The sequence below is a fragment of the Orussus abietinus genome, unplaced genomic scaffold (assembly GCF_000612105.2).
Source record: "Orussus abietinus isolate OABI.00-Male unplaced genomic scaffold, Oabi_2.0 scaffold13, whole genome shotgun sequence".
In the NCBI taxonomy this organism is placed as follows: Eukaryota; Metazoa; Arthropoda; class Insecta; order Hymenoptera; family Orussidae; genus Orussus; species Orussus abietinus.
Genome location: NW_019394887.1, coordinates 1156291 through 1270032, shown reverse-complemented (window position 1 = coordinate 1270032; position 113742 = coordinate 1156291). Strand labels below are relative to the sequence as shown.

Genomic DNA, 113742 nt, shown 5'->3' with positions numbered 1-113742 from the left:
CGGGCACGCGGCGCCCGAAGACGCGTGGGTGGGGCCACCGTCCGCGCGGCGTCTCGACGGCGGAGGCGCCAAAGCGTCGCGGCGCCGGCCGCCCGAACGGGGGTGGCGCCCGACGCCGCGCCGCCAGCCCCCAACCCCGTGCCGAGATCCCGCGCGGCCGAATTTCCGCTGGCCTTTAACCCTTTACTGGGTGGGCGATGAGCTTCCAAGGGTTTTGTTCTTTTTTTTCTCTTCTTTTCCTTCGGTAGGGTGAATCGATCCCCAGATCTCGCAACGTGGAGATCGAGAGCTTCCTGATCAGATTTGGCTTTTTCACCCCTGAGAGCATATCTCGTGAGCGGTAGTTTGTTGCCCCTGGTAGAAGTAATTGCAGGTTTTGATAAGAGATTTTAGGGGGTATACCAGCGGAATTGATTGAAGGTTTTTATTTATTTATTTTTTTTTCTTTTGGAGCGGGTTTCAGCGACAATTTCGAGTTTTTGGTAGAGGGTGGCGATGTTTCCCCGCTCGACCACCAGGGCGCGCCCCTGGGCGGAGTCAATCTTTTTCCCCCTTGTTTGCACCCTTTTGAAACGTCGATTTTACAGTCGAATTCCAATTTCTTTCTTGTTTTTTCTTTTCGATGTGGGGAAGTTATCGATACGCGAGCGCGGGGGGCGATTCGTTATCGAACAGTTCGGGGGTTCGATGGACCCGAGAGATGGACGAGGGGACGCGGTGACTCACGGATCGGTCCGGAAACGCGCGGTCCCCGCGTCGTAAAGCCGCGCGTCTCTCCCGAATTGGTCCTTACTTCTGCCTCCCCCGCTGTCAATATATGGAATACTTGCGGGCCATAAGCCCCGAGGTATAATACTTAATTGCGACAAATATGGGCTGTAAAATTTGAATAGGCATCCCCAGTCACGAGCGGAACGCGTATATTCTCGCCCTCTCCTTGCCGAGGGGTAACTCCGCGGGCCGCCATGTGTGGCGCTGCATCTGTCGCGGCCAGATCGCGGATCTTCGCGTCATCCCCTCGAGTTGCGGTCATCCGTTCCTATCGACCCGTAATTATCATCAATCCGCGACGAGACGTTCGTTCTCACCTCCTGCGGGATCTCGCAAGCTCGAATTTAACTTCCGTTTTCGCCGCCATTATCCCGTTTTCCTCGGGTTATCCCATTCTCGCGCCAAGGTTTGTGACGTCTCCCCGGAGGTGAGAAATACCCTAGGCACTGAATGACATGAAACGGTAGATTGGAAACATAGAAGAATTTTTTAACCCCAGGCACTTGCGGTACTCTACTTTTCCTTCTCAACTCCACTTTCCCTAACCCGGGGGATAATAACTTTGGAGAATTTCAATTGTTCCCCCGTGCTCGTGTGCACGCGTTCCTGCGCGCTCGTGGGTATGTGCGGAATCAGGTGTAAGTGCGGCGCACGTGTGAGGTTAGGTTCTCCTAATTCCGGCCGGGGTTCGTTTCGCCACCCCCTCGGTCAAGCCGATGACCCCCTGGCCCTGGAGCGACAGGGGTGAGACTTCCGTGCGAAAGTGCCGCTGCATAAATTCCCCGTACGTCTCAATTCACCCCCAGCGGTGACCATTCCCTCCCCCTCGCCTCTCCATCGCCGTGCCTAAGAATCCGCCGCCCTGGTGAGAGATCTCACCCCGAATCTCGTTACCCTACGGGAGGCTCCGAGACGTCCCGCGTACCTCGATCCACTTTATTATTTTTTTTTCCCTCTTTTCGGGGGGGGGGGGAAACTTAACAATTCTTATCGGCTCGTGTTTGTGTATACATATATACATGTATCATCCCCTTTCCCCGTTATTCCTTGGTTCTACAAAATCCGTGCATTAAGGTGGCGGGAAAAAAAGTCTCGTCTATGAAACTTTCCTCCGAATCGGGGAAACCGAACTTTACTTTACTTTAATCAAACTTTTCAACGTGGATGCCGAGGGTATAAGGAAAGCTTTGATGCCCATGAAATTTCACGGGATCAAAAGCTTCCAATTTTGGCCTAACCTTGTATATATATATATATGTCGCTCAGAATTTTTTTCCAATGTTAGATTAATATTTAAGTCCTCTCTTGAACGACCAACCACGTACTCTTTTTTTTTTTCTTTTTTCACCCTGCCAAGTCGCGTTTCGATCAGCGCCGCGGTCATTTTAAATCGCGATATCGATCATTGCTCAATTCGAGAGTATCTATCGATCGCCCCGTGAGACGGAAATCGGATGGACTTCCCGCCGAGGATGCCTATTTCCCGAAAATTTCGAAATTCGGTAATTTCGTAGAGTGTCCCTGCTGGACCCACCCGCCGCCCCCCACCGCGCTTCGATCTCTGAGAGGAGATCGAGGGTAACGAGAAGCGACACCCCCGCACCGCGGGTCACGTGGTGGGGACGGCTCGACCAATCAGAGCACGCCTAGAGCGGCCCCCACCGATCCTCGGCGCATGCGCGCGGCCGAGGCCGCGGAGGTGCACGCGCCGGGCCGCCGACGCGCATCACTCCGCCGCCGACTGCCCGAGGAGCAACACCCGGCTCCGAGCTCCGCCGAGCCCTGTAAGACCGCTAAGTACACGACTCAGCTCCTACCGAACTTCGCCTTCTGTTTTGTTTAACATATATACTCGTATCGGTTCTTCATTCAATATTATTCTTTTTTTTATTCCTCCCCTACATACAACACTACATAGCCTATATATATTTTTTTTTTTTTCAAGTTCTGTTTAATCCACCATCTTTAACTCGTAGGCTTATAGTCGAGTACCCTCTCACGCAGTTCTGGACTTTCCATAAATATCGGGAAACGCCTTATTTCTTTTTTTTTTATATCACACTCTTAATATCAATTTAATAATATTCGCCCTATCTCCCGAATGTCAATTCCAGGGTTAATTCGAACCGCCTCGGTTTGATTCTTTGCGAAGGTCTTTATAACGCCAGCTATACGTTTCGTGCCCCGAGGTGAAATAAATAATTTAATTTTTATTGTTTCATTCTCTTTTCTCAGGTGGCCCTTTCGAGATCATCGAGAAGAGGGGGAAGAATTCCGATCCGATGGGAGATTTGGACGCGATTGGAAGGAGTGCCATAACCCCCCAATCAAGCGGGGGACTCGACGGCCGAGACGCGGCGGAATCCCCGCCGAGTATTCCGCGGTAAGTGAATCCAGGACTCCTTTGAAGTGTCGCACTCGCGAGTAGTTTGCGTACGCGGTTCGCGTATCTTCTTTTCCATCTTCATATCTTATATATCCTTCATTGTCGCGTTCCGTCGTGTTAATATCGATATATACCCTGCATGCGTGTCTCTCTCTCTTTTACTCCCTATTTCTCCCTCGCTTCCTCGCATTTTCGGTGAGAATTTTTCCACGAAATGGGACACGGCCGGAATAAAAATAAGAAGAAAAAAAAAAAGAAGAAGAAAAATTGGCCTCCCGCCGGATTTATTCCTCCGCACTGATTAGAAGGCGGGAGCGACGTGAATTATTTTTCTTCTTTCTCCAGTTTTTCTTCTTTTTTTTCCTCTCTCTCTTTATCTCACCGGAAATCTAAATCACGATTCGCCCTGCACTTTTGTGCCGGAATTCAAGTCAACGTAATGTACCTCGCTGAATCTTTTTTGGAAACTCGGGGCCTCGTTTCACATGCTAAACAATGAAAATGAACTCTCTGTACGGGGGGGGGAAAAAAAAACAATAGATTGTACGTTTATTTTCCAACTTTGAAATTCCGAGCCCCGATAATCCCGCGAACTTTGTATACATTCTAAAGTTCGGCGGTATCTTCGAATTTCGGAATTTCTCGCGGGAAATAAAAAAGAAACGAGCAACGGCAAAAATTAAATCCGCGCAAATTGACTTTTAATGCAGGATTCGTGGGAGCCGTGTAAATTCTAAATCGCGACGACTCGTCGTTAGGTGTTCCGTTTTATTTACTTGTAAGAAAAAAAATTCCCCTCTGAATGATTTATCTTTATTCTTTGTCATTTACGCGCTTACAAAGTCGGCGACTATAATCTCGTTGTTTGTACTCGAGGGCAGCTCGAGGGTGTCGCTAGCGAGAAACCGGGGGTGTGTTACTGGGGCACTAGTGCGCAGAAGCCCCGAGTCCCCCTTACGCGATTTCACCAATCCACCCGTAAGCTATCCCCTCAACCCCCAGTCCCCTCCCCCCATCCCCCATCCCCCTCGACATTTCGGACGGTTCAGCCCCGAAAAATAAGGGGTTGCTTTTCCATGCCCCTCGCCTGCATTTCCCACAGTTTTCCACCATTACGAGCCCTGACTCGGACCCACTCGGACGTGTTAGACCTTGGACCCTGCTCCGGGGAAATTATCATCCCCTGGTGTTGGGTGCTCGCCTTTAATATCTACTCCACCCTCGTATACCCGATTATGGTGATTAAGGTGACATCCGATATCGGAGTGCATGTTTTTCTCTTTTCTTTTCGCATTTGTACGTTCCAATTGCTTGGAAGTTTAAACAATTTGTATCGAGGTGGTTTGAAAGTGGTGGTGGTGCTCGACTTTAATATCTACTCCACCCTCGTATACCCGATTATGGTGATTAAGGTGATATCCGATATCGGAGTGCATGTTCTTCTCTTTTCTTTTCGCATTTGTACGTTCCAATTGCTTGGAAGTTTAAACAATTTGTATCGAGGTGGTTTGAAAGTGGTGGTGGTGCTCGACTTCAATATCTACTCCACCCTCGTATACCTGATTATGGTGATTAAGGTGACATCCGATATCGGAGTGCATGTTTTTCTCTTTTCTTTTACCCACGTTTGTACGTTCCAATTGTTTGGAAGTTTAAACAATTTGTAGGTTTGAATGTGGTGGTGGTGGGGTATATTGTCAGTTCGTCGTGTTGGGTGTTCGCCTTTAATGTTTACTCCACCCTCGTGGTATCCGGGATTATGTTTATACGAAAGTGACATCCGATATTAGTGTACCTGTTTTTTTACGGAAACTTGTGTATTTACATTTAATGGAATTTAAGAAAAAAAAAATATTGCGAGAGTGGTACGATGGACGTTTCATATTTTTATATTTATTCCCCAGGGGTGGCAGGGTCGGCTGACAGCTGTCAAAGCGTGGGACCATCTGTCATGTGGCTGTCAAAAGGATCAGCGGCGGTTTTCTGTCATCGAGTCGCCATGGCGCGATCAGCTGATCGCCACGTGGATGACGTTTCGTCGGTCACGTGGTTGACTCACTTGGAGCTTCGTCGATTACGAAGAGGACCTTTCGACCATGGAGAGGGCGATTCCGAATGAGTGTCAAGGTAAACCTTCGAGGGATTCGGGCAGGTCTCCAGGGTGGTTCTTGAGTGGATAAGAGGGAGAGTCGCGTTAACAAAAAGTCCAGCCACTTTGCGCAATTTCTACGCAAGCAGTTTCATCAATTAGCGTGGAAATTAATGTTACGTTTTCGGGTTTATAAAAATGGGAACTGGAGATTTAGGAATTTCTTGGGAATCTGTTGAGCGCTTTCGGGGGAGCTTCGGGTGCAAGCTCGTGTCGGTTCCGGGATCAAGGATCGATTTTCATCCTGGGGTGAGGGCTAATCCGTCTTTGGGGGTTCTGGAGCGATCAATGCCCCCGATTGTCGCGCACCTCCAGCAGGCGCGGAAGAGAGAAGGAGCCTTTCGAAGTGACTTTGGTCTAAATTTAGCCAACGAGCTCGCCATCGATCTCTTCGCCCTCGGCGAGCCCTATCGGAAAGGGGAGCTAGAGTCCGTGTTTCGATTTCTCGATTATTTTTTATTTTCTCGAGCCCTCGAGGTGTCCTTCCCGCTCTTTCACCTGGCTCCCGGAAGTCACTTTCGTTGGGCTTTTCCCACTTCCCGTTTCACTTACAAGGTCCATAAATCCACCGATAAGTCTCAAGGTTCAGAAATAATCTCTCGAAACCATACGAGCGACATAATAATTAACAACATATCCTCACTCTCTTGGCGGGTTTTATTTATACCTGCAATCATCTATAGAGGGAAGTTCACTACCATTAGAAACTCATGGAACCCCATATTAGAGTTGTCAATGATTAGTTACGTTATTAATTTGTAAATTTATAAGTAAAGATATTCCACTTTCGTTGTAGGCACGAAGGGGCTCTGGTGGTACCCTTGGAGAAGGCACCTTTTCATCGAAAATTAAGCTAAGGATGGCACAAGGAGAGGGTCGCTCGTCGGCTGCCAAAGGGACGACATTGCCGGGGAGATCCGGTCGTGTCAAGAGCGGGAATATCTAGAGGAAGGGCACCAGCTCGAGTTTTAACACAGTCGGCGTCCCTGGTTGCCTGGCAACCTGGAAGGGTGTAAGTTCCCAGTGGCGCGATCACCGAAAATAGACGTGTGAATTTTAGGGGAAGGGGTCCCTACTATCGTCATTCTCTTCTTTCTCTTTCTCTTCTCTTTTCCCTCCCTTCTCGTTGGCCACTTTTATACCGCCGGCGATTACACCGACCCGCTGGGCCTAATCATTGTTTTAGAAGCCGATAACGAAGCCACCCTCTTTGCCCTCTGACCTGGATGCCTTCGTCGGGTCGTCCTCCGGAAAATGTGTTACTCGTTACCCGGTCGTTCCTTAAGGTGACGTGGAAAGGGTCCTATATATTTAGAATGACCCTTTCGTAACTCCTTAAGGTGATGTCAAAGTGGCGTCGAAGAGGTTTTGTTTATAAAGCTTTTCTCCCAACTCGGTTTACCGAATAGTTTGAGGAGTCAAGACCTCCAGGGAGTGGCCTCGAGGAAGCTCGAAAAATATTAATGACACTTTCCCGGGTATTATTTTCTTTTTCCACGGTCTCGTTAAATATGTCCTCCGTCGTGGAGAAACTGGGAAAATATTTCCATGAGTCGAGGATGGAATTTGGAATGAATTGGTAATTAAATTACAGTCCGAATTAATCGACGGAGGAAGCCGGTCTCTTCTACCGTCAGATATGTTTGATATTCTTGGTTGTTTGTGCATAATCGACCAGGAATCAAACATATTATTACGGTGGCGGGCACTTCACCTTATCACTAGGTATATCCTCCGATACCGTGAGTACCCTCGTACTAATTACCACAGCCAAGGCCTTTAATTACTCAAAGCCAAAGTACCTTTAAATTGACGTAGCCACCGGAAGCATTGAGACACTTATCTCTCTCCATTTTTCAGGAACTGGGAGATCTCGGCATCGCTATCGAGGAACTCCACGTGGGCCAGTTCCTCCAGGATATCGAAGACTTCATGCCGGATGCAACGGAGTAGTCATTTATTTTTTATTTCAAGATTCGAGGTAGCCATTTGCCAAGGTCGAGCAATAAACCAAACGTGGAAATCCACTCTCTGTGTGGACCTGAGACTCGTTGACTGTCCTCGTTCCTTTTAGTCCATCGATCAGGATCTGGAGTCACTTGGGAATGTCAATAGACCTAGTCAAGACATGTTGTACTAACGCCGAACTTTTTCCTCGTCCGAGAAATCCCGACAAGTTGGAATAATCCATGTCGAGCGAGGCTGTGAAGGCATTTAAAGTTCTCCCGTGTGGCCTTAAAGGAGATCTCGACTTGTCTTTTCTAAATTGCAAGTGTCTTCGTGTGGGTTAGACATGTCCGGGTTTGGTTAGAAAGAACGGATGCGTTTCGTAAGAGCGTTTCGTTGCTCTGAATCGGTAGGGACGCCCACGTGCTGGGAAAAACGACTTTCCTTTCGACCAGGTGGCGATCAGCTGATCGCGCGTCAACTCGCCTTCCCCTAGTCGGGATTTATTCTGGACACTTTGACCCTTTTGTTTAATACACTGTGGCTCTAATTATTTATTTACATTTGTCTTCAACAAGTTTGCGGATTTTTAGGGCGGATAGGGCGGCTAGTCCTTGCCCTGCGAGGACTTTTGGTTCTTAAATGTGAGCGTGCGGTTGTGCAAAAAACCTATACACATTAATAAAAAGAGTGGCAAGAAGGCAGATGCGTTATGTTTGTGCAGGGAAACTCGCAAAGACGTATCTCGTTCCTAATGTGTGACCGACAGGAAACGAACGACCGCTTCCTCGTCGATAAAGTCCCCCAGGAAACTGCTCGCCGGTTTGCTCGGAACGTGGCGATAAAAATCCTGGAAGAAAGGAAATTTTGCATGAGTCCATTCTTTTTTTCCTTCGTTAATTCAATATTGATGTGAAAATCAAAAGCCGTGGATCTTGAGCTCGCCTGAATTTCTAAAATGAATTTTTTAATCTAGTTGGTCATAGCGATATGAAATCTTCCGAGTCGCTATTATCGTCTTTAATGATATGCATGTCATTTCTTAGTCATCCGCGTGACTTAAATGGTACTTGTAAATTAATTGTCGATGGTAGTTATATTAAATCTTGTAAAGTAAGGAGGAAGGTGATCCTTCGGGATTTTTGATTCTCACGAGCTGGAGGGTCGCCCCTGAAGAGCAGACAACCTCCGTGACATAATTTCCAGCCACGCTTACTCGCGTTCATTGAGCGTCGCGGCGCCGGCCACGACCAAATTTGGTGCGTCGCGAGGCCTCGTCGAGTCGGCCGGCGATTTTCGGAGTTCTCCAAAAAGCGATCGCCTCGATCGGAATGCTGGAAAGGAACTCGGGAGCTCGTTCACGTCTACGACGAGAAGAGCGTAGCGAAACTGGAGTTCGATCACAGCTAACGCCCACGCTTATTTACTACGCTCTCTACACCATTACAATGCATTTCAAAACTAGCAAATAAATTAATTAAATTCATTCATCAATCCTCTACAAATTAAGCCATCTCTGGTTTAATTTAGACTCGTTCGACATTCAGACTGCATTGCATTTGTAAACCGCTGTAACCGACAAAGATCGTAAATCCGCCATTAGAGGGAATCTATAAGCAAATTCTATTTGGTCACTAGATTTATCGAGGATTAATTAATTAGTTTTTCTTGATAATTTTTTATAAATAAAGAGAATTCCTGTTTTTATTACTGGTGCGAGTTTTGGGGTAACGGGGTTTGAACCTGGCGCGGGTCATGTGACTGGCTTGGCGCGCGCTGATTGGCGGAACGGCGCGTCACGTGACTCAACTGGCGCGCGCTGATTGGCGGAACGACGGAATAGGACCGGCGAGTCGAGGGAACGTCGAACGCGGCGGCGCGCCAGTCGCGTCAGTGCGGAGTGGCGAGGACAGTGGAACGTGTGGATCGTGAGGGTGCGCCGGTGCACGAAAAGTGACGTTTTGGACCATCCTCGAGGCGTCCGCGGTGAGCCCGAGGACTCGTTCGCACCTATGGACACTCCGCGAGGTGAGTCGAGTTGTTTTTACTCCAAGTTCCACCACGGGTCGCGACATTTGCGACCCTCGAGAGATGGGCGTGCGTCTTCGAGATCTCGCCCCGGCGCCATGGTCTTGCACCTCCCGGGGGAGGTCGCACCCGCGTCGCCCTTCGAGGTTAGGTTCCAGGCGAGTCGTTCGAACACCCGAGGGCCCGGGGTACGATAATTGTCAGCTAACCTCAAAATCGATCTACGGGAGGAAGGCCACGCGACGCACGCAACTAGAAATAGAAATGATTCACAGTTTGGTGAAGTTTAACCCGATTGTGTGATTCGACGCGGGTGGAGTGAGAGATTTGGGTTTGTAGAGTCTGCTGGGACGAAGGGCTGTTTTTTGGTATCAGTCTAGGTTTTGTTGTCCGAGTACTCTTTTTGGAGTTCCGCACCTAGGTAGGTTCGTCCTGGGATTTAGAACTGTAAACATGACCCAGGGATCGGTGGTCTTGATGGACGGAAGACACGCCTGGCTCTTGGCGTTTATTTTTACTTTACTCGGAGGGGAACTTCCCTCGAGACGGAAGCTCAACGCCTACGCAGGGTTTGGGTTTAGGGAAGACCTTGCGTCAAAGGCTGGAATTGGTTTTCCTTGACGAGTGTACTCTCGAGTCGAGGTTCTCGTTTCTGAATTTATGTTAGGACAATATCTTGCGTGTAATTAATTTTTTCAGACAGTTCACGGTTGCAAAACGAACCGTAGGGAGACCAGGAGAAGAACGGAAATAGGGTACGACTGTTTCGATCACTATACCAAAATATCGGCACACGTCATCTCGTATTCGAACCTGGGAGTCAGGAAGCACGAAGAAGTACTACAAACATCGGGGAGGCAAAGAGTGTGGAAAGGAAAAGTACAGGATGGAACGATCACAGACGTCATAACTGGCGACGCAGACAAGCATAGGGTAATCGATCCCCGGACTAAGGGACCAGAAGAGGAAGCTGTTGGGACGGACTCGGCATTATAATTCGTGAGAGGAACGAACTCTCCCCAGTCCTTCGGAAGGCTGGATCCGTGAAACGGAAAGTAAAGTTCCGGTCTCCAGCTTTATAAATAGAGGAATCGCGCGGGTGCGCTCTCACAGAAATAGAGAGTCGTATATGTAAGCAACACACTAGAGAGGAGAGACACGAAGTGTCCCCACTCTCGAGTCACGAGTACTCGAGGAGGGTAACGAGCGGCTTTACGAGTGTTTACGCGCCTCCGTGACTCCTCGCCCATTTATTCTAATAAGGCCGATCTTCGGAACGCTCAATGAATTTCTTCGGTCGCGATTCGCTCAGCTGATCGCCTTGCTAAATCGTTTACACACCAAGTAGACTCCTTTATAGAACATGACGTCATATCTTTTTCCATTTGCATATTCGCTCCGAAGCGAACCTCTCATTCCATCCTACATATAGTCCCATCTCAACGAATTAATTCATAATACCAACGATCAAGAATTCTTCACATGAAAATTAAAAACATAAAATTCCTAACGTAAGCATTTGTAAACATCCTAACATTTTATCATGCGCCCGTAGAGGACCCTTAAGGATTCTTTTAATGTAAAATTCCTGCTTCCTTAATTTTTAGGGACCTCCTTAGACATGTCTTGTTCGTTTAATTCGGTCAAGGGAGGTCGTTTAATCGAATTCGTCAGTAATGCCTTTTATCGGGGGGCGTTGCGTTACTTGGAAGAGGTGTGCTGACTCGCTCGTTATTACGAACGATGATGCGTATGCGCGTGCGCTAATCGGTTTCGTCACCGGCCTGAAAAAAAAAAAAAAAAAGGAAGAGAAACATGGTAAACGTGGAGGAGCCGTGCTCGAATTGAGAGATGCCGAGAGAGGATCCCTGGGATTTTCTCCGCTCCCCTCTCGTCTCCTCGAGTTATCCCGCCCTGAGCGGCGCCAGGACGTCGCGGCGCCTCCACCCTCACTTTCTTTTTGCGCGTTTACACACTCCCCCCAGTTTTTCACCCTGGTTTTAACCCACACCTTTTTCTATTACAGAAGGCGTGAAGTGATAACGCGAAAGGATTTAACGAACGAATTTACGCTTACCTAGAGGAGGAGAAACGACACGACTCGAGGTGAGGGATTCCTGTCCTTTGTTATTAAATATATGCATTTTATTATTAATGAATAAGTTCAGAGTAGACATTGGGATGTTAAATCTTGGCTATGTCGAGCCTGTTAATTTATGGGAGTATCGGTTCATTCGTATGATATGGGAATTATGTATGATTTGTACGTAGAGTAAGTAAGAACTAATCTGTGGAAGGGATTTATTTACGTTTAATATTTTTATACTTTTATTGGATACGGAATTATTTTAGTAAAGGACATGGTTTTTTCTTTTATATTTCAGTCGAGCTACTCGAGAGATCTTTGCTGCCCCTGACTATCGTTCCTCGTTATCATGGCTACCTTGTCTCTGCGAATCTCCATCCCGGAGAAAAACGCCACGAAGATGATGCAGTTCGACCCGAGCACGTCTGTCTACGATGCCTGTCGTATCATCAGGGAAAAACTCGCCGAAGCGAGCAATATGGGACAACGTTAGTGTCCGATGTTTTAATTTAATCCAAAATCTTCATGGACAAATCGTTTATGGAATAAATTCTCTTTGGAGATATTCCCGTGCTTGTGTAAGAATGAAAAACAAAAAGATAGAAGGCAAGAAGTCATCTCGTCGCCCCAGGGAATTATTAATAAATACACGTGGTATTTTTAATACATATACGTGATCCGTTTCGCTGCAAAGGAATATGTATATTAGAGCCTTTAACGATTTGTCCTCGAAGTTATGGAACGACGAAGCGAGAACTAGAGCCTCCTGGTTTCGCTCTAGAACTCGCGCTAAAAATACCCGAAAACCAGACACTTCATATTTCTGATTAGCTCATCTCTTATCTCCATACCGCTCGGCTGTTCAGGATGTTCGCATCCTTGTCAATTTTCCTGAAATACTTTCCCTGGCGCTTATTTGCCGTTGATCACTTTGTATATATAGGAAAAAAATTTTTTTTTTAGACAGTAAAAATCATCCGGGATTAGGGGGAATTATTGGGTTGAGACGTTTATCATGAATTTTCTTCCTGCAATTTCAGCAAAGGATTACGGACTCTTCTTGTCCGACGAGGACGCGAAGAAAGGCGTCTGGCTGGAGCCAGGACGAAACCTCGACTACTACATCCTGAGGAACGGCGATCTCCTGGAATATAGGAGGAAACTGAGGACTCTCCGAGTCAGGATGCTCGACGGCACCTTGAAGACGTTGCTGGTCGACGACAGCCAACCGGTGGCGAATCTCATGGTAGTGATCTGCACGAAAATCGGAATCACGAATCACGACGAGTACTCCCTGGTGCGCGAGCTCGTCGACGAGGAGACCGAAAATCAAAAGCCTGCCAATTTTGGCACGCTCACTCTCAAGAGGAAGAAGGAGGAGAAGGTCGAGAGGGACGCGAAGATGGACCAGCTGAGGAAGAAACTGAAGACGGACGACGAAGGTGAGGAGGCAAAGCAAGGCCCTTTTTTCTTTTATTTAATTTTTTCTCTTTAACCCCCATGTCTTGTGGGGGTATTTATGAACGGATCGTTTCCTAATTATCTGTTTTAATTAATTGTTCTTTGGTATTTCCTCTAGTTAACTGGATCGATCCCAGCAAGACGCTTCGCGAACAGGGCATTGACGAGTCCGAAACCGTTTTGCTTCGTCGGAAATTCTTCTTCTCCGATCAGAATATCGACAGTAGAGATCCTGTACAGCTCTCGCTCCTCTACGTCCAGGCTAGGGACGCGATCCTGGACGGCACGCATCCTGTCACCCAGGAGAAGGCTTGCACCTTCGCCGGGATTCAATGCCAGATTCAGTTCGGCGACCACAAGGAGGACAAACACAAACCCGGGTTCCTGGAGTGAGTCCTTTCTCTGGGTCAAGGGTTGTTCCATTAAATTAACTTGTATATTTATAATTGCATTTAATATACATACTCCGTGGCATCGTTGTCTTGAAATTAATCGTTGAAATCATTAATTTATATTTATAGTCTGAAGGAGTTCCTGCCGCAGTCCTACGTCAAGGTGAAGGGCATCGAGAAGAAGGTCTTCGCCGAGCATAAAAAGCACGTCGGCCTTTCCGAATTGGACGCGAAAGTCCTCTACACGAAGACGGCGAGATCCCTGAGCACTTACGGGGTCACCTTCTTCCTGGTGAAGGAGAAGATGAAGGGGAAGAACAAGCTCGTGCCGCGACTCCTTGGCGTCACTAAGGACTCCGTCCTGCGACTCGACGAGAAGACGAAGGAGATCCTGAAGACCTGGCCCCTGACGACGGTCAGAAGGTGGGGAGCCTCGCCGAATACCTTCACCCTCGACTTCGGGGATTACTCCGATCAGTACTACAGCGTGCAGACGACGGAGGCGGAGCAGATCCTTCAGCTTATCGCCGGATACATCGACATCATCCTGAAGAAGCAGAAGGCGAAGGACCACTTCGGCATCGAGGGCGACGAAGGCTCGACCATGGTCGAAGACAGCGTCTCTCCTTTGAAGTACGTTCGAAAAGCAAATCAATTACCCGTGGTTTATGTCTCCACGATTATTTGATTAATTTCTGAAAGCGTATAAATTTTTTTCACGTTCATAACACACTTTAAATACGCTTTGCAGTAATTACACTCTGGAATTACGCGTGATTCAGCTCTGTTGTTGCCTCCTGGCTAGGTCCTCATTTAACATGATCAATAATCCCAATTAACGATTCGTTAGCGAATGGCTCGGTGCTGGTAGGAGCAGAGGGTCTTCGTCATCTTCTACTTTTAGTTTAACTCGATCCTAAGGCGGGATTTGGTTCCATCTCCTCATGGAAGCGTTTCTTAGGAGGCAGCGACAAGAGTAGGAATCAGCCTCCTATGACTTTATTTCTCCGTTTATTAACAATATTTATTCTTACTCAGGGCGACCATCATGCAACACGAGACCAGCAACGTTGGCAAAGGAAACGTGGAAGCCGTTTCTGTCGCGATTCCTGCTGTCATGCGAGTCGGAGGAGATGGTAAGACCCTCGAAGAGTTCCCTTCTCCTTCGTTGTCTGGAATCGGGAGATCGAAAAATCCTAAAGTGAAAAATTTCCCGACGCGTCATTCCACAATTATTTTTTTTTTCGGAGAAATTGCGATTCTTAATGAGATCTCCCGATTCCCAGGGCAGAGTTTCTGTGCTTTGAAGGGCTCGCAATGTCTAGCACCGTTGTGTCGGGTTGTTCCATAATTTGTGGAGGCTTAAAAATTGCACATACGCCGTATCAATTGGTAATCCATTTTATGACCCATCACACCTTATCTCCTTGTACAAAATTTATCCACTAATTTATGGAACGACTCGATACCTGAAGGGAGAGCTCGGCATGGTCGGACATTCGGTAATCTTGCGATCCCGTGGTATATTTTGTGTATGCACTTGTACACTTGTATCGAGCTTGTTCATAAGTTCCCGAAATATCCGATGTTCGGGTGTAATTTCTCCCTTGCAACGAAACTAAATAAGTGATGATTAATAATGCATTATCCGTGATTATCGGTCACTCCTTGCCAGTTTCGAGTAACAATGCAATTATCTTGGGGGGAAAAAAAATCGTTGCAAAAAAAGTGACTCCGTGAACTTATGGAAACAACTCACTGTGTACGTCTATGTCTAGTATATTGATATCTGTGTGTTGTACATACACGATAATCCAGGTCGTTCGACGAGGATGTCCTCGAATCTGATTTCTCATTGTTTATTACCCGTTTTTTTTTCGTTTGTAAAATTTATTATCGCAACTGTAAATACGCTAAGATCGAAGATAGGCTAGACTGCATGATAACATTTGTAGGGGCTCGGCCGTATGGAACTGGGCACATGGCAGGAGCACAATATACAACCATCAGTGGACAAGTCAACATCGCCCATGCTCCTCCAATGGTAAGGCCTCGAGATAGAGGGACAACTCGCTCCGCACGTGATTGTTCGATTAAAAAAAAAAAAAAAAAAATACGTATACATTGTTTTTAACCAACATATCTAAAAATACGTATACATTGTTTTTAACCAACATACCCAACCCATTGCAAATGGTCAAGCCACTTGTCCGGGTGACCAGAGTTTTTTCTCACAAAGATTCCCTGCTAATTGATACGTAAATTAGAAACCTTGCACCGATAAGGATCCATGTTAATTAAGGGAGATTTATTTATACGCCTCGTAATAGAAGTTTCGCATGGATGTAAAAATACAAATTGGAGGATTTATTAATATTCCGGTAAGGTATGTTGGTTCGCGTTGGGATAGATTTTACTTGAATGAAATGTCTTACTTTTTTTTTTTCTCGCTTTTTGGAATTTATTCGGCTGACCATTGGGTACATTTACGAAGGTATTTTTATCAATACGTTGAACAATCATCGACGGAGCGAATTGTCGAGGCTTAGACGTAGACTAGATTTTATGATAGATATTATGGATCGCAGCGACCGACGTACCGTTTCGTAGCTTTGCCGGATGAGCTTTTCTAAGTGAAATGATTAATTAACGACTCGTAAGAGGCAGACCGATAACGAGCTAATGGACTGTATTTGGATTTATTTTCATGCTAGGCGCCCTCCTTTACGGACACAGAGTAGGTACACCAGGATCAACTCTTCTTATCCTACGTTTCTGTGATTCGTTGACTTCGGTATTCGGTTTCGTTAATTCTTTTAGATTATCGAGGACATTATGACGAGCTTCTTTCCGCACTTTATGTCGATTCGTTTTCTTTCTTCGTTCTCATTGTCTTCACTGTGTACGTCGTTGTTTCGTTGACTCTTCGTTGTTTCGAGACTCTTGGACGAATCTGGTCTCTAGATTTTTTTTTTCTTTTTCTTTCTCTCTGGGGGTAAGAATGAGAAAATATCTAAACATTTACCTGACAATGTGATGCACGACTTCCCTATGAGCACGCATGGTAGAGCCTCCGTTCGCACGACTCCGTTTTTGACAGCTGTCAAAATATCAGCTGACTTCCACGTGTCACATCGGCGAAGGCACTAAACCTTCATCTAGACTCTAGTGCCTGTGATGAAAACTTTTCCTCTTTTTCTTTTTTTTTTTTTCACCCTTAGTACGGAGCCTATTTTCCAATCTTTCTTTTCTTCCTAAAGTTTGAAAATAAAAAAGTGTCTTTTTTTTTGTTTCGTTTTTCCGAAATTTCGTTTAATTTCTTTTCCTAACTTATAATCAGAAATTGTATTTTCCAGAGTGGGACTTTGAAATTTATTCCATGAAAAGGAATTTAAAAAAAAGAAGGAGAAAAAGTGTTGGCTCTGTACTTAAGAACTTGTCCATCCTTATTTAATATCACACGATGTGTAACGATACGGCACTGAGTATTTACATTTATGTGATTTTTTAAACCGTGTTAGCATTCCAGTGCTTACCTGGAACGTGAAATATTAATTAATACCTAAACATCACCAGGTGCAGCAGACCAAGGTGACGTCGGTGATGTCGGAGCCGCAGCGAGCGTTGTTATCGACAATCACGGCCGGCCACGAGGTGATCCAGACAGCGGAGGTGGAGCTGACGACGAAGGTGCAGCTCCCGGAGCTGGGCTCCGACCCGGCATCCTTGAAGTGGATCGAGCAGACCATCGACACGCACAAGCAGAGCGTGGGGTCGCAAATAGCTGCCATGAACGCGGCAACGGCTCAGGTGGTGACCCTGACTTCCGGACCTGCCGACGACGTGGACCACACCGCGGTCGGGGCAGCCATCACGACCATCGCCACCAACCTGCCGGAGATGACGAAGGGGGTCAGGATGATTGCCGCTCTAATGGAGGACGAGAACTCCGGGGACAGACTCCTGGACGCCGCCAGGAAACTCTGCTCCGCGTTCTCGGACCTCCTCAAGGCCACCGAGCCGGAGACCAAGGAGGTGAGGGTCTGGGATCCTTATTCTGGACTTTAAATCGCTGGTCTTTAGCTGGTCGTGATAACAACTCGTAGAGATATTCCCGAGGGAAGGGGGTTTGAAATTGATAACGCAGTTTAACAAATTGTCCAAGCCCCTTGGATCTCACCAGGTGCTTTTCTCTGCAGCCTTTCTATATAACCTCCACCTTGTACGGACAATACGTGAGCAGACTTACCTTTATGGTTCGGTGTACAATAGTCGCCGGTAGTGTCAATGTGGTAGCTTGTTGTCAGTTTTGTCCCAGGAAGCGGCTCCAATTTTATAATCCACTTTCCTGTATCTTTGAGCGTTGATTAGAAGCGCAGCACTAGTCGCTTATTCCAGTCGTCATCTAACGACATAGGCCTTACGCCTATCTCGGTCATAGGTTTTACCATTAATTAATGATGAAATTAATCAAGACTCTTCCTCTTTCCAGCCGAGGCAGAACCTGCTGAACGCAGCGTCGAGGGTGGGTGAGGCATCGCACCAGGTGCTGACCACCATCGGCGAGGAGAACGATTCCAGTCGCGAGCTCCAGGACATGCTGCTGGCCCTGGCCAAGGCAGTCGGGAACACGACGGCCGCCCTCGTCCTTAAGGCGAAGAACATCGCGGCGACTTGCGAGGACTCCGACACCCAGAATCGGGTCATCTCCGCGGCGACCCAGTGCGCCCTGGCGACGTCCCAGCTGGTGGCGTGTGCCAAGGTCGTGGCCCCGACCCTGCACTCTCCGGCTTGCCAGACTCAGCTGATGAACGCCGTCAGGGAGGTCACCAGGGCGGTGGAGGCGCTCGTCCAGACCTGCAACGAGGTCTGCGGGGACGAGAACCTGCTGAAGGAGCTGGGCGCCGCCGCGGCCGAGGTCAGCAGGACCCTGAACGACTTGCTGAACCACATCAGGACCGCCACCAGGGCGGAGCGCGCCAAGGAGACCGTGCAAGAGGGTGCCGTCGAGACCATCCTCGTCGCGACCGACAAGCTCTTCGCCAGCACCGGGGATGCCGGCGAGATGGTCCGCCAGGCTAGGGTCGTCGGCCAGGCCACGGCTCAGCTGATTCAGAACATCAAGGTGCGCCACCGTTGACAATAATCTATATATTAAAAAAGAAATGTACCGCTACAGCGCTCATTTCAATTTCTAACACCGGTTAATCATCTTAAATTCCCAGCACTAAATAATAACCACCCTAACCCGGTACTCCTCGTTTCAGGGCGAAGCTGAGAGGCAAACGGACACGGAACAGCAGCGCCGCCTGCTGGCGGCGGCGAAGATGTTAGCGGACGCGACTGCGAAAATGGTGGAGGCCGCTCGTCAATGCGCCAGCAGTCCCCACGATGCACGTATGCAAGATCAGCTTCGACAAGCAGCCGAAGAGCTGCGAGCAGCTACGACGGTTGCGGCTACTCCAGCACTCAGGAGAAAATTAATCGGCAGATTAGAGGTCTGCGCGAAACAGGCAGCATCGACGGCTACGCAGTGCATAGCGGCATCTTCAGGAACCGGGCAGCACAATGCGAACCCTCAGAGCCAGGAAGAGCTGAATGCGGAATGTCGGGCGATGGGGCAGCGAATTCCGCAGCTGGTGGCAGGGGTCAAAGGTACCCTGGCCCACCCTGACGACGCTGCGGCTCAGCTGAGCCTGATAAACGCCTCGGAGCAGTTCCTGCAACCGGGGAGTTCGGTCGTCAAGGCCGCCAGGGCGGTCTTGCCAACGGTTACCGATCAGGCTTCGGCGATGCAGCTCAATGAGAGCTCCCAGCAGCTGGGGTCGTGTCTAGCCGACCTCCGGTCGGCCGTCACCAGGGCTAGAGAGGCCTGCGGAGGACTCGAGCTGGACGTTGCCGAAGAGCTGATAGACAGTCTCAGGGATGAGTTGAGGGAGTTCCATAGGGCGGTGGAGGCGGCTACCCTGAAGCCGCTCCCAGGGGAGACGATCGAGTCCACCGCTCTCAGGGTGGGGTCGACCTCGAAGAGCGTCGGCTTCGCCATGGCGCAGCTCTTGTCCGCTGCCAGGCAGGGGAACGAGAATTATACGGGAAGTGCCGCCAGAGAGACCGCTTCTGCCTTGAAGGATCTTACCTCTGCCGTGCGTGGAGTCGCCGCCACCTCGAAGACCTCCCCAGACACCCAGAAGAAGGTCTTGGCCACTGCCGAAGAGGTCATCCTCAGGTCGGTCAGGCTGGTTAAGGAGGCTAGGAGAGCTCTGGAGAACCCGGATCATCCTGGAAACGAGGCCAACCTCGCCGCTGTTGCTAGGGATGTCTCGGTCTCCCTTGACAGATGCGTCTCCTGTCTTCCTGGGCAGAAGGACGTCGACGATGCCATCAGGAGCATCGATGACATGAGCCAGGTCCTCGCCAACAACGAGTTCCCGCAGACGAACAAGAGCTTCGGGTAGGGAACCACGTTTTGGGTTGGGGTGGAACTTCTACCGTCTCGTTTCCTTAAATCTATATCCTATTCTCAATTCAGGCAACTTCAGCACGACCTTGGGGACGCTGCCGCACATCTGAACGACGCCTCCTCCAACGTGGTTACCTCGGTCCGATCTCCGGTCCAACTTGCGAGCTCATCCAAACAGCTGACCGACGCCTTTGGTAACCTCCTGGGGGTCGGCATGGAAATGGCCGGTCAGACCTCGGTGGAGACGACGAGGACCCAGATGGTGGTGTCCCTGAAGAACGTTAGCATGACCTCCAGCAAGCTCTTGGTCACTGCCAAGTCGGTCGCTGCCGATCCCAACGCCCCCAACGCGAAGAATCAGCTTTCCGCCGCGGCTCGTGCCGTCACCGACTCCATCAACTACCTCATCGACGTCTGCACGTCCGCGGCACCTGGACAGAACGAGTGCGACAACGCCATCAGGAACATCCAGTCCATGAGGTCGCTGCTAGAGAACCCCAGCGAGCCCGTCTCCGACGCTTCTTATTTCGAATGTCTCGACACGGTCATGGAGAAGAGCATGAGCCTAGGGGATGGCATGACCGGGATCGCCAACCATGCCAAAAGGTCCGAGCACGAGCAGTTCTCAGTGGCTGTTAGAGGCGTCTCTTCGTCTATCTGTGGACTCGTCGAGGCTGCTGCACAGGCGGCTTACCTGGCCGGAGTCAGCGAGCCAAGCTCGGTTGCTGGGAAGCCAGGTAATGGCTGCACTTTTTTTTGGAAAACCCTAATATCAAAACTCGAAAGACACTTTAAGAGGGTGGATGAAGTCTGACGTATCACTTGAAAATTACGTGAAACGCATAAAAATTTGTATATATTTTTTAGGGGAAAAAAATTCAACTTTTGTTGGTACGCCCTCTTTATGTTTTCATGAGTACCAATCGATTTTGTTATTCCTCCAGGTCTAGTGGACCAAGCCCAGTTCCTTCGAGCGGCGCAAGCCATCCACGCAGGTTGCCAGAGCCTGGGGAACCCGACGAGCACCCAGCAGCAGGTCCTCTCGGCAGCGACGAGCATAGCCAAGCACACGAGCGCCCTCTGCAACGCTTGCAGACTAGCATCCAGCAAGACCAGCAACCCGGTAGCGAAAAGGCACTTCGTGCAATCAGCGAAGGACGTGGCAAACTCGACGGCGAGCCTCGTCAAGGAGATAAAAGCCCTGGACCAGGACTACTCGCCGACGAACCGAGAGCGCTGCGCCGAGGCGACGAAGCCCCTTCTGCACGCGGTCGACGACCTCTGCACCTTCGCCTGTTCCCCGGAGTTCACGAGCCAGCCCGCGAAGATCTCATTAACGGCAAGAGCTGCCCAGGAACCGATCCTGGCGGCAGGAAGAGCGATCATAGACGGGTCCTGCGCGATGGTGCAGGCGGCAAAAAGCCTGGCCGTCAGTCCCAAGGACCCTCCGACCTGGCAGCTCCTGGCGAACCACAGCAAAAGCGTCAGCGACTCCATCAAGGCCTTGGTGGCCTCCATCAGGGACAAAGCCCCGGGTCAGAAGGAGTGCGACGAGGCCATAGAGAAGCTGTCCGCCAGGATCAGGGAGCTGGACTCGGCGTCCTTGGCCGCGGTCTCGCAGGCTCTCCTCCCTAGGAGAGAGAACACCATCCAAGGGTTCACCGACCAGATGGAGAGCAGCGCCAACGAGCTCAGAGAGAAGCTGGAGCCCCTGAGGACCGCTGCGAAATATGAAGCCGAACATGTCGGTCATGCCGTTAACCAGGTCGCTCAATATTGCGCGCCGTTGGTTTCCGGAGCCGTTGGAGCGGCCTCCAACATGGTGCACTCCAAGCAGCAGATGATCCTCCTGGACCAGACCAAGACCGTTGCAGAATCCGCTCTTCAGCTTGTCTATGTCACCAAGGAGAGCGCTGGCAATCCTAAGGCGGTTAATCTTCATGCCGAGGTCGACGAGATGGTCGAGTCTACCAGGGATGCTCTTCAGGAACTCCAGAACACCCTGGAGAGCATTTCCACCTCCAGTGGCATCGTTACCGGGCTGATTGATACCATATCTAGGGCTATGGTGAGGCTGGAAGACAGAAGGAGCTCCACTATCGACACCGTGGACTCCTACGTTGATTATCAGACCAGGATGGTCGAGGCTGCCAAGGAGATCGCTAGGCTTGCTCAGGAGATGGTGAGGGTTCTTCAAGATTTTCGGGCTTTGATCTAGCTTCTTTTTTAGGGGATGTCAATGGGGATTTATGTTCCAGTCGACGAAGTCCAGCACCGACGTCGGGAGGCTGGGGCCTTTGGCGGTGGACATTTCGCATAAATACACACAATTGGCGAGAGACGCATGCGGTGCTTCCGCTGCCGCCTCCAATGCTGACGTCTCTTCAAGGTCTGCCATATTTTTTTATTTGACAGGGTTGATGAAAATCGTGATTTCTGGTGGAGGATTATAATCCATGATTTTTTTAGAATTCGGTTAAGTGAAACTCAATTCGACTTCGTCGACTTCTTCAAGGTTGCGCTCCGGGGTCCAGGAACTGGGTCGAGTTTGCGTTGACATCGTGCGGTCTGCCGGCACCTGCCAAATGTCACCCGGGGATGCGTATGCTCAGAGAGAGGTCGCGGAGAACAGCAGGGCCGTCACCGAGAAGGTGTCCCAGGTGTTGGCTGCTCTTCAGGCTGGGTCCAGAGGAACCCAGGCGTGCATCAATGCCGCCAGCACCGTCTCGGGCATAATCGGCGACCTGGACACGACCATCATGTTCGCCACTGCTGGTACCCTGCACGCCGAGAACGAGGACGACACCTTCGCTGACCACAGGGAGAACATCCTGAAGACCGCCAAGGCACTCGTCGAGGACACCAAGACCCTGGTTGCTGGGGCGGCATCCTCTCAGGAACAACTCGCAGTTGCTGCTCAAAATGCGGTGTCGACGATCGTCCAGCTGGCGGAGGTCGTCAAATATGGAGCTGCAAGTCTCGGCAGCCACAACCCTGAAGCGCAGGTTGTTAGGAACTGTCCTTAGCGGTTTGAACATCTTCCACGTGATTACGAAGACCCTGAAGAAGGTCCCGACGTCCGTGGAATTTCGTTCTCCATGAAAAGTTGTCTATAAAAATAATTGTTTAGATAATTTCATGGGTGTTAGGACCTTCCTCGGAGTCTTCGGATTCACTGTGTGTAATTTTCATAAATACTGTGCACAGTGTATTGGGGATATCTTTTGCAATCCAGGTGATGCTGATCAACGCCGTGAAAGACGTGGCCTCGGCCCTGGGTGACCTGATCCATGCAACGAAAGCTGCAAGTGGAAAGCCCATCAACGACCCCAGCATGGCGCACCTGAAGGACTCCGCCAAGGTAGGCTCCTCGGGGTCGAAGAGACTCTCAGCGTGACCTTGAGACAAGTTGCAGTGACTAAAATCATTAACCAGCCGCTCCTAGAAAGGAGCGCGCCCCTGACTCGTCGACCTGGACCCCGGCCTGAAGTCACCCTGCGTTTTAACCACTAATCCTGGATCCCGGTCGCTCTTCCGGTTCGCATCACTTCGACTCTGTCGTATCAACGCCACCATTTTGACGGTGTTACTTTAACGCCAGTTAACACCAACGCCGCCATTTTTATGCCGCCACTTGGACGCCAGTTAATATTTATCTTTAAATGGCATAACTGGGGGGGCTAATGTTTCTCTTTTCTTTTTATCGATTAGCTAAGTTCCACTGTTAACTGTTTAATTTTCTATTTTTCTTTCAATTGTTCTCTATAAGTATGATTTATTATTAACTGGCGTTGAAGTCGCGGCGACAAGATGGCGGCGTCGAAACGACCTGGCGTCAGAATGAGGGGGTCAAAAGACCTCCTCTTTCCCTCTTCGAGGGTGGCGAGTCGATTCCCACGTCTTCGGTTATGGAAAAGAAGCCAATCGGGCAAGCTCTTCGTCAATGTGCCGGCTCGCGCCTCTTCAGGGCGGCTATCTTCGGGGTCTCGCTTCGACAAGAGAGAGGCCGCGTCTTGTCGCCGATCTGCCTGTAATGAACGATTCTGACATGAGTCTTGTGGCCCCGGGCGGTCCTGACAGGTGTTAGAGCAGCGGCTTCAGGAACAATTCGCACCCTCGAGCGACTCCGAGTGGCTCGTCTCCGACCAAGAAGAGGAACTGATCCGTCTGCTCTCCGTCTCCGAGAGCAGCCAGCCCAGCCAAAGGACCACCGACCTCTTGCTACTGGTCTAGCCCCTCGATTCGGCTACCCTGATGTCCCGAAATTATCCCGGAAATATTTCACGACGTCTCAGGAACTCGGTCAAGACGTTAAGGGCCTAACCGAGGCGTTACGAGAGCTAGAAATAATTTCCCTTTAGTCTCTAAGTGTACTACTCAAGGCGATGCGGAAGTGCCCTCAGAGGTCTCGTTTATCATACTTTTGTCCCAATTGGATTTACCGAATCGTATCAAATTTTACAACCCGAATGCGGAGGCTATAAGGAAGGTCCCGACGTGACATTTAAATGTTTAAAAAATTTTATTACCGACATTTTTAATTATTTTTATACACGATGGACTCCCATGGGCGTCGGGACCTTCCTTATGGCCTTCGCGTTCGTGTTGTAAATCTCGATAGGCGAAGAGGCGTTAAAAATTAATTGTCTTTATCGAAACGTCTTGAAATATCTCCGGAATTTCGTGGCATCCCGGTCGAGAGCGAATCCGCTCTCTTCCCCTCGCCCTGGCCAGCTCGCGTCTTCGTCATCGTCTTCGTCATCGCGCTTCCACCCTAAGACTCATTTACCGCTTCCACCGAGCCCGAGAATTAACCCCGGTCGGTTTTTGTTAATTTGGAACTTAACCGGAGGGTCGCCGAGCCCGGGTCACTTCGAGAATGTCCCTAAGTCCTTTCGACCAGTTGAGAATGTTCTTCAGCGACGACGCGTCCGGTGCACAGGTTTCCTCGGGTACGTACTCTCTCGCATTGACATCATTTAGTGTGCCGTGCTAACTGGAGATCCTAGTTTTGTGACTAACGGCACCCATCGGTCGCTTCAGCATCCGCAAAAGGTCGAGTCGTCTCCCTCGGGATCCTGCAAGTGTCCTAGAATTTATCCGCAATGCCTCGAGACCGTTCCCTCGTCGGAGAGGAAGGCTGCCAGGCGTTCCCCAAGTGTTCCCTGAATGTTCTCCTAGTGCTTTTCAAATGTTACTCGAGCTCTTCTAGTTCTGTTCCTAAGTCTTCTCCAGGTGTACTCCGTTCGTTCCGAGCTTCAAGTGTTCCCCGAATGATCTACAAGTGTTCTCCAATTGATTTCCAAATCTTCTCCAATTGATTTCCAAATGTTCTCCACTTTTTCCAAGCGTTCTCCAGGTGTTCGCCAAATGTTCTCCGCGTTTCCAAGCGTTCTCCAGGCGTTCGCCAAATGTTCTCCACTTTTCCAAGCGACCATTTTCGTCTACCCCGACCAGTCGACGGGCTCGCTTCTTTCCAGGACCCTGGCCCCGGTTGGGAATCCAAGCTCCGAGGATGATCTAGCTTGGCCAGAAATCCCCGTCGAACGTGGCAATTTTTTTTTCCCCTTTCTTGGCACTAATCGCACTCTCGGGGAAGGTTCCTCCCGTAGAGGAACCTTCCCCGAGGAGGCCATGGAACGCGGTAGCAGTAGTCGCCAGATTGGAAGTTGTCCAGGACCTCCGGGGCTAATTTCTTCTAAACTCTCCCCAGGTGATGGTGACCAACGTGACGTCGTTGCTGAAGACCGTCAAGGCCGTGGAGGATGAACATGCCCGAGGTACCAGGGCCCTGGAGTCGACCATCGAAGCCATCGGCCAGGAAATCCGGGGTTTGAGCTCCGCCGAGAACCAGCGGGCCAACGTCACCCCGGAGGACCTCGTGCGGTGCACGAAGAGCATCACCACGGCCACCGCCAAGGCCGTTGCTGCCGGGAACAGCTGCAAACAGGACGACATCATCGCCGCCGCCAACATGGGCAGGAAGGCCATCAGCGACATGCTCACCATCTGCAAGGGCGCCGCCCACGCATGTGCGGAGACCGAGGAACTCAGGGTCAGGACCCTGCAAGCTGGACACGACGTCGCCCTCAACTATAGGGAACTCCTCCAGGCCATTTTGCAGATCGCCTCCAGACCTGGCGGTGACCTGGCCAAGCACACCTTGCCTCCTATCTCCAGGAAAATAGCTCAGAGCGTCACCGAGCTCGTCGCCGTCGCCGAGTTGCTGAAGGGCACCGATTGGGTTGACCCTGACGACCCCACCGTCATTGCTGAGAACGAACTCCTAGGAGCTGCTGCTAGCATCGATGCTGCTGCCAAGAAGCTGGCTAGCTTGAGACCTAGGAGGAGCGTCCAGGTGAGGGGACTGGTACCATTGCGCTCTTCCTCTGGAACAGTACTCCCTATTACCGATTTTTAACCAGAAATTAATATTTTCGTTGATCATCCAGGAAACGACGGAGGACATGAACTTCGACGAGATGATCCTGGAGGCCGCAAAGTCCATCGCCGCGGCGACTTCTGCACTCATCAAGGCGGCGAGTGCCGCACAGAGGGAGTTGATAGCCACGGGGAAGGTGTCGAGGACTCCATTGACGAGCTCCGACGACGGCCAGTGGTCGGAAGGTCTGATCTCCGCGGCTAGGATGGTGGCGGCAGCGACTCACAGCCTGGTGGAGTCTGCAAACGCCCTGGTCCAGGGGGTCAGCTCCGAGGAGAAGCTGATATCCAGCGCGAAACAGGTCGCCAGCAGCACGGCCCAACTCCTGGTGGCATGCAAGGTCAAGGCCGACCCCGACAGCGAGAGCACCAAGAGGCTCCAAGCCGCGGGTAACGCCGTCAAGAGGGCCACCGACAACCTGGTCAGGGCTGCCCAACAAGCCATCCAGCAGGAAGAGGACAGGTCCTTGATCCTGAACCGAAGGTAAGGATGGATCGAAGATAGTATCGATACCTAGTGAAATTAATATAAAACAAGCCTGTAAAGAAAGTCTCCCATAGAAGGCGCGCATTAGCCTTTATCAGAGTACCTGGTGTCGAAACCGAAGTACGGGCTGAATATTTATAAATGTTTACTTTAACCAGGATGGTCGGCGGAATCGCCCAGGAGATCAACGCCAGGTCGGAGGTGCTGCGCATCGAGCGAGAACTCGAAGAGGCCAGGGGAAGACTGACGGCGATTCGCCAAGCCAAGTACAAGAATCGACCCGACGCCTCCTTTTTATCAGACACTGATAACGACGCCGACCAGAGTGGATACGAGAGCTACGGCACCGTCAACACTTCCGTCACCGGGGCTAGGTCTCCCGTTAGGGGTGCGGGTCAGGTCCAGGTCGACAACTACCAGGATAGGAGCGAAAGACTCGTCAGTCCTGAGAAGGTCTACTCCACGCAGAGCACCCTGGAGAAGAGGATGAAGGACGACAGGTATCGCTACAACGCGGTGGAACATCAATATGGCTCCCTTGATGGCAGGAGGTGCGTCCAGGACGAGGAAAAGTGACGTTGACCTCTACTTGAATAATGCGTATAGTAGAGTCGTCGAAGACCTCGCAGAAGAGGGTGGAGTTCACTAAGTGTCGTTTAATTTCAGGCCGTACGTTCCTGGGGAGAGGTCCGTGGCTTTCCGGACCGAGGACTCGTGTCCTGGACAGTACAGCTCCATCGAGAGGAAGATCAACCGAGAGAGCTACGAGGGCCACTACGGGGGACCAGGACTTCAGGACTCCGAGTACCCTCCTCAGGATCAGCTCTCGGGGCCCAACGATTATTACTCCGAGGAGAGGGGTTTCGAGCAGCAGAGATACTCCCCGAAGGACCAGGACCAGGTCAGGGTGTCCTTGCCGAGTCCTGCTCTGAGCACTTTCAGGTCAGACCCCAAGCCCGGCGACCTAAGGAGAACGGCGTCTCCTGGGATTCCGCAGACCCAGACCTCGAAAAATGTCGAGACCAAGGTCACACCCACGGGGAGGGTCGAGACCATCACCACCAGGGTTTACACCTCGACCCCCCTCGGCAAGTCCAACTCCAACTTCGAGTCCTCCTCCGAGGAGACCAAGGAGTTCAGCTCTTCGGGGTGCAACGACCTCTCCACCTTCAGGGCGCTGGACAACGAGACCCTCGAACAGAGGATGCTGAAGCAGTCCATGATGCAGAAAGTCACCGAGAAGAAGACCATCACCACCACCACGACCAGTCGCCAGGAGTCCAACACCAAGACCTTCCGCTACGAGGAGAAATGAGAGGATTGGAGACCCTGAAGAGATACGCACAGGACCTTACTTACTGATAACACCTTAAGTTCGAACGCGATTCTAGAGAGTAGGATATTCCTTATTTGTAAGTGTCCTTAGGTAGGAACCGCGACACCTGTTCAGTTGCAACTGCAGCTGGTCCAGCTCTTCCTGCACTGCCAAGGTCGGACTTTTTCTTTGCTTTTAGCGTCGAGGTCGATTTAAGGTTGGCCGTTGTATTGTATAAATAAGTGCCTGAAAATTTCCGACCAACTGCAGTTGCAACGAGTTGAGGTGTTCACGTGCTCGAGGTGTCGTCGAGGGATTTTTGGTATCCGCAAGTGACCTATTGCGACGCCTAGAAGAGTCCATTCTTCAGCTTGGGGTGTTGTCAATTCGAGAATCCCTCATTTATAATCCCTAATATTCTCTCCGTAACAATTGACCTCTCGGCGACACTTCGAAGCCGCGAAGACGCTCTTCGGCTTCCCGGTCTCGCGCTACCGGAAACGAAATTGCCTTTTCCACGACGTCCTTACAAGCTAGCTCGTCCTGCCACTCGCGAGCCCTTAATGCGTATTAAGCCTTAATTATTTAACGTTAAGTTGAGACCGATTAACAAGAGAAGCAACATATCATTTGACTGTATTCATTTCCAGAAGAGCCGCGCGCGTTAATTCCGCGGCACGTTCTCTATACCTTCCGACGCCATTTTCTTTTTCTTCGTCCGGATCGCCTCAAGCTCAATCGAGGTCGCTTAACGATCCTCTAATTAATGCCACGTAATTACCAGATACACTGTTAAGAAAGGATTAAAAAAACCCAGTCGATAAACGCGCGACGGGATGAGAAATCAATTATCTCGCCTTTTTAAGAAACATTTAATCGTGCCTTTTGATCCGGATCGAGCTTCTTCTCTTTCTCTACGCGCTTTCTTTATTTCTCTTATATATATATATATCTCGTTTACTTAAACGGTTATCTATATTTTTATCTCTTACGAAACGCAGCGAGGAGGCCCCTCGCGCTTCTACGCTTTCGTAGAGCCTTAGATAACTAATATGAAATAACCATTACCAAAAATCTCACGCTTTACTAATAACGAATCTCTTCGTTAGTCGTTGAGAAATACGGAGTGGGTGGAAGCGAGGATAATTAACGAAGATATGAGATTTCTCGAGGAAAGCCTGACTGAGCGGAAATGCGAGCCAGGGTGCCATTAGTTCTCGATGGGGTTTATTCTAGTAAATAATTGTATATGCGCCTAGTTTAATACATTACTACTGGATATTTATATATGTACGCGTACACAAGACACATAACAATGTATATGTTATAACGCGGCTTTGTGTAACGTTAATCGTTAACCTCGGATTTAACGAATTGGAGGCCCTTAACGCTGGAATGTTAGAAGCCTACTCGCCTCGTGATTAATGGTATTTTTTAAGCCGACTTTTATTGCTAATTATACGTATAGAGATTTATATTATACATTTACAAGTCGAGCTGTTATATTCGACGTTTATTCGGCGCGACGGCCGGAACAATAAAGAATTTCTAACAGGCTCGGGGCTGAATTCCCCAATTTTTCTAGGCTTTGACGAAATCGCGAGATTCTTGGCGCCCTCTCGAGGCAGTTCCTCGAACTAACGAGACTGTGAGAAACGGTTTATTTCGTATAAACTTAAGAAAATGTGATCGGGACCGACAGGGAATGGCGCAAGCTTTGTTGCCCACGTCAAGTGAATTATTAATTACTGAATCAATTTCTGAGAGCTTTCTCGAGAAATCTGGGCAGTCCAAAAGCTGCCCTGTGGACGTTGGCACTGTAATATCGCATTCCCATGTTCTCCAGTTCCTGGTCTGTGAATATCCTGACGGGTTCCTTGAAATTTCCGTTCTGAAAGGGAACAAGTATTAATTGTTACGGCCTTCGTGTTTTTATTTAATATTTTTAACCCCGCTAGTGATTGGCGGTCAATGTGAAATTCAAGCTCGGAGAGAGGAAAGGTTCATCGACCCGGGGAAATTTCTTTGGTTCGGTGAACATTTTTTTTTTCTCAGTGTGATCAGGTTATCGCCTTAAATCGCCGATGGGGTTGTGGATTTAAATAAAATTAAAATAAAATAACATGCAGAAAACCAACCGCATTGGAGGTGCCGAGGACGAACCCAATCTGACCCGTGGGGTAGGTCGGCACCGAGGTCACCGCGTATGCCGAGGTCGGGAATACGGATTTGCAGAGTCTGAAAGTGCTCGACACGTGCTCGATCTGGGACCAAGGGTTTCCTGCTTGACTGCAAATTATGCCATTCGGCTTCAGGGCGGCTTTCAAGAGCTGGAAGTACGGCTCCTGGAAGAGGCGCTCCGCAGGACCTGAGAGGAACAATTAAAAAAGATATTGAAAATGAAAATAATTCCTGGATAGGTACGTACTCGGTACTTGGATGTAAATCGAATTTACATATATATTATAAAAAATGTATAAGGGCAATGAAAAATAAAATACCGATAGGGTCGCAGCTGTCCGTGATGACGACGTCGAACTCGCCGACGTGGTTCTTCAGGAACTCGAAGCCGTCCCCCACGTTCAGGGTCACTTTTGGGTGGTCCAGGCCGACGCTGACGAAGGGAAGATACTTCCTGGACACCTCCAGGACCAAGGCGTCGATTTCTACCTGGACGACTTTTTCTACGTCAGGGTGCTTAGCGACTTCCCGAGCGACTCCGCCATCGCCTCCTCCTACTATCAGGACCTATTGTTTCGAGGGGAACGACGAATGGGTAAAAATACTAATTAGGATATCTCACATGTATAAGATCAAGGAGATGACGTACACTCTTCGGCTCAGGGTGACTGCAAAGTGGAAGAAAGGCTATCGCCTCCTGGTAGCTGCACTCGTCGTTCTCCGTGCACTGGATCAGCCCGTCGAGCACCAGGACTCTGCCGTGAGACTTCCTGCAAGGACACCATTGTTTAATGTACAAGAGATATGTGCTGAGACACATAATTATGAAAGTGGTCCAAGTCATATATTTTTTGTTTCGAAATTACATTGAATTAATTTCGCTTGAAATAATATGGCGTGAAATAACTGATGAACTCATTTTTTTTTTTCATTTTGACTTAGACCACTTTCATAATTATGGGCACATATATCCACGAATTACCTATAAAAGGGAATGCGAGGTGCGTAGGAAATGTAATAACAAAATTATTCACCTGGACCTCGACATGGAAATTCATGAAAATTCACGGAGGTTAGCGCGAGGAATTGTTTCTTTTTTTTTCCCCGTGAGGGAACGCTTGTTAAAAAAAAAAATATGACGAGAAGGAATTCCCTCGTCCCGACTTGAGATTGTTTCGACTCACGTGTCGAGGACCAGGACGTCCTGGAAGGCCGACTTTTCATGGTGGAGGACCCTCTTCACCTCGAGGGAGAGCGCCGTTCCTGGCCAGAAATCGCTGACCTCGGTGAACCATCCTGGCTTGAGGAAATCCATTTCCTGGTCTCGCCGCGACCGAAAGCCGACACCAAGTGCGTCTGGACGAGGAAAAGGAAGAAGAGGCCTTCATTTATAGTGCGGTCAAACATGTTTTACGGCTACCGCGTAATTTATTCCCGTCTACCGGGTCGAGCGGTGGCGACGAACCTGCACTCAGGGAACTCGAATTAATCCGCTCTCCTGTTATCCCTCGGGAATGATCCGCTCCCTCTAGATGCCGTTCCTCTTCCCTGGAAGGAAAAAGAAGGAGTGAAAAAAATCGCCGACACGAGGCTCTCCTATTACGAGACTCTTAATCGAAACCGTGCAAACAGATATGGAAATATAACTGCGGGTAAAAAAAATCTGCCGACGAGGACACTTGTGTCAATCTCCCCCGACAAGAGTGACAATTTTTACGTTTTCTAAGTATCGTGTCGAGTTCTTAACAATATCGATTTTTTTTACTTTATAAGTTACGCTCAGTTCTTAATATCGATTTTTTCACTTTCTAAGTGACGTTCATATTTTTTTTTTTTTTCTTAAATAGCGATTCTTTTTATTTTTATCACTGACAGCGATGGAGAGTTTCCTGGGGATGGATCTTCGACTTCATGGACTCGGGTCTATCCTGGAATGTTTACAGGACTTTTCCTTGTCGCGAGGCCTCCGATAGTAGCGAAGAAACTGAAAGTCGTTTCGGAGCTCGAGGCGATTATTTCGGCGCGTTTCCGATGAGAGACTAGAGTTGCCTCCACTTATGACTACTCGAGATAGCGACCGAATAATCTCAGGCCAGGCTTCCCTTCGAGGCATTATCACGAGCATGTCGCAAGACTCCGCGCTATCGGCGGGAGAGAAGATATGGGGAAGTCTCCCGAGGGAGATCGCCCTACGAGGCTCTTAGCCAAGAAGATATTTCGCTTTTGGCACGCCAAGATGTATATTGACGGCCATTAATGTCTTCTCCTGAATACCGTACCTCCTGTGCAAGTAGAGAAGGCATTTATGTCCCCTACTGTACCAACTTTGAGATTAGGAGCCGGACTGGAAAAAGGATGGCAGCAACACGGAGCCATTTCGACATACGGGCGAAATTCGCCTGACCGTGCAGGCGATATTGGACCAAACGTCGGGCGCCTTTAGCCTATTCGGTATCGTAGTAGATGCGTCGTCGTAATCATATTTAAATATGGACATTATCATCGTTATCGTTTCTATATGTACAAGTTATCACTCTGAGGAATGACTCATGCCCTAGGGCAATCCTAGGTTTTTAAAATTAAATCCCCCCTCGCGATATCTGCTCCCTTAAATAACGAATTATTTACGGATCTGTAAAACATATTAACCTGAATTTAGACATCCTCGAGTGGCTGATAAACGGAAGTCCATGGGAATAATTCATTTCCTTGACTTGGGTAAACAATTCGTCGCCTCGGAAAACAAATATCGCGATTGGAGGTTGTAGATAAAAAAAGACCCGTCCTAGAAAATGCGTACATCCTCTTTAAAGCGAGGAAGAGAGAAGTGATAAATTCCCAGGACCCGTGCTTATCATCCCCAATTTGTCATTAAATTTGTTTAACAATATTATGCAGACTAGCGGACACATTTAATTCTTTCCCATTTTAAATTTCGCTCCAGCGTTGATTTTTGAATTGCCGCCCGGAGTGGCGCCATCTCGCTGGGGATGGTGGAATTAATGGCTTACCGATCGCCGCAAACAGTTTTAAGCTTTTTCCAGGTCGATATCATAGAGTGAGGTTATACCGAGGTACGATATTAATGCTAGTTAACAACAACTAATATACCCAAAATATCTCATGATATCAACGTTAAAACAAATACTGAATAATTAAGATGTATAAATAGAATCGTGAGACTAAAAATAAATAACGTTAGGTCTGACATCGATTTTTGGAGGGTCTGGTGAGGGATCGCAGGTTGTCCAAGTTTTATTTTATAAATAACAGACCCGGGAAGACATTTAAGGGACAGATTGACAACTTCATTCTTTTTTTTTTCTTTTTCTTTTACAATTTTTCTTGTCCATAATAAATCATCTCAGCAATGTAACAATGAAGATAGACAAAGCAATGAATAATAGGTTAAATATAATATTATGTAATAGGATAGCGGATACAGACGTGCTATGTGTCCACTGTAAACAACGACGTTCAGACTTTTAATATATAATCAGCAGCTGGGTAATAAATAAACGGTAAGCAGGGCAGAACTACGAATTATGTAATGACTAGTGTTGCAGTAGAGCATCTTCCTAGGTTAATGGATTAATTTCTTGTCTTACTGCTTAACGACCCTAAATCTCTCTACTTTGTAAACGTCTCTAAGGATGGATTATTCGGTTCTAGAAAGAATTCAAAATAATCGAATACTAACTCTAAGACTTTACGAAAAGGAAACAGTCATAAAAGGTCTTAATATCCTTTTCCATTTTAGTCAACGGAGCTTCATTTCCAGTAGCTGCAAATTTCTTAACTAACAGTCCGCCATTTTGAATCGCTTAATTTTTTTCTTTTTTTCCTTTTCCCAGCGGTTTAGGTGTTATTTAACGCTTTCTACGATATAATTCCGTGCTCTTGGGATATTTCGAGACGAGATTGATTGATCGCATCCGTATAAACAGCCAATTCTGCATTTTACGTACGAATCCCATTGGACAATAACTTTCAATATGGCGAATCTGATAACATTGTTTCCACGGAGCTCTCGAGAAGACCCTCTTCGTTCGACAATAAAACTCTAAACGTAACACCGAGTGGAATGGAACTGTTAAGTATCTCTTTAAAATGACTGATTTCGTCGATCGTCGAACGCGATTGGCTGATTGGGTCTCGTAGATCTCAAAGATGTCGCCCAAGGGGAATCCCCGGTTCTTTCTTGAAGAAAGGGAAATTCAAACTAACTCCACCTTCTCCGTTTCCCCCGCCGTTATCCCACGAGGATTTACGTGTTAGCACTGCCGATTGACTGAAAATAGAGTTAGGCAAAGCTGTAAAAGGTAACATAAATATTAATCACAGTCTACATAGATCTTCGCTGCATCTCCATATTTTAGATAATTTAATTTACACTGTTATTAAGGAAATAAAATCACCGGTAGGTATATGTCTAGTTCCATTTAAATGGCTACATCTTAATCGTGCTCGAAATCCGGCATTTATTAAGTCTGGATCCAGTAAATCGCATTAATAATGACGCATATTCGATCGACACTTTAATTCAGATTTACTACATTTTGACTTGATTAATCCCGGATTTTGAGTACGGTGGAGACGCAGTCAGTCTCTATAAAACTTCAAAAACAGCGTTTACACACCCAACACCAGTAGTTATGGAGTACATTTACACGTGCTGATACATCGGTTAATTAAAATTAAAATAGTAACTATTGGCATTTAAACGCCGTGTAAACGCCGTTTTACTCCGGTATAAAGTAGCATGCGTCTTCGTAAACTCATGAACTGGAATTTTAAATATGAAAAAACTCACTCAATTCCCGGCGCAAATGTTCCATTCGTCTCGTGCGGTCGTCGTGGTTCGGGAATTCGCCGTCATTGTGCCTGGCGCGCTCGGCGCGGCGCGCTTGATTCAAATAGTTCAACGCAGCGCCGAGACGCGTCAAGGGAGTCGAGGTTCGAAAAGAGATCGCAGGCAACGTCCTCTTTCCATATCGGCTCCCGAAGAAAAAACGATCCACTCGAGGGGCTACCTCCACAGCCTTCGAGATCGACTTCGCGTTCCTCTCGCCGGTGGCGCCACTGCGCCCGTACCTGCTGCCCGACCAGAAGAGGGACGCTGAAATAACGAATTTTTCCTCGTTTCAGGCTCAAATTGAACAGTGCCGTCATTCGCACAGAGAGAAGAGGAAACCGGCCATTGTTTGCGGCCATTAATTTCCCCGACACGAACCCCATTGATGGGTAAAAAGTGTCACTCTCTATGGTACTCCCAAAACGACGGATCGCAACTGAAAAAGGTCGCTAATCCACGGCTGTAAACTGTACTACCCAATAGTACTTTGAAATCGTATTAAGTGTAGATTAAGAAAGGCCGAGTTTCGCGCCAAGTACACATGTACAAGAACTTCGTACAAATGACATGTCTCTATACTCGATTAATGATATAAGATAGACCTCAGATTTTGGCGCTTTAAACTTTGATTATATTTTTTTTCTCCCTGGTTTATTGTACTTCGTAGTTGTTAATGAATCCCGGGCTTTGTTTAATGCGAGATGCAAAGTTCGATTATAATTGCTGTTATTATTCGTTATATAATACTTCCCCAGTTATCTCTGCACCGTGTAGGCCGTGCCTTGTGATATTTAAATTGCATTGTCTTCTCGAACAAAACGGAAGTACTTAACTGGATGCATTCTACGGTACTGCCCGAGGTACTCGGAACTTCCGAAAACTCCTTTAATTAGATCAGGTAACTCATTTAATCGTTAGCGAAAGTTTCCCCGAGCGCGCCGCGCAATGCGCAATAATTGCAATTAACCGATGAGCGGATATTTGATATTTTTATCGGGGCGATAATGGCTATGAAATTTTAGACATCTGACCGGAATTCCCGCAAAAAGCGTTCTTACAAACCATAATTATTAACGATCCTCCCCGGGGGTAACTCATTTCCGGAATTCCCTCGAAACGTTCGCAACGAGAATTGCCAATAATTGGTAATAACGAAAATGCGCTTCAAAAAGTAGGGAAATGAAAATTCTAGCTCGACCATTTTCAGGATTTTCCTCGGGAGAATTCAAACCACGCGATTAGGCTATTTATTAATTATGAAAGTAATCATTTAATTATTTTAGGGAGGCCAAATGACGGCCGCAATTTTTACGGTAATCGGTTTGAACCGGGATTAATGAAATTCTTATTTTAGGGAATTCCTGTTCTTGCTTGGGACCATTTTGGAGGGAAAGCTCTGTAAAGCTTCCCTCGATATTTACGAGGAACTATTTTCTCGACGGGATTCCGGGAGAACAGGGAACCACCTGTTGCAGGATAACGGAGTATCTGGACTGAAAAAGTCAATTGGTTTTGCAATTCAACCAAACCTCCCTCAAGGAACGTCTTAACAAACATAAAGGAAAAGCGATGCTCTAATTATTCACCGAGGGGACATTTCTTGCAACTTCAAGTTTACAATTTTTTTTATTACCCAATGGTGTTCTTTCATATTCCATTGTTTATTTCTTTTTCGGTAAGTAGGAAAAGCCTTCCTATTGCCTCTGAAACTTTTCTCACTTGTTAATAACAAAAATTAATAAGAAAAAGAAGGAGCTTTGTACATACAATTTAGACCTGAACGAAAAGTCTTATTCCAGGGTTCCTTTAAAGTGATCTCATTTAGGAGGAAGAGGTCGAGTGCTTTTCTTTCATTATCGGAGATCAGATACCAGATTCCCTGTAAAGCCTATTTTATTCCGACTTTCGTTTCCGGTCATGATTGAACTTATCGATCCGCCACCGTGTTAAGATATTCCTCTCATAATTCGGGTATTCCCTTTATACTCTATTTACTCCCTTTCAAGAAATAAGGTACTTCGAAAGGATTTCTCTAAGATCATTTATACCTACTTCGAGTATGGAAAGTCGATTAAGATTAAAATTGACGTACGTTAAGTTAACCCGCGAATCAAGTAGCCTCTGTTCATACCTTCTAAAAGTTAAATTTAAATTGATTAACGTCAAATATATCTTTTAACTCTTTCGCCCACCATAGCCGGTTTCCACAAAGGGACCCTTAGAGATGAATGCCGACCATAATCGTCATTCGCGAAACAATCTCCAATGACGAAAGCCGACTGTATTTGACATCTACAAAATAATGCCTGGATATGAATCGGATATAGACACAATGATCACCTCTCAATCGCACTCCTAATTCACTTTTAATCCACTTAGAGGAAACAAAACCAGAAGTTAAGTCTTCCTTATCTTGAAGTCGATTTTTCTAAATCAAATACAAGGTCCAATATCGACAAGTGGAACCTCGTGAAAAATCTGAAAACAGTTGAGCGATTTAAATTCCGTTTCCTCCTTAATGAGTCCTTGCAAGAAATGGAAGAAAAAGAGAGAGAAAAAAAAAAAGAAAAGGGAGCCGATCCTAATGACAAGGGACCTCTCTTCTGCTTATTCGTCGGATTAAACAGTCGAATCGCAAGATCCGATCGAGAGAGGAAAGCACAGGATAAATCGTGACTTTAAATGGTTTACACTTTCCGGGGATTTTTTATCCCAAGAAGTTTCCTCGTTTACCAACTCTCGAGATTGAGATTGATTTAAGATCGAGCGGGAGATTGCTCCTCCATAGGGAATCACTTATTCGAAAGCACCCCGAGAGTTTCGGAAAATACGACGGGGGTGTGCACAAATTCGAAACCCAAGACCAAGAATCAAACGGAGTACCGAGATCCCACCAAACATTGAATCGCATTCCCTCCCGTTAATTTCCACGAGCCTTAGCTTTACTCGCAAAAAAGAAAGAAATCCCCACGAAGCTTCCTAAATAAAAAAAAAAATAAATTCCTCGACCTCAAGAATCAAAAGGAAGTAAAAAGAAAATTGGACTATGAAAAGGACCGAACGTTATCACCTCTCTTTGAAGTCCACGTGATTTCATTACGGGCTTAAATTCCATTACACATTCCGTATAGATTGGAATCCAGCATTCATTCCTGTCTCTTCTGTCGCACCCGCCCAATGGATTCAGTTTTGCAGGGGTAATTTAAAAAATAAAGAAAAAATGAGGGAGAGAAAAAGAAAAAAAGAGGAAGAAAGAGGTGCACGCAGGAAAGGTAATTGACACGTATACACCGAGATAAAAAGTTAAGTTGACTGAAACAATTGCACATCGACATGTATATCGTCGCCTGGATCATGTATACATGCAAGAAACAATAATTTGTTTTTTCTTCTTTTTCATGTTACGAAGGAACATTTATATTGCGGTATCTCAGCGAATTCGGTTGATTCGACCTACTTGATCGAAGGATTCTCCCGCACTGCACGTTTCTATGTCACAGTACGTACTCCTTTGTCGCAATGCACATTTTTCTTATCGCAATGCACATTTTTCTTATCGCAATGCATTTTTCTTATCGCAATGCAAATTTCTTTCAGTCAACCAACTGTTTCTTCTCCGCGGAAGGAAAACAATCTTGACACTTACATTGTTGGTGCTCTTCGCGTTTCCCATATCTTCCGTGGGTATAAAAATTCTCCTGGGAGAGGACAATGTTAAAAAGAGCACATCCGATCCAAATCCATGCTGCAAATTCTATCCCTCCGAGTCCGAAGCTGCTTGGACCCAATCGATTCTTCACGCACCTCGCACGCATCTCTCGCCCTGTCGAGCAATTGTTATCGTCATTGTTACAATTTATTTTCGCTCTAATGATAAACGCGTGTTAAAATCTCGAAATCACGAAACAGCGATCGGCACTTAGAAAATGTAGCATAAGTGTCCCTAGAAGATTAATTACAATAAAAATGAAGATTTAACGCGAGAAATTCCTTCCCTTTCGCATAGTCTCCTCGTTGGAAAATTATAGAATATAATTGTTACTGCAAAAATATCATAACGAAATAACGAGTCCCGAGCCATGTTCGTTCTATATTGGCCCGACATATTGAATTTAATATTTATTGTAATTTATTGTGATATTATATTGGCTCAATGTAGACTAATAATTGATAGTATTGCAATATTGCAATCCTATTAGCAATTTTTCTTTCCTCCACCTCCTGGGAAAATTACAGGAAGATTTTTAAACACGTGATGTATAATTATAAATCGTGGAAATTGATACTTTAATTTTCTTTTTCCTTTTCTTTTCTTTTAAAGAACTTCCATCACACTTCTTAGCCCTCTCGACATAAGGGCGAGATTCATCAAAGCGGGCACGCAATATTGAACCAAACATCGGATGTCTTTAGTGACCAAAGGGTTAATTACTTTATGATATCGCCAGAGAAAAAAAATACGAGGGTGTACGTCTCTCATCAGAAAATCGGGTAAAAAGATGTAACGCCCTCCTCCTTTCCGAAATAGTCGTTTACATAGAATCCGTCCCAAGATAAACCATAAAGCATGAAAGTCCGATTTCCTTCAATCGGAGAGTTTTTTCATAAAGCGTAGATGGAAAGGCTGAAAGAAGACTATTCTTGAAGGATTTGATCAGAAGACTCCTTATCAGTATCCCTCTTCCTAACAAGAGGACATAAAAGCCCCCTTAAATACTCACAGGTAATGAGATAATGTAAACACCTTTCGCTTTAATGTCAAAGCGATTAATTACGTCCAAACGGGGAATTGTTAACAAATCCTTCACCTCGTATGCCGTAATGCATGCCCAAGGGCGGATTTATTATTCTCTTAAGAAGGATAGAGACAGTTTTATCATTTCATAACCGTATATTTTACCAACGTCGGTTGTTAGTTTGCCTGATTTTGACATACTGAGGTATCCTTCATTGTTTCGTTATTAATACGTTAATGAACCACCCTGCATTGCAGCCACCCATGCTCTCCGAAAAGCCGTAAGATCCCGTGACCGAAATTAATTCGATTAAAGGCGTGCAATGCGTTTAGTTCAACTTCTGATATTAATATACAATCATTATGTTACCTCACGTCAGACACCGTGCATATATTTCTATGAATGAGTTTTTTTTTGCTTCCCTTGAAAGAGTTAATAAACACGTCCTGAGTAATGATGCGATTTCTCAACGATTTATTCCTGAATTTCCACGGCCCTTTTATAAAAATAAAAACGAGAAGTTGGATTCCAATATTCCGGAATTTTTGCTCCCTAGATCATATCAATACGTGCACTGATAAAAGTCGATGGAAATTGACATACTCTTTTACGCACCTCGTAACTGAATTAAATTAAATTTAACTGAAATTTAAAATGTTAATAACATTTTCCAGTACGTACAGTGAGGAAAATAATTTCACCGAACCAAGGAAATATTTCGTTAATTCCAAAAATTCGACTGGAATAAACTGGAATAAATACGATGGACCGCTTCTTCGGAATTGCCGACAATTTATTTGACTTTAGTTCAGTCAAATGATTATTCTTCGAGTTAATAAAAAAATATTTCTTCGGTCAAATATATTTTCTCATTCGCTTCTAGATTCTGAAACGGTAAGAGCGAAAAAAGGAGAAAATGGCCGAATGGAACGGCAAGGTATAAGGAAACGTTTTCGCATGCCTCACCCCCGAATCTCCCCTTTAGTAACGGATACGCTCCTTCCGCGTGAGTTTTCTGCTCGCAAACTTCACTCCGCCGGGTTTTTCGCGCTATCGGAAGTCGGGATGGTCACGTGACAGCTGCGCAGAAGGAACTGTGACGTCCTCGCGGTCCCGCGGCCTTATATAGTCTCGGCCGGCCACCCACGTGGTACCGCGGCCACCAGCCGCTCGACCAATCAGAAGCCGCGCTGCTTCCCGCGGCTGCTGAGGTCGAAAAAAATTCGGATGAAATTCTAATATTTATTAGATTATGTCCGGGACCTAAAATATAACTGTAGACGGTATTTCCATTTCAAATGACGTGACGACGAAACTTTTCGACCAATCAGCGACCGCGCAGCTTCCCGCTGTCGAGATGCGTACCGAAATGTCGGAATCGAGAGGAAATTAAGTTATTTAAGAAATCAGGTCTGTTTGTGGTTCGATAAAGTATTCCTCGGCTGTTGTGTTACTCGATTATTGTAATTGCATACGGAAAAACTTTTCCGCCGGCGGTCCTTTTTATCGGGAAAATCGAACGCGGCGGAGCGCGATTCAATTTTCCCGGGTAGAAGTCTGATTGTCGAAACTCTTACGAATTAAGCTCGTTAAAATTCCATTGAAATCGCCGAGAGTTTATTTCAAGGAACGTCCACGCGTTTCTTCCGATAAGACTTTGAAAAAGTTCATATATACGTACCGAAGTGTAAAAATATATAGAATGACCGTTCAATGTCACCTTAATTATGCCACGGTAATTATTTCCAGTGCCAATTGACATTCAAATTTGTTTACCGATTGTTCTGGTTTTGGGCGAGGTCGCTACGTAGATGGTGGAAAATAAAATAAAAAAATTAATTCGAGGACGATTCGCCAGGATTAAATTGGAATTTCTGTTGATACCAAGCAAAGAGGAAGTAGCATCGAAGGAAATGGGAAATGCTTAGACCGAAAAGATTCCTTATTATATACGAAACTGCGTCCTCGGGAGCGCCGCGATTCGTCGTAAATATAATTTCCATTGTTTCAGACGAAAGCAGAAAACCTCGCTCGCTCGAAATTAAGGCGATGTCAAAGTGCAGTTTTACCTGCAGCTCTTAAGAAATTGCATGCTCCGGCGACGTTCCATTATTCGTGCAAAGAGCACCCGGAAATGTGGCATATGAAGATTCATGTGCCACAATGTGTTCTAATCCGGATAAGAGGAAGTCCAAGGGCCTTCTACGAGTACCTTGGCCATCTTCGTCTAAGGGCATCCTAATTAAACAATTTTGGATAACTCCATTGTCACAGTCACGTGCAATGCAGAAGTACATGCAAGACCCCTGCCATTGTCACGGTCATGTGCAATACAGAAATACATACACGGAAGACTCCTGAGCTGATTAACCCTTTCGCTCCGAGGGATGTATTGTAATATATCGCATACAATGTAATTCCCCAGAATGTACAATGTTAGTTCCATGACAACGGCTAGGAGACTGTCAAAAACATGAACTGGATTTTTCGCCCCCTTTTGAAGTACTGTAAATTTCATTTTTAATTCTATCACATTGTTCTCACTTTGTCCCAAACGGGAACGCAAAATATCTGGTATAATGCTTTGTTGCGTTAATATATAATAAAGGCATTTACCAAATCTCATACTTTATATCGACGTCGGTCGAGATGTAAATACTTTGACATGTATATGTCATTTCTTTCGCACGACGTGAATTCATGGAATACTTGGGACGCACTGGAAAGTACATGCGAAGGGAGGTTTCTTAAAAGTCAGCCAGTGGCAAAAATTCCCAGTAGGAGGGCAAAAGAAAATCGGGAAAATAAAAATGCAGTACCTCCACCCGCAACTTAATAAAGCACAATGGCAAATATACGTGGAAGCCCCGAGATCTTTCAAACCGCTGCAATTCTGATAAGAAATGCATTTCGCATGCATTTCGACTGACGTAATATCGCATTCGATGTGAAAATGGAAGATCGGAGACCAAGTCGAGAAATTTTTCCCGGTTTAATATCGCGATATAAATTTCCCTCCCTGGACTGCACATTTATATTAATTAACCTTTGCCAATAATTAATTGATTTTAGCCGGTTGGATTAAACCAAGGCCTTAAGGTAGTATGAAAGGATCATTTTATATACATACATATCAAAGAGTCAAAATGAAATACATTCATTTTCGAGAAATTGAAATTTCCCGAGTTTCAAGATCTTCATTGAGACCTCCATAATCACGTGTTGCAGTTTAAAATTATTCGGTTGCACACGGTTTGGAGATATGTTTTATATATTTCTTCATGTCTAAATATATGTTGAAAGACCCTTTCATATCACCTCAAAGAGACGGAAGATAAGCAAGAAATTTAACTCATCTTTCGGGTCGGCGAAAAATGGATGACAGAAGACAGGGGAAAAAATAGCGTTTTAAAAGAGGTCGCCCAAGAGAGTTCTTATCGTAAAGCTTTACCGACGCATTTCAGCTGGATGCTTGAGTTTCCCTCAAGATCTCTTTAAAGCTCGCTCCATTTATTTTCGCCTTTCTGTGCACCCGCAAATTCAAAAGATCAGAAATCCGACTGTCCGTGCAGACAGTCCGTTTAATTTAACGCCTTCTAATCAACCGATTGCCTCGGAAATCGCTTGATATCATCTTTGGGATTTCGAGATATCACGGGAAAAATGTGTGAATGGCTCCAAGTTAAACTTCCAGGGAAGAAAAAAAAGAATAATCAATTTCTGACATCAGACCCTAAGAGCAATAAATGTTCAGTGAACAGAACAACAAATTTCTATTATTAGTAATGAGGGAAAATGATTTTTAATTCGTACCCCTAACACCTGATATTTTAAACAGGATAATTCATTTTAATTCAGCGCTAAAATACGATGGGTCGAGAAAATGAAAAATTGAATAAATAAATTTCTGGAGTGTATACCGATGATCTGATGAAGAAATAATTCTTTGCAGATCCATTGCTAATCTGGAGTGGAACTTTGAGGTGAGAGATCATTCAGAAAGGCTGATAATTCTCAATGTTCATCTTAAGGGAATTTAGAAAAGTTGCGGGCACTCGGATACCAAGATGGCGGCGGCAGAAGGACGTCGCCTAATCGTCGTGTTACGGGAAACAAATCGTAAAGGTTTGAAAGGAATTGTAAAGGATGAAGAAATAATTCTTTTCAGATCCATTGCTAATCTGGAGTGGAACTTTGAGTTGAGAGATCATTCAGAAAGGCTGATAATTCTCAATGTTCATCTTAAGGGAATTTCGAAAAGTTGCGGACACTCGGATACCAAGATGGCGGCGACAGAAGGACGTCGCCTAATCGTCGTGTTACGGGAAACGAATCGTAAAGGTTTCTCTCGTAAAGGGGTAAAGCGATGCCATGACATGCAACCCCTTTAAGTCCGAGACTTTCGAAACGGATCCAGAAGTGCCGCAAGGAAGGGGTTCCCATCTATAAACCCGGCCAATCCCCATCGCGATTAGTGGACTCGGACCTGGGACTTAACGACACACAATGCAGTTCCTATTGTCGTTCCGCTCGTTATTTTCCTTTTTCAGCTTTAATTCCCCTACGCCTTGCAGCGATCACCTCGACCTCCTCTTCGGGGGAAACCGTCCTTGATTATTACGCCTTCGTTTAATCTTAGAATCCATCGAAACTATTTGTTAACAGAGCCATGACGTATATTAAAAAAGTCGACTTGAAATGCTCGTTACCTTATTAATGAAATTAAATGCGTATTTGAATGACTTGGAACTTCTCTTGGGACGTAATACAAGGAAGCGGAAAATATTGAAATCCAGAGTGGGAAGCTGAAATGCTACCGGAGTCGCGTCGTCGGATCTGGAAAACATATTATCAAGTCGTTCCCCGGGTTATTAATTTTCTTATTTTTTCTTCCTTTCCCCCATTAATTTTACATTTGGCAGAGTAAACTGCTGCGACAATTTGCCGCTTCCTGGGAAACCTCTTCAAGGTTATTTTACTCCCCAAAGCAGCGATCATTCGTCCCTGCACAAGAGGCACGATTCCCAACATCGGCAAATCGATACCAATCGTTTAAACAAGGTAATAAATTCGGCAATTTCTCGCCGGGATACCTACGTCCGGTTTCCGGCTATATTTGGATCCTCTATATGTCTCTTCCCCAGGGTCGTTCATTCGACAGGTGGTTCCCCAACATGTTGGATTCTCACCGGAAACCAGCACCATCGGCATGAATTTCCTATCCGAATTAGTATCATTCTCATAGTCGAGTTTTTTAAAAATAAACAATTTTTCTCTATGTCATCAATCCTCCTCTATCTTATTAATTACCACATTTCCTCCTTACCTAAATGCCGAATTTAAATTAACGAAGACCGTAATGCCACGATTCAATAATGGAAATGGTATTATACAGCGGACTTGTTAATTCAATATTTATTGATACTTATAAATCCGACATTTAAGACGCCGGTGGAAACGTGGTAAATAATCCAGGACTTAATGACAAGGTATTCAGAGAAAACTCGCGACTTAATTTGCTATTGTAATGTTTAATTGTAAGGGAGCTAGTGCAGGGTATGCCCACGTACTTGATCGTCTTTGCTTTCCTTCGGCTTTTATTTTAGGAAGCTCGCCCCTCAGCTCTGATCGTAAAAAGCTCGACATGTCCGTGAAAGCTCTCCCGGGAGCAGTGATTCCTGATGCAGTTGCACCTGTTCCCCCAGGGGCGCAAAACAGTGGGAAAATTGGATTTCCAAACTCATTGAATCGGCCTTCGACGTGTCCCCGGACATTGTTGCGCAGTTTTCGAGAGTACTTGTTTCAAAGTCGAAGAGTTCCGTTTCGTTGGTTGCTTTCCCAATGGAGAGTGCCTTTCTTCTCCAGGGTTTTCATTTTCCTACAAACAATTTCATATAAGTCATCATCATCAGTCGCGTTAAATAATTTAAATTCAATAATTAATTTAAGGTACTAGGTATGTAATATTTATATAGCAATGTGTAAGTGAGAAATGTTTCCTTTGTACAGGTAAAGGAGCAGAAAGACCCACAGGTTTCCAATAAGGAATCGAGCAAGATCTTATCCCTACAGGATTTTCAGGATCTTGGAGGAAAAAAGAAGACGGGGGTGGCTTGGGCGAGTTTCTTCGGCAAAGGAGCGTCTAATCGGCCATGACAGTTCCGGATGAACAGAGCCTGTCCCTTCGCCGGTGACCATTCATTTGTCAAAGAGGCTTTTCGCTAATTTTTCTGCCTTTTTTCTTTCCGCCCCTTCCCTTTTTACAGGAATGACCACTCGAGGGAAACTCCTTATCAGTTTCGAATACACGAGAGCCAAATCACTCGAAAGACCACGAGAAACCTCCCGAAAGTTTCACGAGTCAATTTTTTTTATTCTTTAAAAAGAAAGTGTAACGGCACAATGGTATAATTTAAATAATCCTTGAAAACTGTATGCCTAATATGTAATGGTACTTAATGTCATAGTAATTTAAGGTGACTTATTGCAACGTATTCTCGCCCACTGTACTTTAATAATGTTAAATTACACAACGGTTACGTTACACATGACGAGACGAACCTTCGTAACAATGTTGTTGCCTCTCAATTCGAGGTTTAACAAGAGTTAAAGCTCCGAAAGTATTGCGTCACTTCGCAATCCGCGAAGCCGGCGTTTCGTTAAATGAACGAAATTCGATTGATTAGATTTCAACATTACCAAGGGATGTACTTCGATATGTAGCCAGAGATTAAATCGTCGGGATGCGAAGTATAATTCTAAACGGCATTTTGTCTGCGAAAAGTTGTACGGTTCAAGAAAGATACGATTATCTGCGCCATTAGCACTCCTTCGAAATTCCAAGATGGCGGCGCGCGTGGCGGAGTTCGAAATAATTCGCCTTTCGCGAAAAAGAAAAACCCATTCCGCCTGATTCCCTCCCCATTAATCAAACTTTTAGAAGTGAATTCGACACTAACGACGCCCTGTATTTACCGACCGATCATATTCACCAATTATCTGGAGCGTTGAAGGGCTTTGAAGCGACGCTTTGATCTGCCTCTAAAGATATGTTTATTCATAGCGAAATTACGTAATCGTTACGGAATACAGGCGATTGATGTGGCAATTAATTTTGACTTTTCACCAGTCGAGAAAAAAGAAATAAGCCCACCTATCTCTAAATGGCCGAGGAATTCATGTTTTACAGAGCCTTGCCGCATCGCGGCGCCATTTTGTGGCAGAAGAAGAAAAGAAAAACTGTAAAAAAAAACTCCCCTCCTCCACGATGGAAATATAGCGAAGTTTCAGGTCTATAAATACAATCCTGATTAAAAAAAAAAGAAACATCGCCGTCAGTTATCTAACATGGTAATTAGCGAATATCAAACGTATCCTTCTAGGCTTCTATGAGCACTGAAGTCGTTGAAACTGCGCATGCGTGGGATATACACTTGCCGTCAACTCCATGCCGATACAAAAACGTACTCTTCGCCGATTCGGGATATTTAAACGACGCAAATGAGTTAATCACCTGAAAACTTCCGATTTTCTCTGCCCGAAAATACTCGAGACAATAAATATCTCCTCGTCTATTTCGCCCTGTCGACGGACAAATTTCTGAGGTGAGGAGATTGGCTCTCGCCATTGAGTATGCGATGACAAGAGCCATGTATGAGAAACTAGAAGGTCGGGCGTAATTTAAAGCCCTCTTAAAGCCCCGAAGACATTACCATGTAATCCAGTATAAAGCTTTGAGTAAGAATGATATTCAGAAGCGACGTAAGCCGAAAGTTTGCAAGGAACATCCTTAAGGATCCTCCTAACGTGGGGGTTCCCACATGGGATTTCCTTATAACCCTGACATAGTGACTTAAAGTGAGGCTTTCCTACACGGCTTACCTCTGTCGGTCATCTCTATGACAAGATGGCAATTATCCCCATATCGAGGAAACTGGAGTCGAAAGTAATTCGATATCATTGACGCACCTCCAGGACACTAAAATACCCGCCTTAACTTTCCGGATTTATCCTGCAAAAATTGAGCCTGCTGAATTTCATTCCAACAAATAGGTGAAGAATAAAACAATAATATGCTCTTTGTCGATCTAGCTTATTGAACTATTTATCGAGATTTCGGTTAAATCCCCTCATTCTTTCTCAGAGATTTTTTAGGGCGTCTTTTTTTTTCTTTTGAGTGTTAGATCTTGAACGTAACGTGTAGAGGTAGAAATAGTTGCACTTCTTTTTCCTCCTGCAGGGACAAAAATGCATCCGAATGTGCAGACTGCATCGACGAATCCGTAACATTCGCCTCGCAAATGGAGCTCACCCTTTCAAACGAGCCTCGCCGAATTTAACGAGCGTACTCACTCGCTTGCAAATCAGTGGATAATAGTTTTTCGAAGCCGATGGTATTTCATTCATACGCGTAAGGTAAAATGGCGAGATTCCTTCGACGGTCTTTAAAAGGTAATAAAACCTCCAATTATAATACGTACGAGATGGAACTCCAAGTCTCAATATCATCTTTCCTTTCATTCAATTATCATCTATATCAGACGAACTGATTAAAAAAAGGCACCTGATCATCACGAGACTTTTCAATAAGTCGTCACGCGAGTGGAGAATCAGTGCAGATCCGACGGATTGCAGAAAAGCCGCAGCTCTCTCGAAGACTCGACGAATCAGATTTCCTTTCGAAGCGCATCACGCGTAACGTAATCAGTTCGTGGTCGTTGGTGCGTTATTGGGATCGAAAAAAAATCGTTAACATGGCGCCGATTAAGGACGCGCGTGGGTGGCGTCATGATATCGCCCAATAATTACCGAACGCGCGGACCAATCGGCAAGCAAGGTTCCGATAACGGCCACTTCACTGATAACGACCAATCTGTCGGCATTCGTTTTCGAAAAGACCTCGCCGAAGAACATCCATGCCACCTTGAAGTGGCGAGGTGGACATCTTGTTATCAGAGGAGCTGTCACGTGATTTGAACCCTATATTATGATCGTGATCCCGTTAGCGCGTACAACTTACCCACTCGAAAAGACGAGATCAATGATATCGTTTCTTTTCATCGATCGATCATTGTAAATTCATATTCACTGCCTTTCTTCGATGAATACTAAAAGTTCCAAGAGAGTAATTTTGTACTCTACAAATGCGTACGATAACATGAAAAGTATTTTTAATATGGTCCGCGGTAACGGGATCTTGTAGTACCAACAAAAATTCCATCTCGTATACCGTGCAATGGTAAGATTATAATTTATAGAAAATTGAAGCGTACTCGGGTGGTAAATTTAAAAATCCAATATGGCGTCTGCTTCCCTTCCGCCGCCGATAGATGGCAGGCTAAGCTCCACCGGGGACTTTGAATTACCCGGAATGATGAAAATCAATTCGAATTTACTGATCTGGTAAAATGAATTACAGTCGAAATGATTTCCCATTCTGTTTTATAGTAAACCGGCGTACAACGACATAACGAGGACGGAATTAAGAGCAAAGAGCGACCCTGCGGAGGACTTTTTAACGTCTACAACGTTATCCTCGAATTTCTCTGCCGGCGCCTCCAAGGCCTGATTGATGGCCCTCATAAGAGGATAAGTAAATCCTTTCAAAGGAGTCAGGAAGTCATGAAGAGTCGAACATTCGCCCCGGAAGTCATCAGTGTCGATGCTCCACACCATCACGCCGGCCAGCTGGAGTTTCGCAACGAAGTCGATCTAAAAGTCATAAAAAAGTAAACGGAGTAGCCATAACAAATAGGTTATCCTCAAGCAATAAATTCAGAATAAGTCTATAAATAATTAAACGTTTGCATTTAAATTCTGCCTAGAATTCTTACTTTTGCACGTATGCTCTTCGGGTTGTCATAAACGACGACTTTGTCTCCGTTAACTGCATACGCAGTCTGCGATTCGTCGTCCCAACTATTAATCCATTCTTTAGTGCGATTTGAAAGTTCTCGACAAACCTATCGAGCAAACGAGAATTAGTCACTCCTTTTATACTCGTAATTAATTAATAGGAATTAATTTCTAGAGAATAAAATAAAGTTTCAAGTGCAAGAATGGGTGCCTTAGTCGAGTTGGCGCAAGGATGTGCAAAGGAGGTTTAAAAATTAATGTCGAATTATTTATAGCGCACTTCATTGTATCCCATGAATCCATTCTCACGAGTGAATGGTCCCGGGAAACCTTTCTCAAGACTGGGAGCCCCGATTGGACTTTCTCCGGATGATAATGGAGATACCAAGACGAAAGTCCTTCCATACATTGGCAGGCCCACGACGAGCTTACTCGGTGGAGCTCCTTTTTTTAAGAGGTAGGTTATGCTCTCTTCCTGAAAGAAACAATACGAAATATTTCCTATGTTACGAATTATTCAAAGTAATTTGATTGCAGTGCAAAGCAGCTCAGCTGAAGAAATTTGAATGTGGAATTTTGGATCTCCTCTTTTAAAAGTCTCTTACCACACTGAGGTCATCTTTACTATGCAATGGTGCATTTGGTAAAACTCGCTTGTCCCATGAACCATGATAATCATACGCCATTACGTGGATGAAATCCAAATATTTAGACATTTCCGGAATATCATAAGACATATCGATGGTGGATTTATCAGCACCAATCGCTGCAGTCAAGATCAAACCTCTTCCTTCGAAAGCGTGGTGCAATTCCTGGAGATTATGCACTTTATTTATTCAAATTCTAGATACTAAGGAAGTGTTTTAAACAAATTTGGACATTACCCTTATCAAGTGAACGAAATTTTCTTTATCATGGGGGGCACCGCCACGTTTCGCAGGGAATTCCCAGTCTAAATCCAAACCATCGAAGTCGTACATCCTGGAAGATCAAGATTTAATTCATAAATTTGTCAATATATTTCTAACGAAGGCTTGATTATCATGATATATCTTACTTTAAAAATTCCACGACGCTGTTAACAAATGTATTTCTCCTTTCAGGCGAGGCGGCCAAAGCAGAATAATTTGCACTTCCTTCGTTCCACCCACCAATGGCGAGGGTAACTTTCAACCCCGGAAACTGCCGACGAAGTCCAGTCATTTTCCGGTAAGTTCCTTTCCCTGGAAGCATACTTATCGTTAGACCAATTATGAAATTTCATAGAGTGAAAAATATCAAAAATGAGATTTCGAGTAAAATTGCAAATAGCCCGCTATTAAAATCCCGTCTTAAACATCAATTTTAAAAAAGCGACCACACATCTCAGGAAGCTCCATTATCAGAATACAAAATGAAACATAAGGTATGTTCACATCCGAGGGTTTTTAGTTGTATTTTTAACATCGTCAACATGTTGATTAGCATCGACATATATTTTCTTGTCACAATTTTACAAGTTATAATTGTTATCAAACGATAAGTGTTACCATAGTTCTCCTCGAAGTCGGCCCATGGGTCGAGACTGACGATGGTCGAAGTCGTGGCATTAAGACCAGCGAAAGCATAAATTAAATGTGTGCAATGTTCAGGTCGCAGCTCATCGAATCCGAATTGACCTTTTCCAGGTCTATAGGCAGCCCACGAAGTCACATAACAAGAGACCACCTTCTCGTGAGCCGGCCTATTCAGCAAACCTGACGACAAAAGTCCCAGTGAAACAATACCTCTACACAATGACACCGAATCCTCCAAATAACGCGAATTATTCATAAATAATGAAAGACACGATCATTAAAATGTACGGCTCGACATTTATATCACTCTCTTAATTAATTTCTTACGGTTCAAGGCACCACGACTTTAAGTATCACGATTGTTAATGAAGTGCACATTTTCAAAAAGGAAGCAAATCCTCCCACGAGATAAATTGCAGATATCATCGAGTTTGCAAACGTTGCATCGCCTTAAGGTCAAGATGATGAAGATAGGCGTCCCTTCTCTAAAAATGCAGATTTCAATCTGAGCATCTTTCGAAGAGATGCCAAGTGGCCCTAATGTGAAATAAATTGTGGATTTCTGCAGCGCCTGCGCCAAGTTTCGCATCGCCTTAAGGCAGTAGCAGAACATGGTATGCCTCCTTTCTTAAAAAGCCAGAGTTCACGACTGAACTCTTTTATTCATACCTGACCGAGGACGTATAACGGAATCGTCGCCGATGCGAGACTGCTGGAGAAGCGAAAGAAAGGGGGGAAAGAGAGAGGCAAGCAGAAAGAGGAAGCCGGTGAAATGACAAAATCGCGATTAAATAAAACGCAAGGAAGAAAGGAAAAATAACCAAGGCTAAGGGCAAAGATCTTAAAAGCAAGGTACGCGTGATTCGCCATTTTATTTCCTTCCACCCACGCGACGAAAGTGGAAAAGTCCCGTCGACGATCGGACAAAATCCACCGCAGAAAATTACCCCATTTATAAATGTCCATTCGATTATTACCATGACATGTCGCAGTTAAAATTAGATTTACTTGATTCTATGATGAATATAAAACATGCGAGGTATTAAAAGAAGATAATCTTTCAGGGCTATTCTCCTCAGATTGAAGACACGAAGAAGCAGAGCGACCGGGAAAATGGGAACAAAACGAAGCAAGGAGGAAAAAGTGCGTACAAAAGGAGAATCGAAGAAGAGGCATAAACTCCGTTTCGTTAGAGGAGCAGAGCAAGGTCATACACCAGGACAGAGACAGGGGAGAAAGAGAGACGTCCTCATCTCGGAAGACTCACCGCGAGCGCCCTGGCCGCCAAGGACGGCCAAAGCCGCAATAATAGGAAGCATCCTTGTCTTATACACCCGAGAGTAACAAACACTTCACTGCAATGTACTATTGCTTCACGAATGTTCGCAATTCCCCTTAACGGTGTTTTCCAACTTTTCGAAGTTATCCCCAGCTGTTCGCAGCGGACGCGACGCGCTACCGGGCCCCGAGAGAAATGATATTTAGAAGCCTTCAGAGCTCGTAGAGAACCTGGCTCGGGAGAAAGGGCAGAACGAAGAGGGAGAGAGAGGAAAAGAAAGAGGGAAGGAACGCTGAAACCTGTTGCCGAAGTGCAACGACTTCGACGGAAGAATTTCTTCCCTTCAAAGTGGTCTATCGAAGAAGGGGCTTGGATTTTTTCCACGGGCGTTTCAAGATGATTTAATGCATTTTAAGGCTGTCTACGTCTTTCTGCACGTTTCTGCTTATTTTCTTATCACGATTCATCCCTGTAAGCGCGAGGATTTATTTTTCTGAATATTTTACTTTTGAGCGCGCATTGAAATCTCTGACGTTTTGTTGGCAGCTCTAACTTTTTCAAAATGGCGGCGCACAGGGTTGACCCAGCGGCACGTGAATGTTTAATATACTAAAGTTAAATCGTCGTATCAGCTCGGAAGATGCCTTTAATAGTGATAACAGGAATCCCGGCCAGCGGAAAAACGTCAAGAACTGCGGAACTAAAGGAATTTTTCGAAAACAAGAAAGGGACGAAAGTTGAGGTTATCAGTGAACGCGATGCCATTGTCAAAGCTGGTTATGACAAGAACACGTATTATGCTGGTTAGTCACCGTTGTAACAAAACACTCTGACGAAAGATAACGTATCTTTGTATTGTCATTAAGTACTATTACTTTAATCGCGTTTTCCCCTGTTTTCTCTTCCGCGGAAATAGATTCGAGGAAAGAGAAAAGCGTACGATCCGATATCAAGTCAAATGCACAGCGATTATTGAGCCCACACGATGTCCTGATAATAGATGGTACTAATTATATTAAGGGCCACCGATATGAAATTTACTGTATGAGTAAATCGTACAAAACGCCGCAATGTACTATTCACTGCGATCTACCGGTTGAACATGCGTGGTTATTTAATGAACGATTACCTGAAACGGAGCGATATACTAGAGAAATCTTTGACGCTCTAGTGATGAGGTACGAACTTAATAATGTGTACCTCAGAATATATTATTTTTAATTTTATTAATGGCACAAAAATAGAAATATCGCGTTTTGATTCTAAAATGGATGAAGACCGATTTCTATTTGTAGGTATGAACCACCGGATAATAAGAATCGCTGGGATTCACCACTGTTCGCGGTAACGCCAGAAGATGAGTTAAAATTGGAGGAGATATACTGTGCTTTGTACAAAGTAAAGGCACCGAAACCAAATATGAGCACTCAGAGCGTTAGTACTAATTTTGTTTTACTCGATTCACATGCATAATATATATTTCTTTACGTTTTATCTTCTTCTTCTATAGCCACCTCTGTCATCAGGGAACTATCTGTACGAGCTTGACAAGGTTACGCAAGATGTTGTTACCGTGAGTTTTCTCTTTTCCATTTATGTACATAGAAAATATTTGTATTAAATATTAATTCAAGTAATTGGAAACATCAATTACTAACGTCATATAATTTAGTGTTACCAAATGAAACATTAATGACAAATCCTTCATTATTTAAAGGCTATTTTATCTGCTAAACAGTTGGGTATAGAGAATGATATTAAGATTCCTGGCTGCGAGACAACTGTCGAGAGATCAGGAAACACACCTCAGTTAACAAAATTAAGAAGGCAATTTTTGACGTACAGCAAGATGCAACAAATCGAGCCTAATCAAATAGCTTTGCTATTTGTGCAGTACCTCAATAAAAGTTTATAACATCATTTTGTTATATTTTTTTTAACTTATTTCCATTACAAATAAAGGTATACCAGCAATCAAAGAACTCGGTGTTAGTTCTTTAACACGGCGAAGCCCCATCAGACTCGAAGCCTTTTTTTTTATTGTAAGAAACTGCCGGAATACTTTGTACAGTGTATTTTTCTATAGTCTCCTTAAAGAGACCGAAAAGTACGATATTTTGTCACTTGAAAGAGTACAACTCTTCTCGTCTTCTCGATTGAAACGAGATATTCGACACAACTGACAAAGTTAAATTCATTTCTTCCATATTTCTTTGCATAGTCTCCGGAGGATTGTTCGTACTACAATATTGCAGAGTCACAGTTCCTTCTGAATAATTGCAGACTATTGCTGCATCATCGACTCGATTAAACTATAAGCAATGTAAACAATTCTTTACATATATTACATATATGTTTCATTTAAAAATACGATCATTACTAAAGCGGTTAATTTTATACATTTTACAAGAAGGCATTACACCGCCAAACAAATGAAACTAAGAAAATGATAGCTTGCAATTTTCAGGTAACGCACAAAGTCATCCAAAAATCGGTACAACTTTCTAAAAAATATGAAGAACCTTAAACCTTAAGTTTCTCTTGTAACACGGACAGAAAATTCTATGTCAAATTACCATTTTTCATTCGGAAAGTGTCTACCGCTGTATTCGATAATCCCACTGCAAGTGTTTCAGTAACTATTAACACAAATCCATCAATATATCTTAAAAGAACACAAGAGAGTTTAAGTTAAAAATATTCAGCGCAATTCTAAATTATCCGCGGCATGTATCGCCATAAATATAAACGCGTAAAGCCCCATCGGAGAGAGAAAAAAAAAAAGTAATTTTTCGTTACAATTTCCATCACGATGCAAATATTTTCAATAGACACCCCATTAACGAGTTCGCCAAAATTACTCGACCAACTCGGACCGAATAATTCCGTCTTAAAGATCGCTCTCAAAAAGTGAAAATAAAATTCGACAAACCCCGACAGGCCGAATTGGTCGAATAACCTATGAACCGTTCCCAACTTTAAATTTGAATCGACAAGGCAGCACAGACTCGTCCAACCTCCAACAACGTTTATAACTTTGCAAAAAACTATTCTTTAAATTTCACTAACGCCCCGAAAACCTCGCCTTCCAAATGCGGCAAAAATTCGAGTGCGTTCACATAACCAATAAACCTGGCTGAACGCGTAGTCTCTGCAAGATTGTCTTAACCTCTAAACAGCGAATTCGCGCTTCCCTCAGAGCGAGAACGGAGCCAGTTTTGTCAGGAGCATCAACATCGAAACGAAAGGCGACTTCTTGTGAATAAAATCAACTTCGATGCCATTTCGTTCGACCCACTAGCTGTCACTGACCACACTTAGCATTTAAAAAAAAGGTTCGATAAAGCTTCTTTTCTCCCCTACACCATGACAGCGTCATTACAAAAATTCTTCTCGAAACGTCGCAACATATCCGCGAGGAACATGTACAATTTCAAGGGTACTAAAAGAAGTCCATCGTTAACCTCTGTCGACTAAAAAGTGGCCGATCTGCTCATCGGAATTGACGCGAGTAAGGTACGAGAAATCTCTTAAACGACTCTTCTAAAGTATCTGAAAGACACTTCGTCATTGAGATGAAACATGGCAGTCCTCCCTTGTTTCTCTCGCCTGAGTCAAGAATGGCTCAGGACTGAAAGCACTGTTCCCCATCTTGAATTTACAAGGAAGGCCCGATCGGACGCACCAGGTGGACACAACAGGTCCAGGAAGGTGCGACTGCGCGAGGACTAGGTCATCGGTGTCCCAGAGGCTGACCGAGTGGAGCACTTCTCCGCCTCCCACGAGGAAACCCAGCTAGTTCTCCTGCTCCGGTAGCCCATTGCTCTCCGACCCGTTCCTGGGACGGATCCCATCCATCAGGGTATGCCTCTTCGGTTTCCGACACACGAAGTAAACGCTATTGTACTCGCACTGCAGCATGCTGCTCACATTCTGCGCGTAGCGCGTCTTCATGTGCGTTATCTCCTTCTGTAAAGTGATTTTAGACATTGAGCGTAAAGGTATAACCTAGAAATCATCATGATATTTTATATACACATATGTGTTATATATCACGTATATTTCGACATTTTGTCACGACGCCAGAGAAGAGGAAGAGACGTGGTTACCTCCAATCCGAAGCCAAAACCTCGGATGACTTTGAGAACGTCCCTATAGCTGGGCTCTATCGAGTCCTCCATCGGCATATCACTGAAGTGATAAAGCAATGGACCGAGGTTTATCCATATACCTCCTGGTTTCAGGATATTGTATATCGTCTCGATGAACTGTACAATGTTATTGGCACAATCAATGAAGAAGCAGGTGGCCACGCAGTCCCAGTGATTGTTTTCCGTGTAGACCTAGAAAATAGGAATATCATGACTCAGGTTGATTATTTATTGAGAGGTTAGACATAACTTTACACGACAGCAAATTACCTCGAGAAAGTCTCCAGCAGCCATGGAGAACTGAGCGTTCTCCGGAAGATTACTGGGATCCATGTCTGGGAATAAAACCGCCTGTGTCTGGTGCTCCGGCTCCAAGTTGTTCATGTACTGATGCACCCACGGATGTACTTGATAGGAGTTTATCCCTCTGCATCTGCAAACGAAGGAACGACGAATTCCAAGCTGACTCCACCATTTATTCCAACGTACTTGAGCACCGAGTTACATAAAGGCACTGTCACCTGAGGTTAGAGATTAGGACTCACTTGTTCAACACAAAGTGCGATGCAAAGAGCATGAACAGGGAGAATTCGTTTCCTTGGCACGTGTATCCGCATCGCGCTATCTCGTAAGCGAGCCTCCCCAGTCCGGCTCCTGGCACTAGAACTTGCACTTCCGCTGGATTACTGGAAATTTACCTATCATTTCATATTCTTCTGAGCTAATGTTTTGCTTCAACACGCAACGACGCTCATCTCGTCCCTTAGAGAGGCCTTCTCATCACTTGAGATGTATCGTAGAAATAAGTTACATTCACAATAAGTGAAGATGAAAGGTCTGTCTATATATGTAGAGATATAATGTAGTTGCTGATGTGAAAGAACTGTTTTATCAGTTTTTTATCAAATTTAATAGTTGGCAATGTATAATATTTAAGATGTCTGGATAAGTCCAGTCGATAAAGTATTGCTTTCACATCACCTTGAGAGGAATGATAATTATTTTACGTACCAGATATCCACGGGAAATTGCAGTAGAATTTCGTCGATAATTGGCTGGTAGCAGGCTTTTCGTTCTTCGGCTCCTTCCGTGCTCCAATCTCGAACTAGCTGCTTGATTGTTGCCTGCACTTTTTCTTGATCTGCCATGATCGGCCGAAGGCTGAGCGTCTGCAATCAGACCTACCTATATTTCGTACAATAGAAAAGGACTGTTTAATTGCAAAAAGGAGAACCAGCTCACGATGTGAACTACTTTTCATTTAACGTGACTCGAAATTAACTTTTTATCAAGTTAATCATACATTTCCTATTTTTTAAAGGTCGGCTTAAAGCAGTTGCTTACTAATACATACAAACATTTATATCGTTACAAGGTCCTAAATGCGCATTTGATAAATGATTGTTTCCTCTGTTATCACAGAAGTCCCTGACTTAGATATTTACATATAAAAGTATCGAATACTTCTGAGCACTATTCTCAAACAATGACATTATCTTATTTTTAAAAACTCTAGTACCAGTCACTTGCAAACTCCTTTAAGTCAAGATAAGGGACAAATGAGATGAACGAAAAATCCTGTATAATTTCATAAGAGACAACGAAACTTTTCATAGAGTATCTCATTTAAACCAAATCTTTTTCTACCATGATCTAACAAATATCACTCACACTCTCCGTCTGTGAGGCACCAGGACTAACGTTCTCAAAAATGTTAGCCACATCTTTTATGATGAGTTTAATGATTTCGTCATTGTTTTCAATGCAACGTTTCACTTCCTGCAAGTGGTCCCGATAATTTGATAGAAGCTTCTGGTGATGCAGCGGAAGCGACTGTAAGTAAGTCTCTGTCTTCTTCACTCGCTGAAGGGAATGTGTTCTGAAATATCCAACCACAAAAAGGTTAACGCCACAGCCTTCATCGCAACAATATTAACAAATACAAAGATTCCTAAATTTAAACAAAGTATAAGAACATTAGAAATATGAAAGAAACTTCATAACTAAAAGAGATTAGCGAGTCTGAAAAATCCCAAATTCCCCAAAATCTTCACCGCTTCTACACATTTCTTGTACAGTCTACAGAAATTGCCTGTGGCTCCGAGTAAAGTTTTGTGCTTCGTAGAAGACTCGAGTATTAGTCAGTTTTCTTAAATTGGAAAGAAATCTGTGCGTGCAGACATTGATGTCATTTAAGGTCGAGGCAGTGAATAAAAGAGTGTACGGCTCTATTAACTCTGTCATACATTATAAGATGACAAAAAGTAAGTGATATGTATAGTCGCCCTCGCACACTCGCGAGTAACTTAACCAAGGGCCGCGGGTTTGAGGTTAGGTTGGGCCGCCGCAACCCTTCGTTGCCCGGGCCTCGTGACGCCGCTTTTAACTCACTTGTAGTACTTGAACGCGGAGACGATACGCTGGAAGTGCTTTCTCTCCTCCTCATCTTCGTAGTCCTGCATTCTCCTTGGATAAACGTTTCCCGTTGGATCCATTTTCTGTCCTTTCTTCCTTCCTTTTTGACGGAATCAGCGCTGCCAACCGTGCTCGCCGAGATCTCCGTAAGTGGCTAACAGTGGCAAATCCGAATCCATGTTTGCGCAAAACGTATGCGCAGTGGCTGAACGCGAGGAGAGAAGGGGAAATACTTTCCGTGCAATTTATATTGCGTACTGTGATTTACAAAGTGTTGTCAAAAACTGTAAAACTCATACAACGCCTTGTTTGATTTTCGTGGTAGTTAGACATGTCCGAGAAATTGACTGCGCGCCTTCTTCATCGAGTTTTTTTTTACGGAACGCTAAAACGCGGTGAACCTAATCACGGGTTATTATCGTCTGGAGGCCAATGCACATTTTTGGGTGTGGGTAGAACAGCGAATAAGTATCCTCTGGTAATAGCGACGAAGTACAATATTCCCTTTCTCTTGAAGAAGACTGGCATTGGTGAAGTATGTGATCATTTGTTAATTTTATTATGACGTATCTTGAATCGTAATCATCTTAACAATGGCTAAAGAACCTCATTTATTGTCCGTAACTTAGGAATTCAGGCAAGAAGGATATTCTGTAACGAACATTGGGAAGATTCTGATGTAATAAATCAAATGATGTACCAACGTTGACACGGTTTGATTATATTGGGCAATGATTTTGTCCGTTTAGCTGTGAACCATTAATACCGGGCGTTACCCCTAAGAATCGTGGACTAAATTTTTCATTAGTACTTAAACTAACCCTGCATTTAAAGCCTTCCTCGTGTTCTTAATAAATTGATTATATTTCATTAGCTTTTCGTTAACAGAATACTCCTTATTTATTATTTGCAATGTCACAAGGTTTGTCAGTGTTTTCAAAGTCATCGAATTGCTGACACCGATGTATTATATTCTGTTTATAATTTAGAATGTGATTGGCGAATTGTATGACGTGGATTCAGAAATGTTAAGCCGATTGGATGATTTGGAAGAACATCCCACTTTCTACGAACGCTTTGAAGACGAAGTTCTAATGGTGCCGCAACCGAAATTAAAATCTGATTTGAATTTTGAGGAGGTTCGTTTTTTCGCTATCAAATAAAATATCATTTTTTCAACTCCATCTATAACATGTTAATTTTATCTCAGGATGGCTGCCTCACAAATGCTTGGATTTATTTTATACCAAAATTCAATCCATCCTTATTAACAAAACCGATGTACAAGTCGTATACAAACGAGGGAAGTCACGGTTTGAAGTACTGCAAGAGGGAAATTCGCGATACATCCTATGAACACAAAAAAGAAGTTCTTGACGCGTGAGTCTCTTAATTACTTCCATTTTAAACTTATTAATAAAAACATTATTAAGTTTGTGGGTTAGAAAATAAAATTCCATGTTGTTTTATTTATTGAGAAGTTTTTTTTTACCCTCTTTCATGCCCTAATATTAAATATCCAATGCCTAATAGGCCGTTTAAGATGAAACAATGTTTTCCACAACATTTTCTGCCTGACCACAGAAAAGTTCACAGGCTAGATCTTACTCGTCAAAGGTACAATGACGAGCAAGTTATATAAGATTATGGCACGTATTCATGATTGTGTTAACAATTTTTCATTGGTTGTACAAACGCATGCGCGCAGATGCAAGAAGTCATCAAGTGAGATGCAAACGTATTTTCGTCTCTGAGATGATGCTTACACTTCGGCGACCTGCATTCCTTTTCTATCACTATAAGTTCTGTGATTCATCGCCATGTTTTTATGTTTCCGTTCATGTTTTCTCTTGTCATTTGAAGCACTGATTAAATACTAAAATTTGTAGTATATAAAATATCAATATGGTGAGGATCACATTATACATACGTTAAAAAATTCCTAAGATGCCCGTTTGAATGTGACAGCAATATTTCATTGAACCGTATACTTTGAAACTCTGCTTAAAATTCAATATTTTTTTTTCAGATCCTGCGAAGATCGTTGAAGATTCCTATGGATCATAATTGTCAAAAGGTAGGAAGTGCACTAAATCCCTGGTTCTCTCTAACTGCGAGGGTCACGTTCGAAATAGGTGCATACTGACTTAAGCTAGTTTTTATTTATATATATACAAGTTCATTTATAGCTCAACTTCAAGGTGCAAATTCCAATGACGATACAAAGTACTAGGATCTCGAGTTGTTCTGGGATATACCCACTGTCGTATTAATAAATGTTGATTATATTAGTTGAAAGGTTATGTCAAGTGTTCGGTTCGTCGTTATCTTGCAATTGAAGTATAAGCATCAATTCTTACTCATTTTTTTCATGTGAAATGGAATTAAAAATTTAATGCTTACATACCTTACACCGTTCCGATAATTTTTTTAGTCATCGGTAAATATTTATTATTAATGTTCCATGTGTTGCACATACTTATGGCCTTAATATTATTGCTGTTACAGTTGTCATGGAAAGTGATAAAATGTCAATGTGATAATATTCAGTGATAAAAAGCTATCTGGTTTTCATCGAATCATGTAGCAGACTACATGCCTCAGGTATGCTGTACTATGAAACAAAATTATGTTTGAAATAAATATTTATTCATAAAGTATATTTATTCATTTTTCCTATCAATATTTATAGATCTATTCATGAGAACGATTCCACAGCCACCGAAGATGTTAGCTCATGACGTACATTGGAACAGTATTAATCGTGGCATTATACTTAAAGATATAGTCGACACTGAGAAAGCGAACGTTGCAGAGTTGCAAGGATTGGTTGACAATTTTCTACAGCCACTTGCTTCGACTAACATGTAAGAATAATTAATATCGAGTTAAAACAAAATAGAACAACAAACTCTGATTGACATTTGGTTAAGAATGAATGTCATTGTTTATTTCAGCCTAACCGAGGAAGAATTTAGCCAATTAATTGGTAATTTGTTAGAAGTGTTGGAGATTCACGAATATCTTCTAAAGTTGTTGGAACGTGCCTTACTTCAGGGATCGATGAGCAAAGTGGGAGACCGCTTTTTAATGCTAGCATCTAGAATAAATGAGATTCATCAATCTTATTGTGATCATCATCCACTAGCAGTGTGCATTTTAGACAAATATAGGTAAATCCCAGGTTGATTTTCTTTCTATTTTTTAATACATGTTACGTACCTGTAATGGTATTTGTATATTATAAATGCCTATTAATGAACTTTCTATATTTTAACAGAAAAGAATTGAATGCATACATGGAAGAGAAAGGAGCAGTGTCACCGGGTATTCTAGTCCTTACAACTGGTTTAAGTAAACCCCTTCGTAGACTGGAAAAGTACTCAGCCATGTTTCAAGAATTGGAAAGGTATACGGAGAGGTGCCACCCAGATAAGGGAAATGTGCAACGATGCATTATCCTCTACAGAGAAATAGCTGTGAGTATAAATTAAATATGAAATTACGCACTTGTGATTGCATTGATTGGAAGTAAATTAATCCAGACGAATTTTATCAGGAGACATGCGCTAGTATAAGGAGAAGGAAGGAACTGGCTCTTCAAGTATTGATGGGAGGAATCGAAGACTGGGATGGCGAAGAATTAGGATCCATAGATGAGATACTTCACGTCGGCCTAGTGACTCTCGTTATGGGAGAGGAACTACGAACCAGATACCTCGTTTTATCTCCCACGGCCCTTCACATATTGAGTACTAATCAGACTATGAGTTCTTTTGTTTACGAGGTGCGTACCTTACATACAATACACTCATTATAAATATATTAAAAACCGTGCGATAATAAATGATTTTCAATTAATAGTTTGTAATACTTTAATCCATTGTTATAAAAACATTCCAAACTATTTGTATCGGCAAACCCTACGTTCGAAGATCGAATCTTTTAAGTATTTACGATATAATCTAGAGAAGCTACTTATTAAAATGACTTCTTGTTAGTGCAAGTTGCCGTTAGGCACAATTACGATCACTCCAATGGCAAACACAGAAGAGACGAGGAATGCATTTACAATATCAGGTATAAGAAACGGCATAGTGAATTTGAGCATGATGTCTTGTTAATGGCTTTAGAAAGAAATAATTGAAATACTGACTTTTCACCAGATCTTGCTGACATCTTGTAACGTGTGGATCTCTTCCTAGGGCCAACGATGGACAGCATTCTCGTGTTGTGCTCCTCTAGCGAAGAGAAACACCAGTGGTTTGAGAGTTTAACCTCGGAGCACAACAGCGAGCCAGTCAAGTCAACGTCAGCATTTTGTGGGAGTTCCTGTTATCCTCCGTTTTCTCGGCTCTCGCGATTTTTCGCACGTCTCGTCAGGAAGAAAGTGATTTATCCAGAGTTATTGAAGAAACTGTTGTACTTTGAGTACATCGTGAAGCTGGACTTAACCGGTGTTAAAATGAGAAAGTGCAAAGTGGAGTACTCGATATGTCCGATTCAACCGGACAGTAGTCAATCAGAATCAGATGCTTCTGTTGTCGACAAATCAGTGAATAAAACGCGTTCTGTGTACAAATCGACTTTAAACCTCGATGTGAATTACGCGACAGAAACGGTAAAGTGTTGTGACTCTACCGTTCCTACACTCGTCTCCGAGTCGAGTTCTGCCCAAAACGGATTCCATGATACCAAAAGTCTACCAGGTTCTTCTTCAGTTGGAAAAGTAAATGTTACTATGCCGGCTCATCCTTCGTTATGTGACACTTACTGGGAACATTATAACACAGAGCGTAATGGTGGGAATCTAAACAAACACGCGAAAAATTGGAAGTGCGTCGAACTAGTCAAAAAAGACACAGTGAGCAGGTTATGGTTGATGTTAACACCAACTAGCGAAGATAATGGAAAGGATGAAGACGATTACGAAGATTTTACTGAAGAGGAAACCAAAGAGAGGAATGTCTGTACATTTGAGATTGATAATTCCTCAAGACTTGTGGTTACGAGTCCCCGATCGTCTGATTCAGGGATGGCCGGAAGCTGTAACTGGAACTCTTCGGAACTGAATTTTCACAAGTCTGATCGAGACAGTGTGGAGTCTACATCTCCAACATACGATGCATCGCACAGAGAAAGTGAAACCGAAGAACACGAATTTGAGCGTCAATGCATTTGTGCTTCACCATTTGATTCGTTACCGGCTTCTCAGAATACAGATCGTAGTGAAACTCAACAATCATCTCAACAGAGTAATGTTGATACTATTTCTACAGAGCAAGCACCGTGTTTGACTACAAAGCGATCAATAACTATGAATCGTAAAAGGTTTAGTGAGCCTGTACCGTACACAAATCAATGTTACAACACCCCAAGGAAAATTAGTAGTCGAGTGGTGCATCTAAGACAAGAAAAAAAACGAGTAGAATTAATATTCAGGTCTGGTTTGTACGCACATTGGTGGCTTAAAAAAAAAATTCCCACAAACGAATCCACGGATCAAGATCCTACATAACATAGGTTTCAGATATAATAGAATGAACTGTAAAGTTCCATTATAATTGAAGATTTCGAGCTTTCACGCCTGTTTTCTACACTAATGGTGAGTTAGAGCTGCGTTTGATATTTGGAAAATATTGCAGTTCGTATTAAAAGAACAGGGACACACCAATGCCAATAGTCTTCAATTATAAGGCCAAGAGTAGTCGATCAGACATTTTGTCAGTTGCGATCGACGATTAGTCAATTACCATCTGTATAGATATACATGTAACATAATTCACTTAATTCTATGAGTTTTGAAGTTACCCGAACAAGTGACAAACTTAGGAATAAGAAGATGGAGCAGAAGTTGGAATTACAGATAACAGGAATGATAAGAAAATTAGAGGAGGGGTGTTAGAAAAGGGATGGCAGTAATTTCGTGTCATATATAACCATCTTAACAGAGAAAAGTTTTTATTATAAATATGACATGAATATACCGAACTACTGTCTTTTAAATAATACTTTTGTCTACACATGCCTGTCCGACTCGCTTCTGTCAACAGCTTATGTACCTTTGTTCACGGGTATAAAACGTTCACTAGTCGCGCCATTTGGCGACTTCTATCGCAGATTAACATTTACTCCATTCCCACATGTGAGGTGCTTGTGCGGTGCACTTGTTACAATTCCATTTATCGTATAACCAAGTAAACGATAAAACAACACCTACATAATCAAGCTTAATATTAATGTATTTTGTGATAACAAGTTTTGCTAATGACATCAGCGTTGATGCGACATTAAACCCCCTAAATAAAAAGTTTCTCCAGGTTAAATGCTCTGTCGCTTACTTCTAAGTTTGTGTCACAAACAAGAGATGTGACACAGAAAGTAGACAGCCCGATACGGCTATTCGCAAATTCGGAACGTATAGCAATGTAGGAGTATTATTGCTCCGATCAGGGCACTCTTAAGGATTGCCTTTGGTTTTTGAGCGGCTTTGCCGTGTCCAAAAGTACCTGTCATTAATGGACACACGGAAACGAACGATCTGACGAAGGTCTAATTCTAGTGGAACAGTTTAAATCACACTCCGTCTGTCCAACAATGATAGGCACATACCCGAGTCACGTAAATTCCTAGGGAAAAAAGTTATATTAAGACCAATTACAATGTATAGCTTGAATTTGCATCATATCGTTACGTATCTTTTGTAGGTTCATGCACACAGCTGACGGCAGCAGCAGATTAATTGAATCGTACCACTTGTCACCCGTCGTACCGTTGTCAGCTTCTTGTTTCATTTGTTAATAATACGTTTCTTCTAAATAGTATAAGACACAATCGTGTCGCGTATGTAATAGTGATTGTTTTAAATGAGGCATTCGTACCACGCGGCTACGATTAGGAAAACTCTTAATCGCGCAGATTGTTTGGTCTGGAAGTACAAACAAAACTCATTTCTAGGTTAATTCATTATTTACCGTCATTATTAAGCTGACGGGCTCGCGATAAACACTTGTTTCACTTCGGATGGTTAATTCGCGATTTCTGAAACGGTTCCGATATAAACTCCACGCTTGAGCAGATATTCGAGTGTCTACACAATTCCCCGACTACTGTCCGTACGTCGTATTTAGCATCTTATTCCGTAACTTACGTGCATAAGGCCAACTATTTTTTAACATCTCAGAAGGAAAGCGTATTAGAATGTGTTATTTTAAATACTGTTCTTCCATATAAGGACAGTTTTGAACTATACGGATGTCCATATACGATACAACACAATAACATAATGTAATACAATATATAATGTCATAAAACGTAACGTCGTTCCTCCTAAATAATTAGATATCTTTCTCGGAAGTTTTTTTCACCTTAGTTTAGTATAAGTTTATTTAAAAGGAAGATGGAAGCATGATTTTAACGTCCCTTGATTTTCTTACTTCCAAAGCTAAGCATCCGCCATTTACTAATAAACGAAAGGTTGACTCTTGGGTTTGGAAGTCGAAGAAGCAAGGAGAGCGAAAAGCTTTTTTTCCGCGTTTTCTTAAAGCAACCTCGTAAAAGTACCGATATAGAAGAATCTGTAAAGCCGAGTTTAAATTTGAGTTCGATCGCCAGTCTTTACAAGGTGTCGTCCCCTCGGAAGGTTCCGTGGAATATAATTAGGTCGATTTTTAGTTCAGCCGAGATGAGTTGTGTTGCCAACATAAAAAACGTACTCCCCGTTATCTCTCTCCGAATTGGATACATCTTCGAAGCGCACACAGTAAATCTTCTATAAATCTAAACGTCAGAATTATACGAATGATCTCGAATGCCTTTGGCCTACGTCAATGAATGCTGCCAGTAAAAAAAGAGCAATGAGAAATGCATTATTGTCCTCGTTCAATCTATGGGTTTTACAAGGCCGGACAAGATCCGACACCGATGGCACGTTTGTAAGGGTCCCCGTTAAAGTTCCCATTTGACACCGGTGAAAACGTTTTTCCTGAGTGGCGAACAACTAGAGTGCTAGACAGAGACCTACACGTGGTGAGAATGACAAAACAAGAAGAGAGGATGAATGTGTAATGAGATCAATAGAAAGAGGTTATATTTTCCGAACACTTACATACTCGTCAAGCTCCGTAATACCTCGAAATGGCTGCGAAATATCGTGCGAGAACCGAAAGGAATCCCTCTGGAGGTGGCAACACCTAATTTCCTTGGAGTCGCGCATCGGGAGACGGAAGAACGGAAGATGAGGACCCTAAAAGAGTAAGAAGGAGACCCGAGTGCGACGAGCGTCTCCCTTGGCCCTACGGGCCATCCCGAAATGTCAGACGGACGGATCGCTGCCGGGAGCAGAGCCAGTCTTGCTGCCATCCCCGCCAGGACCACCGCCGTCGCCGTCAGCTCCTGCACCTTCCCCGCCTCTGTACGGCGAACCCCCGCTCCCCCGCGCCGACAGTCCTCGGAAGTCCAGGTTGTACTGAAAGGAACAAGAAACGCGGGCTGAAGATAACCTAACCTAACCTCCCAAACACGTGCGTTCGCCGCTCGTTTCTCTCGCGAAGTTGCCGGTTGCCGTTATACCGCAGCCGTTGAGTATTCTCGTTCTACGGCGTTCCCGGGGATGCAAAACCCGAGTCTCGCTAAAGGTAACCTCAAAAGTCATACCGGTCGGAATGTTAAGGTAAGCCAGGCCATGGCACGTAAGACGCATACAGTAGATAATTCGCACCGATTGTATCGTCTTATAAAGTAATTCTCGAAACATTTACTTATTTCTTGTATGCGTTTTCGGTGCATGGCCTGCCTGAGTCGTTGTTCCGAATCGTCTCTTTTAACGGACAAGTACGTCAATGGTTTTTCTTTTTCCTCACCTGGTGTTCCTCAGCCCCACTGAAATTTACTCCATTCTTTACTAACGAAATCCAAATCAATCTGTAATGGGGCGCATTGTGTTAATAGTGTGGTGTGCCATGACTGCTGCAGTTGGGTCTGGTGTATCCATGATTAGAACAGTTTTTGTAGGTCTTGTGAACTGTGTAGCGATTGGAATCCAGTGACGGGTGCCTTTGTCGTTGCACAAAGTGGCAGACGATTACGGGGTGGGGAAACTCGTTGGACGTTGGAGCGGGAATGGGAACTCGGAGCCGGTGGGTCTAGGTAAAGGGACTTGAGAATGCCGTAGAGCTGCAGAGACGTAAGCGGAATGGGCTGGATGAAGGGACTTGTCGAAGGCAATTGCCTGGGACTGACGGGATATAGGCATTCTTCTTCGTCCAGTCCTGGGACCTGTGGTGGGCTTGTTTCCAAGCACTGCGGCATGCTGGCATTGTGCTAGTGAGTAAATGTGTAAAGGACAGAGACGTTACAGAGGAACACAATTTGCAATGGTAGGCTCAACGCGTTTCGGAGAAAGAAATGTAATGATCGATGGAAACCTAATTCGACTATGGTGAGCTTAACTCAAATCGGTGCAGACTGAAATGAAGTTAGAATGGATGAAAAATTAGGTAAGGGAAGAACGCAGACTGAAAGTAGAAAACTGAACGTCATGGATAAAAATATAGATCTATTGACAAGTCTCAATGCAAACGAGTCATCTTTTATGTAACTATTCGTGGTTTTACAAAAAGGTTAATAAATAAATAAATTAATAGATGGTGGTTGGAAGAAAGTACATGTGCATGATGATGGGAAAACGTATCGCTACCGCAAACGACCGCGTGTGAATTCGTGGGGCTTGAGTCCACGTAAGTCTAAGGCTTACTACGTATGCTATTGCCTTATTTCATCACCTTCAACAATGTCTAGAAAATTAGGAAAATAGGAGCACTTTGTAATTCTCCGTTGTGAAATACTAAGACTGCTGGATACTTAATTTACTCACCTTTGTAGCGCAAACGAAGCAGGTTGTGACCACTTTTGAAATAACGTTCATGAGATTCTTCGTCTCCTGAATCACATTATCTACTTTCGTGAAGGTGGCTGCTTTTCCAACGGTGGGATTTTTTACGGTAAATTGGAGTTGCTGCACATACGTCGGCACACGGTCCAGATTCTCTAGAAGCTCCTTTTTATGTGGACCTCCTGGCACCTGCGGTCCATAATATGTTAGGTACGAGAAAGATAACCTCACAATTGGAGACTGTCAATAGACCGTCTCATTTTCTGCCATTATTACCACTTCCTTTTTCCCATAATTTTTTAATCCAATCAGTAAACGAGTAAACGATAATTGCTTGCATAGTCACGTCGACAAATTAATCTCTTCGTACCTGGTAACTAAATTGTCTGACGACTTTGTACAATCGGTTGGCTTCTTCGGCGAAATATTCAGCTTGAGTGAAAAGGTCCTGAGTAGTCTTTAACGCACCCTCGCCCCGAGTGAATTGGTACATAGAAAAGGCCATCGATGACATGTTTTTCGCCCTCTTGACAATGTCGTTGTTCTCCTCGAGGGTCGCTCCACTTTCCTGCCACTTTTCGGTCTCGGCGTCCATTTCCGAGGTAATCAACTTCATTTCCAGGCCAGCCTTTGCAATTTTCGCTTGCTCTTCGCTGTCCAACCGAACAGGCTTCAGTGGTTTACTGGTCGTTCCATGTTTCTGTCACACACAACGAGTGGCGATAAGGATTTTTCCTTTACGAAGGAAACAGTGGTGGTGGAACCTTCGAGTCTCTTTGCTTGACAACACCCTTGGAGGACTCGATAAAGTCCCACGTTAAATAAATTAGATTAGCACAAGTGTCTTTATAAAAGAAGTATCGGTTGGCTCTGTCCGCTCCGAGTGTCGAGGCATACTCACCCCAGGGCGTGGCAATGACATGTACACTTGCTTTTCTGGCCTATTTTGCGTTAACTCGAGTACATCCTTTGCCACTGCCGTTACATCCGACATAAGCCATTGCCACATATCAGCAAAAACTGTAGAAAAAAAGGAAATTAAATTGTTTACATCGATGTGCATTTTACAGCGGTGCTTAAATGTTAATATATAATGTGTTAAGATTTCTTAAAGCAGTCGAAGGGACAGTCGGTTTACCTTCAAGATTCTCCTTGGCAATTTTGCTCGTTGGATGCCTCGCTAATGTATGAGCTGCGGTAACAACTTGCGGGCCATATATTCGTAGGTTGATCTCTGTGAATTTGGCCGAGACTTGTAACGATTCCGATAATGCAACGTGCCTCAAGAGCTTACACACCTATTTACCGTAGGAATAATCAATTAAAAGCAAAGTCGACACAGATTCAATTTCGATAGGTAGGTCGAGGTCCCTTCAAAAGAGCCTCTCGTCGCGAGATACGTTCTACTGACATGGCATTTAAATTATAAATTCACTCTTCGCAGTCTGTTCATTATTTCAGACCCTCCGATAGGAGGTATCGATGCACTTTCTTGTGTTAAATTTTTATACCCTGAACTTTGAGAGGCAACGGTGGCTAAATTGAGGCTCGGTCTTATGCATTGCCCAATTATTGGCGGTTCTAGTGGCAAGTGGACTCACTTCGAGGATGTGCTCTATGTACTCGTGGAAGCGGTCGCTGCTCTCCTGTAGTCTACCAATGTCATTGGCTAAGGCAAGGTTCCTAATGGTCGATACGAGTTCCTCGCCGGCCTTAGTCACTTGGCCCAGATCTCCGGCTTGCTCCAATGTCGTAGTGCTCAGTTGTTGTCGTAGGTCATTGGTGGCTCGCAAGACTCCCAGCACGGCTTGCTCCATTTCGGAATTGGGCGAGCCTCCTCCACCCTCGAAGTTCTCCTGAGTCAAAGTATTCACTCACGTCCCCGCTTCCATGGGTGCGGACGCTTAAGCTCGAGCATCCACAAGGGAAACCCTTGTGCATGTCGAACATCCCCTTAAGGTGATATCAAAGTGCCGGCTGAGGGATCAAACGTTTATGAAAAATTTCACCAAACCGGATCCTTTCGAGTTTGGACCTCCTCCGAAGACAGGTGATTTACCTGAAATTCCGTATATAAAAGTTTTCCCCGACCTGGGTGCAGGGAATTGTTTGAAATTCCACCGAATCCGAAAGCACCTTAAGGTGATACGAAAGCGATGTCCGAAGAGTCATTAATGAGTATTTCTTTTTAATCGACGATTTGTGATTCTTCAAAAGAAATCGCCGACATTTATCAGCCTCTAATCATTTAAATGTGTCCATTTGAATAATTAAAGTAATTAAAAAAATCGCGATTATGTGGAGAAAAAAAAAAAGAAAATATTACAATTCTGATCGTCTCTGGTCAGAGGTGGCGGACGAGTACCCAGGTATATTTTTAAAGGTCGGCGCCCGGAATCGATTCCAGGTCCCCGGGTCTAATTTAACAGCCGAGTTCGCCTCGTGCAAAAGTAATCACCCACCATGCTGTTCCCGATCCTGAGGAGCGTGTTCAGCTCCAGCTTGGCCCGGTCGCACAGGAGGAGAATATTTTCCCTGTGCTCGTGACTAGTATAGGCGCTATCAGTGAAGTCTTGCGTTCTCTCGACGACGGTGTCCAAAGCGGCCGTCAAGCTCTCTTTGCACCCTGGCCCGAGTAGCGTCATCCTCGTGGTCTCCACTAGACGTTCGAAATGCTTTAAGGCTGCGCACACTGTGCTACTATCCCAGTCTTCTTGCTGAGGGCTCTGCAGATAAGAATGAAAGTCGTTAGGGAATTATTATACGAGGAAGGACGGGACCGTTAGCAAAATCTGGTTTTCCGAAAAGCCTCGTAGAGACCTCCGACGGTAGTTTCGTATCGCCTTAAGGCTTACCTGCGAATTCGAGTAAGGCTGCGTTTCGCTACAGTCGAGGACGCCATCCTTGACGACGTAGTGGATGAGGTCCATGGCTCTCCTCATTTGACAAAACACCGTGTCCCGATTCTCTTTCGCCGAAGGACACTCGGGATGCCTTAAGCACGTTTTACTGGAAGTGAGCAGCATCATCGTGCTCCTCTCGAGGACCTGTCGCGCCGCGGCCATTTGAGCTCTCCTTCTCTCGTCTTTGAGATCATTCTGCAACAGATTTAATTAGTCCAATTATGATGAATTATGATAAAAGCCGCCACGGGATATTCTTCAGAAGGGGCAAATTCTCTCCCTCGTTCCTTTCACGGAAAAACCAGAGCGATGGAACGGCTCTCATTTATTCTCTCTCCTCCATTTTTCCTCCGCTGCATTCAGAGTCCCCCGGCCCTCGTATCCTTAAGGCGATACCAAAGTGGCATCTCAGGGGCCTCTTTCCTCACACTTTTCTCCAAATTGGGTGCGCCGAATCATTTGGAACCTCGCCACGAGATTATAGAGGCTCTAAGGAAGAACGCGACACTGATGGAAATTTCATTTTTCAGGAAAAAAATGTCTATTTACCTCGGACAAGAACCAAGAAGACATTATTTTCTTCTCGAAAAATGAGATTTCACGAACGTCGCGTTCTTTCTTAACCTTTTGGCTACTAAGAGCGCCTAAAGGCGCGCGACATTTGGTCCAATATCGCCTGCACGGTCAGACGAATTTCGCCCATATGTCGAAATGGCTCCGTGTCCAAATGGTTAAGGGCCTCCATAATCGCGTGTTTAACTTTCAGATAATTCGGTGCACATAGTCCGGAGAAAAGTTTTACATTTTCACGTTTAATATATATATATATGTATATACACCCTTTCGTATCGTCCTAACTAGGCAATCGATCTCACCTGTCGGTCGCCGGTCAGGTGCGCCAATTCCACCATCTCGGCGCCGAATTGACTAAAGGCTTTGACGAACTCCGTGAAGTTGGAGACGCTCTCGAGGCGTCCGAGGCTCCTGGCGACCTTGTCCTTAGCGAGGAGGAGTTGCTTGACGACGACGATGTCCGCCAAGAGGAGGACCCTGGTCACCGAACCGAGAAGGCACCGCGCAGCTCGCACGACCGAGCCCCTGTCCGCCAGGCTATCTTCCACGGCGCACTCGCACAGCTTCTCTATCGCCGAGCCTGGAAGAGGGCCATTTTATTATCCGCGTCCATTGTTAAGGGAAGAAATGATTTGCATACGAGCGTCACGGCGGACGCGGAAGTCATTTGCATCTCGCCCATACGGCGGAAAGACTCATTGACTGTTAAATAACGCAACATCAATTCACCGTACCGACGGCTCCTAAGGTTTCGTCATCAAGGTTGCTCAACGAAATCACACAAAGTTAATCTCGTTTGATTTAACCCGAACATACGATTGTCCTAGATTCGATATCACCCTGGATATCATTCCCCGTCCGAAATGCAGTTTCAAGTTTGTCATTTCCTGCCGAGGAGGGCTCCGGTTAAGGTGATGCGAAAGTGCCCTCGAAGAGGCTTCGTTTATCAAACTTTTCTCCCAAGTCGGTTCACCGAATAGTTTGAAACGTTACAACGTGAACAGGGAGACTATAAGGAAGGTCCTGAAACTCCTGAAATTTCAATTCTTTTCAAATTTGTTTGTAGGTATTTTCCTGAATGCAATTTTCAAACGACCCGCCACGCCGGCGCGGCCATTTTGAATGTCGAGAGACTCGATTCGGTGACCTCGAAAGCACCTTCTCTAGGTGCACATGTATTCAAGGGAGGAAACAAGGGGATGGACGGATTTTTTTTTTTTCATTTTTAGGAGTCCATCCTCTCTCCATCCTTACCTCGGATCTCTCGTCCCGATTAGGACTCTCGTCCGGGCAATCGTTACTTACCCGCCACCCTGGCTTCCTTGCAGGCTTCGTACATGTCCGGCTTGATCTCCGGGTTGTCGTCGGCGATGGTCTCGCCGACGGTCACGAATCTTTCTACGGCAAGGTTTACGGCCTGGCCTACCCTGGCGACGGCACGAAGACTTCGGTCCGAGCATATCGGCCGGTCTCTGTGTGACACCAACGTCGAGATCTGGGGATGAACGAGATACGAGCATTGTCAAAACCCTCTCGTTACTTAAAATCAAGAAATTCCGAAGTTTCCATTCCCTTAAAGACCCGTAAAAAGACTTCATTGAGAGCCCATACGACCTGAACAACCCGTGGAAAAGAAATCCCGTAAAAACCCCTGTCTCGAGGGCTGCCAGAAAATTCCTGGACACCTCACGACGTCTCAAACGTCCGCCAAATAATTCCTGGAGAAAGGACGTCGCCTTAATCGGCGGTTAAAAAAATCCCACGGGACCTGAGTACCTGCCAATAAGTCCCTTAAAAATTTAACCTCGCCTCGAACAGCTCTTCGAGAAATTCCCGAAGCGTCTAAGCGCGGCCTTAATCCGCCGTCGAAGCATTCCCCGAGAATTTACGTGGCCCATAAACCGCAGCTAACAAATTCCTGGAAGATGTATGCCGCCTCAAAGAGCCGTCGAGAAATTCCTCGAGGATTCCCACAGTCTCAAGGGTCGTGCTCGTGCATATATACGTAGAGGGTAGTTTCCCCGGACCTCGTCTCCCCCCCCCAGCAGAGCCTCAAACGATTTTTCAGACCCCCCGTGGTGGAGGATTAATTTTTACGCGTGAAAAACCTTCCCGCCACCCCGGATGCGGTAATGAACCTGAAATAGAAGTCGAGGGTATTTCCGGTGGCACTTTCACCTACGCTCCGGTCCAATTGGCTCGTGCAATATCTAACCTACAACACGCAGGTCACGTGACGCCATGTTCGCGGGGTGGGGGGAAAACAAGAGAAAATCCCCCACGTGAGATCTGACCTGTCACTTGGGAATAGCGAGAGTTAAATGCCACCTAGCCTGTGGAAAACGATCCGATGAGAAGAGGCATCGAGTAATAAACGTTTACATCGTCACTTTACCAATCGCGAGTCTATTAAAAAATCCCGGCTGAGTTTCCAGCCAAGTACCTTTAGCGAAAATAGGTTATATAGGCTACTGATAATGCAGGTCACGTGGCGCTATATTTGCGGGGTGGGGGGGAGACAAGAGAAAATCCCATACGTGAGATCTGGCCTGCGACCTGGAAACATCGAGAGTCAAATCCCACCTAACCTATAGATAGCGACCCGATGAAAGGAAAACCGAAGGCGAGTAAATTGGGTAAAAGACCTTCTTTGAGGGGAAATCTCGCAGTAAATCGGGATGAAAGATCGTCCTAACCGAGGAGGGCATTTTTAGGGAGGACCTAACCTAAAGCCACACCCCAGGATTAGCGGCGTCGAATTGTTGGCACAATGTGTCGACCTTGAGGGACCTTCAGCGAGTGGGTTCATAAAGATTAGAATCTGTTGATCGTCCACCCCCTCACCCTTCCGACGACCCAAATCAAGCGCGTTGTGCTGGGACCATTGTTTTTTACATAGGACAATAACAGGGGTACTCGAGGGTTGTTAAGATATTCCTGGGATGTAGTCGTACTCCGGTGTTAAAAAGCGTTTAAAGATTTCCGGTAAAAGACGCGGTTTAACCCGGGGAGCGGTGTACGAGGACGTACAGGAGGGTCGAGCGGTTCCGTCGAGCGTTTCACTTTGTACATGTTAAAATGCCCTCGAGGGAGAGATCGAAAACCCGCAGGGCTATGTCAGAAGGTGGCCACACACGTAACGACAAATCGTGGCAATCTGTAATCTGTGCAGTTAAATCGAAGTAATGCCGTTAAGTCGAGTTTACGCAGTCGTACCGAGTCCTTATACGGCGTCCTCGACAGGTCGGTGGATCGGTTTGCGCAGATTTATCGCAGTGATTTGTCGTTCCGTGCAGTCGCTTTAAAGGTTACTACATGGGTAACGACGAATCCTGGGGATTTGTAATTCCAGCAAGTTAAACAAAACTCGTACCGAGTCTTTATACGGCGTCCTCGACAGTTCGGTGGATCGGTTTGCGCAGATTTATCGCAATGATTTGTCGTTCCGTGCAGTCGCTTTAAAGGTAACCACACGGGTAACGACGAATCCTGGGGATTTGTAATTCGAGTCAGGATTCGCAGGCCCGTTAAATCCGTGGATAGATTTTTCACGGATATATCGTTACGCGCAATCGCCTTAAAGGCGTTTATCTCTCCACCCCTACGCAACAATATCTCCGAAATTTGCGCAGTTAATTCAATCACGTCCAGCCCACTCCTTATTACGTGGGGAAGTTTTGCAGATTCCTCCGAGCGGTACAGTTATCACAGAAGATCCCTCCACTCGTTATCATTACCAGGTTAATCAGAAGACGCTATATCGCCGCTTCGAATTCGACATTTATCTTCCAGTAACTGACTCATACTTAATGTAATGTGCGCCTCTCTATTTCGAGGAAACAAGGTAACCTCGTGACATCCCACCACCAGTGGTACTCCGGACAAAGGCGGTTCGCGGAGACTCCTCTTGGGGAAAAGTCGCTAGGTTCACCTTAAGGGGATGGAAGACGTACCTGTCGGTCGGCCGCCATGCCCCCCTCGTACATGTTCGCCGGAATCCTGGTGCACGTTTAAACCCGAATGCTCGAGGAGGCACGACCTCCTCCGACCCTCCTCTGTACACGTCTATATACCTATATATATATATCTATATATCCCTCCGCGTCCAACTATACAAGGTACTACTCGGACCCGTTTTTACACCATGGTTCCACCCGCGGGCCCGGGAGCGTCCCTCCTTTAGTTCTTCCTTCAGTAGCGGGAAAATATACTATGAATCGTCAACATGCTCCTAAATATTCCTCGGTGGGGTGCGCGTCGATATCGTTAACAAGTGCGTGCATGTAGGAACGGGCCGGAGGTTGGTCCAGGGTCGATTGGATCCGATTCCACCGGCCGGCGAGCGGTCGAGGAGTCGCGGCTCCACCGGTCTGGGGCGAGAGAGAGAGAAAGAGAGACGGAGAGAACGAGGGGGCCGTGGGAGCGAGAGAGAGGGTCCCGCGAGATGCGGCCGGCCCGGTGCTGCTGGCCCGTCGAGCGACCAGGGAAGACTGGACTCTCGAGGAGCGCGGCGCCGAGGCTCCCTTGGGAGTGGTAGTCGGTGTGAACGTATCCGCCGCAAGGAACGCGTGTACGGGAGCGCCGGCCAGAGGCTGCGCGCACCCTCGAACCGACAATCAATACCGGCCAGGACCGTTCCCCGCGAAATTGAGATTTCCACGCCGTCGACCGGCTCCATGCCCGACCGCGTCGACGCGACCGGCTCGAGGTGGAGGCGCCAAGGCGCCGAGGAGGGGACCCGCCTGCCCGGACGACAGTCTCGCGGAGGACGCGCGCCGGGACGCATCCTACGCGGAGACCGGGTTAGAATCATTTGTACAGGGGAATTTATGCTTCCACGTGGTAATTCGACCACGTGGTGTTGACGAACTGTTCGACTGGTTGGATTAATTTATACGGAAAATTAAACACTGGAACTACCGGACGGGCTTTTTTTTTTCACAGGAATCAGGCATTTTCCCTGGGTTTGGTAGTTCTAGGGTTAACGCTATTTCTACCAAAGGTGTCGAGACACCTTTTAAAACTTTAACTGGAAATTATTTTCAGTTTAATTTTTTTCTCAATTAATGTTTCGAGTTTTCGTATAGTAATTGTTAAATTTATTTAGCTTGCCGTGAAACTATCGAACTTCCCGATTCTCGCGGGGGTGCGATTTGATAATGAGAAGAGCACGAAACCCTTTCCTTTGTACATGGAAATTGCACATGCTCTTGGAGTAACGTGTCTTGATAGTCTACCTTTTAATTCCCGCCCTCCTTTTTCTCCACGTTATTCCTGTCTCTTTATTTCACCTCACCTCCCCGTATTATTCATTTTCGAGTTTCGCGACCGTTCGACGATTTGCAAACTGAATACGGCATCTCTCCTAGTTCCAGAATTTTCACCGGCATTAGTCTAACGACCTCTTTCTAGAGTCACGTTATCGGGACTTTTCCGACATACAAAACAGCTATATTCCCGCCGCTCGTCGGTGGGGGTTGAGCTGCATCACCTGTGAAAAACGAAAGTGACAAATTGCTTTAACCGCACGTGAAACGAAGCCCGGGGTTAAACCGTATCATCGTCAAACCTGAATTTCACGGCGGAACTTTGTTTGCCTCGAGTTCGGTCTGAACGTTCCGTTTCCACCGTGATAGATTAAATGGGGTGTACGGTGATAACGCGTCTCCGGCGGCGATATTCCCGGGGATGCTGTCATCCTCGTGTCGTAGAAGTGGCACCAGCCCGACTATTATCATCCGGCGAATGCATTAGCGTCGAAATATCTCGCCTCCTCGTCCCGTCCGGATCTGAAGTGGGAATATCAAGATTCAAAATGGCGGCGCCAACGCCGAGCGACTCCTCGCGGCATATTCTTTATTTCTCTCTTTGTATGGTATATATTGGAGTATATGACGTACCGGAGCACACAGCCACCTTTTCCCTCACGACGGTCACATCGTAAAACTTTTTGACTGATCATTCCGCGTTTAGCACCTATATGCATCACTTGTTGCAACGCGGAGCCGAGCGACGTGCCCTCGGTGCAGGAACGTCCTTCGCGCGATACATCCCGAATAAAAAATCAAAGCGACGTCGGACGAGTGGCGAAACACCTAACAACAATTCCTCCACGTCCCTACGGCATTAATTTCCTAAGTTAAACATTCCGTGAGCTTAATTAAAATGAAACAGCAGCGTAACGAGGCGTGAAACGCTTATTTCTATATTTGCAGTGGATTGATATCCATTCGCGCTAATAGACAGACGGTTTGCGTAAACCTCGGTTAATTCCTTAAACCTCGGTTAATCATTGACACTCGAGATAGGAATAAGAAGTTCCACTTCCAGCGCGGCGGCGATCCGTTTATTTCTTTTTTTTTTCGTTGCATCGCTATACAAAATATCGCTCGTACGGTTTCCCGGGTTAGCATATCGATTTATCGATCTTTCTTCAGCTCGCGCGGGGCGAGTCTGGCAGATGTCAACAAAAGTCGAGAGGGGGTCGCGCAACCCAAGATGGCCGCCGAGGCACCGTCCCCTTAATCCAAGTCCGTGGACTGGACGGGCAATGTGCCGCTCCGGGAAACGGACACTGTATAACTGCGGGAATGGCCGACGCGGGAGAAAGTAGGCTGCGAAAACGAGCACGGATTCGAGGAAAGGGACGATCGTCTACGCCGTCAGGTCTTACCTGTTTGACCAGCGGCAGTAGTGTCTGTTCTATGCTACGGGTTTTGATTTCTAAGCTGGCCGGGTCTACAGGGTCGGGTGTCGCCATGCCTCGAACACAACTTCACACTCCATAGACTCTGACCGAGCAAGAGGGTCGCCAGCTACCGCCGCGCTCTCGCGACGTTGCGGCGACTCGGCGAACCTCCCAGCGCGTCGCTAACTAAACCTTTGATGAGTAGGAGATTGCTCTCAGGAAGGGTTGCGCGATCGCATCTTGTGCTACCCCCCGGTGGAGGATGTGGACGCTAACCTGATAATCCCCAATGGCGGCCAATTCAGGAATCCTCCTCATCTTTGGGATAACAAACATCGTTTTACATCGTTTAACATCTCTTAGCCAAGTCCAAGAAGATCTGCGAGGATGAACTACCCATGATGAATTGGAAGAAAAAAAAAAAAGGTTCTGGCAGCACACCACGGTATTATTCCCGACTTATCGGCAGTGGGTGTATTGACGCGGTTCCGCCCAAGGCGGGAAATTCAAACATTTAAATTCTACACCCCCATGTGAATACAAGAAACCATAGCGTTAAAATTAACGTTCCTTAACACCTTCAAACCTAATACCCAGGTTAAATAATGAAAGGAGATCTCTCTATCGAGTAAAAGTCATCCGACTAAACATGGCCACACGCTTCACGTATGTATATTGATTTATTTACACATTTTCTCGTATAATTAAAATAGAATTGTCATAATAAACTATAAAATGGATCAAACAACAATTAATTTAGCAGGCTCACGCGCCTCGTCGGCGAATATGGAGGGCGAAAGTCGGGTCTTCGCCTGGAACCGCATCTGGGGGAAAATGGCACTCGCGGCTCGCGCGTTTATCGTGCGAAAATATATTTATATATATATATTTATATATTTATATAAAATCTAAAAATCTCGCCCTCATCCGTCGCTTCGGAATTCCGAGTGGAAACGTCCCTCCACCTGCGGCCCGACGTAAGTACGGATCGTCGACTCCCAGCTCGTCCTCGAGAGGAGGACGGAACTCCTGGGGGAAAAACGCATCAGCGGGTCGTTCGGGAGGGACGTCTTCACGAGAAAATTTCCCTAGTCGGAATAAGCCCGAGCCCTCGACCCGTACAACTCGAAACACTGGTCGCTCCTCGTTACGATATCAATAAAAAAAATTGCCGCAAAACAGTTTCGATATGTACAAATTTGATAAAACAGGGAAGGGTTAAGATCGCCACGAAGCAAGATTAACTCGATATTACTGGCCGCAGCTTTGTAGCGATGCCTTTTTTCCTTTCTTTTTCTTTTTAAACAGTAACTGCCGAACATCTCAACATTCTCGCGATATAACTATCGGTACGATTATATTGCACAATATCGTTACAATATTCCAACAGAGTCGCAAGGTCGACATACTCGAGCGCGGTGAGACGCCATATTGCACAAACCTTTTATACAATTTAGTAACTTCGCAGCCGTTAAAAACGTCTCATCTTGCCGGCATAGCTCTTCGCGTCAATTTCCTTATCAGCGTGGTTAGAAATTAAGATTGTACATCGTCGAGTCGAGAGATCAGCCTGCCGAGGACCGTCGCGATTTCTCGGGTTAACCACGAGGCCGTCCACAGGAATAAAATCCCCGCCTCGACACGAGGGCGTTGAATTAAGAGAAGTTGGTCCCCGGTGATGGTCTTCGCCCGGAGGACCTTCGTAGAGAAATCCCCGACGTCGACGATGCCCAGGAGTGGAAAAACACGTCCAACTACTCCAGGGCGTCCCGACACTCGGCTCATCCCAATTGAACCTATCGCACCATCTTCAGGAGGAGAATAAAAAATTCAGCATGAGGTTCGGACAGCAAGAAATTACTATAAACCGAGAAGAGTCTCCTCCGAGGACTTTCGTCCTTACCGGATAATACCTCGCCGTCTCGAGGACGCGAAAAGGACTCTGGGGTTAAAAGTCATTGTCCCAGCCGGAGGTGTCATCCGGAGGAGGTGGATCCGAGTCCGGTGGGTACTCGTCAAAGTTTGCGGTATCAGTGGCACCCTGGACTCTTGGCATAATAGGAGGCTCCAGAGTTCTCGCCCTGAGTCCCTCCCAGTTGAACCCGTCGAACCATCTGTACATAAATATATGCATGCATTGCAAGTAAATGTACACATTAAAAATTATACATATGCATACTTCTGAACGCGTGAAAATCGGTAACTCACTTGTGCTTCTGAATTTCACTGATGCCGCCTTTCTGGTAACCTAGACGCTCCGCTGGATTATCCCTGGAAGGAATGGAAGGTCAGAAAGGAGGTTTATTTAATGATATTATTCTTGGAGCCGGGAAAATGATAAATGAAAATGTAAAAAAATATATCATGCAAGTACCTGCAGAGTTTCTTGATGAGCGCGGTGGCGTTGCGCGTGATGGTCCTGGGGAACTCGATGGCGTCGATTCCCTTGAGGATGATGTTGTAAGTCTTCATGGGGTCGGCGCCGGTGAACGGAGGTGTTCCGGTCAAGAGCTCGAACATGAGGACTCCCAGGGACCAGTAATCGGCGCTGATGTCGTGGCCCTTGTTGAGGATCACCTCCGGGGCGACGTATTCCGGAGTGCCGCAGAAGGTCCAGGTCTTCTTCCCGTTCTCCAGTCTCTTCGCGAATCCGAAATCCACCAGCTTGACGTACCTGAAATTCGCCTGCATTACCGAGCCATTCCCAAGACGCGTTATAAATACTATATTAATATTTTAGGAATAATTTCCACCCTCCGGAATTTAACTTACCGCGCTTTTGACATTATCTATTTACAGGTAAACCCATTAAAACTATATTACCTAAATTTAATATAATTTTCACGCTTCGTTTTTTTTTTTTTTTTAAGAAATTAAGTTTAAAAGCGATCGCGACGTTACCCGTGACTATCGAGCAACAAGTTCTCCGGCTTGAGATCCCTGTAGATGATGTTCCTGGAGTGCAGGTAGTCGAAGGCCTCGACGACACAAGCCGTGTAAAACCTGGTGGTGCCGTCGTCGAAGTGTCCCCTGTCCCTCAGGACGGTCCAGAGTTCTCCACCGAGACAGGCTTCCATCAGCATGTACAGGTACTTCCTGTCCTTGAAGGTCTTGAAGAGCTTCACGACGAAGTCGCAGTCGGCCTCGCCCATGATCCTCTTCTCGGACATGATGTGCTGCTGCTGTCGGGTCTCGACGATCTGCGCCTTCTTCATCTGCTTCAGGGCGAACGACCTGGAGCCGTCTCCTGCGATCTGCACCAGCTCTACCCTGCCGAACCCACCTACACCTAGAGTAGCCAACGGCCTCAGGTCGTTTAGTCGAAGCTCTCTGAATTCCTCGTTCAACCTGAGAAAAGAGAGATTCATTGGTAAAGGGTAACTGGAAGGAACCAGGGTAAAAATAAAAATCAGGATTTCTTTAAAAAATTAATGATAATTAATTTAAAAAAAAAAAATGTCCCATCACACTTTGCGATATGAAAGTGCTAACAGTGCAATCGTGCCGGGTGGTACGCAGGTTGTTAATAAAAATCGTGATTTTTAAAAATAATCTGATTGGAACGTCGATTGATCTCTTAAAAGAAAGGATAAACATCCTTTACACCAGCGCCAAAAGAAAGAATAAAAAGAAAATGCAATCTCCTCGACGCGTGACTTACTCTCGTGTTCCTCGGCGACGATATTTCGCCGATCCTTGAGCAAGGCGTGAAACATAATTTCAGAGTCTTAACTTGGAAAGTACACGTGGAAACGGGTCATGTTCTATTTTCCAACGATTCGTAAGATTTTTTTCACGGGCTTTGGGGAGCTAAACAATGGATTTACCTTCTGCGCTCGACGAGCTCGTCCTTGTATCTTGTTCTAATCTCGTCTAGGGAGGAGATCAGCTGATTGAAGGTCTCCCGGTCGATGACCAGACAACTGACTCCTTCTGGGTCGTCAGCAACAATGTTGGCCGTCCTCAGGTCGTCCCTGAACCAGCAGAAATATTATCAGCAATTTAATAACGTTCCTTATCGTGTCAGATTTCATATATTAATTTCTTTCTCACGAGGTATCATATAATATCAAGTGTTATATTAGATGTCTCGTGTTCTCACGTTTCTTATCATACAAATGTAGAAAGTAAGATGATAAGGAATGTCTTGTTTACCCTTGAAGAGCCTTCTCCCCGAAGAAGTCACCCTTGCCCAAGGTCCTGATGTACTTCTCCTCTATAGTGTCAGGTTGTTTAATCGTCACGCGCACTTGGCCTCTACTAATAATGAAAAAGGTATCCCCTCGTGCTCCTTGTCTGATAATATAATCGCCATTGTTGTAGAACGTCTGAAAATCGATATTGTTATACAGTGATTCGAGTATTAAAAATTGACCGGACACGATGGGAATTATTTTACCTCTTCCAACACGTCGGAGATCTTGATGAGAGTCTCCTCCGGCAGATTCTTGAAAATCGGAACACTGAAACGTAATGGGAAATTATGTTAATAGATCGATCCACGCGGATAAGGCTTCCGGTGAAAATACTTCCTCGAGTTTCGCGAAGCATTAAATGAGACCACTCGAGCATTGTTTCACCGACGATTTGCACATTCGATCGAGCCCGTTGCAGCCGCGACAATTCCCGATCCTTTTTTTATCAAACCCGCAGATTGTTGCAAAACGGCCCAGAAATGTAACAGAGGAGTTGCGACATTGTCAAGATATAACCAGAATATTGTGCAATATTCCAAGTCGTGGCTAAGATATCGATTTCCCACGATCCTAAGTCCGGTTACGACGCCGCGGTTATCCCGCGCCCCCGAATGCAATTTCCCATCTAAACGACGTATAATATAAAAAAACTCCATTAATCAATGTTATTCCACGCATCGTGCCCTACGACATTTATTGGACGCATTTTCTTGTGCCGGGCACTATTAAGTCAGAAAAGTGGAATTTCCCTCGAGGACCGAAAGCAACATGGCGGCGCTGTCCTCGACGCGGCGAGAGTGAAATGAATTAATAACTCCTTACGTATCTAATACCATGAGCCAGAGAATTTGCATTAGATGCAAGAAGATGTATTGAATATAAACTCGTACCGTACGTAATTCCCGAGTACCCGAGAAACGGGGAATAAAATTTTAATGACCGACCATTTCGGAATGCACGGTCCACCGGACTCCGGCATTACGAACATCGATATACATATATTGTCGAGAGTCGATAATAGCTTCCGGCTTCCGAAGTTTTCGTTTACCGGCGTAATTTCGTCACCGGTATAAACAAGCCGGCTCCCGAAAGAAAAGAAAGAAAAAAGGAAAGGGGTAACAAGGAAGCAGAAATTAAAGACGAACGAGGCGACGACGCCACAGATCGTCTCCCTATATTTACACAGCTGGCTCTTCCTCAAAGAAGCATCGGCGTCTCAACAATTAATCATTCCCACGTCGAACTTTGACGTGGGAAGAAATTTTAGACGTCCCTGAGACAAGCAAAAAACCCAATCAGGGCGATCTAAAATTACCCTCCTATCCCAGAGACATTTTTTTCTTCTCCAGGATTTAATTACGATATTAGGCCGTCCCATCGAATCCCAGGACAAATGTCACTTGCAGAGAACTTTTTTGGCGGTAATTTCAAATTTCTTTTCTTTCTCGATACAAACAAAAATTATGTTCGAGAGGAATATTAAGAGATATAACGCGATAGGAAGAGATAATTATATTCACGGAGATCCTATTTTGGAAAATCGAGCTTAAAAATTGATTGGACTCTACCTTTTGAGAAAGTCTGTATATTCGGCCTGCCGAGACAGGCCGGTCCTCATCATGATAGTCTGGAAACATTGTCTATCTATGGCCCACAATTGGCAGTCCGTGGCAGCAGTGATAGTAGCCGTCCTCTTGCAATTGTAAAGGATCGCCAGCTCCCCAAGGACCTTCCCAGGAGCCAGGGTGCTCAAGTACTTGCCGTCCCTCGAGACCTCCACCTTGCCCTCTGCGAGAAGAAACCCTCGTAAAAAATCGTCGGACGCCTGTAGGCGCTCGTAGTAGCCAAGGGGTTAAGAAAGTCGGTATTTATGAAAGTCACGTGTAACTTGGAAAATTAAAATTGTTAAATTATAACGGGGTATGGTAACGAGGATCTAAGTGGAAATATGGTTTAATTAAATTCCCTTGGATCGATGGAGATAAAAGTCATCTGGAAAAGGACGAGCCAAGGAGTGGGCGAATTTGTCCAGCTCTTCGGAACAACTTTGGAGGGAAAGGGAGATACTCCATCCGGCTATGAGCATTGTGCATGCGTTGTCTCACTCGCGTGGGTGTCCCTCTCCTCCGCCGAGGACCATACTTGTCCCAATTAATCCGAATCGCGAGGGACATCCGCGTCGATGACGACATCAAACCCCAGACTACTCTCTTTCTCTCTCGTCTCGAGAGGACACGATATACCACTTGACTCGGCCGCTTTCCTAGCGCTCCTGCCATTTGCAATTCTTCGGGATCATTTCCCCGCGAGGAAAATGAACGATAAAGGCTCCGGCCTCTCCACCCGAAAGATCGTGGGAAAATGAGTAGAAAATGTCTTTTGGAAATTCCCGTGAGACGTACGGTTCTCCAGATATTTGATAACGAAGTCGACCAATCAGGTGGCGGGTCTACTTCGTGGCCACGCCCCCACCGGGTCAGCTGACCGCGCATCAATGCGCAACTTCGGCCTCGAATATCTCGAGAACTATAGCTCCCTCGAAAATGTGCAAAAGAGGTTTTCCACTCGGTTTTTTTCGAGGAATCCGATGCGCGACAGAGACGCGGCTTAGGGCGAAGTTTTGACGAGCGAGGGCCGGTTTTTGGGGGGAAGCATGGAGCAATTCGGAACCTCGGGTTGGGAAGAGTCCGAACTGGTCGTCGGGTATCTCCTTTCACGAGTCGAGTCACTATTACGCGTTGCTACATGCCACCGCCAGCGGTTTACAGTCTTACAGCGGTTGTCCCAGTTTAATACGGTGACTTGCCTTCCAGTCCAGAGGTTCTCACCCGAAATCCACGAGAATCGACATCCCGGCGCGTATTCGAAAATATTTCCCGCCTTCCAGGAGAGCTTAATAAGAGTAAATTAATCCCCTCGTGTCGTCTATTTCCCAACAAAAGGTCACTGTCACTTTTACAATCGGTATTCGATTATCTCCCTGCCAGACAGTTTCTGGAGCAGAACGAGAAGAGCGAACGCTGATTAAGTCGTTCCTATCGGACCTGAGGACTAATTTGCCGGAGTTCGATACGATCGTGCATTGTAAACAAGGGTCCGTAATTTCAGACTGTAAATAGACATTCATTGACCGTAACACATCTTAACCCTGACCTCTCCTCAAGTAATAGTCATACCATCCATTAATAAACTCGACATTAAATGAATTTAATCGAGCCCCTTAATCCATCAGATCCCTAAAAACCTAGGTAGTGAAAAAAAAAAACAATCATCCCTATAAGCCTAAACAATAAAAAAAATTCATATTTAGCAGTGATTCAATAATTTATACCGTTTTTCCACCGCGAGCTGGATCGCGAGTAGAATCGCCCGACGGTAGGAAAGTTTGTTAACATTCTTGACGGTCTGTTTTGAAAATCTCGATTGTCTTGTCGAGGTTATTCGAGAGGAGAAAGAGACAGAGCCAAGATGCGCACTTCCGGGAGGAATCCGAGTCGCCTTCGAGCCAGGACTCGAAATCCGATCCCTGGGATTTCGACAGGACCTGGGAACGTTCCCAGGGGGATAAAAAGCATAAAAATATCCCCGCGGCTTGAAAAATTATCTCGGAAACCCGTCCACGAGCGATGCCAAGAATCTCCGTCCAGGGTGACCGCAGGATATTGAAAATACGCCTCGAATTTCGTTATTCCCTTTTTTTTTTCTTTCCCGCACTAGGCATTTTTATTTCCCCTGAGATTTTCAAGATGAAGCTAATGGTGAAATTCCTCAATTAGGATGCAGATATTTTTTCAATAACACCGTCGATATTGTGAGGAAAGTTAGGAAAAAATCCAGGTGGAGAAAATCGAAATTTCAGGAATTGAAACAAAAAGAAAATTTAGGATCGCTCAGTTGTTTCGTCATTTCGAGGACAATAAATAAATAAAAAAATAAATAAATATATATAATATATAAATAAATAAATATATATATTTATATATAAAATTCCCGTTGACATTCAAGAGCGATCCGGGAGCAGTTGGTCACGGCGCCTTCCCGAGGAGAAAGAGCGGGCCCCGAGTTCTATTCTCCTTGTACCCCTAGCGGCGCGTAACTGAACTTTCCGGCCAGTGGTTCTCACATAGGGCCCCCTCTTCCTGAAAATCCAGGAAGGAGCGGGAAACTCACTTTCCCAGGTAACGGGATTTTCCTCGACGATCCCGGAGAAGGCGGTTCGAACTCTACCAATTGGCCTAGGTCAGGTTCGGCCTTCTCGACTCGACCATTCGCCACATTTAATTCCTTAAATTTAAGTAATTCTAAAATTTGCAAAGTACTTTTCCTCAAGTTTTGGTAGCTTCTATCAAAGCGTAAAAAATCGACCTCGAGGTCGACCCGTAGTAGGTCGCCTCGGCGTAGAAAAACACGACCTGTTCCGAGCCCGAAGAGGAAAGGTTAAACCTCGGAGATAAGGTAAGGAGACAGAATAAGGGGAGCGATAAGACCCCTCGGTCTTTTCGACGTTCAGAGAATAATCCTCTTCCCGACTCGTGACATCGCTTATTGGACGTTCAAGTCTCCGATTCGAATGTCTCCTCGAGCCAGGAAACTCGGTAGAGTCCCGCGCCGAATGTACACACCTTGTACAAGTACATGTACATTATCGCTATACATAATTTTAGGGACTAAGAATTAACGTCCTATCGTAACAAGGATTTATCAGGTTCCTCTCAGGAACTTTCGCGGTAGGAATCGATTTTCCAGCTCCGGAGGAAAAGAACCTCTACCTTCGCCTCTGGCTTCTCTCCTGGGTCTCCTGGCGAGAGGCTGGGGCGCCCCGGTCCTCCTCCTCCTGGCGTAGGTGTGCACCGGGACGATGAGTCTGGGCCTGGGGATGAGGAACCCCGGGCTGGGATTCTCGTCTCCTCTCGTCTCTCCAGCCTCGCCGTACCCCATCTCCTGGGAAGCCTCGCTGTCGGTCGTGTCGGTGTCCTCCCCGCTGCTCGACCTCCTGGACCCCTCGCCCTCGTTCCCCCGGGAGTTGGTCCAGTTGACGCCGCACTCCCGCCAGCTGGCCTCGTAGAGGAGCTCCATCGTGCGTCTCCTCGTCGCGTCCGGGTCCAGGGCGAGCTCCGGGTCCTCCAGGACGGCCCGCCCCGGATAGCCGCGCACCTTCATCCCGAGGGATGGCTCGTCGCACTCGGGGACTCACTTCTAGGACTGCGCGAATCGGGACCTTTGAAGTAACGACCCTCGATTGAAGGGCAACTCCGACGTAGGGGCGAAATTCCCGAGCACGGGCAAGCGATAGTCGACCAAACGTCGGATGCGGGTGTACGACTAGCGGATCGACCGCCAGGCAACTCCGACATATGGGCGAGATTCCCGAGCCCGATCAAGCGATAGTCGACCAAATGGACGCACCGAGGCTCACAGAAGAATCCTTTCTATTTATTCTATAAACAAGTGATTTCTCTCCGATTAATCGGAAAAGACGACTAAACCAAACAGAGAAAATCCCCGCGAGGACTTTCCTCGTCCCGAGTGGCCTTCGGATACCTTGTCTCATTTATAAAGGAATTTACGGAACGGCAAATATTATTAACATTTCCAAGTGGAAAGGAGTTGGTCTCATGACCAAGCTTATGCGATAAATTCCGCCTTTCGAGTAATAGAAAAATGTCCGTTTCTTTTTCCCTAGTGAGAAGGAATCCAAATTTTTCGCTAGTCGAGGTTAAAAGTCGCCTTTCTCCTTCGGTGAACCAGGGTCGAAAGAATCGCGGCGATTTTTCACGAGAGTCTTATCGGTACGCTCCGTTATTCCTCGTACAAATATCCGGATGTCTCGTCCGCGGACAATTAGCGTGCTCAAACACATCGGTGTCCCCCTCGTCTAGATCTCGCGAAAGACCCTTATCATCGGATCTGCCCGCGAAATCCTCGCGACATGTAGACCGAGCACGTCGAGGCGTATCTCGCAACTGGGGTACGCACTCCGTTCGAGCGTTACGCACGCACGAGTATCCGGTACGAGAACGGAGCACCTACCTTCCACCAGGTTGAGCACCCCTAGTCGCCCGAGCACGATCGATTGTCATTTCCAGGGTCCCTTAGATCGGATTGTCCCATAGGAATGGCGAACGGATTTTATTTCAGAGCTTATAAAAATTAATGAAATTATTAACGAAGTGTACTGAATTTATTTAAATGACTAATACGTGGCTCGTTGCAAAATACCCGTTTGAAAGTACGTAATACATGGGACAACCCGACATAGAGGTGAAAGTAAAGGAATAAAAAAAATAAGTATTAAAAAAAAAAATGGGAATATCGAAGTAGGAATAACGGAGGTCCCGATCCGCGCGGCCCTACCGGAAGGTCGAAAGGCACCTCCTCGAGGTGGACAGGATCGCAGAGGTCCTCATGGTCCCCGGAAGGTCCCTTTGGGGCCCGAGTACCCGCGGGGCCCTACCGGGACGCTCCAGGTCGGCCCCGGGTGATCCTGGTGCTCGACTCTCTCCCTTTCTCTCCTTTCGTTCGGTCGCTCTACCTCTCTCTCTCCCCGCGTGCAGTGCCCGCTCGGTGCACCGCGCGACTGGTGAAAACGGCGGCGGCGCGGCCGGCCACTGGCTGGGCCCCCCACCGCCGCGCCGGCGGGCCCGACAGCGGCCGAGGAGGACCGAGCGCGGCCGGCGGCGCGCGGACGCCGCCGAAGGTGCCCGACTGCGCCCGAGCCAGTCGGGCCGCTCGGCCCCCCACTCCTCGGCCTGGGCCGCCAGAGAAAGGAGCGGCGGCGCTCAAATCGAGGCTCCGTCGACGCGCCCACGAGAAGAGGTGCTCATCCCGGGGACCCGGTCCCGTGAAGGACCAGGTTCTCCGGAAATCTTTCGGAGAGAGGGTGGTCGCTCTTATCGGAGCGCGTAATTCCTCGGGCCCAATTGCGTCCGTTCAACCGGGAGTTTCGAAATTGCTCCGAGTTTCGTCATCGGGCAATGATGAGAGTGCGCTACTCGATAACGTGGTACGGCGATAGGGTGGGAATAAAAATTCAGGACATTCCCGAAGAGGTATTAAAACACTTTTCGAACGTTCTAGAAGAGTAGGCCCTGATGGGCTTTTGGAGAAGTCCGGTATGTCAGGAGTACGTCATTCGGTAATCTTCGAACTAGCCTTGGGGTGTCTTCGACGTCTGCAAAAATCCGAGCGAAGACGAGAGGTCCTATTTTCCCTCGACAGCTCTTCCTCTTGGGGCCTCCTTTGTCCAGGATGTGGTCCGAGAGTACTTCTAAAGCGGTCATCCTTGAAAAGGACCTTCTTGGTCCAGGGTGAAAAGGTTCTCTATCATTACCTGCATTCCTGCCAATGATCCTGAAAATAAGGACGAGGTCCCTTTTTTCCAGGATCCTGGAGTTTCCCTAGTCCCGGGCTCTACTAGGATTACTCCACGGATGACAGACGAGATCGACTTTCTCCGCTTCTTCCCGAGGACTTTCCCCGAGTTTTCCTCGTCCTCGATTCGAGATGGAAAGACCTCTCCATCTCTACGTGAAAACATCTCGAAGGACCGACATGCTCCAAAGGACGACCCCGAGGCTCCAGGATTTTCCTCTTTCCTCTTTCCCTCCTTCCTAGAGGTGATTTCTCTTTCTTCCTTTATCCAGGACTTAGTCCTGACGTTCCTCTCGACATCAAGGACCACTTTCTTTCACCTGATCGTCGTCGAAGGATCTTCGTCCTAGACTGTTTCCAAAAGTCGTCGCAAAAAAAAAAAGAAAAAAAAAACTATCAAAGGCATCCAAGGATCTCTCTCGAGTTTCCCCGTTTCCTGGAGGTCGTTCGCCTCTCGTGGGCTCCTTTGTCCAGGACTCGTTCGGCCCCGACGTCGGTGCTCCTTTCGACGGGCAGTCATCCTTGGAGCCGGAATGGCCGTCAGCTGTTGCCAGCCGTACCCGGCCGTTGTCTCCGGTGAAAGGTCCTGAGGAGCAAGGACATGGGCCCCGAAGAGGTCCACTTTCGCCTCCGACTTCGTTACGCAATCCGATCCGGCTCCACCCGGCGATCAGCCGATCCGGTAACAGCTAATTTCCTAATTCGATCCCGAAATTCGGCAATCCAATGATTCATCCGATCCACATCTCCTTAAGCTCAGAAAAAAATTCACAGCCAATCCCTTGGCTCGATATGAACCTCGCGATATTAAATATTTCTCGGAAAGTATGTCAGAAAATATTTGGGGTCACGGACTAGACTTAGATACCAACAATTCTTAGTTGATAAGGGCGGCGTTCCATTTTAAGGGTCGCGACGCTTGCATAGGTCCCAAGGGATGGGAGGGCGAGAAGGACTTCTAGGATTTGGAAAAGAAAAAAAAAGAAAAAAAGAGGGGAGAAAAATCATCAAGCAGACTCACTCTCCATGACGTAGACGATGGAGCCGACATCTCCCTCGCGGATGATGATGGACCCAGCGGGGAAGCTGACGGGATACATGCAGTCCACGATTTCATGGATCTGCGTCAACTCCAGGTTCTTCATGAAGTCATTGTCCAGGATGGCGCCCTTGATGAGCTCCCGAGACCTGTGAAAAGAGGATTAAAAATCGCTTAGTAAAGGATTTTAAAAAGAAATGTTAAATATGCGTCAACCGAGACTCCTCGGACATCGGTTTCGTATCACCTTTTTCGCGTTTATAAGCGAGCGGGAAATTATTTTTCGCGTTTACAAGCGAGCGGGAAATTATTTTTCGCGTTTATAAGCGAGTGGGAAATTATTTTTCGCGTTTACAAGCGAGCGGGAAATTATTTTTCGCGTTTACAAGCGAGCGGAAAATTATTGCGTGCATTTACAAACGAGAGGAAAATTATATGTATATATATATCTATAAAAAGATGCCTTATTTAACAGCCGAGCCAAGCGAAGCCCATCCTTGGCCTTGGCCCTGACCTGGGCCGCGCTTGGGGTAGGTCAGGGACTCCTCTCCCGCTGCCGTGATTTTTAACCGGCTTAAAAAAGAAAAATTTCAGAAGGTTCTCAATTCCACCCTAACAAACGTACCCTTTGAGTACGTCCATGCGTAATGTACGTTTTTAAACCGACTTAAGAAGAAAATTGACAAGGCTCTCAATTCGATCCTACGGGTGTACCCATTTTTTAAATAATAGTCGGGCATTATTTTTCTTCGCCTCTTGTCCAAGGCTCCAAAAGAGGCGTCGAGAAGAAGCTCGACGAGACTTCGCTTTCGGGCCAAGGAGGTTCTAATTGGACATCATTGGTCGCAGAATGCGTCCTCAATGATAGCCCATCGACCCTCGCATCTCGCAATGGGATTATTCCCGACGAATCATGAACGAAGTTTCAAACTATTCGGCAAACCTAGTTGGGAGAAAAGTTTTATAAACAAAACCTCTCCGACGCCACTTTCGCGTCACCTTAACTCCCAACCCGAGTGAGTTGATCCGAAGTTCTAAGGGGAAAATGGAGAGCACCGAAAGTGCTTTCTCGAGCCACCGAAAGTGGAGTATCGAAGGCCTTGGCAGCGCCGTGACCGGAACCCCGAAGAGCCTTCGAAAAATTACGCAAACCTCGGCGTAGGTTTCACTTTTAACGTCCACTACCTCTAGAAGGGGACGCGTGTCAAGAATAAAAAAAAAAAAATAATCGCGCAAAAGAGAACCGCATTAATTTCGACGGCGTGAGATATTACTTATTCTCTATTGTGCGTTAATAATGAATTTATATCTAAATCTATCGAAGTGAACCCCGCGGCCATTTTGAAATTCAGCGGCGTCGATTATCTAACCGTGTATTCATTATTTCCGCTCGCGCTTTTTCCCTTCCGTCTCGATCGTTCCTTAGTTTGGTATCTCAGGCTGAGGATGAAAATATCTTTCGGTGAATGTCTCTGAAATTAATTCGGGGAAATAAATCCGGGAAAGAGTACCGTACCTCTGAGGTTTCCCGAATTTCGGAACGGGGACGGAGTCGTTCTTCAAGGGCTCCGCGGATATGGCTTGTCTTTTGGACCTCTGTTCGGGTCCCAAGGGACCCGAGGACATCCCGAATTCTACGATCTGTCGAAACTTGTCGATCTCGTTCCTCAGATGGCGAATCGTCGCCTCTTTTTCTTCCAGGGTCTTCTCCAGAGTCTCCACGGTCTCGTCGCGCCGACGAAGAGCCTCGGTTCGCTCGTAGAGAAGCCTCTTCAAGTCCCTTATGGAATCCATTTTGCTCTTCCGATTCTCCTCTTAGTCTAGTTAATAAATATTAAAAACCACTCCCAGTGACGCCCTCTAAACCTTTCTAAAAAATTGCCGAGAAAATTGGGTCCGAAACTTGCAAGGACGCCCTCGAGCACTTCGCCGGCGACGAGACGCGACAATGGCTCGTCAAAAGTGATCGCATCTTCTTATCCGCTTGAAATATACGTGGTTTCCTTCTTCGAGGATGCAAACGAGGATATAACTCATATTCTCCTGTCGTATCTCGCACTCGATGCGTTCTATTTCTCGGTTGTTTCTTGCAAAAGAAAAGCTACTCCGCGTCCGTCCACGATTTCCAAGATGGCCGCCGTTCCCCAGCGCCGCGTGAACTCTTACATATTTCTTTCCCAATATTTCCCTGTTTATTCGCAGGGAGCCCAGCTTGTACAAAGTCATTAGAATTAAATCCCTCGTTAACCGTCGTTTCCTTTCCGTTGAATTTACGCATCGAACGTCGCAATTTTACTTCAATTTCCACGTATCCTTACATAAGACGAGCGTCTATTTTTATTTCCCCAGCCTCGTTTCGAAGCTTCTCGAAGTTTTATCCCAGAAGATCGGAATCACTTTTCGCAAAATGCCATCTGTATTTAATACAGACGAAGTCCCCTCGGCTTTTCCGACTTTTCTCGTATTTCCGAAGGAAGCTTCTTCCGGGGGATTCGCCTAAGCCAAAGTGCAGTCCTGGTTTTCCTCTATATAAATTTTAAACCTCGCCTCGAAGATATTCATACGTTGAGTATCCTTGCGCAGGACTCGACCGTGTTCTATTTTTATTCCTGAGCTAAAGGCTTCTCGGAAGTTAACTTCCGGAGCAGCACGTAGTCCTCGAGGTCGATCCTTCGAGAGACCTCTCTTCTCGAAGACGACGTCCAGGATATCGAATGGAGTTTTCGATCCGAGATAAAATATCCTTCAATTTCCACTTCCGTCCTCAAGGATCATAAATCTCGTTCTTTTTCCTCCTCGAAAGTCCCCCTCTCGTCCCTCCTCCTCCTCACATACTCTTTATTTTGAAAAATCACATTTATATAACGAGATGAACATAAAAGAAATCCCATTCAAGCCCGGATAACGTTATCAGGAAACCTGGAGAGCGTTTCCCCAAGGTCGACGTAACCTCTTCCTAGCGTAAAATCATCTTCTTAAGCTCCAAAATGCATTTTTCAAAACCTTCAGCGTAATATCCTCCTTCGGCAAATTTCTCTCCTCGCAGCACTGAAGGTCGTTTCCACCTTATCACCTTAAAATCGACAAGGCACATTTGTTTCTCCCTTTTAACTCGACCGTAAGTTCATTTTAAATGTTTAAGTTTAGTCTACGAATCCCTTTAGCCTCCTATATCCTTCCTTTCCGCCAATGGACGTTTCCACGTTTCCGCGGGAATGCGTTTTCTTTTTTTTCTTTTTTCCCCGAGTCTAAGTCGCGACTCGTTTCCGCGGAGTTCCGGATGACTCTGCCGCTCCTCCACCGGTCGCTTCCTTTCACCGGCTTGGCGCGGAGGTTCAACCCGGCGTGCGCGCGCACCTTCCGCGGGCCCGATTTAGGCCGAGATAAGCCGAGCCCGCCCGAAGGGGGAATCCGCGAGCCCGAGGTCACGTGACGATTTTTTTTATATCCAACCACTCGAGCGACACACTTCTCTAACGACGAAACCCGCCGTGACAAGTGATTCTCAACATGACACGGAAGACACAGATTCGGTAAAAATTAAAAAGGCATTAAAAACAAAGGGGGTTTCTCTAATTCAAAAAGACCGACGCGCAGGAATTCCTTCCGAACCGTTAAAAAGTCGATATATAGTGGCCCAGGAGAAGCAGACTTTTGAATCATCGACGAGGCGAGGATTCGTTAATCACTGTCGACGTGCGTGGCGATTCGAAAGCGAGCGAAAAATTCGAAGCGACCCAGTTTTCGTGTCGACAGCGCCTGAAGGTGTGTACGAGCGCGACCGAGGTGATCTTCTCTTAGAGCAAGAGGCCCTGAATCTTGAGCGATCGCAGATTTCTTTCGTACTAATTCAGAACTGGCCTAGACCTAATAAACGACGCTATCCCGGGGGCTGTAGACTGTCCAGGGTGAATTTTTTTAAGAGCGCAAGTTCAAACACCTCGTAAGCCCATCTGCGCATCAATGTCCTGATATTCGCTTAAGAGAATATTCAATAAATCGGAGATTTAGAGTGCGCACAGAGGATGGTGACCATCAACTAATTGCAATTCACCGTCCCCATCCTCGATATCAGGAAAAAAATCGCGAGAATTCTACCTTATCGATCCTTCCACGCGAGTCTCCTTGTATTCTCTTAAGATACTCCATAAATCGGACATTTACTGCGCGCACACAGGAGATGGTAACCATCCACCGATTACAGTTCACCTTCTCTACCCACGATACGGGAAAAACGCGATATCTTCCAAGAATTCTACATTATCGATCCCTCTACGAAGTCGGTAACCCTGAATTCTCACCGGCAAGCACAACAGTACGACACGGAGGACAGGGTTGACCGTCTCGGCGAGGGATGGCGCCACCGCCGAGACGTCGCGAGTTCGCCTCCCTCTCCTTCGGCCGGTTTAGCGCGCGGTCGGTGTTTTAACATTTAAAATGTCGCCAGTGGCCGTGCGACAGGAGCTATTTTTAGCATTCCCGCCGAGATAAGCGCCCGCGGTCGCCGGAACGCGGGAGGGCCGGGGGGCAGGCAGAATCAAAGAACTAATTATACATGACGTCACTCGACTGGTTTCAACACCACATCGGCGTCGCCGCGGAGCCAAGTGGGCCAGGAGCGTCCAGAGTGCCGGAGGAGCCCCGATAAACGCCACGCCTCTCGATAGAAATGAAAATTAGCCTCCCGAACAGCAACACAAAACCCCCCGAAAGAAGAAGGAAAACCTCGAAGCATAAAACAAACCCGGAAAGGAAGGTAACGCAGGTTCTCCCATATTACCAAGATGGCGGCGGACCGATTCTGAAAATCAGGTAGCGACGCGTCCTCGGTTTCTCCGCGTCCAAGTGCTTCCATCGTTTTTCCCCGCGACGTGAAAAAACGAAAAAGAAAAAAAAAATCAAGCAGGTTAGTTTCTTCCGCAATTATCGCGTCTGAAACGTACTTAGTTTCAGGTTTTTATGAAGCTGGGATATTTCTCAAGGCGCATGCGATTAACCCCCCCCCCCCCTTCCCGGAGAAGTGGACGCAGGGTAAGGAGTAAGTACTTAGCGTGTTTGTACACACACGTGGATGTATTACATATTCATGTATGCATCGACGTAAGTATGTACGTGCGTATATATAGCGTCCAAAAATGTCCAGAATGTGACTCGACAAGAACGGTCCGTTGACCAGAGGATTCTCGTTTTTTTTTTCTTCCCCCCCTCCCGGCACACGGGAGGCCCACTCGGGGCCCACTCTCGGTTCAACTGGATTCAACGACGTCGCCGCCGGCCGTGACGAGAGCTATTTTAAGGCTCCCACGGCGTGGTCGTGTGGACGGTGCACGAGCCGGCCCGACCCGGCCCGACCCAAGAATAGGGCGCGTCCCGAAGACGGGCAAGCGAGAGCGCCGATTACGAGCCGATTACGCCCGAAGTATTCCGAGTCCCGGGAGTCGATCCTTCGCCCCTCCCTTAAAACTATATCTCGCATTTTATTCCCGCCTTTCTACACGGTGACTCGACACTTTTCCCTCCGTACCTCCCCGAACGAATTTTTCAGCTAACAATTCATTTAACGACCGTCAAATGAATCGCCCGTAATAAAAAGTGAATACATTATTATGAACATTGGTACTGTCTGTCGCGGCTAGAATTGATAGGCAGTTTAGGTTAGTAGTACGAACACTGGTTTTGCACTCCAATAACATATCTCGAATTTTGTCGAAAACGGCTACGGAAGAAAAAAAATTGTATAGAACCCAAAAGATGTACTTCTTCAAGAGCCGTAACTTTTGTCCGAAGCTTTTTTCTCTCCTAACCCTTTACCGATCGAAATAATGTGAGAATTAAAGAAAATATACGTATCAACGATCGTTCTCTCCTCGAAGATAACGTTTCTGTCAATTTTCACTATCATATTCGTAATCAGTGGGTCAAGATACCTAGGTATACGAGGTTTCAAATTAATCGGAGGTATGCGCTTTTCTTCACCTCCTTATTCGCACCTTAAATTAATAACCTAGCCCATTCAGCGATGACACGTGAGTGTGCACCTGGTGCCGGTGAACGAGGTTATGATTCACGTCGGTGCCAGACCGCATTGGTTATTTTCTTCTTGTTCTTTTTTTTTTTTTTTTTTCGTAGCGCGTCTAGAATCCTCCAGAGGCGCCTGCGGACAATTCCTTTCCGGAGGAGCGACCTTCCGGGGGGTTCCACCCACCTTGTTGCAATTTCGAGGCTCCGTTTAGGGGAACGGGTCGAGGAGTATTTCTAGCTCGACGGGTCGGGCGCCCACCCTCGGCGTTCGCCATTTTCAGTTCGTACCTAGAGGGGGGAACCGCCCACGTGCATCGCTAACAGACTATTGGCCCGATCCGGAAAATGGCGCCTGCGCCTTCTATCTTCCGATCAACAATTTCCGAGACTCCCAATAAAAGGGAAATATTCCTCCCAGGCGAGTGGCTATCACCATTTTCGACCCTACCTTAAACAATGTCCAGCAAGAAGTCTACGCCTACCTCAAGATTCAATTAATTTCTCCCTGACGTATTTTAGAAAAAGGGCCACAGATGGGTCGGCTTGAGAAAATGGCGCCGGCGCCTTTTATCGACGGTCGAGATATATAGCATTATATTACGTAAATTTCCTACGTCGTCGAGAGTCGAGTTCGAATGTTTAGTTCGGAGAAATCCCACGACGGGCCGCGGCGCTGGGTTGAGTTCCACTGCGAGGGGCCCCGCAGGGAGACCGGTCTTCCCTGGGGTATTTAAACCGGCGCCACCGCCGTTCCTTCGAAGATGCTCCTCTTCCTGGTGAAAAAAGAATCCCCCCCTCGTCGGATCGCCCCTTCCCGGGGTTGCTACCCCGTCCGTCCGCGCTCGAGAGAAGAGACCCCACCTTCCGTCTCCCTGTACTCAAACCGTATCCCTGCGTCCCCTCGAATTGCATTTCCCTCTCCCAACTCTTCATTCCGTCTTTAGCCCCCTTCAATTATAAACTCAATCATCAATTATTAACATTCCCTATCGGAGAAACAAAGCTCTCCCTTCCTAGCCCGAATCCAGCCGCCCACGTGACCAACCCAAGATGGCGGCGCGCTCGTCACGTGACACCGGGGGGAGTCATCTCGCATTTCCGCGAGATTTAGCACTTTTCTCCGCCGGACGAGTGACATTCCTCGCTCGGTCATAGTTAATCCCCGTTCACGACGAATCGCGGGTTTACTCCAACGTATTAGATAATCGATGATTTAATCGGAGCCGGCCACGGAGCGATAAAGACTCGTCGAGTAGGGGAAAAACCGAGATACGGGCGGGGTAAAAAAATCTCGTACCCTGGTTTCTTTTGTCCACTCGTTCTCCTCCCTTTCCCCGGGCGACCGGTCGTGTACACCCGGTGGTGTTTATCGGCGCGCTCCCGCTGTTTATCCGGCGCGAGAGAGATAAATCGCCGAGCCGCGGCGAGAGGGAAGGAGGAGGCGCGACGCTCTGGCTCGGTGGCAACGCGGAATGCAAATTCGCCCGGCCGGGACAGAGGGCGCCTCGCGTAAGACGGAGACAGACCGACGGGCCCGTAGTAGGAGCGAGAGAGACGCGAGCCCGCGAGTCTCCCCCGAATCGCGCGGCGGCCATCTTGGCGAACGGCGCGCCACCCTGCGCGAAACTGAGGCGACGCTATTCTTATTAACAAATACCATAAGGAGACATAAGGACCTCTGATTTTCTCTGATCTAACGACGCGAGCACCACTTGCGGAAAATGAGGGAACTCCGATCCCACGTGACATCTACAGACGTAAATGACCTAAAGTGCTTTTAATTGTGCAATCAAGGTACGCAATGGGAAACGATAATCCGCGGATGATATACGGGATGTGATGTTTTTAACGCGATAAAGACCAGCGGACGATAATGTTTAATTGCAGGATTTCATCGAGGCGGCGCTCTCGGCACTGGATCGAATAAATTTGAATATCTCGCCCCCTAATGTGGGGAGGATTTTAATACATGGTGTCGTATCCTTTCTGGCGAGACTTTTCTCATTAATAAACCGAAAGAAAGGGAAGACAGAGGTCGAGGTTTTTTTTATCTTCTTTCTTTTTTCTTTTTCTTTCAGTTTTTCGGAGCAGTTAATCGCGAGTCCTTGATCGAATGAATTTACGGGGGAATCTGGAACGCGTGGATTCTCTTGCCGAGAATAAATTTCCACGGACACGGTGACGCGACTTATTTATGGCCAAATAAATCCGGCCTGGACCGCGGGGATTCTTTTTATTTTTTTACCCTCTTTCTCCCCCCCTCTCTCCATCCCTCCGTGCAAATAAACGGCGTCGCGCTTCGCCGCGATAAATCAGGGCGACTGATTTCCAGGAGGACCGACAGAATTTATATTTCACGGCCGAGGGTTCACCGATTCCTACCGAGGCGTGCGGTGCCATTAATTGGACTCGGTGCGCTCTCGAGGAAAATCCGCCATTTTTAAATCAACCTCCAGCCGCCATTTCCGAAAAAAAATACAAATCCACGTATGGCGAAATAACGTGGCGAAACATTTCAATTATGCGAGTATGAGAATACATCCAAAAGTGATTCCGTGCAAACGAAACATTCATCCGATAACTCACGGGGCAGGATTTTTTATACGAGTATAATTCGTGAAGCGAGGTTGGCTTAAAATTTCGCACGCTTTTCCTGGCTCGGAGATAAATACAGCTGATTTTCCCGGTTGTAGATATCAAGTCTTGGAGAGGTTTAGATCGGATGTTTACATTAAAATCGGGACAAGTGTGTACCCATTATCCCGGTTACCCCACGGAGAGCGAGCGGTCCGGAAGGGTCAGTTGCACCTCTCGCCAAGTAAGAGCCTTCCGCAGGTGGGCAGCCCGACCTTGACACTCGGACACTCTTCACATGATCCCGGCATGAAAAAAAGATGACACGTATTTTTTCTACAGGGCCGCTTCTTGCGAGACGAACCGCGTTCGCGGGGAAAATGAGCGCTCGCTCTCCAACGAATTAAATACTACGTGGCCTCGGCTCTGCGCGTTATACAATTTCAAAAACATGTCGCATTACGCCGAGGCGTGACGAGCTTCTCGGTCACCTTAGTTAACTTCGTTTTGGTCAGGAAACCCGGCTGGGGCTTTTTATCGCGGTACTTCCTGCTGGACGTGAACGGAATGAATTAATGATACGCCATCGGCCAAACCCGGAGAACAATTCGACATGACTTAAATTGAATAATTAAAAAAAACGTGAATAGCTACCCGTCTCATTGGATCTTGTTAATCAAACCCTCCGATTCCTGACCCTGCTCCACTGGTTTAAAAGAAGAAAAGCAGAACCACCAATGACGAGTCTCCCTTCGTAACACTCTTGAATTCCTCCTCGACCCTGTCGATCCCTGATGTATGTATAAAAAGCTCGCAATGGACAGGATCAACCCGAGACCTGCCAAGTATTTTACAAGGATCGAATTCCCAAGTAATAACCAACCTTCCGTACACGAGATCCAAACCACCGTGCCAGAGTTCCCTAAAATTAGCTCCCGTAAATCCTTTAGCATATCTCCTGGCGTACCGACTCTCCGCAAAACGCTTTTGCACTAACCTGACGCTCTTGTCGACGACGGCGAGAGGTGCCAGCTCTTGTAGAGGAGGTTCAGCGGAAATGCCCTGTGCCCTCTGTTTCCTGGGCTTTGGTTTATGCGATACCAGTGGCGACTTGTAGGGCAGGACGCTGAGGAACTTGTCTAGGTGGCTGCGCACCTCCTGGATCTCTGCGTCGCGCCTCTGGAGGGCAGCTTCGAGTTCGGCGATCCGCTCGTCCTTTACGCGCAGGAGTTCCTGCAGCTCCCTGAGGGTGCCCATGTCGATGCCCGGCCCTGGGATGGACGTGGGGGTCTGGGGGACGTCCTCCTCGTCGGCGAGCCGCTGCTGCGTCGACGAGAAGCACAGCGAGTCGAAACACACGCGCATAGACACGCAGGCGTCGCGGATCGGCCGACACTCGCCTCCTCCGCCGTCCATTCACGCGCGCCGGTCTCGGCTGGCGGACTTAACCTCTACCTGACCTGGCCGCGTCGTCTCCGCCGTCGGCGAGCTCTCGGGAACGCGAGATCCGCGAACGCGACCACGGCGCAACCGAGCGCGCGCGCGGACACCGCCGCGGCTTGCCTTGCCTTCCCTTGCCTTGCCGCTCTTCCAGATCTTCGCCCTGCCCTGCCACCTCCACCGCCGCCAGCATCGTCGCCGAGTGTTTCGAGGTTAGGGGAGCGAGGCGAAGAGAGAATGCTGCCCGAGCGCCGTCCTTCGGGAGACTGGAGGAACGAGGCGAGGCGAGCCGGCCGTTTCGACCGTAACGCCATCCGACGATGGCGACTCGAAGCGCGGCGGCGCGCGGCACTACCGATCGGTTCGAATCGCGAATAAAGTTAAAGTTACTATAAGATGATAATCTCCTTCCATCCCCATAAATCTCTTCGTAAATTTTCTCATATCTCCTCGTAGATGACTAATACGATATTCAGGGTGATATCCACGGGAATATTATCTCACGAATGAAGAAGAATCTCAAGACAGAGATACCTTATATTGAATTACCGAGTATCGAGGGGAACGGCGCCGCAAAGGAAATCGATTACCTACGTCGGAAGCTTCGGGAGTTACCCACCGTAATACTACATACCGAGTCGCGATAATAACGTATCAAGCCCCGAGAAATACGAACCGCGTCTGAAATCTCCTTTATCCCTGCCAGAAAGCCGCTGGTATCTCGAGACGAGAGCTCCCGCGCGCCATCTTTGAAATCCACCGCGCGAGAATTCGAATCCTCGATCGATCGACCGTCGCGGGAATTCAAATCCTGGAAGCTCTCTCTTACCTAAAAACGTCAAACGATCATCATTGAACTACCAAAAATCACATTGTACCTTCTCACGAACTTCGTAACAAAGCTTCGGTTAATTTCAAGTCGCTCGAGTACAGTCGATACGTCTGGCGAAGAATAGAAATTTGGAAAATAAAGGGAAGAAGGGAAACAAGCCACCCGGGAGTATCGACCGAGGGTAGGAAAGCGAATAATCAGAGGCCTTGGGCGGGTTAGGCCGTGGTAATGGAATAGCGATGTTAGTAATGCCCGGTAATGTCGTCGCAGCCTCGCCTCGCCTCGGCTCGTCGGGCAATTTGCATCGCATTGTGTACTCGTTACGGGTCCATCTGCGTCCCGGGGTTCCGGGCACGCCGGCGCGCCGACGCGCCGACGCGCCGACGCCGGGCGTCGCCGCCTCGGGAAACGCCGGAGAGCGTCGAAACCCTAGACTCGATTACCGTCCTCGGTCCCGGCTCGCTCCATACTCGTTAGTCGGTCCATCGACGGCAATCGGGCCCGTGGAGCCGGCAATCGGTGATCGGCGATCGCCGATCGCCGATTCGCGCCCGCCTCGTTGGTTAGGCCGCCGCGAGTCGATCCGATTAGTCGTTCCGCGTTGCGGCGAAGAGCCGAATCCCGTCGGCTCTTCGCCGCGGGAATTAAATATTACACCTTTATCCGCGGTCCCTATTTGCGGAGGATTTTTTTTTTTCAGAAGGCAGACCGCCCATACAGCGGTATAAAAATTAACCAACACCTATACCCGCAGTTCCTATTTACGCAGAATTGTTTTTCTTTTTTTTCTTCTTTTTTTTTTTTTTCACGAAGCAGATAGCCTATACACCGACATACAAACTAATCCTGCTATTTCATATTCCCTCGTAAACAGAAGTAAAGGAAAGGAAAATTCCATCGAAATTCTCGTGCCAGTCCAAGAAACGTTGGCGATGATTCGTTTTTTATTTTTTACGCCCACGTGCTTTGCAGTGGTTTCTCATTTCGGGATTTTCCACTTAGATTATCGAGCCGTTTCGTTTAATCACGTGCCACTTGTTAGTGGTCGGTAATGATTTAAGGACGGTAAACTAATGACGAGAAGGGATATTATTTTGGATTGTCTAATGTTAAGTTAAGGTGAAGTGGGGTATTTCGATGTGGAGAAACCTGCAGAATCGGCCTGAAAATCTTCGTCTTCGGGATCTGGCCGGGAATAATAGAAACGCAGCAGGAATATCCGCCCGGGCGGCGCCAGGAGCCGCGCTTTGATCTCACCCCCTTATCGGCCGAGCGCTTTTGCTCTGCCCCTCAAAATATCAACTAAACGATAACCCTATTTATTATTCATTCGGCCCCCCGCCTCGCCCCTGCGCCCCTTCGGAGCTCCAATTTGTAAAGTACTTTTTCAAAAGGCCAGACAAGGAAAGCATCCTCCTCCACCGCCTCCAAATTCACGGCCAAGCCGATGTAAACGACTTTTACTAATCCCCGTACCTGGGAAAAATAATAAAAATCCCTAACATCGAATATCAGGTCGAAATGAAAATGCCCGATAAATCTTCCATTACCCAAAATGTGGTACAAATCGATGTTTGTTTCATAAAATCGGGGGTATTGTACAAGTCTCATTCCTGGATTAAATTCGAGAGGAGTGTAAGATACTACGAGGAGACGGAAAATTCGTTTAAATTCGAGGATATAGATTGGGATGAGGAAATTGGTCCGCTTTTGATGGGCTCGCGGCATCGGCGAGAAGCCGCTTTTAATTTAGTAGAAAGAAAGGGGAAGCCCGTAATGCCGCGAAGGGGAGTATACGGATGACGAGGAAGAGGAAGAGAGGAAGGTCGCATATCTCGAGGGAGCACGTGGAAAATGTGGAGGAGATACCTCCGGGGAGGAGAGATCCGGCTTTCCGACTTCCGGGCCGAGACTCGGGCTGATTTAAATCCAAAACGAGTTACCCGCGAGTAATGGATCGCGGGAGGATTCGCCGGTTTCGAAAGCAGGAGAGCGAAGATGGCGGGGAAAAAACGAGGAAAAGGGGGAAGGGAAAACCGACGGGAGCGAGTTCCACGATTCCGATGGAATTATATCATTTCTTCGATCCCTTCGATTTTCGGGGAAACCGAGCGGGACGAGAAATCGAACGTGTCGACCGAACTTCCTCTGGGCGAAATTTCCTTGGTAGAGCAAAAATTCCTTTTCCACGGCAATTAGGAAATATGTCGACCATCGACTAGTCCAATTACGACTTGGAGCGAGACGGGTACATTAATTTCCTTCGAGTTAATTTAAGAGCCTAGAAATATCCTTTTTTCATTCAAAGTACATGCGGAACAATTCCAGGCGCGCCAATTAACTTTGAGATTTAATTTGTATTAATGGAATATATCGTGTACTCGTTAATAATCCACTTCCCCGGATTGTTGACCTTTTTTTGAATACCGGATAATAATTCGCTGTACATGACGGAAGAAAGTTGGTCGCCTCAAAAAAATGTGCATTGCGATAAAATCAAGTACGTCCAAGGAAATATCAAACTGAGTACGCAAAATGCGTTTAAATCGACGATATAATTTTTTACTCCGAACAAACATTCGGCCTTTTTTTAACCGACGCTTTTTTCGAATGTAGAATCGCAATCCCCGGTTTGTAAAACAGGGGAATCAGACCAGAATCGGCACAAAGAGGTGAAAACGAAGGACTCGCAAGGGACCTCCAGTGATTCGAGCCGCGGCCGTCGAGGGCGAGAATAACGTTCGAATTCGGTCTGAAAGTCCTGCGGGGAAGTGGAGGGTCCAGGAGGAAGGATGTGGATCGACTTTGAACCCGGAGGAGGCAGCCGGGGGCAATTGCCCCCGTAAGGGATCCCCTCGAGCGGTCGTTTCCTTCCCCGGGGCCCGACTCGCCCTCGGCCGCTTAACAAACTCGATTCATCGAGCCCCGACAGGACAATCCGTCCACAGACATTTCGGATAAAGTTTCCCGTCTCGTCCAGGGGTGAGAAGACATTTTCCCGTATTTCGGAACGTCGCTCGAGACGTCACTTTGACGTCGACCGCCGTCGCGCCTCGAACACCGGGCTCCTCCCACAGGAGGTCGGTTTCCGACTCAAGGACTCGAGATAGGAAAAACCGCTTCATACAAAATATCTCGAGAAAAGTATGCCGAAGAATCTTCTCTGGAAGAGTTTTTCTATCCGGCGCCCCGTACAGGGAGAAATCAGCGATTTATCGACCGCAAGGTAGTCCGGCGGCGCCCCTCCCCTACATTCGCTGTTTTTAAAATTCAGATATCGAGCTTCACGGATAGAATAATATACTCTCACAAAGGGTCCAGTCGAAGAAACCAGAATTTCGGTTACATTACCTGGATTCCATGTTAAATAATTCCCATGGTCAAAGGTATCAGACATTTCTAATAAAATATTAACCCTTCCTCTGGAGATTTCAAATACACTTTCATAGAAAATGAAAAAAGTAGCATTAACTGTTGTTTCCAAGTGTGGAGTTCACGGAATCCCTGAAAATCTTCTTCTTTCCCTCCCCTTCATCAAAAGGCGCACTTGGAATTATCTCTCCTCGATTAATTCTCGATCCGTCCCCTCTCGGCAAGATGGCGTCGCGTCTCGCTCTCAATCTCTTCTCCATAAATACATAAATCCATAAATCCATATACGGATGCGTGGGAGTATCCTTACAATAAATCTATTGGAGGGGATCCGTCGAAGGGGAAGAGAGAGGTCGGGGAGGGGTCCATCCACCTAGCCTTAGGACGTCGCCGCTCCGGGCCGACGCCGACGTCGGCGTCGGCGTCGCCCCTTGTCCCCGTGGCCCCTCGGCCGGGCGGGGCCCCTCGTTGCATTTTAAATCAAAGCCCGGAGGTAACGCAATCACCAGGCATCACGACGCTTCCACAATTTTCTACTTTAAGCTACTTTATGTATTAGTACCCTCCGCGCGTCCCGCGACTCCTGCCACGGACGCTACCGGTACATTAGTCCTCCCCGACCTGCCTCCACCCCCGCAACGGGAACCTAACGAGGTTATTTTATTAAACAACCTCCCCCGACGCTGCCGGAATTCTGCGACGCGACGCCGCGAACAAAGGAGATGCCTTTTCCGCCTTTTCCGCCTTTTCAGACTTTCCCGACTCCTTTCTTCCCGCCGTTCCTGAGGACATCCTGACGCGTTCCTCGACGAAGCTCCCTCGGAATTCATTGCACATTTATTTCTAAATTTCTGGCCCTGGAAGAAATAGGGCTGATTAATGTTGACAAGGCTCTAGGGATTTAGAGTGGCGGTTTCTCGGAGATTTTAATTATTTTTACGCGATTGACTTTAGGGATCAATTTACCATGTTTGATAGAGGTGGACCGAGTACTTCGAGTTTCCGAATTCAATGGTATTCACAGTTATTGAGGAACCGATAGTACTTGTAGTTCTAAAAATTATTGGTACTTCTATATCTTGAATTCGGCGATTTTCGTGGTTCCTCGATGTTCCTCGTTCGGCGATGTTCCCAGCACCTGAAATCCATGGTACTTTCAGTTTCTGTCCTCGATCGCAATCGCAGTTTCCTGTGTACTCACAGGCATATGTATGTACATACACGTAGCCTACATCTGCTCGTAGATGTAGATACACGGCGTGTAGTTCGGAAGCGTGGCGGCGCGGTGTAATCCAGTCACCACGTAACGCGATTATCCTCCTAACTCGGCCTCTCGTTCTCTCGCTCTTCCCTCTTCCCTCCTTTGCCCCCCTGCGAAACCCGACCCTCCCCAGAGAGGGAGATATACATATATATATATATATATCTTTATTAGTTATGGATCCGGTCCCGCGCGGACAAATATCTAGGTTACGATCGAGGGTAATTATTCCATTCCCAAGCGCCGCGAAAAGGAATTTTCGTTTCATAAATCCCCAAACAACCAAAATCACGGTAATTACAAGTACCGAAGTATCTATTTCCCCCGGAAATATACGAACTGACCAAAAAGATGGGAATTAATATCGACCCAAATTACTCTATTCTAACAACGCGATCGTGACTTCGATTAACAATTACTCTCGGATATTTTTCAAAACCGATGAGTTCTCACTTAAAATCGTCTCATAAGTTTCTTTTTCACCCTCCCAGAAAGTGGATTCTTCCTGTTCCCTCGAGGTCCGCCCACGCATTGACCAATTCCACTTGCGCCGCGACCACTCCAGTGGAAAAAGTACCAAACGTCCAAAAATACGACAAAAAAATTCCCCTCTGGTTTCCCATCTAAAACCGCGCCTGAGATCATCGGAGCCATAGAATCCGAAGTAGAATAACGCGTTTCGATTCCCTAGGAATCGCGGTATCCAGTGATATGATATCAGGCCGCTGCCTAAAATCGAGCTTGGCGCCTATCAATTTGTCCCTAAGTGACAATCCCCGTGGATTATCGAATCCTCGTCCTCGGCGTCTCCTCGTCGGGAGGAAGGCGGGGGAAAAGAAGCGATATACGCGGAGAATCACGAGGAGTAAACGCGATTTACACGGGGAGGAGGAATAGGGCTCGCGAGGTGGCGCTCTCCTCCTCCTCTTGCCGGCAGCGCCATCTGCGCGCGGCGGCGCGCGGGGCGCACTAGGTGCACGGGAGGGGTGGGCTGGGGGAGGGCGGAAGCGGGGCTGTTTGTCGTACGCGTTATTTGCCCAATAAAACCACGTGGGGCCACCCCCGCCCAGGCGGTGCCCCCGGAGAGCGGAGGCGCCGCCTTCGTTCGGGGGCAGGCGCCGCGCGCGTGCGCGGACCGCCTCTAGCACGCCGCGGACCGAGAGAAAGAGAGAGAGAGAAAGAGAGAGAGAGAGAGGGCCGAGGCGACGCGCCGCGACGACGCGCGACCGCACTCGCCGCGACGGGGCCGGACCACCGACTACGACGCTCGAGCTCCGCGAGAGTACTACCCGCAGGAGGGACACGCGAGGGTCGCGAGACCGCGCGCGACTGCGGACCTCCGCACTCTCCGCGGGTCCGCGAGCTACTGACCGCCCCGGCGGACCGATCCGCGAACTACTGTCTGGCCGAACGATTCGCGAACTACTGACCGCCCGGCCGGCCGATCAGCGCGCAGCGAACGACAGCTCCCCGCGGGGACTCGAGAGGTCCGAGTAGTTTCTGGGAGACTAGCTACTGACGCCGCGGAGTTTCGAGAGGCCGGGAAAGACGGACATGAAGGGAAGTTACGTAGGGCATGGGTGAAGTTGGAAGCGGTTTTCTTGAGATAAACTACGAAGGCCTGGAAAATACTGGGATCCGATGCCGCGACTGGACTGTTGCAGTGATACTCATTTAGAAACTACTGTCGCTCGGTTGCTGCCACGGGACGACATGACGTCCATGGAGATCCGCCAAGTAACGGACGGTTGGGTTTGGTCGTGACCTACCTTGTCAACGGGCTTGTAAATTGTTAATTGTTGATTGTAAAGGCGGATCGTAGTCGAAGGCAGACGGGGCAGTAGTTGCCGCGCGGAAGAGCTGGTAGCTACTGTCGGCCTCCAAGCGGACGCGCTGCAGCGGGCTGAGCCGTCCGCGAGCCGCGGACTCAGTCGTGAAAGTGTTGTTCAGCCACGAGTCCAGGATTCTCACCCCCGGCGGCGGAAGCGTCTCGCCCGGGGGCGCCGGCCCTCCAGGAAGTCCCTCCGACGGACACTATCGCCCCTCCGCGCACAGTCCTCCGGTTGTCAAGGTAAGGCCTATTCAAAACTATGATTTCTTCTTTTCTGTAAAAGAAAAAAAAAAAGAACATTTTATTTCTTTACACTAGTCTTGGAAGAAAAATGTGAAAAATGTGTTCCCCCATTGAAATGTCAGAAATCTATCGCATGTATTAATCGACACATCGTAAGGTTCGCTAATGACTATTGACTCCCCCCTAGATCTTCAATTATTTTTTTTTTCAAACTTGAAACAACGAAATCGATCGAAAATTCTTCGTCGCGACGCCGGCCGTCGGCCGCCTCGTGCCTCGCTCTCTGAAACATCCCCCTCCCGATTTTGACATTTGCTAATGACTTTCTCGTTTTAGACTAGCGAGTCTATCGCCTGAACATCATCCTAGAAAGTGAACCGATAAACCTCTGGGATAATCCCAAGGGAATAAGCGGATACCTAACTCTCGTCTTCTAGGGGTGAGGTTTCCGCCCCTGAATTTTGAGAATTTTCCCTTTGTCCTGGCGCGAAGGAGGAGGAAGGAAAACGCGGAGAAAAAGTGCCGATAATTGTAAGGAAATAACCTAATTCCCCTGGACGAGCTCGAGGCGACGTAACTGGAAAAGAGGCAGAACATTTACGGTCACGTAATAAGGGTGGCTGGCTTCCAGGAGGGTGGAGGGAAAGAGTGGAGAGAGTCGACGATGATGGGTATAAGGGCGGCTGTCAGAGCCCGTTCTCGTCAGGCGGCCCATCGGAATCCCTCCGGGGACCCCGGCAGCTGTCTGCGGTTAAGCTCTCCCAGAAAGCTCGTCAAAAAACTTCCAAAGCACGATCCCTCTTCCGGAATGCAGCTTTCCCTCCCCCGCCGTCTTTTGGCCCGAAATTCGGCTGTCCTATTTGCTCCTGGAGATGCTTCGGACATCTCGAACTTCTCTACGAAGCCTCAAAAGTAGTTGCAGCGATCCTACCCTAGGAACTACTGTCGTTCACTATCTCTTCTGGGATTCCGATCCTTGTTCTCGGCAGATTTAATTGAGAGCGGAATGTTCAGCAACGGGATCGGTCAGTCGACCACAGTTCATTATCAGTATCGATATAATTTTAATGACAGAAAAAATGATACGTAGGCAGCGTTTCATTTCGCAAACGTCTCGATTTATCGTGCAGTAGCTACTGCCGTAGCTATCGCAGGTTCGGCAATAGGATCGGTCGATGACGAGGCTCCTCCGCAATTAAGCGTCGGTGGTGTCCGCGCGGGAAAGAGCCGTCCCGAAGAAGCGTTTGCGATCTCGAAGCGGCTCTTGCTCCGTCTGCCGTCCAATCCTGCCAAGTTAACCTCATTAATAAATTAATTAGATATTATTGCGTTGGCAGCCAGGGCGGCAGCTGCGCTCGCCCTCGTCTCTCGCCTCCCACACGAGCCGTGTCCAAAGCCCCGCACGAGGACCGCGACACGCGCGTTAACACACGAGCCATCGTAGGACATCTTAAGACATCTTAACACGCGTTAACCCGAGAACCCTGACGTCACTTCTCCATTGGTCTCCAGCACGCGAAAAGAGCGCCGATGATAGATCGCCATATTCTCTCGACTCCTCGTCTCCATCTCGATTCTCCTTCCCTTCGATTGGCGGTAATTCGTTTGCATCGAGCAGATCTTTGTCCGCTGCGAAACCGAGTCAGAGTGAAAGAAACACCGCCATTAAGCCGAGACACTAGGTACCCGGACCATGTCGCGCGTAAAGATACCCTGACTGCCGAACTTGCATACTCGTACTTGGTGCGGAACTCGATCGAGTTTTCTCTCTTGCCGAGATGCGTCCTACTGACCTAGAGCAAGGATGCGGTGGATAAAATCCCTAACCGGGTTAATTGTCAGGTCTCCAGGATAACTATACCGCGTATACATACTTGGCGCGGGACTTAGTCGACTTTTTCTTAGGAGCTCAAAAGTGACGTATGGGATTTATGGATCCCATGAATTAATCAGCGAGACCTCTCTTGGAGCTAAAATTAATATCGAAGTATTGGAAGTCCCGTGAGAAATTATCGAGGACTCTTTACGTGCTTAGGGCCGGCCTGAGGTTTTAGACACAGCGTAGGTAATGACAAAAAGCACACACGCGGTATTATCATTGGCAAGCGTACGGCATTAAGCCGTAGGGGGCCAGGATTAGGATGTCGGCCATTACCGCGCGTCACTGACCGTTTATTCCGCGCCGTGCTGGCCGCGACGCGGCCGACTTCCTCTAGGCCCGTACTGCGAATCTCCGCGCGACTATTTACAACCGTTTACCGACATTTACCGCAGAAAAATCCATAAAAGATTTTCCTAACCTCCATCACGAGATTACGGAGGCCCTAAGAAAGAACGCGATGCTCCTGAAATTTCAGTTTCTCTAGATAAAAATACTGTAAAAAGCATTTTTCTTTTCGAGAAAAATGAAATTTCACGAGCATCCGTGTTTCAGGTACAGAGTATAATCTGCAATAGAGATTAACCTAAATTGAGAGAGGATGTTTATAAAATGCAGTCAGTGATTTTGAAAGTGAGGAAAATGTGAAGGAAGAACGAATTTGATTTTAAAAAATGATAAGCGAGGACAGGACGGCGCAGTATTTGTCCGTGGACTCAGGCGGCGGGAGCGCAGAACTTTCGACACCTCCGCCTAAGCGGCGCCTCGGAGGTGGTCGGAGGGCGCCGGCCATTTCTTGCCGGAACGGGGAACGAGAAGCGGAGGTTTCCCCTCCCCCTGTCCCGAAGAACCTCCCGTTTTACGCTTTTCGACTCGACTAAAGATTTATCCTCGGCGCTTCCTCGGTAAATCGCTTTCCGGGAGAAATTTACGGGCGGGCAATAATACAGGAGCGCAGGGCCCGGGGGTTCCCCGGGTCCCGGCACGCTCCGCCATGTACGGCGCGCACTCTATATACCCGGTATATCCGCGGCGGTAACGATATACATGGGCCTGGATATACGCCGCGGAGTATACACTTTATACGTCCTTACGTATGCGGGGGCGGGAGGGCTCGAGAGGGGGAGACGGATGCGGAGCCCTGTCCGCAGGGCGCGACATATTGGACGAAATTGGCGCGCATATCAAACAGCAGCCAATTGGAACGTAGCGGATCCACTCCCGTTACGACGCGGTCCCGTTGGAAATGGTGCCCTAAGGGCGAACTCTACAGTCCCGTCCTCTTCCCATCTCCCTCTCGTGCCACGGAGGGAAGGACGGGCCGACGAGGTGAGCGCCGTGCGGCCTCCACGCTGCAGAGTTCCACTTTTGATCCACCGCGGTGGAAACCGCTTCCGCCGTTTCCACCGTAGGATTTACCGACCCCGGGAGTTTTGCCGATCTTGACGGATCCTCCTCGAGACTTCTACTCCGTCTCTTTTAGGTTATGTCCAATTTTACCTGGGAATGGGTGTGGGGGTTTTAGGGTAAACCGAGGATCTGGTCTGCTGCATGTTCGCCGGGGAGGGTGTGCAGACTAGATGGGCGATTTGTCCGACTCGCGAGCAGGTCGTATCCGTTGGCTAGGTGGACGAGCGCGGAATCAATACGATCCTCCTCTTGGCCTCCGCCTCGGCGTCCTCTCCTCGTTCGGCGCAACCAATTGAGCTCGTTGAATCTGTGCCCCGAGCCACGCGGTTACGTATGCCCCGCAACTGCGTAAGTACTTGTGCGCCTGCGCCCTTACGGACTCGCTGGAGCCGCGCGCCAAGTACATTCCGCCCGCGACACGATTTACCCTATAATTCTCGCTAAGAAATAAATTAAAGAACCTGACATTTTTTATTTGCAATCATTGCAAAATTAAATCCCTTCGCTATATTTCCCACGAAATACATAAGATATAGATACGTGTCTCCGGTTATTAGAAAACTGAATTTCCTCCCTATGCTCTCCACGATTAAATGCGTGATAACGATTTTCCGCCTACACCGTTTGATAGCGTATCGTGAAATGCATTTACACGTCGCCTAAGTATTTTTTTGTTGTGTCAGGTTGGGAATGACGGTATCGCTTTAAATCCATTTTTCTTCACCTGTTATATTTGTACGCCAAATGCATTTCTATTTGTACCCCGCGTTAATCACGTACGTATAAACGTGCGCAAACCGCGTGTACGCGTGGACGTGTCTCCGCACAAGCGAATCCGATCCACTTGTGATCGATGGACGAGCCCCAATCGGAGGGAAAGAGCGAGATAGAGAGGGACGGAGAGAGGAGCCGGGGAAGGGAGCAAACAAATTCATCCGTGTAATTGATAAATTGACGGATTAATTCGATCAATGCGGTGGCTCCGTCCGAGACTCGAAGGCCGCGAGACCGTAGAGAGCATCGATAAGCGCGCGCAGCGATTCGCTATCGGCCCACTTCAAGATTTCTATACTTCCGATAAGTCCATAATACACAAAATAAGTGCAAAACATTCCCCCGCAAATTTTGCCAGATTTACCCCGTCTTTGAATATCGTGAAAAGCACCCTATTCCGTAAAAAAAAAAAAAAGAAAAGAAAATATTCTCATACCCTGAGTCGACTTGGTTGAGTTCCGCGTCAAGTGCAAATGTATACACGGCGAGCGA

General features: G+C 46.5%; 9 protein-coding genes across 27 annotated transcripts; 3 read left to right on the top strand and 6 right to left on the bottom strand.

The window, feature by feature from the left end:
• Positions 1-9146: 9146 nt before the first annotated feature.
• LOC105697701 (talin-1) lies at positions 9147-30165 on the top strand. 3 transcript variants are annotated; one of them, XR_001103871.1, is made up of 21 exons: positions 9147-9281; positions 11308-11387; positions 11666-11855; positions 12408-12809; positions 12947-13217; positions 13350-13853; positions 14259-14356; positions 15176-15264; positions 16797-17255; positions 17713-18345; positions 18488-19671; positions 19750-20417; positions 20625-21862; positions 21939-22069; positions 22196-22685; positions 22916-23041; positions 25394-26038; positions 26133-26605; positions 26767-27180; positions 27275-28002; positions 30053-30165. XR_001103871.1 is itself a non-coding variant. In XM_012421300.1 (20 exons), the coding sequence occupies exons 3-20, from the start codon at positions 11717-11719 to the stop codon at positions 27921-27923; spliced, it is 8592 nt and encodes a 2863-aa protein (XP_012276723.1). In that variant the 5' UTR covers positions 9147-9281; positions 11308-11387; positions 11666-11716; the 3' UTR covers positions 27924-29479. The 3 variants fall into 3 exon arrangements, 2 of the variants coding, with proteins under 2 accessions (XP_012276723.1, XP_012276711.1); XM_012421300.1 differs by lacking the exon at positions 30053-30165 and having other exon boundaries at positions 26767-27159; positions 27275-29479; XM_012421288.1 differs by lacking the exon at positions 30053-30165 and having other exon boundaries at positions 27275-29479.
• Positions 29633-32148, bottom strand: LOC105697715 (spermidine synthase). 2 transcript variants are annotated; one of them, XM_012421321.1, is made up of 7 exons: positions 31978-32148; positions 31570-31652; positions 31289-31460; positions 30754-30874; positions 30425-30671; positions 30062-30291; positions 29633-29814 (listed from the first exon to the last, which is right to left on the bottom strand). In XM_012421321.1, exons 3-7 carry the CDS (start codon positions 31417-31419, stop codon positions 29677-29679), a joined length of 867 nt encoding a protein of 288 aa, XP_012276744.1. In that variant the 5' UTR covers positions 31420-31460; positions 31570-31652; positions 31978-32148; the 3' UTR covers positions 29633-29676. The 2 variants fall into 2 exon arrangements, with proteins under 2 accessions (XP_012276744.1, XP_012276735.1); XM_012421312.1 differs by having other exon boundaries at positions 31289-31652.
• Positions 32149-34258: 2110 nt separating this feature from the next.
• Positions 34259-40738, bottom strand: LOC105696801. Its single transcript, XM_012419533.1, has 4 exons — positions 40662-40738; positions 38606-38782; positions 34918-35223; positions 34259-34395 (listed from the first exon to the last, which is right to left on the bottom strand). Exons 2-4 carry the CDS (start codon positions 38772-38774, stop codon positions 34379-34381), a joined length of 492 nt encoding a protein of 163 aa, XP_012274956.1. The 5' UTR covers positions 38775-38782; positions 40662-40738; the 3' UTR covers positions 34259-34378.
• Positions 40739-49125: 8387 nt separating this feature from the next.
• LOC105696496 (probable chitinase 2) lies at positions 49126-52494 on the bottom strand. Its single transcript, XM_012419012.2, has 8 exons — positions 52374-52494; positions 51080-51286; positions 50608-50773; positions 50435-50531; positions 50156-50362; positions 49831-50025; positions 49529-49657; positions 49126-49406 (listed from the first exon to the last, which is right to left on the bottom strand). Exons 1-8 carry the CDS (start codon positions 52423-52425, stop codon positions 49137-49139), a joined length of 1323 nt encoding a protein of 440 aa, XP_012274435.1. The 5' UTR covers positions 52426-52494; the 3' UTR covers positions 49126-49136.
• Positions 52495-52732: 238 nt separating this feature from the next.
• Positions 52733-54329, top strand: LOC105697694 (protein KTI12 homolog). The gene is made up of 6 exons (XM_012421272.1): positions 52733-52856; positions 52932-53188; positions 53302-53563; positions 53681-53819; positions 53896-53958; positions 54103-54329. Exons 2-6 carry the CDS (start codon positions 53026-53028, stop codon positions 54298-54300), a joined length of 825 nt encoding a protein of 274 aa, XP_012276695.1. The 5' UTR covers positions 52733-52856; positions 52932-53025; the 3' UTR covers positions 54301-54329.
• A 45-nt stretch (positions 54330-54374) lies between these two features.
• LOC105697686 (carnosine N-methyltransferase) lies at positions 54375-59056 on the bottom strand. Its single transcript, XM_023433432.1, has 7 exons — positions 58928-59056; positions 58208-58415; positions 57548-57705; positions 57082-57222; positions 56807-56969; positions 56495-56728; positions 54375-56354 (listed from the first exon to the last, which is right to left on the bottom strand). The coding sequence occupies exons 1-7, from the start codon at positions 59029-59031 to the stop codon at positions 56181-56183; spliced, it is 1182 nt and encodes a 393-aa protein (XP_023289200.1). The 5' UTR covers positions 59032-59056; the 3' UTR covers positions 54375-56180.
• A 1389-nt stretch (positions 59057-60445) lies between these two features.
• LOC105697671 (rho guanine nucleotide exchange factor 7) lies at positions 60446-67255 on the top strand. Of its 5 annotated transcripts, XR_002762291.1 has the most exons (10): positions 60446-60859; positions 60981-61028; positions 61460-61555; positions 61644-61818; positions 61909-62124; positions 62232-62430; positions 62511-62738; positions 62953-63031; positions 63157-64556; positions 65659-67255. XR_002762291.1 is itself a non-coding variant. In XM_012421214.2 (9 exons), exons 4-9 carry the CDS (start codon positions 61652-61654, stop codon positions 64467-64469), a joined length of 2202 nt encoding a protein of 733 aa, XP_012276637.1. In that variant the 5' UTR covers positions 60446-60859; positions 60981-61028; positions 61460-61555; positions 61644-61651; the 3' UTR covers positions 64470-67255. The 5 variants fall into 5 exon arrangements, 4 of the variants coding, with proteins under 4 accessions (XP_012276637.1, XP_023289199.1, XP_012276647.1 ...); XM_012421214.2 differs by having other exon boundaries at positions 63157-67255; XM_023433431.1 differs by lacking the exon at positions 65659-67255 and having other exon boundaries at positions 63118-63206.
• Positions 67256-67257: 2 nt separating this feature from the next.
• Positions 67258-79093, bottom strand: LOC105697645 (alpha-catulin). Of its 7 annotated transcripts, XM_012421155.1 has the most exons (13): positions 78993-79077; positions 78220-78437; positions 77889-78108; positions 73625-73814; positions 72622-72899; positions 71699-71941; positions 71306-71569; positions 70445-70699; positions 69982-70141; positions 69745-69863; positions 69214-69543; positions 68826-69032; positions 67580-68272 (listed from the first exon to the last, which is right to left on the bottom strand). In XM_012421155.1, exons 3-13 carry the CDS (start codon positions 78015-78017, stop codon positions 67946-67948), a joined length of 2502 nt encoding a protein of 833 aa, XP_012276578.1. In that variant the 5' UTR covers positions 78018-78108; positions 78220-78437; positions 78993-79077; the 3' UTR covers positions 67580-67945. The 7 variants fall into 7 exon arrangements, with proteins under 7 accessions (XP_012276605.1, XP_012276578.1, XP_012276568.1 ...); XM_012421182.2 differs by lacking the exons at positions 67580-68272; positions 78220-78437 and adding an exon at positions 67258-67418 and having other exon boundaries at positions 78993-79093; XM_012421145.1 differs by lacking the exon at positions 78220-78437 and having other exon boundaries at positions 78993-79093.
• Positions 79094-79663: 570 nt separating this feature from the next.
• LOC105697920 (cGMP-dependent protein kinase, isozyme 2 forms cD4/T1/T3A/T3B) lies at positions 79664-101883 on the bottom strand. 6 transcript variants are annotated; one of them, XM_012421669.1, is made up of 11 exons: positions 101206-101883; positions 91596-91762; positions 84772-84991; positions 83407-83470; positions 83163-83335; positions 82835-82981; positions 81909-82355; positions 81382-81681; positions 81216-81278; positions 80921-81121; positions 79664-80815 (listed from the first exon to the last, which is right to left on the bottom strand). In XM_012421669.1, the coding sequence occupies exons 1-10, from the start codon at positions 101622-101624 to the stop codon at positions 80956-80958; spliced, it is 2166 nt and encodes a 721-aa protein (XP_012277092.1). In that variant the 5' UTR covers positions 101625-101883; the 3' UTR covers positions 79664-80815; positions 80921-80955. The 6 variants fall into 6 exon arrangements, with proteins under 6 accessions (XP_012277092.1, XP_012277085.1, XP_012277124.1 ...); XM_012421662.2 differs by having other exon boundaries at positions 80911-81121; positions 101206-101882; XM_012421701.2 differs by lacking the exon at positions 101206-101883 and adding an exon at positions 100863-100883 and having other exon boundaries at positions 80911-81121.
• Positions 101884-113742: the final 11859 nt, after the last annotated feature.

Excerpts from the sequence above, each read along its gene's own strand:
- LOC105697920 (XM_012421669.1), bottom strand. The coding sequence starts at position 101,624 with ATGGACGGCGGAGGAGGCGAGTGTCGGCCGATCCGCGACGCCTGCGTG. Across the intron at positions 82,356-82,834 it reads GAGCTCGTCGAGCGCAGAAG|GTTGAACGAGGAATTCAGAG; the intron begins GTAAATCCATTG and ends CTCTTTTCTCAG. Across the intron at positions 81,122-81,215 it reads AGTGAAATTCAGAAGCACAA|ATGGTTCGACGGGTTCAACT; the intron begins GTGAGTTACCGA and ends ATTTATGTACAG.
- LOC105697671 (XM_012421214.2), top strand. The coding sequence starts at position 61,652 with ATGAGAACGATTCCACAGCCACCGAAGATGTTAGCTCATGACGTACAT. Across the intron at positions 61,819-61,908 it reads CCACTTGCTTCGACTAACAT|CCTAACCGAGGAAGAATTTA; the intron begins GTAAGAATAATT and ends TGTTTATTTCAG. Across the intron at positions 62,431-62,510 it reads TCCTCTACAGAGAAATAGCT|GAGACATGCGCTAGTATAAG; the intron begins GTGAGTATAAAT and ends GAATTTTATCAG.
- LOC105697686 (XM_023433432.1), bottom strand. The coding sequence starts at position 59,031 with ATGGATCCAACGGGAAACGTTTATCCAAGGAGAATGCAGGACTACGAA. Across the intron at positions 56,970-57,081 it reads TCGCACTTTGTGTTGAACAA|ATGCAGAGGGATAAACTCCT; the intron begins GTGAGTCCTAAT and ends CTTCGTTTGCAG. Across the intron at positions 56,355-56,494 it reads GTTTTGGCTTCGGATTGGAG|AAGGAGATAACGCACATGAA; the intron begins GTAACCACGTCT and ends ATCACTTTACAG.
- LOC105696496 (XM_012419012.2), bottom strand. The coding sequence starts at position 52,425 with ATGCTTCCTATTATTGCGGCTTTGGCCGTCCTTGGCGGCCAGGGCGCT. Across the intron at positions 50,026-50,155 it reads GTAAAGATGACCTCAGTGTG|GAAGAGAGCATAACCTACCT; the intron begins GTAAGAGACTTT and ends TGTTTCTTTCAG. Across the intron at positions 49,407-49,528 it reads CGAAGAGCATACGTGCAAAA|ATCGACTTCGTTGCGAAACT; the intron begins GTAAGAATTCTA and ends TATGACTTTTAG.
- LOC105697715 (XM_012421312.1), bottom strand. The coding sequence starts at position 31,419 with ATGGATTTCCTCAAGCCAGGATGGTTCACCGAGGTCAGCGATTTCTGG. Across the intron at positions 30,672-30,753 it reads GTCACCCTGAGCCGAAGAGT|GTCCTGATAGTAGGAGGAGG; the intron begins GTACGTCATCTC and ends TCGAAACAATAG. Across the intron at positions 30,292-30,424 it reads GGACAGCTGCGACCCTATCG|GTCCTGCGGAGCGCCTCTTC; the intron begins GTATTTTATTTT and ends TGTTCCTCTCAG.
- LOC105697645 (XM_012421145.1), bottom strand. The coding sequence starts at position 78,017 with ATGACAGCATCCCCGGGAATATCGCCGCCGGAGACGCGTTATCACCGT. Across the intron at positions 70,142-70,444 it reads ACATAGAGCACATCCTCGAA|GTGTGTAAGCTCTTGAGGCA; the intron begins GTGAGTCCACTT and ends TACGGTAAATAG. Across the intron at positions 69,864-69,981 it reads TGCCAAGGAGAATCTTGAAG|TTTTTGCTGATATGTGGCAA; the intron begins GTAAACCGACTG and ends TTTTTTCTACAG.
- LOC105696801 (XM_012419533.1), bottom strand. The coding sequence starts at position 38,774 with ATGCGTGCGAGGTGCGTGAAGAATCGATTGGGTCCAAGCAGCTTCGGA. Across the intron at positions 35,224-38,605 it reads ACGCGAAGAGCACCAACAAT|CGTCCCTCTTCTGGTCGGGC; the intron begins GTAAGTGTCAAG and ends TCGTTATTTCAG.
- LOC105697694 (XM_012421272.1), top strand. The coding sequence starts at position 53,026 with ATGCCTTTAATAGTGATAACAGGAATCCCGGCCAGCGGAAAAACGTCA. Across the intron at positions 53,189-53,301 it reads CAAGAACACGTATTATGCTG|ATTCGAGGAAAGAGAAAAGC; the intron begins GTTAGTCACCGT and ends CCGCGGAAATAG. Across the intron at positions 53,564-53,680 it reads TTTGACGCTCTAGTGATGAG|GTATGAACCACCGGATAATA; the intron begins GTACGAACTTAA and ends TTCTATTTGTAG.
- LOC105697701 (XM_012421288.1), top strand. The coding sequence starts at position 11,717 with ATGGCTACCTTGTCTCTGCGAATCTCCATCCCGGAGAAAAACGCCACG. Across the intron at positions 11,856-12,407 it reads AGCGAGCAATATGGGACAAC|CAAAGGATTACGGACTCTTC; the intron begins GTTAGTGTCCGA and ends CTGCAATTTCAG. Across the intron at positions 22,686-22,915 it reads GCCACAACCCTGAAGCGCAG|GTGATGCTGATCAACGCCGT; the intron begins GTTGTTAGGAAC and ends TTTGCAATCCAG.